Source organism: Ictidomys tridecemlineatus, chromosome 4, assembly GCF_052094955.1.
Source record: "Ictidomys tridecemlineatus isolate mIctTri1 chromosome 4, mIctTri1.hap1, whole genome shotgun sequence".
In the NCBI taxonomy this organism is placed as follows: Eukaryota; Metazoa; Chordata; class Mammalia; order Rodentia; family Sciuridae; genus Ictidomys; species Ictidomys tridecemlineatus.
In genome coordinates this window covers 36,535,433-36,679,611 of record NC_135480.1, presented here as the reverse complement: position 1 = coordinate 36,679,611, position 144,179 = coordinate 36,535,433, and the positions used below count along the sequence as shown (strand labels likewise).

Sequence of the window (144,179 nt, the reverse complement as noted above, 5' to 3'; positions counted from 1 at the left end):
TACTCCAACACCTGGAGACTAAATAATATACTATTTAATGATGAAGAGATGGCAGAAGAAATTAGGTAAGGAAAAAAACAAAAAAATAGAGATAAATGAGAACACCAATACCACATATCAAAATCTCTGGGACACTATGAAGGCAGTGCTAAGAGGAAAGTTTGCTGTATTGAACTCATTTGTTAAAAGAATGAAAAGTCAACAAATAAATAACCTAATATTACATCTCAAATCCCTATAAATAGAAGATCAAATCAACACCAAAAGCAGAAGATAGGAAATCATTAAATTCAGAGCTGAAATCAATGAAATCAAAACAAAAGAAACAATTCAAAAAAATTGACAAAACAAAAAGTTGGTTCTTTGAAAAAATAAATAAAATTGATAAACCCTTAGCTACAATAACAAAGAGAAAGATACAGAAAACCTAAATTATTAAAATTTGTGATGAAAAGGGAAATATCATGATGTACACTACTGAAATACAGAAGATAATTAGAAACTATTTTGAAAATTTAAGCTCCAATAAAACAGAAAATCTCAAAGACATCAACAAATTTCTAGAGATATATGAACTACCCAAACTGAATTGAGAGTACATACACAATTTAAACAGATCAGTTTTAAGCAAGGAAATAGGAAATGCCATCAAAAGCATACCAATCAAGAAAAGCCCAGGGCCAGACAGATTTACAGCTGAGTTCTACAAGACTTTCAAAGAAGAATTAACACCAATACTCCTCAAATTATTCCATGAAATAGAAAAGGAAGGAACTCTTCCAAACTCATTCTATAAAGCTAGTTTTACCCTGATACTAAAACCAAACAAAGAAAACTTTTGATCAATATCCCTGATGAACCTAGAAATAAAATTTCTCAATAAAATTTTGGCAAATCACATACAAAACATATTAAAAAGATAGTGCACCACAAATAAGTAGGTTTCATTGCAGGGATACAATGTTGGTTCAACATATGAAAATCAATAAATGTAATTCACATCAATTTTTTTTTAAAAAAAGAATCATATGATCATCTCAATAGATGCAGAAAAAGCATTTGGCAAAATTCTGCACCTCTTCATGTTCAAAACACTAGAAAATCTAGGGATAGTAGGAACATTATAAAATCTATCTATGCTAAGCCCCAGGCCAACATCATTCTAAATGGAGAAAAATTGAAATAATTCCCTTTAAAAACTGGAACAAGACAGGGATGCCCTCTTTCACCACTTCTATTCAATACATCCCTTGAAACTCTAGCCAGAACAATCAGATGGGTGAAAGAAGGGTAAGTCATGTGAATAAGAAAAGAAAAACTCAAAACTATTACTATTTGCCAATGACATGGTTCTATACTTAGAGGATCCAAAAAAATTCCACCAAAGAACTTTTAGAATTAATAAATGAATTCATCAAAGTAGCAGGGTATAAAATCAATACCCATAAATCAAATGCAGTTTCTGCACATCAGTGATGAATCCTCTGAAAGAGAAATTAGGAAAACTACCCCATTCATAATAGCCAAAAAAAAAATGGGAATCATCCTAATGAAGGAGGTAAAATGCTTCTACAATAAAAACTACAGATCATAAAACAAAGAAATTGAAGAATATCTTATAAGATGGAAAGGTTTCTCATGCTCTTATCAAAATGGCCATACTACCAAAACTGTTATACAATTTAAATCCAAATCCTATTAAAATTCCAATGATATTCTTCAAAGAACTAGAAAAAGCAATCATGAAATTCATTTAGAAAAATAAGAGACCCAGAATAGCCAAATCAATTCTTAGCAAGAAGAGTGAAGCAGGGGGCATCACAATACCAGACCTTAAACTCTACTACAGAGCAACAGTAACAAAAATGGCATGGTATTCATACCAAAATAGATAAGAAGACAAATGGTACAGAATAGAAGACACAGAGACAAACCCATATAAATATGGTTATCTTAATTAGAGAAAGGTGCCAAAAACAAACATTGCAGAAAAAAATAGCCTAATCAACAAATGGTACTTGGAAAATGGAAATCCATATTTAGCAAAATAAATTTAAGCCTCTCTCTCACCCTGCAAGAAAATAAACTCAAAGTGGATCAAATACTTATGCACTAAAACAGAGACCCTGCACCTAACAGAAGAAAAAGTAGGAAAAAATCTCTACCATATTGGCTTAGGAACTTACTTTTTTAACCAGACTCTTAAAGTGCAAGAAGTAAAATCAACAGTCAATAAATAATCCGGGTGTGATGGTGCATGCCTGTAATCCCAGCAGTTTGGGAGGCTAAGACAGGGGATTGCAAGTTCAACGCCAGTCTCAGCAAAAGCGAAGTGCTAAGCAACTCAGTGAGACACTGTCTCTAAACAAAATACAAAATAGGGCTGGGGATGTGGCTCAGTGGTTGAGTACTCCTGAGTTCAATCCCCAGTAACCCCAACCCCCACCCCTCCCAAAAAATCAATAAATGGGATGGACTCAAATTAAAAAGCTTCTTCTCAGCAAAGGAAACAATCAAGAACATAAAGAGGAGCCTACAGAATGAGAGAAAAATCTTTACCACACACACTTTAGAGCACTAATCTTCAGGATAAATAAAGAACTCAAAAAACTTAACAAACAAACAAACAAAAATAAAACAAATAACCCAATCAATAAATGGGCAAAGGAACTGAACAGGCACTTCACAGAAGAGGAAATATGAATGGTCAACAAATATATAAAGAAATGTTCAACATTTCTAGCAGTTAGAGAAATGCAAATCAAAACTACATCGAGATTTCATCTCATTCCAGTCAGAATGACAGTTATCAAGAATACAAGAAACGAAATTTAGGGGGGGGAAGATGGCTGCTGCGTACAGGGGTTGCTGAAGTGCTGAGCGTGGGGCTCTGAGCAGCGGCTTTAATCGAGATTTTAAGCAGCATGTTAGAGCTCCTTTCACCATTAATCTGTAGTGGACCACCTTGCCAAGCAGCAGAAAAAACAAAGAGATTGAAAGAGAGACGCTTTTCTGCTCAGAGCCTCGGGTGCTCTGCGCCCATCTGCTGCCTCTTTCACTTCGCTACTGGCAGAGAAGCTGAATACGTAATCATCAGCGGATTCATCCAATAAATTTATAAGAATAAACAGTAACTCAGCAGTCAAACAGAACAAGAAGTAACATGAGCATAAAAAAGCAAGGAAGAAAAGGAGTACAAACAATGAAGGACAGCCTAAATATTCAGGAGGACTTAGAGTCATCAGAAAAATGGCCATATAAAGAACTCAAGGAACACCTTAGACAGATAGAAAAGAATCTTAAAGGTCACATTGAAAGTGAATTACAGAAACAGATAAAAGAAGAAGTTAAGCATCTTTATCAGGAAATAGAGATTATTAAAAAAAATCAAAATATAATTCTGGAAATGAAGGAAACGGTAAACCAAATTAAAAACTCAATCGAGAGTATCACCAACAGAGTGGAACAAGTAGAAGCCAGAACATCAGATAATGAAGACAAAATATATCATCTTGAAAGGAGTCTAGCCAACTCAGATAGGCTGGTAAAAAATCACGAGAAAAACATCCAAGAGATTTGGGATAATATAAAAAAACCAAATTTACGAGTCATCGGGATAGAAGAAGGCACAGAGATTAATACCAAGGGAATGAGTAACCTGCTGAATGAAATAATTACAGAAAACTTTCCAGAAATAAAAAAGGAAACAGATATACAAATTGTAGATGCATACAGGACACCGAGCACACAAAATCACAGTAGACCAACGCCAAGACACATTGTTATGAAGATATCCAACATACAGAACAAAGAGAAAATATTAAAAGCTACAAGAGAAAAGAGGCAGATTACATTTAGGGGTAAACCAATAAGGTTAACAACGGATTTTTCATCACAGACGCTAAAAGCGAGAAGATCCTGGAACAACGTATTTCAAACACTGAAAGACAATGGTTGCCAACCAAGAATTTTGTATCCAGCAAAATTAAGCTTCAGGTACGACAACGAAATAAAAATCTTTCAGGATAAACAAAAACTAAAAGAATTCGTAGCCAGAAAACCAGCATTGCAAAGCGTCTTGAGCAAAACATTACATGAGGAAGAAATGAAAAACAATAACCAAAACCATCAGTGGGAAGTGCCTCTATAAAGCCAGAGGGCGGGGGGAAAGCTAAGCTAGGAGAAACAAACTAAAAGAAGATAAATAATCAAACATGGCTGGAAGTACAAACCATACATCAATAGTAACTCTAAACGTTAATGGCTTAAACTCTCCAATAAAGCGACATAGGCTGGTAACATGGATTAAAAAAACAAACCCAACAATATGCTGCCTCCAGGAGACACATCTGATTGGAAAAGACATACACAGGCTGAAGGTGAAAGGTTGGGAAAAAATATACCACGCACACGGACCTCGCAAGCAGGCAGGTGTGGCCATCCTCATATCGAATAAAATCGACTTCAAGACTAAATTAATCAAAAGGGATAAGGAAGGTCATTATATACTGTTAAAAGGAACCATTCACCAACAAGACATAACAATCATCAATATTTATGCACCAAATAATGGGGCTGTGACGTTCATGAAAGAAATTCTCATCAAGTTCAAGAATCAAATAGACCACAATACAATAATTATGGGTGATTTCAACACACCTCTCTCACCATTGGACAGATCTTCCAAACAAAAGTTGAATAAAGAAACTATAGAACTCAATATCACAATCAACAACCTAGACTTAACTGACATATATAGAATATATCATCCAACATCAAGTGGCTATACTTTTTTTTCAACAGCACATGGATCCTTCTCAAAAATAGACCATATATTATGTCATAGGGCATCCCTCAGTAAATATACAGGGGTGGAGATAATACCATGCATTTTATCTGATCATAATGCAATGAAAATGGAAATCAATGATAAAAGAAGGAAGGAAAAATCCTACATCACATGGAAAATGAACAATATGTTACTGAATGATCAATGGGTTACAGAAGACATAAAGAAGGAAATCAAAAAATTCTTAAAGATAAATGAAAACACAGACACAACATATCGGAATCTATGGGACACAATGAAAGCAGTTTTAAGAGGGAAATTCATCGCCTGGAGGTCATACCTCAAAAAAAGGAAAAACCAACAAATAAATGAGCTCACACTCCATCTCAAAGCCCTAGAAAAGGAAGAGCAAAACAACAGCAAATGTAGCAGAAGGCAAGAAATAATTAAAATCAGAGCAGAAATCAACGAAATTGAAACAAAAGAAACTATTGAAAAAATTAACAAAACTAAAAGTTGGTTCTTTGAAAAAATAAATAAGATTGACAGACCCCTAGCCATGCTAACGAAGAGAAGAAGAGAGAGAACTCAAATTACTAACATACGGGATGAAAAAGGCAATATTACAACAGACACAACAGAAATACAGAAAACAATTAGAAATTATTTTGAAAACCTATATTCCAATAAAATAGAGGATAGTGAAGACATCGATAAATTCCTTAAGTCATATGATTTGCCCAGACTGAGTCAGGAGGATACCCACAACTTAAACAGACCAATATCAATAGATGAAATAGAAGAAGCAATCAAAAGACTTCCAACCAAGAAAAGCCCAGGACCGGATGGGTATACAGCGGAGTTTTACAAAACCTTTAAAGAAGAATTAATACCAATACTTTTCAAGTTATTTCAGGAAATAGAAAAAGAGGGAGCTCTGCCAAATTCATTCTATGAGGGCAACATCACCCTGATTCCGAAACCAGACAAAGACACCTCAAAGAAAGAAAACTACAGACCAATATCTCTGATGAACCTAGATGCAAAAATCCTCAATAAAATTCTGGCGAATCGGATACAAAGGCACATCAAAAAAATTGTACACCATGATCAAGTAGGATTCATCCCTGGGATGCAAGAATGTTTCAATATACGGAAATCAATAAATGTTATTCACCACATCAATCGACTTAAAGATAAGAACCATATGATCATCTCAATAGACGCATAAAAAGCTTTCGACAAAGTACAGCATCCCTTTATGTTCAAAACACTAGAAAAACTAGGGATAACAGGATCTTACCTCGACATTGTAAAAGCTATTTATGCCAAGCCTCAGGCTAGCATCATTCTCAATGGAGAAAAATTAGAGGCATTCCCCCTAAAATCTGGAACAAGACAGGGATGCCCTCTATCACCACTTCTATTCAATATAGTTCTCGAAACACTGGCCAGAGCTATTAGACAGACGAAAGAAATTAAAGGCATAAAAATAGGAAAAGAAGAACTTAAATTATCACTTTTTGCGGACGACATGATTCTATACCTAGAAGAACCAAAAGGGTCCACAAAAAAACTACTAGAACTAATAAATGAATTCAGCAAAGTAGCAGGATATAAAATTAACACGCATAAATCAAAGGCATTTCTGTATATCAGCGACAAAACTTCTGAAATGGAAATGAGGAAAAACACTCCATTCACAATATCCTCAAAGAAAATAAAATACTTGGGAATCAACCTAACAAAAGAGGTGAAAGATCTATACAATGAAAACTACAAAACCCTAAAGAGAGAAGTAGAAGAAGATCTTAGAAGATGGAAAAACATACCCTGTTCATGGATAGGCAGAACTAACATCATCAAAATGGCGATATTACCAAAAGTTCTCTATAGGTTTAATGCAATCCCAATCAAAATCCCAACGGCATTTCTTGTAGAAATAGATAAAGCAACCATGAAATTCATATGGAAAAATAAAAGGCCCAGAATAGCAAAAGCAATTCTAAGCAGGAAGCGTGAATCAGGCGGTATAGCGATACCAGATTTCAAACTATATTACAGAGCAATAGTAACAAAGACAGCATGGTACTGGTACCAAAACAGACGGGTGGACCAATGGTACAGAATAGAGGACACAGAGACTAATCCACAAAGCTACAACTATCTTATATTTGATAAAGGAGCTAAAAGCATGCAATGGAGGAAGGATAGCATCTTCAACAAATGGTGCTGGGAAAACTGGAAATCCATTTGCAACAAAATGAATCTGAATCCCCTCCTCTCGCCATGCACAAAAGTTAACTCAAAGTGGATCAAGGAGCTAGATATCAAAACAGAGACTCTGCACCTGATAGAGGAAAAAGTTGGCTCCGATCTACATATTGTGGGGTCGGGTTCCAAATTCCTTAACAGGACACCTATAGCACAAGAGTTAATAACAAGAATCAATAAATGGGACTTACTTAAACTGAAAAGTTTTTTCTCAGCAAGAGAAACAATAAGAGAGGTAAATAGGGAGCCTACATCATGGGAACAAATTTTTACTCCTCACACTTCAGATAGAGCCCTAATATCCAGAGTATACAAAGAACTCAAAAAATTAAACAATAAGAAAACAAATAACCCAATCAACAAATGGGCCAAAGACCTAAACAGACACTTCTCAGAGGAGGACATACAATCAATCAACAAATATATGAAAAAAATGCTCACCTTCTCTAGCAGTCAGAGAAATGCAAATCAAAACCACCCTAAGATACCATCTCACTCCAGTAAGATTGGCAGCCATTATGAACTCAAACAACAACAAGTGCTGGCCAGGATGTGGGGAAAAGGGTACTCTTGTACATTGCTGGTGGGACTGCAAACTAGTGCAGCCAATTTGGAAAGCAGTATGGAGATTTCTGGGAAAGCTGGGAATGGAACCACCATTTGACCCAGCTATTGCCCTTCTCGGACTATTCCCTGAAGACTTTAAAAGAGCTTATTACAGGGATACTGCCACATCGATGTTCATAGCGGCACAATTCACAATTGCTAGACTGTGGAACCAACCCAGATGCCCTTCAATAGATGAATAGATTAAAAAAATGTGGCATTTATACACCATGGAATATTACGCAGCACTAAAAAATGACAAAATCATGGATTTTGCAGGGAAATGGATGGCACTAGAGCAGATTATGCTTAGTGAAGCTAGCCAATCCCTAAAAAACAAATACCAAATGTCTTCTTTGATATAATGAGAATAACCAGGATCAGAGCAGGGAGGAAGAGCAGGAAGGAAAGATCAACATTAAACAGTTACAATAGGTGGGAGGGAAAGGGAGAGAAAAGAGAAATTGCATGGTAATGGAGGGAGACGCTCATTGTTATACTAAAGCACTCATAAGAGGTTGTGAGGGGAATGGGTAAATAAACAAGGAGAGAAGTGAAATACAGTAGACAGGGTAGAGAGACAAGATGGGAGGGGAGGGGAGGGGGGATAGTAGAGGATAGGAAAGGGAGCAGAATACAATAGATACTAATAGGGCATTATGTAAAAATGTGGATATGTAACAGATGTGATTCTGCAATCTGTATTTGGGGTAAAAATGGGAGTTCATAACCAACTTGAATCTAATGTATGAAACATGATATGTCAACAGCTTTGTAATGTTTTGAACAACCAATAAAAAAAAAAAGAATACAAGAAACAACAGCGAAATAGCCAATCCCCCCAAAAAAACTAAGGCCAAATGTTTTCTCAGACATGTGGATGCTAATCCAGAATGGGTCAGGGGGCAAGAGAAGAATGGGGAAATTCTGGATTAGGCAGAGGGGTGTGAGGGGAGAGGAGAGGGTATGGGGGTGGGAAAAGATGGTGTAATGAGATGGACATATTATCTTATGTACATGTATGCTTGCACAAATGGTGTGACTCAGCATCATATATAACCAGAGAAATGAAAAGTTGTACTCATTTGTGTACAATGAGCCAAAATGCATTCTGCTGTCATGTATAACTAATTGGATAAAAAAAGAATACAAGCAACAATAAGTGTTGGCAAGGATGTGGGGGAAAAGGTACACTCATAGATTGCTAGTGGGATTGCAAATTGATGTAACCACCATGGAAGGCAGTATGGAGATCGCTCAAAAACTTGGAATGGAACCACCATTTGACCCAGTTATCCTACTCCTTAGTCTACACCCAAATGACTTAAAACCAGCATACTACAGCAACACAGACACATCAATGTTTATAGTAGCTCAGTTCACAATAGCTAAACTATGGAACCAACCTAGATGCCCTCCAACAGATGAATGGATAAAGAAAATGTGGTACATATACACAATAGAATATTACTCAACCTTAAAGAAGAATGAAATTATGGCATTTGCAGGTAATTGGATGGATATCATGCTAAGTGAATAAGCCAAACCCAAAAAACCAAGGCCAAATGTTTTCTCTGATAAATGGCTGCTGATCCATAAGGAAGGGGTGAGTGGAGAAACTCTGGGTTGTTCAGAGGAGAGAGAGGGGAGGGCAATGGGTGTGGGGATGGGAAGGACAGTGGAATGAAATTACGTTATTACCCTGTATAGATGTATGATTACACTACCAGTGTGACTCTGCACTATGTTCAGCCAGAGGAAGGAGAAATCGTGTTCCATTTGTGCACAATGTGTCAAAATGCATTCGAACATGTCCTCAAAAACTTATGTGCCACACTATGCTACTAGATATTCTGGCAAGGATCTACAAGTGAAATGCACAAAAGCAACTGCCGATGTATGTCACCATGAAGTAGCTATAGTGGTCTGCACTGTTTGTTTAGGCTTCTAATTTAACCACAGACTCTAAATCAACAACATGGATTTGCAGAATCAGATGGAAAAACATGTACTAAAGAGTAATTGAAGAAAATACTGTGGATTGGTTTTTTTCCTTCTCAAACTCAGAAAAAAAATTGTTTGTTTTCTATGTTACTGGGTTTCTATAGCATCTTCCTTATCCAAAGTTTGATCAATTCTATTTGGAACTTATGAAAGTCTGTTAAACAAAAATGAAAGCTTGCCGTTCTGTTTCTGGAAAACTCTCTCAAAAAACCTATTGAATAAGATGATTTTTTTTTAAATAGGTAGGAGTGGACCTGGATTTTAATAAATGACTGGTATTTATAAAGTATAAATGTTTAATAAAACAGGACTATATGCTAACTTTATCAAGTAGTATTTCTATTTATTTTTGAGAATGAACCTATTCCTGGGGAGAAACCTTGAATTACTGCTAACCACAGCAGAGCTGGATTTCATCAATGAAACCACAGAATTTGCTGAGGACTGCCCCTCACTTTTACGCTGGGATAAGTATAACATACAGACAAAAACATCTCAGCAGCTTTTTTGGTCTTGAGCAAATTTGCCATTCACCAATTTTGCAGAGCACTCAAACCCACACAACCATTCATTACTTAATGACAGGAATAGTATTTTGAGAAATTCACTGTGAGGCAATTTCACCAATATGCAAACATAATAGAGTGTACTTACCCAAACTTATATAGCTATCATGTCATCCAGCAATATAATGATACATCAGGCCACCATCATATTTGTGATCCATCAATAGGGTGACTGATTACATTGTTTAAAGAGATAACCTTGAGATGGTTATCCTTGATGAAAAACAAGCTTAATTTGCAGTCACAGATTGTAATCACAAAGGGGGAACTTTGGGGACAAAGAGTAAGTGTCTCAATGAAGGGTAATCTCCCCAAATTTCTTTAAGAGAGATGACTTAAAGAAAATTGAAATAGTTTCAATACTAAGAAAAATGTAAGAATGAAAGTATAATAATCCTTCCTGATCTTCAGACACATAAAAAAATAAATAAATAAGAAAGCAAGCTTTGGCAAGGAGTGACCCCTCTTACCTCAGACTAATTGTCTTAATTTCTTTGGGCAAAGTATAACAGAATACCATGGACTATATAGCATATAAACAACAGAAATTTATTTCTCCCCAGTGTTAGAAGCTGGGAAGCCCAAGATTAAAATACCAGTAGGTCTGGTATCTGATGAGGACCCATTTCCTGACCACAGATTACTTTCTCACCATCTTCTCACATGGTAAAAGGTAGAAGGCAGCCCCTTGGAGCTTCTGTTATGATGACACTAATCACCTCCAAGAGGCCCAAGATCTAAAACCATCACATTGGTGATTAAGTTTCTCCACGAACTTTGAGGAACCCAAATGTCAGACCACAGGAGTAATGATGGAGAGTTTATCCAAGGGAAAGAGTGATGTGGTCCATGTTGAGAGTGGATTGTCATCTAGGTAGAGGACTCGACTTTAATCCTAGAGATTAGAGATGATGAAGTAGAAATTACACCATAAATTAGTTGTCTATATAGGAAAAAAAATATAATTGGATTTCTGCCTCACCCACAGTAATCAACTCCAAACAAATAAAGAACTGATGTCAAAAGCCAAGACTTTACTGAAAGATAAAGGTGAATTTGTTCCTCATCTTAAGATAGAGAAGGATTTCTTAAAATCCAAAATGTGTCAATATGAGTGGAAAAACATCATTGAGTTTATCTATATTAAAATTAAGACCACTTGCTAATCATGAGAAGATTTGTTAAAGGAAGTGAAAAATACATGTTATAAACTGAAAAAAGGTATTTTTAACATGTGTACCTAATAAAAGACCAATAACAAGAATACATAAAGCACTCTTTAAAACCATAAAGAAAAGATAAAAACACAATTAAAAATGGTTTAAAGATACAAACAAGCACTTCAAGGTAAAGTAAACACATTTGACCAATACACATACAAAGAAATATTCTGTGGCTTGGCATGGTGGTGCACCCCTATAATTTCAGCTACTTGGGAGGCTGAGGCAAGAAGATCACCAGTTCAAGGCCAGTCTGGGCAACTTGGTAAGACCCTGTCTCAAAATTTAAATATACCTCAGTGTAGTTTAATTTGTATATATATTCCATCTCACTCCAGTCAGAATGACAATTCTCAAGAATACAAGTAACAATAAATGTTGAGAGAGAGATATACAGACAGGTAGGATTGGAGATATAACTCAGAAGTAAAGTGCCCTGGGTTCAATCCCTAGTAATAACAACAACAACAACAACCAAAAAGAAGGAGGAGGAGGAGGAGGAGGAGGGAGAGGAGGAGGAGGAGGGAGAGAAGGAGGAGGAGGGAGAGGAGGAGGAGGAGGGAGAGGAGGAGGAGAAAAGAAAAAAGAAAGAAAGAAAGAAAGAAATGTATTTTGTGGAAAATACAAATTATAACATATTATTTTAGATTAATTTCATTGACAAAAGAATAAAAATTATATTAATGTTTGACAACACCAAGTGTTGGAGACCATGTAGACTAGCAAGACTGAGAGGTAAAGAAATTTACCAAGACCAATCTATTGTGGGTTGATCTTCTATAAAAGGAGATAGTGCCTCTAAGTCTCCATGGAAACCAACTTTGTTCAAATGCCTAAGGTCCAAACCTAATTAATCACAAGGCTTAGACCACAGCTCCCTGATTTTGCCAAAGATGAACTGGTGCTTCCAGAAACATGAATATTTGTGTCAAATGACAAGCCCTGTCATTCAGTCACCATCATATAGCTGCAGCTGCTAGATTTGGAACCTGAGCTGCAGATTACCTCAAAGGAGAGGCCATCCTACTCTCTATCAAGAAGAATCAGCCAGCAGTATACAGATGGACTGAAGGTTCTACTGTGTTATTTTGCTAGTTTTTGGACACAAAATGCATCAAGAGAAGAGCTACAGCAACCTAAATCATGTAGATAAAAGCCTCACAACACATCAATCTAAAAAGCTTCTTCATAGCAAAGGAAACAAACAAGAACATGAAGAAAGAGCTTACAGATTCAGAGAAAATCTTTACCACATGAACCTCAAATAGTGCACTAATCTCTAGGATATATAAAGAATTGAAAAAACTTAACAAAAAATTAAATAACCTAATCAGTTAAGGATCTGAACATACAGTTCATAGAAGAAAAAATACGAATGGTCAACAATATATATAAAGAAATGTTCAACATCTCTAGCAATTAGAGAAAATGCAAATCAAAACTACACTGAGATTTCATCATACTCCAGTACAAATAGCAATTATCAAGAATACAAGTAACAATAAATGTTAGTGAGGATGAGGGGAAATAGATTCACTTATACATTACTGGTGGGACTGCAAATTGGTGCAACCACTATGGAAAGCAGTATAGACATTTCTTAGAAAACTTGAAATGGAACTATCATTTGACCCAGCTATCTCACTCCTTGGTATAGAAGAAAGGATTTAAAATCAGCATACTATAGTGATGTGGCCACATCAATGTTCATAGCAGCTCAATCCACAATAGCTAAACTATTGAACCAATCTAGATGCCCTTCAACATATGAATGGACAAAGAAAATTTGGTTCATATACACAATGGAATATTACTCAACCTTAAAGAAGAATTAAATTATGGCATTTGCCAGTAAATGGGTGGAACTGGAGACTATCATGGTGAGTGAAATAAGCCAGTTCCAAACAGACCAAAGGCGGAATGTTCTCTCTGATATTTGAATGCTGACTCACAACAGGCAGGTAGGGATGGGGAAGTGGAGTTTCACTGATTGGACACAAGGGAAGGGGGATGGGAATGGGAAAGACAGTAAAACAAATTGAATATAACTTCCCTATGTTCCTATGTTTCCTATGTTCCCATGAATATAACTTTCCTATGTTTCTATGAACATAACTTTCCTGTGTTTCCTATGTTCCTATGAATACATTACCAGTGTAACTCCACATCATGTACAACTACAAGAATGGGATTCTAATTAGAATACGTTACAGTCCATGTAAGTATAATATGTCAAAATACATTCTACATCATGTATATCTTAAAAGAACAAATAAAATAATGAAAAAAATTAAAAAATAAAAGCCTCACAACCCAAAGGGCAGAGTCTTCCCCTTATCATCTAAGATCTGGCTGTGCTAGGTAACTATGTTCTACCCTATTACTGAGTAGGCAAACAGGAGCCCAAACAATAGTATACTTCTTATATTGAGTGTTGAGTCCTCAAGTGTTTATTAAATTGTAGAAAATAAGTAAATAATTATGAACAAATAGACAAAAATTATAAGGGAAATCATTTGTGAGCTAGTTATGGGAGTGGCTTATGAAAACACTATTAATTAATCAATTAATCCAACCCTGCATTCTTGAGTCCAAACTAAAAAGGAAAAAAATTTATTTTATAACTTTATTATAGGTGGTTCATATGCCTTACCTAAAATTCTAGTGATAATTTGTGATGTGGTATGTCATTTAAATTCATTTTTTATATTTTTGTGTATTATGATGTTTTAACATATTAAAATGTTTTTTTGTTGTTTTTTTTTTTTTCTGGCTGGATAGAGGCTGCCCTTCTATCACTTGACAGTTCTTAGAGATATCAAAGTGCTCATCTGGGAGCATGCCTTTACTATGCAAACTAATCCAGAGCCATACACCTCCATCAAGCCCCACACACCCCAGTAGAAGATAATATTCCTTTCCCAAGTTCTTTTTAGAAATTGTACTATTCTCTTCTCACTGTAAAAATTGTGTAGTAAGTAAAGAGATTTCCTCTCTATGCCAACAGTGCAGTCAGAGCTTTTGGTACTAATTGAGAAAATGATCATGAGCAAAAAAATGGAGAATGTTGTAAAAGCATTGAAAGCTAAGAACAAATTTAAAATATTGTAAGCTAGGCACAGTGGTGCACACCAGTAATCCCTGCTACTCAAGAGGCTGATACAGGAGGATTGCAAATTTAAGGCCAACATGGACAATTTAGGGAGACCATGTCTCAAAATAAAAGGACCTAAGGAGATAGCTCAATGGTAGAGAGCCACTGAGTTCAATTCCAGAACTTGGGGAGGGGGGAGTCTTATAAATGCATCTGGATAAGAAAACTATGTGAAATTTAAGATCTAGTTAAATTTTCTCAAGTGAGTAAATGACATAAATATACTCCCTCTAGCTAAATTTGCTCAAGTGAGTAAATAACTTAAATATACTCTCTCCAAATGATAAAATTCCCCACAGAATTGCATGTGTTGGGCCATGTTCTTGAGGAGATCTCAATATAGAATATATATTTTCTTCCAGTTATATTCTAAATTTGTCTACTACAACATATTATTCAATCCTAAACCCGTTTTCCCAGGCATATTTTTAAGTCACTTGTTCTAGTAGTCAAAAAATACCTCACAAATACAAAACAGCCTGCAGAGTACTTCATTTGCTGAACAGCAAAGCAGCAAACCAAATTATCTGTTTCTCTTTTGAAGTCACCTGACTGCTGTCTTGAAGAAAAGCTTCATACAGCAGATACAAGAAAACTGCCTGCAAAGTTCCCTAGAGTCCCACTGGATCTCCTAGAATTTTCCCAGAGATTAATAAGAAGCAATCAGTTAATTTTGTGCAGGATCCTTAGACCAATGTTACAATGTTGACTTGGAAACCACTGGATAATTGTAAGGAAGCATCAGATTATACCCTCAAATTCACAGATGATATTTGTTCTGCTCCATTTCCAGCATTTGAGTTAAACTCAGCCACCAACAGTTCATTACACATCTTTCTAGCTGTAGAAATTCTAAACACTCCCTCTGGAGATGGTGGAGATGGTGGAGATGGCTGAGGTCCAGCTGTGGTTGATAATGCACGATTGACATAACGGCAGTCAACACTATAGAAAATTCCTACCTTGTGTTCAACAAGTACTTAACAGAACTCAGTGGTTCACATATCTACAATCAGATCTGTATTTCACTGGATCTTTTTCTTTTCTTTTTATTGATTTTTAAAAAATACATGTTATACATGACAGAACAATCCATTTTGATATAATTATTCAAATTAGGACCCCATTCTTGTGGATATACAGGATGGTGAGATTCACTGTGGTGTGTTAATGTATGTACATGGGAACCGAATGTCAGAATAATTCCTTTGCCTTTCCTTTTCCTATCCCCCCACTCTTCCCTTCATTGCTCTTTGTCTAATCTACTGAACTTCTATTCTCCCCATACCCTTATTGTGGGTTAGCTTCCACATATCAGCAAAACTCTTCAACCTTTGTTTTTTGGGGACTGGTTTATTTCATTTATCATAATAGTCTCCAGGTCCCTTTACTTGCTGGAAAATGTCACAAAGTCATTCTTATTAATGGCTGAGTAATACTCTATTGCATCACTGGGTCTTGAGGAAAGTAAAAGTTAAAAATGACTAGAGCACAGGTAGCTCTTGGAAAGAAGTATGAAGAAAAAAGCTTCTATCCGCTGAGATTCCTCAATTTTCTCCTCTTACACTTTATACTCAAATCCACAAAGAGATGTTGGCCCCCTCTTTTCCTGTTCTACTGGCCCTTAGATGATCTGATTCCTGCAGTCTAACCTCATCTGCTCCCATTTTTCCCTTTATCTCTGTGTGCATTCACAGTGGCCTGCCTGCTTCTCAAATGCACTAAGTTGACCCCTTTTTCCAAACAATTTTGTGTTGCTCTTCCTCTGCCTAAAAATGTTCTTATCCCCTTCCTAATCCTGCTGTCCTCTCTGCCTGAATGTTTTTCCCTTTCTCCCAAAGATGGACTCCTCTTCCTTCAAGTCTATGCATGAGTGTTTTCTTCATTAAAAAAAAAAATCCCTAATTAACTAATATCCTTTCATTAAATTTCTATCTATCCCATTACCCTGCTTTGTATTTCTTATAGCATTCCACTAAATGAAATTATCTTATCAATTTATTAATGTGTGTGTGTGTGTGTGTGTGTGTGTGTGTGTTGCTGGGAATCAAACCAGGGTCTTGTGCAAGGTAGGCAAGTGGTCTACAATTGAGCTACAGGCCTAGCCCCTATCAATTTGTTTACTTATTTTGGTGTTCCTAGATGGCATAGCAGCTCCTTGAGGAGCATCTTGAGCAGTGCATAGTGGACTCTTGAAAATGCTTGTTGAATGAATAATCAGATGAATATTGTAGTCACTTCATTGTTGCACGATGATAAACAACTCAGGTTTTAAAGTCAGTACTGTGTTTGAATTCCAGCTTCTAAATAAAATGTTCTTTGTGTATTACCTAACATCTCTAAGCTTCATTCTCCTCATCTGTAAAGTAGGAATAAACATATGTACCTTACTGGGTTTTGTGAAGATTAGACAAAATAAAGCACAAGATACTAACTTGGAAGTATCTGCCCTATAATAAATGCTCAAGAAACCTCAGTGACATAAGTAACGCCTATCCCCAAAAAATGTTTGCATCTGAAAAGATCTCAAGGACAATCTGAATCTCAACTGTGTCTTGCTAGCCATGGGACTAGGTATCATGGGTGTGTTTTCTCTGGACAGAGAAGAGATCTCATTAAGAAGATAACCAGCACTCTTCACATTATGCTTGGAGATAAGGTTATCAACAGAAAAGCACACGCAAGAACTGTCTTTTGCAGGGTGATAGAAGTCAGATTGTGCCAGAAGTTACACGGCTGATAAAGAGAAGGCCTTAGGCAATAGCACCTTCTGTGTATTTACCACGTTCAAGTACAGTCCATGCAGACACATAAAATGTGTCTCCTAGACTTGACAACATTTACTGAGACTCCCTCACATCATCTTAATTAAAGCATACAATCTAGAGATCAATTTATTAAATTATGAGAACTCTAAATTACAAATGTAAAATATTCATATTGACTTGATCCATTTTTTCTCTCCATCTAGGAAAAAAAATTATGGAAATCAAATTGTGATTCAAAAACAGTTTGATCAAGGAAAAGTATTTGTAGTTCTCAAATATTATTGGACCCATGCTGTAGAAATTAATTCTTTGTCAGGTGTATTGCAATAATCCTTGGGCTGGTACAAGAGGGATGCTGTTTTCTTCCTCTAAACCCTGTTAGTCAATGTTTTCTCACATTCCAACCAGTCCTTTCTTTAGACATCTTAATATCATTTATCCCACAAGAGCTTGGGTCTCACTAATCCAGCCAGCTCATAGCCTGGTCTCCAGGGTGCAAGAAATTTTTTAGCCACTGAGTCGCATGGTAATTTTCCGAATGTATTTTCTATAATTGCATCCTTAAAGCATCTTACTTTTAAAGGTCTTTGTGCGTATTCCATGTTTACTCTTAGAGTCTATGAGTGGACACGTTTAAAAATCGTCAATGATTGTATGACTAATAAGGATCCGTACATAGAGACTGTTCAAAATATTCCAGTTTTCCTCCTTCAAAGAACACAATAGGATTGCAGTCCTACCCCTTGAAGGGATACATGACCACTGACTAACAAAAAGAGTGGAAATATTATTATGAGACACTTGCAGTAGAAGACTTTAAATTCCAAGCATCATGAGTCATGCTTATTTTCTCTCTGACACATTATCTGATGATGTTCCAGGGAGTAGAGGCTTCATCAATCTTGATACCGAGGTTCAAAGATCTTTCATGATGGGCGTGTGGTATATGTGAAAAAATACTCACTGCTGTCTTTAGGCACTGAGATTTGCAGTTATTTACTAATGTACCATTTCCTAATCCATTCTGACTAATATCAAAGATAAAAATACCTAGACTGACCCCTGGTAATATCTAGTTTTACTTTCATTTAGAAGTATTTCATGCTCACCATCTAGAAAAATTAGATCATTAAATCAGAAAATGTTCACAGCTCTTTCAACTCACAAATTATACTTCTATCATTTATACTTGTACTTCTAATTTACTGAAGATTTTCCTAGGCTTGGTCTTTAAGTTGATGTCCATAGTGACAAATCTGTGTTTTTACTCAGCAGCCCATCCAGATGAATTTCCAATATTTTTATCATCTGATCGCAGGACTTTCCTTTTTGCAAATCTTTTGGAGAAAGGACTGCATTTTTGATAGTATAAAGGAAGACTCACAGACAAGGTCTTTGCTATGTTTAAAAGAAGTTTTTTTTTTTTCTTAGACATTTGAGTTTTTAAAAACAGTGTTCAGTTAAAGTAACTTTACTTGGGAAATGGTAGGTAAAACAAAAGCTACTTGTGGCACTAAAAAGTAAAAAAAAAGAGAGAGAGAGAGAAAGAAAACAAAAAAATCTAACTGCTGAGAATATATTGAGGAGGGGGAGAAGGCTCATTTTAGGCATGGTAGCAACATTAAAATACATATTTGGAGAGAGAAGAAAAAACCCCATGAGAGGTAAAACATCTGCTATCATAAATTACTAAGAAAAAAATAGTGCTTATACTAAATGTGTAAACTACCAACCAATGAAACAGTTCCTGAGTTACAAAAATTTTGAATAGAAATTACCACTCCTCATTAAGCTTTGTTCCGTTAGCACAGCTAATGAAAGAGAGAAGCCCACAGATGAATTTTTTGTGCTTCCTTATTTTTTACACGTTCATCTTGAAAACTCAAAACATTCCTCGCTGAGGACAACATATGGAATGACTAAATCTCAAGTATTAATTCAAAGCCATTTTTCTCTCCACTATCCCAAGATGCAAAATACAGCTGAGAATAAAGTCAGAGCATAAAACACAGACTTCCCTCTCCTAGGCTCAGATAACAGACGTGCAGCCAAAATGGAATTTTACCAAACTTTCTAAAATGAGTAACATAGTGTGAGCATTGTTCCTTTGGGAACATTATGAAAATGAGATGTCGATCACAAGGGTCCTCCAAGAAAAACCCTGAGAAAAATGGGCATTTGACTTTGCCTCAAGACAACAGCAGAAAATTACAAACATCTAAGAATAGCCCAAAGTAAAAATCCTCAGATTTGGATAATAAAAAGAACTAAAAACTAAATATGGATAATAAAAAGAAATTAAAATTTATTGAATGTCTATTATTCATTCTTTCAGCAACATTTATTGGTTATATACAAAGTTCCAAGAACCGAGTAATATGCTTTCATATGAACTGCCTCATTTAGTCAAGAACCATATAAAGTACAGATTAATTTGTAGAAAAAATGGCTTGCCTGAAGTCACACAACTAATAAGACCTTTTATGCAAGAAATATTTACTAAGGGTCTGTTAAATTCAGACATTTCGTTATGCACTAGACCCCATCATAAATATTTGAGGGACTCAAGATGAGAGTATAAAGGAAGACTCACAGTCAAGCTGAGTTAATTGAGTTTAATTGAGATTCCTACACCACCCACATGTATGAATACTTAAAATTGTAAATAGTGATGGGCTAGAGCCAGGTCTTCTAAGCTGAAGAGCGATATTTATATGCATCATTTTCCAAATTCACATTCAGTAATGTTGCAATGGTAGAGAGAAATAAATCTTAGTAGAAGCATTTTGGTCACGATAAATGGCAAACACTAGAACTCCATAGGTCTTTGCCTGAATATTTGTTTATTTTCCAAGAGCCTCTTTTTAAGTATTTACTAGCGTAGCACCATTTATAAAGTATAACTAGGAAGTAAAAATAAATTCTATCCTCCACACTTGAAAAATATATCTTCATAATAACCTGGAAGGTCATGTTTGAATTAAATCACAGATTCCTTATTATTCCACATCAGTATTTGGCAGGGAAGAGAGTCGTTCTCTAGATTCCAGCTCCCAGACTGCAGTGTGAAGCCTTAGCTTCCTCCTTTTCTCATTCCATCCCAGTGTTCATCTTGCCCTAGGAGGGAGTTCATGTGAACGCCAGAGCCGTTCCAATGCACACAACTAATAGGACCTTTTACACAAGCAATATTTATTAAGGATCTGTAAAATGAGAACATTTCTTTATGTACAAGACCTCATCATAAATATCTGAGGGACTCGAGATGAGAATTAAAAGAAGACTCCCAGACAAGGTGAGTTAATTGAGGTTAATTGAGATTCAGGTGTGTATACCCCATACATGCATACAAAGCTGCCTGTAGACCACCCCCTTAGGCTTAGGAGCATATATACCTGTATGGTAAGATAACATCAGTGGGCAGAAAGAAGGGAAGGGAGAATTCACATACCCTAGAAGCAGACACAAGTCTGGAGGGGTCCGAAAAGTCAAGGTATGGGATCCCAGACCATTACTTAAAATAGTGGAATGGTGTGAGCTCTAACTGGTCCCTTAATCCCAAAGATAAATCATCCTTTGGTGAGTGGTACAACTGGAAGTGGACAAGAATAGAGCCCACTAAAACACAGAGCTCAGAATAGGGGTCCTTACTGCCTATTCAAAAAATGGTACCAAATACAGAACTTCCAAAGCCCTGTGAGTTTCCATTCCACTGATGTGATATAAAATAAACGAATAATTTTGAAGATGGAATTATCTATATTTCCATCCCTCTTTATAATCCAAGTAAACTAATAATATTAACCACCATTTATTAGCAAATAACAAGCTTCCTATTTCCTCAGAGCTTACTAATTTCTTGAAGACTGAATGGCTCAAAATTCAGAATTTGGTTGTTACTTTTAGTTAGCAATAATTTATATTATTTACAATAATATAATAGAGTTATGTTATATGCTAATATTTACATATCATAAAATACTTCTTATTGGATGGCCTCAGGGCAGCTTACCACTCATTGAAAGTGCTCCTTCCATCTATCCAGATGAATCTTTTGAAAATTCTGGCCTGATCGTGTTCCTTGATCAGGGTCCTGTCACCATGCATGACAGAAGCACTTTCATTATTTTTCATTATTTATCTGAGAATTAGAAACACGAGGGCAGAGCATAAGCATATTGGCTCCAAAACCAATGCTACCCTGTATATGCATTGGTATCTCCTAAACCTCTTGAGGCACTATGGGGTCATTTCCTCCACCTGCAATCCACAATATTAGCACTAACTGCTACTCAGGATGGTGCCCTGAAAACCATGTGTGAAAGAAAGCAGAAGACCACGAACAGGGGAGAGCCCTCAGGAAATGCCTCATGTTATGTTCTTCAGTCTTAAGGAGGTTTATTTCAGGGCTGGGGTTGTGGCTCAGCGGTAGAGTGCTCACTTAGCATGTGCGAGGTGCTGGATTTGAGCCTCAGAACCACATAAAAATAAATAAAATAGAAGTTTTTTTTTAAGGAGTCTTATTTATTTTAAGGTATATTTTTAAAATAATTATTGCATATATTTACAGTATACAATGTATTGTTTTGCTATATGAATACATTACGAAATGGTTAAATCAAACTAATTAATGTACACATTACCTCACATAGTTACCAATTTTTTGTTGTGACAACATTTAAGATCTATTCTCTTACAAATTTTCCATTACACATTATTATTAGTTTATAGTCATCTCTACAACAGGTCTCCTGAACTTATTTATCCTATGTAAATGAAGCATTGTACCTTTGATCAACATCTCCCTAGCTCCTCACCCCAATCTCCAGCCTCTGGCATCCACCCTTCTACCATCTGCTTCTATGAGTTCGATGTTTTTAGATCCCACATAAGCAAGATCATGCAGTACTTGTCTTTGTCTGGCTTATTTAATTTATCACAGTGTTCTCCAGGTTTATCCATGTTGTTGCAAATGATAGAATTTCCTTCATTTTTAAGGCTGAATGGTACTTCAGTGTGTGTGTGTGTGTGTGTGTGTGTGTGTGTGTGAGAGAGAGAGAGAGAGAGAGAGAGAGAGAGAGAGAGAGAGAGAGAGATTTCATTTATCAATTCATCTGTTAATGAAACTTAGGTTGACTTCCTAGCTTCGACATTGTGGCCAACACTGAAATGACAATGTTCTGGGCAATGTTCTGTTGTGGTTATTGTTGTTTTGTTTTGTTTTAATATTACCTAAAAACACAAGCAAGAAGAGCAAGAATAGACAAATGGGATTAAATCAATTAAAAAGTTCTACACCGCCCGAAACAATAGAGAGAAGAGACAAGCTGTGGAATGGGATAAAATATTCTCAAACCACACATCTCATAAGGAGTTAACATTCAAAGTACACAAGGAACCAAAACAACCCCAAAGCAAGAAAACAAATAGCCTGATTTAAAAAATGGAAAAAGAACCTGAACTGAAATTTCTCAAAACTAGACACACAAATGTGCAATAAGTATAAGAAAAAAAATGCCCCCCAAATCACAAATGATCAGGGAAATGAAAATTAAAGCCACAGGGAGATATCACTTGACACTGTTAGAATGGCTTCTCAGAAAGATGAACGAAGTGCTGTCAAGCATGTGGAGACAAGGCAGCTCTTGCCCACAGGTGATGGTAAGGTAAAGTAGTACATAATGGTTGAAATCAGGGTGGCGGCTTGGCAACATGACTGAAAATCAAATTACTGCCAAGCGCAGTGGTGCACACCTGTAATCCCAGCAGCTCAGGAGGCTGAGACAGGAGGATCCAAAGTTCAGAGACAACCTCAGCAATTTAGCGAGGTCCTAAGAAACTCAGCAAGATCCTTTCTAAAAATAAAAGAGGTTGTTCAGTGGTTAGGTACTCCTGGGTTCAATCCCTGGTACCACAACAAATAAATACATAAAAACATAAGTAAACAATCCCACTACCACATGAGCCAGCAATCCCACTACTGGGTACATATGCAAAGAACAGGGAATCCATATGGTAAAAAGACATCTGCATTCTCATGTTCGTTTACAAAACTCCTTCCAGTGAAGAACAGGGTTTTATTTGCCATCTTGCCTGTTTATTTGCCTATTTGTTGGTATAAATTGACTCTTTATTTGCAAATTTTTAAACCTTATTGACAGATTTATTTGTGGTTTGTTTCATTTGGTTTACTCATTCCATTAGAAACCATGTACATGCAACATATTTTTTTAACAACTTCCTTAAAGCTGAAACAGAGTTTCCTTAATTGATTCAAGCATTTTTTTTCTAAAGCTCAAGATGTCAAGTAAAACCAGCAGTATTTTTGTTATGTCATGAGTTATTCAAATATAATCAACTAATGACTTCTAGCTCATCGATACCTTCGATCGCTGTGGGTTTAAATGCCGTCAGTACTTAATAATGCACCCCACATACACACCTCCTCCCATACAAGGGAAACAACCTGCTGTTACCTTCACTGGACACTGGGTGTCAGTAATTTGACTTGAGGAAGGAAGGGAAGTGGAAGCAGTAACCACAGATGAAGGGACAGTAAATGTTACTGTGAAAGGAATTGACAGAGCATCATTGAGGGAGGGGATGCTGCTGTTCTGGAAAGGGGTGGTTGTTCTGTGCAACAAACCGTAGAGAAAAATCACGGAGGAGTTAGGTTGCATTTTTCTCTCCCTTTGGTTCACTCACTCTTGTTTCTTTTCTGTCTGAGCCTCACAGCCATGTGACTCCTTTGGGCAAGAAACAACAAGTTGCAGGCTGAGGCTACCTCTGTGTAGTCTTGGGAAGAGCAGAGGTGGTGAGAGGAGGACAGAAGTCTTGTACGTCTCTTTCCTGGACTTCACCTGCTAGCTGATGACTCTCTCTTAATATAACAAGGACCGTGTTAGAAACTGGGACTTGGGACTTGTCCAACAAGCTCTCCCCTAGTCCTGGGAACTCCCCAAGTAAATGCCTGGCAGCCAAGCTCTGGATCCCTGGCACAGTGCCCACGCTGGCCCTTCTCTTTTGTTGCCACAAAGGCTGTGTGTTGTGAGTAAAATCACTGAGCAACCAAGTGCCTTCAGAAGAACTCCGGGTTCTCTGGCAACTACTGCATATTTCAGCCAAAACTGTAGAGAAAGGGTATCAGACTAAGTGGGGGTGGCATGCAGTCCCAGCCTTCTCCTAGCCCCTTATAACTAGCACATTAGTCTTCAAAGACTCTCATGTTGGAATAGTCCATGAGCAAGTAGATGCCACCTCATTCTACTCAGGTAAGAGTTGGTAGCTCCTGCCTGTCAGATGCACATTGTCATGCAGAAGTGAATTTTTAAAGAGCTATCACTGTGAACAGGCAGATGAGAACAGAAAGAACATTTTCACTTGTTCCTGTTACTGCTGCTTCAGGCCTAGGGACAAGACACAGACAAATAGGAAATGTGTTTCCTTCTATCAGGAAAGATTCTAAACTGAGGCCATGCTTTGCATTGTAGTCCTGCAGTCTTGTGGTTTGTGAACTTTTGGAACTCATGGTAGTTAAAAGTACTTTCCCTTGTTAACTGCTTCCCCTCCAGGCCATAAAAGCTCTTTATGTTTCACTTTTAAACTTCCAGGTTCCCTTCAGGAGTTGCTACACCTTCAGATTGAGACATCCTTCCTCATTTGCAAATCTCAGCTGTGTCTGGGGGCAGGGCTGCTGAAGAGCTAGCTGCCAAGAGCAGAAAGGCTTCCAAGGACAAGTCCCACATCAGACTGGAAACTGGGGGTAGTCCGTCCTGGTGTGAAGGGCACTGGAAGGCTCCCTCTCCAAAGGACACCTAGGAGCAAAGCTGACATTTTCTTTACTTGGTGAGTTTTGTGTGGTTTAGTGCCTTAAAGCCTATCTGAAATGGGTATGATTGAGTTCAAGTTTCTTTTATGTGAAGGGTTTATAGATTCATGTCCCTGGATTGTGGGTAGGGGGAAGTATTCAGTTGGAATTCCAGTCACATGTAGCTCATAGCCATGGGGCTGCGATGGGGATGGTCCATCCGGCATTTGGAAGAGGCTTGATTTTGGAATGTAGTGGATCTGATTGCTTCTTGGCAGTTTCTCTTTCCCAATTATGTTTGGCTTAGTCTGGTCTCCAAATTACTTTGCAATCCCTAAACTGATCCAGAAAGTATACAGAGTGGACAGGCAGAATACTGTCTAAAAAGCAGACTGGGAATGGAGGAAGAAGGGCTTTGCAATGCTCCCTACATAATTTATAACATAGCCCAAAGAAAAGGGATGGCATGTTATTCCTTGCCCATTTCTTAAGTCCAAAAAGCTGAGCGTGTAATGCAGTTCTTTAAAATCCTGGTCAATTAAGGCCATGATACACACTTTCCATCATTTGTTTCTCTAATGAAGCTCAAGAAGAAATAGTATAGGTATTTGGACTTGATTTGATTAAAAACATCAGATTTATCAAGATTAATATATATGTGGTCTGGTTCAAAGAATTGAAAAATCTTCCACTACTCTTTATTACATCAATGAACAAATGCCTTGATAATTAAAATTCCAGTCTAAACACGGTAATTCCACTGGAGTGAAACTAGTGTTTCCCATTTGTAATTTATGGAGAAAGTTTTTGCATAAAATTTGTTGCTTAAAATGAGACAATAGGCAAAATGGTGAAGCTTCTCAAGAGAATGCTAATAGCTCTCCAGAATTCATTATTTGCGTGAGAATGTATTCACATAGTATTATGTATCTCAGCCACTTATCATATCTAGTTAAAAATAAATTGTAAAAAAAAAAATTAAATCTCTAAACTAAATGGTCTTGGGTAGCATTTGTCATTAGTTAGCTTTCCCCTCCAAAGATTATGTTTCAAATTAGTTAAAGTTAACATTTGCAAAACTTCTGCACTCTCTTTTATTAATACTAGAAAATGTTGACTTTATGTGTGAATAGGGAGCTGGTAAAACTAGATTTGGAACAACCTCTCCCACTAACCAGAAGGTAGGCTTAGACTAATCACATCCAACATCTCTGAGCTTCTGTTTTCCCTGCGTATCTGATGAGGGCACTGACCCTAGTAATATTACAGATTGTTTCTTTCTGGCTGTAAGAGTTCTAGTTCCAAGTTACTTTTCTTTCTAAGATCAATGCATAAAGCAATTTCCAGAGCTACTTTTTTTAAGTTTTCGAACAATGCTGGAGAGATGGGGTGACAAATTTAAGTTTATAAAATTTTAAAAAGGAAAACAACAACAAAACCCAGACAAAATCACACCCATCACTGAAGTAGAATAATCTCAAAAACAATTTAGTTGTGCCAAACAGAAGTTCGAGATAAAGTCTATGATTCTGAAGAGTAAAAATATGGTGGTTGATAAGGAAGGAAAAAAACACACACTCATACCCTAAGTGATGCTATGAAATAAAAAAAGCAATTATCCCATCAGATAGGACACTGCCCAAATCCCAGAGCTTTATAAAGGACAGACAAAACTACTCTTTTCCACCAAAACCAAACTGATATTTTATGAACGAAATTACTGAAAGAAGCAGCAAAATAATAAAGTGTAAACCCTTGTCATGATGCTTCAACTGGACCAATTCAGGTAGGTTCAGTTTAAAAATAGACATCAACTCATTCTCACGTATGAATTTTCAGAAAGAATTTTCTTTTAAATACTGATGATACTTGATTTTTTTCCTTTTGAATTTTCATTGTTTTCTCCAGTAAAACTGTAAATAAACTAAGAAAGTTAAAATGGGAAATTATTTGTAATCAAACAAATACATTTTACCATGTTTTTGTTTAATTACTATTCACATTTGTCATAAAGCTAAGAAAGAGATCGTGAAGAATAGAAATGACCTGCCAAGTCCCTGCATAGATACCTAAATAATTCAGCTTCATCAGCACCCTAGTTTTTCTAGTTCTTCCACATACTCCGTGTGCCTCAGGCAGTCTCCCATTCTGAAGGTCCTGATGTCTCCACCTCTTTTTGATCAGATGGTTTGGAGCAAGAGTCTCAGGTTCCCCCAGTGACTGAAATGAGCTTTTCCCTCTCCACTTCAAATGGCCTAGATAAAAAAAGAAAAAGAAAGACATATAAAAGTCATTACAACTGGGAATGTGATTAGTGTTTGTTGTTGCAAATTTCTACAGCTGTGATCACTTCAACAGTAGACGTGACATGGGCACAGTGCCATCTTTAATACAGGAATGTTGTTCATGGTGGTGGAAAATACATCCTTTAAACAGTGCACCCATTAAGTATCAGTGTTTCATATTTCAAGTTGCATAAAAATTCTTTCAAGCAAGAAAACTTTCAAATCTATTAATAAGCATGTTATTGAAGCAAATAGAGTTTAGAATACATACACTTGGAACATGAATGATAAAAATAAATGAGATTTTTAAATTGTCTTAATGTTAAGATAACTCAAGATGGATTTTACTATCATCTGTATGTTATTTCCTAGCCTATTTCTACTTCTGCTTTCTTGGGTAATTGCAGTCAATTTTTTGGGGGGTTGATGTGAAGAGTCAGTGAATTTCTATATAAAGCACTTAGACCACTGAGTGGCATAAAGAAAGCATTTGGTAAATGCAAACTATTAATTCTACTACTACAACCACTGCTGCTTTTAATTCAATTACTACTATTGTAACCCTAGTGTCTAGATAATTAAAACTCATATGCTGAGGGCCATTGCCAAGTAGGAATGACGCATGGAAATCCTTGCCAGCATACCCCATGTTAAATGGACTTGCCTTGGAAATTTGCTGTGACCTTGCATGTGTGTTTGAGAAAGGTGACCCTGCTCAATGACCAGGGTGGATCCAGGATTAGGGTGTATCCTGCAGGTTTGAGGAAGTATCCCGGTCCTTGGGTTTAGGGTGTGACCGGTTTAAGACAATAGGAGTTTTAGGGAAGTTGGAGGTTGAAGATTATTGCTGCTGGGAGAAGGGCGTGCCTGCTGCCTGAGTTCCCACTGAGTTCTCTTGGAGAGAAAGTATTTAGGACGTGAATTGTGCGGGAGATTGGCAAATTCCCCTGAGCGTGTGTGGAGGCTGGTGTGAGATCGGGAATAAAGAATTGCTGTTTGAACCTACAAAGCTGTGTGGTGGCTCGTGATCTTGTGCCAAGCCGAGACATTGGCATTTGGCACTCATATTATTTTTTTTCTAAGTTTTGTTGAGTTATAATCTACAAATATTTATACATTTATTGTACCCAATGTGATATTTTGATTATGTATACATTGTGAAATAATTACCATAATCAAAATAATTAATGTCTATCACCTCACATAATGTGCCCATGCATGCTTGTGTATCTAGTGAGAACACTTGGGATCTACTCTCTTATTAAATTTCCAGCATCTAATATAGTATTAACTATATTAACTATACTATATTAGAGCTCCAAAATTTATTCATCTTGCATAACTGAAACTCTTTGCCCTTTGACCAACATCTTCTCCTTTCCCCAACACCCAGGACCTGCCAACCACCATTCTACCCTCTGTTTCTAGGAGTTGAAAATTTTAGATTCCACATATAAGTTAGATCATACAGTACTTGTCTCTCTGTGCCTAGTTTAGCTCACTTAGCATAATGTCCTTCATCCATGTTGTTACAAATGACAAAAGTTCCTTCTTTTATGTGACTAGATAAAAGTCCATTACATATATACATATCCACATGTGGATCCTGTGGTTGATTCCATACCTTGACTACTGTGAATGATACTACAGTTAACATGATACTTCAGCTATCTTTTCAACACACTGGTTTCATCTCTTTTGGATAGGTACCCAGTAGTGAGATTGATTGATCATATGGTAATTCTATTTGTAATTTTTTGAGGAATCCCATTCCTGTTTTCCATAATAACTGTACCACTTTGCATTCTCCCTAACAGTGTGCAACACTTCCCCATTCTCTATAGCCTCAACAACACTTATTTTTTGTCTTTGTATCACAGCCATTCTAATAGTTGTGAGATTGTATCTTATGGTGATTTGGGTTTATATTTCTATAATATATATGTACATACATACATATCATAGAAATATATACATATATGTCATAGAAATACAAACACAAACCATCATAAGATACACACACACACACACACACACACACACACACACACACACACATATACTGGGGATTGAACACATGAGTGCTTTGTCATGTTGCTACATCCCCAGTCCTTTTTATTTTTTACTTTTTTATTATTTTTTGAGGCGACATCTTGCTAAGTTGCTGAGGGTCTCACTAAGTTGCTGAGGATGGCCTCAAACGTACAATCCTCCTGTCTCAGCCTCCTGAGTCACTTGGGACTATGGGTGAGAACTATTGTGCCCAATCTCTGATGAAACTTGATTAAGCATTTTTCACAGACCTCCTGGGCCATTCTGGGCCATTGATAAGTCCCCTTTGGAGAAATGTCTATTCACGTCCCTTTTCCAGTTTTTAATAGGGTAATTTATATTCTTCCTAGTAAATCATTTGGGTTCCTAATGTATTTTGGTTATAAACTTATTATTAGATATATTGCTTGCAAATATTTTCTCCCATTCTGTTGATCATCTGTTTTCTCTGTTGATTGTTTCCTCAGCTGTACAGAAGATTTTTAGCTTGAGGTAATCCCATTTGTCTATTCTTGCTTTTTATTTACTGTGCTTTTCTGTCCATATCAAAATATCCATATCATGCAGCTTTCTCCTTATATTTTATTCTATTAGTTTTAATTTGGGTGTATTATTTTAAATCATTATTCCATTTTGAGATGATTTTTATTTAAGGTGTGAGAGAAGGGTCCAAATTCATTCTCTGAACAGAGATATACAGTATGGCATCACCATTTGTTGAAGACACTGTCTTCATTGAGTGTTATTGGAAACTTTGTCAAAGACCAATTAACCTTAAATACATGGATTTATTTCTGATCTTAACTGTTTCATTCCATTGGTTTATGTGTTTTCTTAATATACTAGTGCTATGTTATTTTGATTGCCACAGTACTGTAGTGTACTTTGAGTTACTTGGTGCCTCCAACTTAATTTTTCTTTGTTATGATTACTTTGGCTATTTGAGATTTTTATGGTTTTATACAAATTTGGGTTCTTTTTTCTGTTTCATTGAAAAAATGTATTTGGCATTTTGATAGAAATTGCACTGAAGGCACAAACCCCTTTTAGTAATATTCATTCTTCAAATTCATGAATCTAAGGTATTTCAATTAGTTATGAATCTAAGGTATTTTCAATTTTCAGTTACTTCTTCAATTTATTGAATCATTGTCTTAGAGTTTTCAGTGTGTAGATCTGTCATTTCCTTAGTTATACTGAATTCTATGTGTTTTCATGGATGATATGGTAAATTATATATGCTCTTATTACTTTTTTAGAACATTCATTATTATTGTACAGAAATAATGTGGTATTTGAATGTTGATAGTATCCTGAAACCTTGCTACATTTGCTTGTTACTTCTAAAAGTTTTTCTGTAGTCTTTAGGGTGTCCTGTTATAATATCATGTCATCAATGAACAGAGACAATTTTATTCCTTCCTTTTAGATTTTATGATTTTTTTTCCTTCTTATTGCCTAATTTCTCTGCCTAGAATTCCAATATCATGTTGAATAGAAATGGTCAAAGTGGGCACTCTTGTCTTGTTCCTGTTATCAGAGAATTTTTTTTTTTTTTTTACTTTTTATCATTTAGTGTGATGCTAGTTGTGGGCATATTATACATAGCCTTCATTATGTTAAGGGACAGAAGTGTTCCATCTTCTTTTTTCTTGAGAGGGTTGTTATGAAAGTATGTTGAGTTTTGTCAAAGACTTTTTTCTGCATCTATTGTGATGGTTATGATTTTTATCCTTCATTCAATCAATGCAGTTTATCACATTTATTGATTTGCTTATATTGAATAATCCTTATATACCAGGAAAAATCACACTTAATCTTGGTATTTGATCTTTTTTAAGCACTAAATTAATTTTTCTAGCATTTTATTGAGGATTTTTACATCTATGTTCATCTACATTGGCCTATAATTTTCTAATCTTTTAAAGTCCTTGCCTAGTTTTGGTTTAAGGGTAATACTGGCTACATAAAATGAGTTCAGAAGTGTTCCATCTTCTTTTATTTTTTATGGAAGAGTTTGAGAAGAATTGTGTCAATTATTCTTTAAATATTTTTTAAAAATTACCAATGAAGCCATTAGATACTGGGTTTCTCAATGGTTGAAGGGTTTTGATTATTGATTCAATTTCACACTCATTAGTAATCTGTTCAGATTTTTTATTCTTTAATATTCAACCTTCCATATGTCTCATACATAACACACACACACACACACACACACATACACACACACACACACATATATATATATATATATAAAACTGTTAACCTTCTTGATAAATTGATTTATCTTTATTGCCTGTTACAGTTTTTTACTTCAAGTCTATTTTATCTGGTGCAAGTAACCACTATTATTTTCTTTTGGTTGTTCTTTTCACATTCCTTTATTTCCAGCCAATATATGCTCTTAAAGCTACTGTAACTACAAAATGTTTTATATAAGCATCATGATAACCACCGTACACCCACAAAAAAGCCTGTACTGATTTAATAATGATAAATGGAAATTAAAGCATATCACTACAAAAACAAATATCAAATAGGAAAAGATGTCAGCAAGACAAGAAGAATCAAACAAGGAACCCTACAATAGAAAAAAATTAATAAAATGATAATAGTAAATTTTTGACCTATCAATAATTATTTTAAATGAAAATCAGTTAAATTATCCAATGAAAACACATAAATTAACCAAATGGGAAAAAAAGACCAGACCCAAAGGTATTTTGCCTACAAGTAACTCACTATAGCTTTAAAATCATACCCCCAGCCCTGAATATTTTTTGGGGGTATACACTGTGAATTGAACCCAAGAGCTACATCCCCAGTCCTTTGTGTTTATTTATTTATTTTAATTTTGAGACAGAGTCTTACTAAGTTGCTGAGAGTCTTGCCAAATTGTTGAAGCTGGCCTCAAACTTACTATCCTCCTGCCTCAGCCTCCCAAATCACTGGGATTTCTAGCTCTAACTCTGCATATTTTATGTTTTTGATATCACAAATTATACTTTTATATTGTGTGTTCATTAAAAACTACTAAAACTATACTAATTTTAATACCTTTATCTTTCATATTATAGTTAAAAGTGATTCATGCACAATCATAACTGTTTTAGAGTATTCTGAATTAGACTATATCTTAATTTTATTTCTTATGAATTTTCATGTTGTTAGTATCCTTTTGCTTGAATTTTAAGAACTTCCTTTAGCATTTCTTTTAAAGAATTTTTAGTGCTAATAAACCCCTACAGCTTTTGCTTGTTTGGGAAAGCGCTTTTTTTTTTTTTTATCTCTCTTTCATTTCTGAAAGACAACTATTCAGATAAAATAATCTTGTTTGGCAGTTTCCATCAATACTTTGAGTATATCATCCCAATCTGCAAGGATTCTACTGAAAAATCTGATGTCTATATAGAAGTTCCCTTGTATGTAAGTAAGTTGTTTTTCCCTTGCTCCTTTCAAAATTCTTTTTGACTTTGATTTTGTGATAATTTTATTATAATGTATATTGGTGCAGATTTCTTCAATGCTTTATCCAGTTAAGATTCTTTGGGCTATATATATCCAGATATTTATTTTCCTCTCCATTATTTTCTGTCATAATTTCTTTAAGTGAGCTTTCTATCTTATTCTTTCTGTCTGCTCCTTTTGAATTCTCTTAATGTTTGTGTTGTTTCACTTGATGGTATTACATCATCCACGTGAGGTTTTTTCATCCCTTTTCATTTTTTTTTTAAATTTTTTCCCCTTTTTCTGATTTCAAATGACCTGAAACTCTTTGTGGAGTTTTTGATTCAGTGATTGCTCTTTACCTTCAGAATTCATTTGCTTCTTTTTTATGTTTTCTATGCCTTCATCAAACATCTAATTTTGTGCACGTTTTCCTGATACAAATTAGTTATCTCTGTGTATTCTCTCGAAGCTGCTTAATTTGAACTAACTGGATTAATTTGAATTATTTTTCAGGAAGTTCATAGATCTCAATTTCTTTAAAGTCAATATCTGGTGCTTTATCTTGTTCTTCTGTGTCATATTGTCTTTATTATTCAGAATCCTTGTGCCCTTGTTTTTGTGTCCATGTATTTGAAAAAGTCAGTACCTCTTCCAGTTTTTGAAGACTGGATTTAGCAAGAGAAGTCCTTTGCTAACAGCTCCATTCAGAGAGTCTAGGTGGGACAACTACGCCAGTGGACAGGACGCCTTGCTGCTGAAGTCTTCTGGCTGGCTGTCCTTGGGTCACTAGGCAGGTGGGACTAGAAAATGGTTTCACAAGAGTGGGATAAGTTTGAGCGTATGATTGCTGATTTAGTACCTGGACATATCCATGAGGGCCAGCCTGGTGCTGGGTTTCACTGGGCTATCCCTGACAACTAGTTCCATGTGGGTAAGTTTTTAAACAAATATTTTTGTTTGACAACCAAATCAATTTCTCTTTCATATGATGCCATAAGCAGTTTCCACTATTCTCCCTAAACATCAAGTTGAGAAAAAAAATAAAAATAAAAACTTATTTTGTTTTGTTTACTTTTTCTTCAAACAGAGTACTATTTTTTTTTTTTTTGGTTTTCATAATGAAGATATCACATTCTTGGTATCCTTTAAAGTTTGGATCCTCATATTTTGAAAGAAATTTGTTAACTGGAAGGTAACTATGAGAGAGCATTCTGGAAAGTGTAGAATATAAAGGTCACATCTCGTGAAAAGTAGTCAGAAAAACTTGACTTATTTATCTTAGATAAGAGAGAAGATGAAGAGGGCACATTAAAACAGTTTTAATAACAGAAGTGCTATTATTATGGAATGAATGCATCCTATGTTTTTTACAAACATTGCATTAGAACCAATAAGTGAGATTTTTTTGAAGTATTTTCTTACAAAGAAGATCATCATAAAGAAAATGAACTTCCAAGCTGTATGTGTTTGTTTTATGTGCATTGTTATTTTGAGGTATCTTTAGCATCTGGTTTTTATCAACTAATTTTAGTAAATGAATAATCCAACAACTTAAAATAGATTAGGTTAAAGACCACAAGGATATGAGATACACAAACTAGGATACATGCATATAACTTTTTTAGTTCTTTCTATCTTGTCTGTGGGCTTGCCATCATCTATGTTAATAATTATTTGCTGTGAAACCTGAATTTTCCCTGTCTGCTTGCCACTCACTGGAAAACCTTGAAATAAAAAAGAAAAGTTGGTATACATGCAGGTGTAGCAAAGATATTCACTGTTGGGTGTCCATATGAACAATTGCCTTCTGTGTTGTATTTCTTGTTATCTCTAATAGTTTGCAGTTATTTCTCTTTTGATACAGAGCTGGAAAAATTAGATTTAAATGAGTAAGGAATTGTTTTTCTCATGTTAAAAGAGGTCTAGATGTGACCATCTATTCCTAGTAATGTGATTTCACAGAAACATGAGGAACCCTGACTTCTTTGTAGATTTGTATATTTCTTGATGCCTCTTGGTTGCAAAATAACAGCCCCACTCCCAATACCACCTCCACATTCATATCCATAAAGAAAGGAATGGAAGTAAGTAGGGGAAAAGAGCATGTGAAAACCAAGTCTACCTTCTTTTAAAATGTTTTCCTGCTCAGAAACTTCCAAACATATTTCATCAGTTTGGCCAAAATCACATCATACATACACATCTTAGCTGTAGAAAAAAATGGAAATATAGCTATTTACCCTCTTATGCTTCTATGAAGAAATGAAAGTTGATCATAGATCCTTTAAGAATTATTCAAGTAGTCATCTTATATACTAGGGTGTTCTGGAGCTTCTCAGACAACTATCAACACCATTTTTATTGGTCTTATTTTTTGTTTACTTTCATAACCATCTCAACTTCCCTTATCATTAGAACTTCATGGTCAACTTTGTACCCTCTAGTGCAGTGTCACAAAGGAGATATTTATTGTGCATTTTAATGGTAAGTTTAATTTTACATACGAGGAGGAAAAAGAGAAACCATGCATCCAGGCATGGTTATATCCCACTGTGGTGAAAACATGAATTGAATAACTTCATCAAGGACAGGCAAACTACAATATATGGACCAGATGTGGTCTACAGGCTGCTTTTGTGCACTCCGTGAGCTCACGATATTTATTACATTCTTACAGGGTTAAAAAAAAAATAAGAACATGCAACAGAATCTGTATGTACCCTGCAAATTTTTTTTTTAAAAAAAGGTCCTATCTGTCCTTTTACAGATAGTATTTAGCAACTCCCTACATAGATTTAAAAAAATAGAAATCTTTGTATTTCTATTTTTTTCCTTAGCTATGACATGTTATTTAAGGATTTGATTATATTATCCCAGAATTTCTATTGAAATCATTACTGTTCTTTGAAACTGTATATGTGAGAAAATATTCCAAACTGCCCCTCCTCCTATCAGAAAAAACAAATTGCCTACCCATTTCACAGAGAAATTGATGTTAGGACTTGCCTAAAACCCCTTACTCAAACTCATGAACTAAATTTTCAGATTTTAACTAAATTATAATTTTAATGATTTTTAAGTAGTAGTTCTGTCATGTCATTATACAAATTAAAAAAAAAAAACAGGAGTTCCCAAGTAGAAATATACCCAAGACCCAGTGAATTGTATTTTCCTATTAGATAGCTGTAGTGAGTTAAATAAAGAAAACAATCTTCCTTGTCTTGATGCTTTTCTATTACCTGACTAAAACATTAAAGCTAATGATTTGGAAGGAACATGTGTAACAGTCAACTAAAGTTGCTTTATTTTAATATTGTGTATTTTTAAAGTTATTTTTAATGTTATATAAAATCTTTCTAGAAGTTCAAGAAAAACAAGGATTAATTTTGTCTTATTGGCATTGAAGCACCTAATTACTGTAAATGGAAGGAATTTTACAAACATTCATTGTGTGTGTGTATGTGTGTGTGAGAGAGAGAAAAAAACACATATATCAAGGCAATGGAGTTTCATTTCTATTGTTCACATCACCTTCTATTAATGATTAACTGATAATTACCTGGAAGATTGAGATGTTTTACTTTCATGTAAATTATATTTTTCTATATAAGCTCTAATCCTTATTTATGAGTTCTGGAAAATAAAAATAAAGAAAGTGAAATTTAGGGCACTGTCATGTTTTTTGATATTAAGTATAAAGTCATTAATGGAATCAGGATCAACACTGAGGTGCTAAGTCTATAACACTACAGTGGCTCACTTGCACTAGATTTTCTTTCCCATAGATATGCATATCTAAAAATTTGGTGGATGTCTTAAATTTTTAAAAAGTCATGTATTCTCAATTAAAATGAAGATACATAAAAATAATCCATAAATGTTCAGAATAAATTAACCAAAATATCAAAGCACACTATTGATTTATACCAAAGCAAATTCCTTGCATAACTTAAAGTTGTTGAAAATATTTCATTGAGACAATGTACTACATCAGAAAAAGAGTAAATAATAACCAGGTGGGGTGGACATGCATGTAACGCCAGTAGCTCAGGAGACCAAGGCAAGAGAATCACAAATTCAAAGCCAGCCTCAGCAATTTAGCAAATATTGTCTCTCAGAATAAAAAATAAAATGGGCAGGGTATGTGGCTCAGTGGTTGAGTGCTTCTGGGTTCAATTCCTGGTAGCAAATTTATATATATATATATATATATATATATATATATATATATATATATATATATATATTAGACCAGAGATAACGTTATGTTCTAACTTATAGTATGCCTTAAAATAAATTGCATTAATATTCCCTTGATTAGAATAAGTTTCCTAGTTAAGTATTATGAAAATATCTGTTTTCAAAGACTTTACACAATTGGGCATCAGTTAAAACAACAAAGGCACAATTGTTATATTATCAAATTGTGGGGCATTTTTTCTCTTAAAAAAATTTCAGAGCCTTTATCAAACATAAAAGTATGTATGTCTGAATTTATTATCTAAAATTTCTGTGAGAAAAACAAGGAATTCTTCTTATCTGAATCCTGGCCAGGATTGGTTCTGAATTTATTATCTAAAATTTCTGTAAGAAAAACAAGGAATTCTTTTTATCTTATTTACTTTTAGCCACTGTGTTTCTGTTTATAGCATCTGAAATGCTCTCATCAGAACAAGGTCCTCAGAATTGATAAGTCAAATCCACAGGCTCAGGCAGCTAGGTGACTAGCAGAGGCCAGAGTCCACTTGAAGTGTGCACACTCACAGAGGTCAAGTTTAGATCCACTCCATCTGACTATTTCTTTTAACACTGATTTAACAGCAGCTCTCTAACAGGATTTACCCTCAAACACCAGAAACATGCATTGTGCCATCCAAAAGGCAGAAGCACTGGATGGGAATCACTTGATGCAAATCCTCTGGAATGATGGGACAGAGTCTCTCTACCCAGCTGTATGGCTGCGAGACAACTGCCAGTGCTCCGATTGCTACCTGGATTCTGCAAAAGCACGGAAACTTCTCCTGGAAACCCTTGATGTGAACATTGGTATTAAAGACCTGGAGTTTGACAAAAAGAAGGTAATAGCTCTAAACAAATAAAGGGGCTAGTCTAAAATAAGTCAAATAACTTGTTTTTAATGTGATTATGTATATTCCAACTATAGGATCATGTTCATGTAGTGCTCAATGCAAATTAAGCATACTCAGTAAATGAAAGTATAAGCTATTATTATTACTTGTACCATTTTTAATACAATCTGCATTATTGCTCTTTATTCTTTCCATGAATGGCATTGAAGACACAACTATGTCAGTGGTTTTGAGCCTCAGTTTATTCATTTGTAAACTAGGGGTTCTAATAAAATTTGTTCATAGTAACGCTGTCAGGACTCAATGAGATAAAATGGCTAAAAAAGAATAGTTTAACATACTGCTCAATATACAGTGGACACTCAAAAAATAGTACTGATGACTTTTTTTAAATTTATCAATGTATTTTTTATTAGCTGGTAGTTGTGTAAAGTTTTGCCCTGAAAGAATAGTTTTAAAAACCAAATGATAAATGACCAAATTTACCAGAATTCTTATCAGAAGGGAAGATTTTAGCAGAAAGGGCATATTTTTCCCATTCTTTTATCTTTGTCTCAACCTGAGGACCAGGTGTTCTCACTTTTATTAGTAATATTATTTCTGTCTCATTACCATTACTCTTTCTAATACCCTTGCCAGGAATCGTAATTACTATCTAACTCCAGTCATCACAGGATATTTGGGGATCACAAGTTTAGAGAATGTAGAAAAAAGACTTTGGGTCAAGCCAAATTCTACTTTTTGCATAACTATTTTGGTGGACTCATCCTCAGATGACTTGACTTGCAAGGGATAACTAGATTCCCTGAACACCTTAAATAGCATTGAGAAATGGTGCAACCAGAGAGGACACAATTATTTGGAAGTATAATGTACACTTAGGTGATATTTTCTTTCTATTACAAGGTGAATATCACATGGCCGAATGAGCATTGCAGTGAATTTGAAGCTGATTGGCTGAAGAAAAGATGTTTTTCCCGGAAGGCCAGAGCAAAACTTCAGGAAGAATTGTTTTTGCCAGGTAATCCTGCTACAGTCTTCAAAGCCACTTAAAACCCTTACTATCAGTAAGGGTCTTTCTAAAAGAATTATTTTAATTGTACATAATGGGGGGGTACTCTGATAATTTGATGCATGTATAAATTTCAAATCAGAGTAGTTAGTAATTTTATGGCACATACTTATGAAGTGCACTATGATATTTTAATACATAAATATCCAGATATGATCTGTATTTCTACCTCTTGATCATGACTTTGTAAGGATTTCATGGTAAGGAATTTGCTCAGCAACAAATTCAAACCCTATGATTTTTAAAAAATAATATTGCCACTTATATAAAATGTTTAAAATGTTACCACTAAAGAACATTTGGGGCAAAATGAAAAGAAGTACAGAGGAGTTCTAAGACATTGAAAATAGGTGGGACAAAAGAATTGCAGCAGACTGTGTCCTTATTGTCTAAAGTTAAATCTGGCATCTCACTGGCACTTTGTAAGTGTTCCCTGAAAAGGAGCGGGATGAACCAGAGGCAGACTTCTCCTTAACAATTTTGTCTTAGTGCCAGAACAACACAAATCAGCCAAGCAAGAATTCCTAACCTGGTGTCCACAGATGGAAGTATGTCATCAATGCACCCATAGAATGGTGAGCACCGCATTAAATATGAGTGTGAGTTGAGTGTGACTGAAAGTATATGTGTTCATTTGCACTTCAGCACATTTGTCTGGAGAGAGTGTATATGTGTCTCAAGGAGAATCTGTTGCCAGAAAAAGTATTCAGAAAAGCTGCAGAGGATGGATTCTGTAGAAAAAAAAAGAGGACTTATTTTTGAGCTAATGGACAAAATAAAATGAAATAACCTAAAACAAAGAGAAAGATAATTTTAAAGTATAACTTGTAGGAGATACAGAATAATAGAGCTAATGCAGAGGCACTCCTGAGGGTGGGAGGAATGCATGACTTACTCTGCATCTTGAGATTTGCTACACATGGGTTAAAGGCTAACTTTCGCCAACAGGATGATTTTTGGGTATTTGCTAGAACCTTGACTAATACGAACATACTAATGTGACACGTTCCCTTAAACTTTTTCTGCTACTATTAACTAGAAATATTGAAAGTCTACCCCTTTCAGCAACCTTGTACGATTCTTTCAAAATTCTCAAAAACGTGGTAATTATCCATGGTTTTGAATGCTACACTTAGAATAGGTTACTGTGCATGTCACTAATTAATCACTACACCAGATAGCTTTACCTTTTCCTGTGGTTGTCAGTACCAGGGTATGATAGAGTCCCCTTTGTCTTTAAGCATAGACCAATTTTGTCAAGAACTAATTTTCTTGCTTTGCTTAGTCTGACCATTCTGCAGCTGACAAGGTTTTGTTCTAGTGCTTTGTGTCTAAACCACCGGGAATCCATTTTTCCCTCTCTACAATCCTGCTAGCTGGTTGAATACACATGAGTATCCAGGGAAAAATGTTTTTTCTGCTTTCTTCCAATGAGCACATTACTAGATTCTTCAAGGAGTCTCCAGTTACACAACTTTATAGCAATTGTCTGGGTCAAATTGTAGTATCTCAAATGTATTATCTTTTATTTATTTTAGATTTCTTCTGGTACTCAAAGCATTTTTTTTTCTTAACTCTGCCTTAATTTTGTAATCCAGTTGGATTTTACTTTCATTTCCTTCAAGTTCTTCTTCAGACTATTTCAGGAAATAAAAGCCAATATTTTATTATTACAGCTTAAGCTTTTAGGCACTGTAAAAGGATATGGTCACCCCCTATTAACATTTCTTGATTGCAGTTTTACAGCTTACATTTCTCAGTACTATCAGTCAGTAGCAAAGTAGAAATGATACTACACTCAGTTGAGTAGTGGAAAAAACTGATCACAATGACAGGCTGCAATCACAAATAATATAAGGAGAACTGGCTGTAATGTAGACACTGGAAAATACTTTTAACGATTTAAAACAAGATCAGATTTTTAAAATATGTCCCCAAGATGTGCAGTTGGTGAGTAAAAGAAGACACTATGGTTCATTTTGGGGATATGAGTTCTATGGCTTTTTGCCTACAGAATTTGATACTCTATTTCATTGCCATTGCATATTTTCAAACATCAGTACTCCAGGGCACCTAAACAAATTGAGTTACATTCGTAGAAGGATTTTATTTTGAATCCCAATAGCAATGTGTCCTCTTCTGCTTTTCCTAAGAGTGAGGGCCACAGGATTTTTAAAATCTGGAGTCAAGATGCAGAGCACTGGCCTTGATCTTCTCCTGGAACGAGCTGTTGAACACAAAATTGAAAAGGCAAATGATAATCAGCTGTGGGATGGATTGTGGGACAGTCATGGGACAGACTAACATGGAACAGTCACAGCTAAAAGGAAGATGTGGATAATAATCATTTTTCCTGAATTTCTATTTAGCGGTGTGCCAATTTTGTGCTGGGGAATCTGCAAGAAAATACCAAAATAGAAAAAGCATTTGTGTCCATCCTTTAGGACTTACCAAGTCTAGTACAGAACAAAGTCATGAAAACAAGTAAGCAGAGTACCTTAAGTATATTGAAGCATGAATTGAAGGTAAACGGTGACCCAGAAGAAGGAATTTGAGGAGATGAGGTAATGATGCTTGAGCCAGCTTCTGAAGAATTCATCAATTTTTTTAGGCAAAGACAGAAAGTAAGGAAATTCTCTACAGAGGGAAAAAAGAAAACATGTAGAAGATCTTTGAAGTGTTAAATAGAAGGATGGTTTTGGGAAACTGTTATAAACTATTAACATTGGTGAAGTTAAAGCTGCTAGGCGACCGAGGAGAGGGAAGGGTCCAAACTAGGACGGGGCTCAAGTGCCCTGCGTGGTCCTCCACCCACAGAAAAGGAATATTCTTCCTAACATAGAGTCCAGATATCCCATTACATGAGCACCCCACAGATTCTCATCCTATGAGGTCAAAGAAATGAGCTGAAGATGTTTACAGGTTTAAGATCACCTTAATTTTTTTTGGCTGAATTTTACATTTTTGGAGTTGTGTCAGTTGATTTTAATTAAATGACTCTTATTTCTCAAATGCCTACAAATCTGTGAGCGTCTAAAATGCTTTGCTTTGCTTTTGTTGCAGTCTCCCCTCCTGCAGTGTGTGTCTTTGGCCCTGGGTTTGCATTTTTCTTATGAAAAGAGTGAAAGGATCCGATTTGTATTGTAGGAAAACAGTCCCAGCTGTGTGTTGCATGAACTATATGTGGAGAGATAGGGAACAGGAATCCATAGCATGGCCTAGGAATGGTACCATCAGAGACAATGATGACTTAAAGGGAAGAAAGGTTGGGGAAGAATTTGTATTCAAAGAAACATATATTAACATATAGGGTGGGAAGTTGGTGGCCCCATTCTCTCATCTCTATCAAGTAAAAACTTGACCGATAAAGTCTAGCCTATGAATAATTCCAAATACATGGATGAAAATTGAGGACTTTAATAGAATACTAAAAACAAAATTGTATTATGCAATTGTTTTAACTTCTTTGCAAAATTTCAATGTAATTATACACTCGTTTTTGTGACTGGTAAGCAAGATTGACAAAACTAAAATGAAAAAAAAATTACTAAATGAGGTAGATAAAATGACTGATCTGCAAATATTATTCTTTTATTAATACTCAGTGTCAAAATAAATGAATGTGTGCTTTTCTCTTTGATTTTAATCGTCTCTTTGAATTGGTACTAAAATATATCAGTCTCTGATTTTAATATTTGTTATGGAAAATTGAATTTTAAAAGTTATAATTTTGAGAAAAAAAAATTTTTTTTTTCAATTTGAGATTGTAAGCTCAGATTTCTCAGGACTCCAGGACTAAGCCCTTTATACAGTCAAAAGAGAACATTTTCTCTCAATTCTGTATGCCTCTCTTATAGCAGAGCCAGCCTTGGCCATCCACTTAATCCAATGACAACCCTCAGTCTATAGCTATAATCCCCTCCTTTGTTTCAAAAGAACAAGCCACGGAAGTGAAAACTCTCAAGTAACTGTCAGGGCCCTCTAAAATCTATTTGCCTTGCCCAGAGCAAGAAAAAAACACAGAGCTTTCCTTTCTCAAAGAGAACTGTGTGTTTACTTGAAGATGAAGATTGTTATTATAGTGTAAAGAACGGGGCTGGTTTGGTTCAGAGGCCATTTTTACAGAACCTTGTCAAAAAGCAAAAAGCATGTGTATATGTATTTAGTTGGAAACTAACACGTACAATAAAAACGTCTAAGCCCATGTGTTATTTTATCCCATCTCTGAGCCTTCACCCATCCATTCTTGGGAGTCCATGGAGCGAGGGGAGTGAGGGTTTTTATTTCACCTATTACTGTCCTTGGGGATTATAAACAGAGATGGAAGGTTTTGTTTTTCATTTCTCGGGCAGCTTTAACATGTTCCAGGGTCTCTGAGTTGCCAGGTCACAATGGCTTCGAAACAACCTTGTCAAACAGCTGCAATTGAACCTCAAGGCCATCTCCCAAATATGCTTACCTCCCAAAAAAATAGACCTAATAAAAGAACCTTTTCTGAGGTCTCCTTGGCTCATGAGCTGAGTCTCCATTCTGTTGAGCCTGTTATATGTACAAAGGGCCTCTTGACTTTTAGATCTTTGGGGTTTTGATAGAATACACCTACCTCAATTATCTGTGAGATTACTCTGTTCCTTGTTGATGTCTTTTAATGCGTCCTTTTTTTTTTCTAAATAAAATATTATTTAGTATTCCTACTTCATTTCCTCAGTGTACTTGGTAAACTCAGATAAAATATCTAAAGGATCCAATGTCCTTCTAAGAGACTGGATTGCCCTTGTTCTGTCTGTCAGACCAGCAGGGAAGACAGAGCCTGGAGTGATCTATATTATTATAATAATAATCTAGAGGTTGTGCCCACAATTTTTACATTAGTGGTATCTTTCTTACAAGCTTAGCTTACTTTTTTCTATACCCCTGGAATGAGTTTTATAACATTGGTATTTGGACTGAAAATTTAGAATTACGAATTTAGGAATTTATTCCTAAGGGTGACAATTTCAAAAAGTAAAGTTGTATGTTAACTTCACATTTCCCAAACCTACAGATAAGGGATGAATTTAGCCTGACATTTTTGCTAGAGCCTACATATCAGGAAATTCACTAACCAAATAAATAAATAACAACTAATTAAAAATTATTTCTTCTTACTTCTGGTTTTACTTTGCTTCTTCAAGATGACAGACTATGAACTATACAACCTTAGTATTGAAGTAGTAGGTATCTTTATCAGATTTAAATTTCTTCTTTTAAATTTCAAGCCCAGACTTTCAAATATGTCCATGGAATAGCTATGGGCTATCTTTTTTGGAAAAAAGAGACAGATTTTTTTTTTTAATTTTCCCATTTCATTCTGTGGATTTGCCTAATTTTTAGTTGACCAAATTAGAAAAAATTCTACTCCAATCAGTGAGTTCTATAACTTTACTAATTTTTTTTTATCTTGAAATCCTATGTTTGTATCAATGCATAACTTTGCTCTTAATCAAAAGGGCACTAGAGCACCGAGGTTAAAGTATTGTGAGTCCTAGGCCTTGATGGATCTGTGACTTTAAGCAACTCATTCAACCTTTGTAAGCTCCAAAATCTTTATCTGCCTGATAGTATGCAGCCACCTTCTTGAGTAATGCAATGCTAAGTGAAGGGCAATGCTGCAGGGTATGTAGTTACTTAGTTTTCACAGGACTCCTCTGACATGGATATAAATGACCACAGAGAGTACCCTGAGAGGTTTCTTGATGCTCTAGACAGTATATCATTATTTTTTGAATGCAGAGTCCTATCCATTAAAATTCTTTTCTCCAGGTGGCTTTCAAGTTTCCATGAACACTGTTGGCACTGAGAAGAATGATATTTAACAGGTTATAGAGGCAAATATTGCACAAGCTGTATCTTATGACAACTTAGTTGGAACCTTTATCATCTCATGCCTAGATTCCTGAGTTAACTAGGCTGTCCACACTAGGCTTGTAAAACTCTGCAGAGTAATGTCCCTGATGCACAAGATCATCTCCCCTCCCCCTCTTTACTCTGGTGTCTCATTGCTTGAAGAATAAAATCCAGCTGTCATTTAAGTAATTCTACAATCTGGCACCCCCTCTACAAGTGTGTGGACTTTAATTCCAGTTCTACCTGCTCCCTGGATTACTTGTTCTACTTTTTCTCTCTGGGCAAACTTTACCTATCTATCTTACAAGATCTACTCGCATCCCAATGAAGCCTTTTACCAATTACTTCTGGTAGCACTGAAATACAAAGTCATAATATGACAGTGGAAACCTAGGGTGTTTTTTTTTTTAATTTTGTTAGAAATTAAAAAGAAAGTGAAAAAATATAGTGTGTAAAGAAAAAGCTCTTCACCTGTAAACAATCATATTATGAAAGGAGCACAGACATTAGAGTTAGCAAAGTTGGTCTTTCGCTTGACAATCTTGCTATGTTGCCCAGGCTGGTCTCCAACTCCAGGACTCAAGTGATTCTCCTGCCTCAGCTCCTGGGGTAGCTAGAACTACAGGCATATGACACCGTGCCCAGCTTAGCAGTGACTTTGACTCTGCTCTGTGAACTTAGTTTCATAAATTATCTAACCTCACTTTTTTCACATATAAATGAGGCAACACTTCTCAGCTTTGGGGAGAAACTTTTCCTCTTAGAGAGCAAAGACATAAGAGCAGAGGTACAGTCAGGAACATTTAGTAAAGTGAGAAGGAGAAAGATACAGTATCTGATGATTGAGTTTCTCTCACGGGAAGAATAATCATGTTATATTCCTGATTAAAAGCACCAGAGTTTAGAGTTGAACTGTGGCTATGAAAGGACTTTGATCATTCAAACAGTGGTTTGACCCCAGCCAAAAGTTACCTACCTACGTGGCAAAGTTTCATTTATATTGAATTTTAAAAGGCAGTGATAAATGGGTCAATTGTAAGCCTAATTCCAGTCAAGAATAGGCTAATCTTTCATGAAGCTGGAATGGCCAGCAGAGTTGGGAGAAATTAACCATCATTTTAGTTAGTTAAGGATGATTTCAGAGGAAGACACCAGCAATCCTCAGGTATGTCACACATGTGCTAGGGAGTTGGAAGAGAAAAATTCTAGACTCAAACTAGGTCCAATCCTATGCCCATATAGAAGCTATAATCTTAATAAGGAAGATAAACAACAAATATCTAAGAAAACAAGATTCCCATACAATGAAGAAGTAGCCTATAAGCTTTACATCAATAGGGCATAATGAAAGTTTCTATCCCATAATAAATTGTCTAGTTAAAATATGATGGACAACCAAAATTGGATTTAATAAAGTGATTTGAGAAGTATGTGGGAAAAAAAGAGGAAAATCAGAGAAGAAATGTATCCTTTGATGGCAGCGGATGGTCTAAGGTGATTTTACTCCCTGAACAGTCTTTTCCATCTCAGTAGATGGCAACTCCATCTCCCCAGTAGCAGACTCATCCTTGACTTCTCTTGTCTTTCATTCTACCCATTCAACTCATCAAAAAATTCCATTAGCTCTATCATCAAAATAATCCACCATCCAACCATTTCTCACTATCTCCACCATTACCCCTCTGTCTAAACTACCAACATCATATGTTCTTCTCTGTCCTAAACTTCTTCTCCTACTCTCACACCACTCTTCTTTTTTCGCATGCCTAAGCATTGATATATGCCAGCTGCTGAGGTCAGTGTTTAATGCATATTGCCCTGTTTAGTCCTAGAAATTACTACACAAAGGCAACATTGTCATTATAATCATTTTACATGTAGGAAAATGAGACTGATAGAAATCATCCAAAGAGAAAGGGGTAGTAGTCTTCTGATGAGCCAAGGTGCAACTGAAGAACACTTTGCATAATCAAATAGTTCCCCTCCTCCTCTGCTATGTGCTCACATCAATACGTGTGGGTTCCTCTGTCTGCTACTACCATTATTGCATTGAATGATCATGGTCTGTGTGTGCAACTGTCTTCCCCTATTAAACTGTTGAAATCCAGGGAAATAATTACTGTTAGTAACAGATATTTATTCATCATCTACCATGTGCTGTGCATTTACTCATTCATCACATTCCACAGTGTCTATTATGTATCAAATACTGCACCCTGGGGCTGGGAATTTAGTGTGGGCAAAACATAAAAAGACCCTGACCCTTTGGAGCCAAGTATACGTAGGAATTAAGAGAAACTTGAGGACAGAGAATGTGAAAAAAAAATCAGCTAGGGGAGCTTAAGATACAGTTAACTAGAGATGAATGATCATGTGGTAAGTTCACCCATCCTAGTGTGTTTTCTTCTGGCCATGTTCAGTTGCTCTGGCTCAAGTGAAAACTGAACCAGGTAGCAGACCACTGTGTTGTGTTCTTTATAGATATCATCTCATTTAAATTTCACAACAACCCTGTAGGCTACTTTCATCCTGCATTTTCCAGACAAAGAAGATGAACTTTAAGAGTTTCTCAGTTTCTGAAGATCATGCAGATGGTAAATATTGGAATTCACATTTGAATCCAGATCTCTCACATTCAAATCGTGAGTCAGTAACTTTGAAGCAAGGTCTCTAGCAAATGGAAATTGCACTCTATCTCTATTTGAGCTTAGAAAGCTTTCAATGAATGAATGTCAGAAATAAAGTAGATGAGTATGGGGGAAGAACTCTTGGCTAACAATCAGTTCATACCATTCTCATTGACCAAAATGTTAATAGAAGTTAACAGAGCTGAGGCTGACATAAAAGACTAATTAGACATGGGCTACATTATTTAAATTATAGTAGTGAACTAGCCCACCACGAAAGAAGGGACCAAATCACATTTATAATATTATGTCCAATTCAGGATACTCACACTGTCATGGGGCATCAGCACACTTGAACACATGATCCAAAGACGAACAGAGAGGGTGGTCAGGGGTCTGGTACTCATAAAACCTGGCATAGGATGGAAGAAGAAAGAGGATACTCGGCCTCAAAAAAGCTTAGCACAATTGCTGTCTTCATGGACATTCCCAAAATTTCTGTATTGTGTAACATAGAATTGGGGGTTTAAAAAAAAAAGGTGACATGGGAAAATTGTGCTTTAGCATTAATAAAAGGTTTGGAGTAGTAAGAAACTATCTGCTCCATAGAGGTGTGTGCTGGGTAATTGAAAGGGATAAAGAGGGTGTTTTATAAATTTTTTGTGGATGTTACAATGGGTAACCAGAGCAAGGACAGAAGGTGAGGCTGACTCATTTTCCCTGCCTACCCGAAGGAAGTCTAGGATGATAATCTTTTTTTTTCCTGAGCTGCATTAGTGCTCACTTTCTTTCACTGAACAATTCCTTTCCTCAATGTCTGGAGTCAAATTGTGTGGGTGATCCAGTTCTGACAGATATTAGCTATGTGATATTGGGCCATTTATCTCAGGTCTTGTGCCTCCTCTTCATCTCTAAAATGAAAATAATAGAACATATTCTGCAAAGTTGTTGTAAGGGTTACATGAAGTCATCCATATACAGTGCTTAGAAGAATGCCTGAAATTGTAAGTGCTCCATAAACATTAGCTCCCGTTATTTAAAAAATTATTCATTGTGTACTGAGTCACCTCACCGTTTTACGTGTTCCTCTTGTTTACTCCAGTTATCTGGTCATTCTTGTCATGAGGATGAGCATATAGACTATCCTAGGTACTTAACAGTCCAAAAGCAAAATTGGTTGCTTTCCTTTCAAGCAGGATAAATTTGTTTAGATGTCTCATTTATACTTTCTGAGGGATATTTTTAGAGTCTGATGGGATTATTACCTAGAGAAAGGGTTTGATAGATTTCTCCATCTTCCAAAATACTAAGATGTGCTCAGACACAATACCATTTTTAAAGGTGACTTCTAGTCTCTAGTCATCATTAGGAAGTAAGTAAAGACTTATTAAGGATTTAGAAAGTATAGGTTTTCTAAAAACCCACTAGGTACCATCCTTGGACTATATACCTGGGGATGAGTGGGGGAGAAAGAAGCAATATTGGTGAGGAAATAAAGATAAATGGCTTGACCCCCATGGTTCATGAAGGACTTATGATCTAGAGAAAGGTGGAGATGAAGTCCAACCTGACCCAGCCCTACTCCACTTCACCTTATCTGACACACTCCCTCTGGCTGCCTCTGCCCTAGTTTCAGTGACTGAGTTTCTCCAGAAAGCTAGGAGATGCTCCGTCTCTCCCTGTCTCTCCTGCTTTCACATTCTTCTCCCTTTTTCCTTTGTATGAAGGTTTTCTCTTACTCCTTGGCATTTGGTTTAAATAATTGCTCTTCAACTTGGCTTTTCTTGACTGACACATGTAAATAAGTTTCCCACTTCAACCTCAACCATTGTTTTTTATTGTTATTGACCCTACTGGTTACACTTATAGCACTTGCCAAAAAATTTATTTTTATTCTTTATGTTTTTCCATCTGCTTCTTTGTTTATACGACCTTTTCCCCTCAGAAAGGCAGCTATCACATCTACTTTGTGTGTGTTTTTGTGCCCGTGCGTGCGTGTGTGTGTATATGTGTATGTGCATTTGATCTCTTGCCCCAACACAGCATTTGATAAATATGTATTCAGTATAATTTCAACATCATGAGGTAATCACTGGGACTGAGGTATGTACCAGTGCTGGGAGGCCAGAGGATACAGGCATCTAACCCACCTTTAGCAGATTCCAGAGATTTCCAGAAGCAGGGCATTGCAGAGGTTGTTGGTGCCCCTCAGCACTCATCCTACACAAGCCAGCACCTTCCAACTGCGAAACTGCCACTTGCCTTCCCTGTATGGGGGAGCATTCTTGGCTTGCACATAGGGAAGACAAGAAAGACCCAGGAGTGAAGAGTGGGTGTTTGGGTCTCTGCATCTCCTTGCACCATAGCTGGGACACCCCTAGAGTATAATTCTGCAGTCACTCTATAAGTCTCACAGTGCTGAACTCATTGCCAAAAGCCATAACCCACTCACTGAAACTCTTTCCTCAGGCTTTCTACTCTCTTGCATCCCCATCTCTTATTAGTGCTTCCAGGGCTAACTCTTTTTCATCTTTGAATCCTCCTCTCAGGAATACCTCAACCTAAGAGACGACAAGTAGCCAGAATCTTGAAAGACACATAGAGTTCCCTGAACACAAGGTGAAAGAATACCCCAAAGAAAGCAATCTTTCAAATAGTGCTGGAAAAGAGAATTGAAGCCTTATTTCCTTCCTTTCAGGTGCCTTTTCTCTAATAGCAGTCAGACTTTGGTTTTGGTAGGGCCCTTCCAAAGTATTCCTAGAAAAGACAGTACAAGATTGGCTAATGCTCTTGATGCCATTTCAGAGCCAGGAGCTGAATTCAGTGCAGGTAGACAGAAGGTCCTAAACTCCTGAAATAACACATTGCAAACCAACATGCTGTGCTCATAAATTTTTAGCTAAATAACTTCTTTGTGTCTTTTCCTTTTTGAAACATAACTCAGGCCCCTGGAATGTGGTGCTTAACCCTCACAAGGAAACCTGTACAAATAGTTCCTTGAAAGCCAGTATGTAGCCTGTTCATAAATTTTATGATGTGTGAAGCACATGTTCAAGGAAGTATTTATTAGTAAGACCATAAGTTAAATTAGGAAGGGTGGTTCATACCTTAAATATGCCGTCATTTTCCATTCAGTTCATGTATTCAGACCCAAGCGTAAAACTTAAATTTGTTTTTAATGTATTCTCTTGACAAATGATTTACTCTAGTCAGATGTATTTTCTTTTGGCTCCCCTGATAGTTAGGTTTTGCAGTTGGTAGGAAATAGGAAAATGTTCTTAAATTACTCTTTCAAGGTTAAAGTTTTAATATTGTGTGCAGATATCACAGAATAATTTTCCCGCTAGAGTTAATGAAATAGAGTACTACTACTTCTCTCTGAAAATTGGCGTTTTATATTCAAGAGAGCATGATGATTTTGGAAACTGGCTAGTCACAGGACTATCTCTGAATGTTTGAGTGGTTCATATTCAGTAATAGATTCTGTGATAAGCTTTGTCCCTTGGTTTTGGATTTCTGCCAAGCTCCTGCAAGGGGATTCCAAAATGAGAGCTATGGTTAAAAAAAAATTAGAAGTTCTACAGAACTTAAAAACTATTGCAATTGTATTCTTGACATTAACATTCTGAAAACTGTAGGTTATTTATAATGTGGACTGTGCTATATATTTTATTGACAGGCTTGTTTCTTTACCAGACTCTCTGATATGTGAATATGCTTAATTTTACATATCTAAAGAGTAACATTTATTACAAGAATCTAAATCTTTCCATATTGCTAAAATTAAAAGTAGTGGAGTTTTGTGTGTATGCATTATTTTATAATGGAAAAAAATAACTCATATATAAATAAAAATTCTTGCAAAGGTGTTATAAAAAGTATACTCTCAAGAAAAGAAAAAAACATGCCATAAATATATATAGTATGTTCCTTAAACAGAACTTTCTAAAATATACAAATAAGTCATAACACAAACCCAAAAGTTTTAAAAACAATTAGATCTTGTGAAAAAACTTTTAAATCTCTGTTTATTATATCTTACTATCACACAGTCACTGAAACTCTCTGAAAGGTGATACTGGCCTTAAATAAAACCAAAAAGGAATGGATCAGTGAAATACATTGGCATGAATTAAAGAAGCTAAAGTTAGCTGATTTTTAAATGTGCAGAGCTTTGGCTCATTTCACAAAAAGTAAATAGTGATGTTGTTGCAGGGTTATGCAATGAGCCCTATTCCTAATGTTTTCTCTGCATTTAAAATTCTGACAGGGAGCCAAGGTTTATCGTTAAATGCCCATGCTCAAACAAGTTCAGACAAAGTGTTCCTCATTTAACTTGCCCTACTTTCTGTATTACCTAGTAGACTTCCTTTATAAAGGTAGGACAAGCTATGGACATTTAGACATAGGATTTAAAAATGCCTATGATGACAGCACTTCAATGTATCAAGTGTTTATGTACAATTTTTGAAATTACAGACCTGGGGACCTGTCACCTGGATTTGACCAGCTCTGCAAATCATTAGCTATGTGCCTTGGACATCTAGTTCCTTTGTTATAGCATGGAAATTCTGAAAGCATCCACCCCATGTATTTGTTGTGGAGCTAAAAACAAAGTTTGTAAAACTTGTAGCAGTGGGATTGCTCTTAGAAAATATTCAGCAAATATTAATATTTTTATTGTTATTATGGGTCTACTCTGTGCCAGGCATTATGTTAGACACCTTGCATAATCTCATTGCATCGTCACAAAAGACCTACAAGATAAATATAATTGTCCCTGATTTACAAATTAAAAAACTGAAACTCAGAGAAGAGCCCAAAAAACTTGCTAGTAAGAAGAAGAACAATGAATAAAACCCATATTAGGACATCCAAGTTCTGCCCATGTCACCAGTCATATGTGTCAATTTAAATTTAAATTAATTAAAATTTAATAAGGTAAAAAATTAGTTTTTCAATTCCATTAGCTGGATATCAAATCCCAACAGCCATTGTTTGCTAATAGCTATGGCACTGGATGGTGCAGATAATAGAATTCCATGAATTCAGAAAGTTCTAATGAACATCACTGTAATCTATACCAGTCTGTCTAGACTGACTTACAATAGCAAAAAAATGTGTTTTCTAAAAATTATAGTAAATTTTTGTTAATAAGTTACAAAACCTTGGTGATAAAGAGATGCATTTGTTATAGATACACATACAGACAGTAGCTAATTACATCCAACAGGCTTCATAAGAATGGAAAACATGTATTTGCACAGATTAGCACCATGCCAGAATACTTTAGAAAAATTCTCAGTGGTAGTTTAGGCAAATTTTTACCCAATGATAAAAACTAATGGTGATGGAAAATCTAAAGCCAGTATGAAAATGCCAAATGATTCTCTAACATTCATCCAGCTCTAGTACTATGTGGATCCCTAATTTTCTTCTGAGATTCACTAAGATAAAAATGTTCTCACATTTTCTTTTACATTTCTGAATATAGTCTGTATAGAAATTAACTTTAGAAGGAAGATGGTGACTGGTTATCTACTTCCATAACACTGATATTTTCCCCAGGAAATTTTTCTCCTAGCTGGAAACCAAATGACCTTCCTAGACAGGCAGTCAATATGTAATACACATGACATTTGTCATCTTCTTTTTGCAGATCTTTTTGATTGACATCAGGTATTACAATATAGGACTTAAAATGCAATGAGTAAATGGGAGTGGTAAAGCAAACAGCCACATAATTTAATATTAAAAACAAAGCCAAGTAGATTCCTCCTTTGAACAGAGTCTCTTTCATATAAAGCCAACTCTGTTTGACTTTAGAAGAAGAAATACTTGAGACATGAAGGAACAGACCTGAGTAACGTCATGCATGTAAAAGAATAGATGGCATTATAGAGAGAGTTTTAGATAAAGATCAGAAGACCTGATACCTCTTAAACCTTCATCAACTATGGTATATATCCTATTGTGTTTTTTATTTATATATATTTTTTTGGTACATTATAATGGTGGTATCTGTTCTTACATTCTCATATATACACACAGCATAACAATATAATCTGGTCAATTTAAATCCTCAGTGGCTCTCTTCTTTTCCTCATCCTTTCCCCTGAACTCCTTTCCTCTACCTCTACTGGTCATACTGTGTTTTAATTGTTAGCTTTCATGTCTGATTCTCCCATAGACTGTGAGCTCCTTAAAACCTACTGCCTATCCATAGTTGATTGTGACATGGTAAAATGTTGGATTTATTGAAAAGATAAGTGAACAAATAATTATTGGGTAGCTAATATGCTCAAGAAATGCCATCCTACTCTCAAAAAAAAAAAAAACAATTAAGATAATTATCCTGAAACCTCCATACCTCATGGTTTCTATTGCCTCATCCAACCTTCTCTGGTCTAATGCATCATGCCCCATGCTTTCCTTTGCCAAGGTGACTTGGTTACTATTTTGGTTAGTCCCACAGAGAGTAAAGAGTTAAAGTGAAAAATTAGGAAACAGTAACTAGACATCTCTTTGACTTGCTAAGGTAATATAGTAAGTCACTTGAGCCTTTAGAATCTCTTCAATACTAAAGAGAATTAATGCATCTGCCAGGTAAGCTTAGTTTGGAATTTAGATCTTGAAAATTCTAGTTCATTATGCAAGCTTTCATGATTAACAACCTAGAAACATTGGCAATATATGCATTAATCACTTAATTTGGACTTCCTGAATAAACTTACCTACTTATTCCTGCAAATGTTCTCATGCAGCTAACTGGTAGAAGAACAAGAAGAAGTGGCTCAATAGCTGCTCATATCTTTGCACTACTGAAGCTACTGATTTCTAAAAGAACTCCTACTTCTGAAGAGCCAGCCATGATGACACCAAAGAGAAAATGATTCATAATTCACAAGCACAAGTGGCACTGACCCATTTTTCATTCTTAAACCGAGGGCTCTAGGGTTGGTCTCCATAATGTAGTATATTCCTTAGTTAGAAAAGGGAGTGCTGCCCAGGATAATATTGATATCATATGTTCTCATTCTATCACTTGTTAGGAAGGTTTGCCTTTCTAAGGCAATTTCCTTCCCAAGAAAGGAAGAAATTAAATGGATTAACTAGCATTTGGTCCTTCCTGAATCAGTTGTTAGTATCTGAGTTGTTTCCCTTGGAAAAATTATATTTCCTCAGTGCTCCATTTCCTTTGGCAAAGCCTAGTTTGCAAATCAAATACTGTTTACATTTGTTTTTCATTATGTTTTCTCAGATCAACATTTTGATAAGTATTTAATCATCAGGAAGGAGAGGGTTAAGGAAAGGCATTTGACTTTTATATCCTGCATATCACCTCCAAAGCCATCTATGCCTCCCAGGAACACACCTTCATCTTTCCTTCACTATGACCAACTCTCACTGACTCCAAAGAACAACATGATCCCAGAGACAGTCTTATAGCTTTTAATCAGGTGAAATAAGAGAAAGAAAGGACTGTACCTACCCTCCTAACAGAATAAGCATACGCTGTTCTAGTCCACCATTCTGATTTTATCATCCATTTGGAGTTAAGAAGTAGAATTTAGCTGTTAACACTCACGGTGTCTCAGGGTCACTTCTAAGCAGTATCCTGGAAGGGAATTTCTAAGAACATAGTTAAACAACATTCCCTTAATAAATGGATTATGCTGAATACTGATTATGTGCCAGACACAGTTGTAGAAGAGGCATATCATAGAATGGCATGGCTCCCAGGAAGCAAGGCCTGGTGACAGGCATTTCTGGTATAACTAGCATTTAGTAATCTCCATGATCAATTGAAGATCAACTCTAGTGACCTAGTCCCTTCTCTAAGGTTCCTGTCTTATACGAAACCAATGTAATCCCATACGATTTTGTTTTCTTAATTCACAGAACGTCAATACTGGGGTTCAGAGCTCCAGCTACCTACTCTAAGTTTTGAAGATGTTTTAAAAAATGATGAACATGCATACAAGTGGCTCTCCAGCCTCAAGAAAGTAGGCATTGTGCGACTCACCGGAGCATCTAACAAGCGAGGAGAAGTAACAAAACTTGGGAAAAGGATTGGTTTCCTCTATCTCACATTTTATGGGTGAGTTACCAAATGTTTTGTATTCTGCCATCACAAAGACAGTTTGATATATTTTCCAAAGTGGGTACTCGTTTGGTTGAAAATACAGTAATGTCCATGATGTCTTAGGAAGTCACATGGAAAGAAGAGTCTAAAAGAAGGATTTCTCTGAGAATGACTAGAATTTTTAAAGAGCCCCAAAGCTCAAAGACCTCAGGTAACAAAGACATCAGGCTAGTTACAGGTCGTGTATTACTCAAGCTGCCGTAACAAAATACCACAGACTGGGTGATGTAAACAACAGGAATTAATTTTTCTCACAGCAACTGGAAGTCCAAGATCAAGGTAGTAACTGACTAGCTTAGTTTATGGTAGGGCTTCTTTTACTGGTTTTCAGCTGATTCTCTTGTTTATCTCCATGCAGTCTTTCCTCTGTGCATAGCACACTCCTACTGTTCCTTCCTCTTCTTATGTAGACAACAAGTCTTATTGGATTAGATACTACCCATAAAATCTTAATTTAACCTTAATTACCTTGTTCAAGGCCCTATCTCCAAATACATTGGATGTTTGGGTTCCACAGATGAATCTGGAGGACACAATTCAATTCAAAACAGGTAGGATGAAAGATTATGTTTCTCTAAGACTTTTAAAAAGCACTCAACTTCATAAATGTTAAAGTTGATTAAAGTTCTACCTCTCAAGAGTTGGCACAAAATAACGTTGGATCCTAGGGAATTGAAACCAGCCACCAGATGCTGTAAAAAGATAAAATTAACATCCAGAAAATTGAGCCTATGTGCTTTAGTATAACAGGAAATATAATTAATTTTAACCTTGGAATAGGAAGCTATTTTCATAAGAATTTCCTACAAAGTAACATTAATTATGACATATCTGAAAAGTGGGGGAGTGGGTATAACCGAATTTCTAATAGTTAGGGTGAGCACCTCATGCAAGATGGATACCATTGTTTTTGGACTCAGAGCATTGGAAGTAGGAGAGACCTTCAAAATCCAAAGGTCGCAAACTGGTAGCACACAAGCTGTACTCAGATATATTTGGTTTGGCACACATGATGTTAAAAGAAAATGGAATTAGTTGTCAACACTTAAAAACTGGAAGTCTTTAAATTTATATGGATCTTCCTTTTTCTTGAAAAATCAAATCTAGCAACAACTGAGCCCACCAGCCAGCATACAGTCTGCCAGACACAAGTAGAGGCTGTGTCTGGAAGAGTTTGCCAAACACCACCCCATCCCAGGACTTAAGAGCCTTGCTAGCATTTGAATTTGCTACCCACACCTAGAGTAAGACATTATTTTAGATTAAAAAAAGGCATCAGAAAAATTTAGTCAACTTCCTTTAATAAATAATGCAAGTTTATTAAAGGCAGAACACTCTATCTACCATGTTGAGACTTGAACAACCTTGTCTCCATCTCCTTCCTAAGAATTTGTTTATGCCATTAGTATATTTACATCATATAAAATTTTTTTGCATCCCCTCCATCTGCAAGAATTTGGGCTGCCATAAAAATTATATCACTAACAACAAAGGAAATAGGAGAAATATACTTGAAATCATTAAGAACTTCAAGTGTATTATTTCTCAAATTCTTACAAGATCTCTGAAATAGATATTACCCACCAATTCACTGATAAGGAATCTGGAACCCAAAGAATTCATTTGTAACCCAAGTAATAATAAAGGAATGAAGAAGTGTGAATTTGGGCTTTCCTCTTCATGTTTCCAATGTTAATATATAAAGAATGTACATGAGAAAGGTGTATTTGGTCACTATGATTAAACAAAACACTTCAAAATAAATTTATTTCATTTAGTTTTTATTTGCTAATTACACTTTTGGATATATTCCAACACATTGCACAATTTCATAACCATGAGCAAATTCAGGGGCTCTTTTCTGAAGTTCCCTAACTCCACCCGTCCATCCGCCCATCTCACTAGAGCTCAGAATCTTAGTCCTGATTTATGATTTGTCTTTTGTTTTGTTTTGTTTCTACAGGTCCTATAAAAGGACTGAATAACTTGGCCACTATCTAATATTGTGAAATTTATTGGAATAAATACTAAAGGTCTGTTGTCAAAACAAATCAGACCTCCTACTATTATTCCATTCCCTATACCCAGGGCTTTCCCATCTAACCAACAATGTTGATCTGCCCCATCTCACCTTCCACAGATGATCAGATTTCTTCCCAGAATCTCTCAAACAATACACAAGCAAAGAAATGCCTTTCTTGCCATATGACCCCTAATTCCACCAAGGATTACCAAAATGTCTTTTCTCCTCTTTTTCTCTTTTGCAATTTTTAATTCTCTACCTCAAGAACTTGGAAAGAGTTTTGTTGTTACTGCTGTTGTTTTGTTTGCTTTTTTTTTTTTTTTTGCTGCTGTTGTTAAGAGAATGAAGTATGTGAATATTTTCTCCAAAGTCATCCCTTTTTTCTTGTCCTCTTCACAGTAATGTGGCAAAGTGATACTGAGATTTGGGTAATATGAGATTTAAAAGAATATCAAGGAATATCCCTTAGCATGCTAATGTCCCTTAATATTCTGAATTAGCTAAAAGAGGGGGTCTCAACCAGAACTGAATATTGGAATAACCAGTTTTTAAAATTCACACATCTGGGTCCTATCTCCAAAGATTTTTTTAAAAACAGGGCTGATATTTGATCTAAGTAAATCTGATTTGATTTAAAAACCCAGCAGATGAGCCACGAGCAATGGCATGTGCCTTTAATCTCAGATACTCAGGAGGCTGAGGCACAAGGATCACAAGTTCAAGACCAGCCTGAGCAACTTAGTGAGACCCTGTCTCAAAACAAAAAGTAAAAAAGGGGTCTAGGAATGTAACTCAGAGGTATAGTGCCCTGGATTCAATATCCGGTGATGAAAACAAAAACAAAAACAAAAACAACTCATCAAGTGGTTCTGCAAAGTTGAAAACCTCCAATTGAAAGGAAGGGTTACTTCAAGACAGTCAGGTCTCAATTGCAATAGAAGTTGGGTGTTTTACATTCCCTGAACTCTCAACTCCGTGCACTAAATAGCATGGATCAAGTTCTTCTTTCTATGTTGGTTGGTTATGTCTGGGCATGGCTTATCTTTATAACAGAACTGACACCTGCTTTAAACAAGGTCACTATCTTTCAGATATTGTTTCCCTATTGTAAATTGTCATACTCTTGTTTGAAAAGCAACTGGCTGATGAGTGAGTGAATGAAATAAATAAATGAAGACAATAAATAATGCAGAAGAGGGACTATCAAATATAGAAGAGGATAAGAGAAAGGAAAGTAAGAGCAATTTCAATGTAAACTTTGCTTTTCATGGAAATTTGTCAAGGAACTTTGTGAGGGTTCTTGCTTAGATGCCAAAAACAATAGTAGCTTGTTGTAGGTGTCAATTTCACATGCCTCCCTAGGGAAATGAATACCCATCTTGCACTTTTCCACTCAAATGGCTACTAGTTGGGGTTGGGGTTGTGACTCAGTGGTAGAGTGCTCCCCTAGCACATGTGAGTGAGGCCCGAGGTTCTACCCTCAGCATCACATAAAAATAAATAAATAAAATAAAGATATTGTGTCCAACTAAAAAATAAATATTTTTAAAAAATCAGCTACTAGTTTGGAGAATTTTAAAATGATGGGTCCAAAATGAGAAATGAGAATAGCTATTTTTAGTTCTTGGCTGTCATCTCAATTGTTAAATGTTTGATTGGAAGAAAAAACAAATGTGATTCCTGAATTTCACGTAGTCTTCACGTAAAGGAGGCAAGAAATAAGTGTTTCATGAATAAATGCATTTCTAGATATTTTTAAAGAACTATAAAAAAGCAGATGAATACAATAATTATTAGAGCATATCATAATCATAAACTTATGTTCAACTCGATCAAAATGGTAATAGATTAAGGAAAAAAAGCACACGTCATTTTCCACATCTGCGTTTTCTCAGATGCTTGTCATTATTTTGTCATCACATCATCTAGGCAATATTTTTTTCTTCATGCAACCATGTGAAAGCCTTGATGATGAAAGCTTTCCCAGAATAGAAGTAAAGAGCTAGTAAAGAAAATTCCACTCTCAAATTTGTTAAATATTGATCAGGAGAGTAGTATGTAAAAAAAAAAAAAAAAAGTCTACCTTTTTAGAAGAATTTAAACCTTTGGTTTGCAGTAATGTAGTTTTTACAAAGTGGAGTAAAAATTCTCATCCCATTTCTTCCTCTTCCCACTTAAAAAAATGATAACAGTAACTTTCGGAAGCCCTTTTGGGAAAGGTGATATTGGTGAAAAAAAAAATCTGAATTTTGTAACATGATTTAACCCAATAAGTAGTCACCATAAACTATCTTCTATCTGTATACTGATATCTTCAATAACTACATCAAGAATATTTTCAAGTATGCATCCTACAAATTAAACGTTCCCCCCACACTAAAAAAAAAAAAAAAAACTACAATTGCTCTCATAAAGAATTTTTTAAAAATACTTGTGTTTGGGATTTTGTTCTAAAATAGGCCTGAGTCTGGAAATAGTGGTCTAATCCAGATCATGTCTTTAGTATTAACTCAATGCAAGGGGAGTTATCTGTCATGAAATTTTAGTAAAAAGGGAATGCATGTATGCTGAGATACTGAAGATTTCCACTGGGGCAAAACAATAAAAATTCTTTTCTTAACATTGTTGACCTAAGTCCTCAGTTCAAAAATCAACCTTACCAGCAATTCAAAATGACTCTTCTTCATCAAAAAGTCAAGTGGAAGAAAATCACCTTTCAACCTTAGCTAGAAAAACTGTTTTCTTCCTAGAATTGGACTCAGAAGTTCAGATTTGCTTTTTTTTTTTTCAAAGAATGTATGATTGGCTGGTGCAAGCAATTTGCATTGTTAATACATGGTTAAGCACAGAGCTTGAGTGCTGAGAATAATGGAGTAAAAAATGAAAATGTTCCTTCTGAAATGTTAACTTTAAGAATCATATGAAGAGGGCAAGAGACAGTAACAAAAGGGGGTAAAAGAAAGTAAACATACAGATCTTGGTAATTGTCAAAATTTTATCGTGTGGAGCATTACACAGAAACTGGACAATGGCTGAATAACATTACTTATAAGGCCACAAGCTGTCGTAGAAAAATATAAATAAATACTTTAGAACACTTCTTTACAAAAGTTTGGGAAAGAATTGAGGACTGAACAGCCCACAGCATCTGCATTGCATTACTACCCAGAGAGCTGTCCGCAGAACCAACAGGGAAACAAGTTTAATCATGGCTTTACTGAAAGCTATTTGTAGGTGAGAAGTGGACTTAAGCTCTTCATGTAATTTCCCAGATCTCTCTGATCCTCTTCCACTGAGGACTCTCCTCTTTCTAAGGGAGTGTTTTAGTACCTGTCTTGCCCTTTGAGGCCCTCGGAGGAAAGTTTGCTGGGAAATGTGACCATGGCTGCCCAGTTTTGCATCTGTGTGAGTGCCTTGAGCATCCTTCATCAGATGAATTTTTAAAAAGTCAACAAAAATGTTTCTAGTGGGCTGTTTGTCAACTAGCACAGCCAGACCAGTTACAAATTAACAATATTGAAATTGTCCCTGGGGAGGACAAGGATATAGGCTTTCCAGCATCTACTGGATTTTTGCTAGCATTTCTGAAAGATGTTTGAAAGCCAGCCCAGCAGCATTTTACACATTAAGCTGTATTAGAGATCAAGGATGTCTAAGTGAAAAAGATTCTTAGTCCTTGGCCCATGGCCCTTAGAAATTGCTCCCACCATTAGCACTGCCTCCAAATCAACTGAAATAGCTTCTTGCTTGTTATACATGTTACCAGAAAACATTTGTGAAGCGTGGGGATAGAACGGGAAAAGAAAACCCAAGTTTACCCATTTTGTTGAATTTTCTAGCCAAGAAATTGCTTGAGAAAACCACGCAGCCCTCTTGAATAAAAATGGCCTGAGGGTTATGGAAAAAAAAACAAAAAACTTAGAAGCAGTTCAGACTTGGGAAGAAAACAAAGGAGACTTGTCTGAGTTCTGAATTTGGTTGCAGTCCTACCCAGCTTTGTGAAAAGTTTATACTGGGACATCTGAATGACTTGGTTTAAATATAGTACTGGAATATACTGTGTGAGTAGTGTTTATTGTACCATAGTGTTTGAGTAGAGGGGAAATCTTTAAAATGCGTGTTCTAGTAAGTATTAGGGTTTCTTAAGCAGAGTAACAAGCCATGTTCTTATAGCCATCATGAACCCCAGTTTACGTTATCAGCCAAGAGCCAGTCTCTGGGGGTTCCCTTCATGGGGTTAAGTTTCACAGTAATTAATGCAGCTGCCAACAAAACCACTTAAGTATGAAGTCATCTCATGAATGGGAGGAAAAATAATTTCTGTCTCATACTACTCTGGAAATCACTTATGGAGGTTTTTGAGACAATTGTTATGGTATAGATGTGAAGTATCCGCCAGAAGCTCATGTGTGAGACAAGGCAAGAGATTTAGAGGTGAAATTTAGGGTTATGAGAGCCTAATTAATGCATAAATCCAATGATAGGAATTAACAGAGTGCTAACTGTAGGCAGGTAGGAAGTGGCTGGAGGAGATGGGTCATTGAGGGATTGCCTTTAGGGTATGTATTTTGTCCATGGTGAGGGGAGTCTCTCTGCCTCCTGGTGCGATGTCCCGAGATGCTTTCCTGTGCCACACACTTCCACATGATGCTCCATCTCAGACCCCAAGCAATGGAATTGGCCATCTAAGGACTGAGGCCTCTGAAACTGTGAACCACAAAATAAACTTTTCCTCCTGTAATTGTTGTTGGCAGGTCTTTTGGTCGTAGCAGTGGAAAAAGCTGACTAATACAGTAACCTATTGAGGCAGTTCTTCTCCAGAAGTCCGCTCTGGCTCCCATTATCTCCTTGATTTATATTCTGTGCAGCCAGGACAGGCCACTGTCTTTGGAATGGGAGAAATAATTTTCCATTAAGCACCTTTTCTCTACTAAGTATCAAGCTCAGCTCTTTCTTTATAGTCATTATCTTGAATCTTCAATTCTTTTAAGAATCATTATCCCCTTGCTGAGATGCAGATTTTTCATTTGAATCCATCCCATTTATTGATTCTTGATTTTACTTCTTGCGCTTTAGGAGTCTGGTTAAGGAAGTCAGATCCTAGGCTGACGTGGTAAAGATTTGGGCCTACACTAAGAATAGAACAGGAAAGAAGAGCATGAGGAAAAGACTAACAGTAAACTAAGATGAATGGGGGGAGAGAAAGGGAGAGAGAAAGGAAAGCATATGGAAATGGTAGGAGACCTTCAGTGATACACAAAATTATAAGAGGTTATGAGGGGCAAGGGGGAGGGGGAAAAAGGAGAGAGAATTGAACAACAGCAGAGGAGGTAGAGAGGGAAGATGGGAGGGGAGGGGAGGGGAGGGGGGATAGTAGGGGATAGGAAAGGTAGCAGAATACAACAGTCACTAATATGCCATTATGTAAAAATGTGAGTATGTAACAGAAGTGAGTCTGCATTATGTATTTGGGGAGTTCAAAACCCAATTGAGTCAAATGTATGAAAGATGATATATCATGAGCTCTGTAATGTTTTGAACAATCAATAAAAAAAATGGAAAAAATAAATAAAAAAAAAATTTGGGCCTAATTTTTTTCTTCTATTAGGCGCCTAAGTCTTTGATCCACTTTGAGTTGATTTTTGTGCAGGGTGAGAGATAGAGGTTTAATTTCACTTTGCTATGGATTTCTAGTTTTACTAGCACCATTTGTTGAATAGGGTCTTTTCTCCAGTGAATGTTTTTGACACCCTTGTCTAGTATGAGATAACCGTATTTCTGTGGATTTGTCTCTTTGTCCTCTTTGCCCTCTATTTGTACCTCTATTGGTCTACAAGTCAATTTTGGTGCCAATACCATGCTATTTTTGTTACTATAGCTCTGTAGTATAGTTTAAAGTCTGGTATTGTGATGCCTCCTGCTTCACTTCTTTTGCTAAGAATTGCTTTAACTATCCTGGGTCTCTTTTTTTCCAAGTAAATTACATGAATATTTTTTCTATTTCTATGAAGAATGTCATTGAGATTTTAATAGGAATTGCATTAAATCTGTATAATGCTTTTGGTAGTATGGCCATTTTGAAAAATATTAATTCTACCTATCCAGGAGCATGGGAGATCTTTCCATCTTCTGAGGTTTTCTTCAATTTCTTTCTTTAGTTTTCACTGCAGAGGTCTTTCACCTCTTTTGTTAGATTGATTCCCGCGGTGTTTTGTTTTGCTTTATGAGGCTACTGTGAATGAAGTAGTTTTCCTAATTTCTCTTTCAGTGGTTTCGTGGCTGATGTATAGGAATGAATTTGATTTATGGGTGTTGATTTTATATCCTGCTACTTTGTGAGAAGAGAGCCTACAGTTTGGGAAAAAATATTTACCACATTCACCTCCAATAAAGCATTAATATCTAGGATATATAAAGAACTCAAAAAACTTAACACCAAAAAAAACCCAAATGACTCAATCAAAAAATAGGCTAAGGAAATGAACAAGCACTCCACAGAAGAAGAAATACAATTGCTCAACAAATATATGAAAACGTGTTCAACATCTCTAGCAATTAGAGAAAAGCAAACCATCTCACTCCTGTCAGAATGGCAATCATCAAAAATACAGGCAATAATAAATGTTGTCAAGGATGTGGTGAAAATGGTACACTCATACATTGCTAGTAGAACTGCAAATTGGTTCAACCATTATGGAAAACAGTATGGAAGAGATTCCTCAGAAAACTGGGAATGGAATCACCATATAATCCACCTATCCCACTCCTTGGTTTATACCCAAAGGACTTAAAATCAGCATACTATAGTAATGTAGCCACATCAATCTTTATAGCAGCTCAATGCACAATAGCTAGACTATGGAACCAACCTAGGTGTCCCTCAATAGATGAATGGATAAAGAAAATGTGGTATATATACTCAATGGAATATTACTCAGCTTTAAAGAAGAGTGAATTATGGCATTTGCCAGTAAATGGTTGGAGTTGGAGAATATCATGCTAAGCGAAATAAGCCAATCCCACAAAACCAAAGGCCAAATGTTTTCTCTAATATACAGATGCTAATTCACAATAGGACAGGGGAAACTAGGGAAGAATAGAGTCACCTTAGAGGGAAGTGATGGGAGGGAAAGAGAGGGGATGTGGGGATAGAAAAGATAGTAGAATGAAACAGACATTATTATTGTATGTATATATGTGACTGCAATGACCAATATGATTCTGCAACATGTACACTCAGAAAAATGGGAAATTATATCCCATTTTATGTATGATATATCAAAGTGCATAAATGAATTCTACTGTCATATATCACTAATTAAAACAAATTTAAAAACTTAAATCAAAAAAAAGAAAGAATCATTATTTCCTTTTTATCATGAGGCAGAAGAATCAGGAAAACCTGATTATATCCTAGGGTTACATGACTCAACAGGCTGAAGTCTTTCTCTTATGTGTGTGTCTACATTACTCTCTTAGCAAATTTCAAGTATACACTATTATTAACTATATTTTAAGAATATTAACTATAGTCACCATGTTTTACATAAGGTCTTTAATATTCATAAGAGAAGGTTTGTGCTTTTAAACTAGTATTTCTCCTTTTCTTCCACCTCTAATTCAAGGTAAACACCATTCTATTCTCTATTACCATGACTTCTATTGGCAAAATGTAATATAGTACAGGGAAAATCACACAACACAAATGCATAGCTTAACTATTATAAGGCAGACACTCTTTTTTTATTTACTCATATATGCCAGTGGAATGCATTACAATTCTTATTACACATAGAGAGCACAGTTTTTCATATCTCTGGTTGTATACATAGTATATTCACACCAATTTGTGTCTACATACCTGTACTTTGGATAATAATGATCATCACATTCCACCATCATTAATTACCCCATGCCCCCTCTTCCCGTCTAACCCCTCTGCCTTATCTAGAGTTCGTCTGTTCCTCCCATGTTCCCCCTCCTTACCCCACTATGAATCAGCCTCCTTATATCAGAGAAAATATTCGGCATTTGGTTTTTTTGGGAATGGCTAACCTCAATTAGCATTATCTTCTCTAACTCCATCCATCTACCTACAAAGGGCAAACACCACCCAGATCAAGAAATGCAACATTGCCAGCCATCCCCAAACCCATCCATCTGTCCCTACCAAAACCAAACTTTATTTCCCTTCAAATGTAATGACTTTCCTGAATTTTGTGGTATTTCACACCTTCCTAATTTAGAGTATTATCACCCACATGTGCATCTCTCAGCACTACAGTTTAGTTTCCCTACTTTGTAATTTTTGTATCTTTTTGAACCCTTATAACTAGTTTAAGTAAATATGTTTACTGCTCAGCAGAAATCCTGTGTCAATTAATCTGTATTTATTTTGATTGTCTAAAGCCCATTCTCTTGCAAATTTCTCAGGAAGTTCTCATGGGAACAGCATTCCCTGACTCCTTACATGTTGACAGCAGATTAAGGTCTGTCTTTATACTTGAAATTGGACTTGGCTAAATATAGAACTCTTGACTCACAGGGTCTTATGTCGGTATGGTTTATTGGTAATCTAATTTTCCTTTCCTTTTGAGTAATTTGACATTTTTACCTGGATGATGAATAGATTTTTTTCTTTAAAGTGTATTTATCTTACAGACTATGTCTTTTTGATTGCTCTTAGGCAATTTATTTGTGCAGTTTCAATTTTTTTTTTAAATTTCAAGAAACTTTTCTTGAATTGTAGTTTTCAGCATTTGTCCTCTTTTTAGTGATTGTTCTGTTCTTTTCGAGAACCCTTACTATGAATATATTAAGTCATCTCCTTTGCCTGTCTTCTTGTTACTTTTTCTCAGATCCATTTTATCTCTCTCTTTTTTTTTTATTTAAAATTTTCTCTTTTTTATCTCCTGGTTAAAAAAGGACATTTGTACTAAAAAAATCCTAGGCTGGAGACCTGACTTTGGAGGTCCCAGTAGCCCAGATTTTGCCATCTACCACCTTGAAAGACCAATCAGACAGACAAAAGTGGTGGTGAAGAAAGAAAGGAATTTATTTAGTGTGGCCACAATGGGAAGAAACAGGAGAACCAGCATTCTAAGCCCTGTCTTTTGGGTCCTGACAAAAGCTTCAGGATTGCATAGGGGAAGGACAAAAGCAGGGGTCAAGAAATATGCATAGTCCAGGAGTCGTGGTCACACTGTCGTCTGGTTGATCATTATCTGAGGTCTGATTCTATGAGAGCCTGTTGGCACCCGGGAAATTATTATTGCTTGAGGATGTTTCCTGTAATGAAATGAGTGCTCCCACTCTGTGTTCGTCAGCTTTTCATCCCTGTGACCAAAACACCCCATCAAAATAACTTAGAGGAAAAACAATTCATTTTAGCTCACAGTGTTAGAGGTTCAATTCATGGTGGACCAACTCCTTAGCTCTGGGCCCAAGATGAGCCAGAACATCATGAAGGAAGGGTGGGATGGAAGAAAGCTGTTCCACTGGCCAGGAAGTAGAGCCAGGCTGCTGAGAAGGGGCTGCTGGGAAAAACAACCCTACCAGGGCACATCTGCAGGGACCCACCTCCTCCAGCCATGCCCTACTTGTCTACAGTTACCACACAGTCAATCCTTTTATCCTAGGACAGACTGATTAGGTTACAGCTCTCACAACCCAATCATTTTTACCTCCAAACATTCTTGCATTAACCCAGGAATGTTTATGGGACATCTCACATCCAAACTAAAACAAGTTTAGGAGGGGGAGAGAGCAGCCTTGTTTCCATCATAAGGTGTAAGACCAAAGGGCTTGATATTCCCAACATTTGAGATAAACTGGGAAGTATCTAGAAGAAGAACAAGTTAGAAAGGCAAAAAATGGAGTTAGTTAGGACAACATCTAGATCCTCTTTCAGCCTTACCTGAAAGGTAAGGTATGCTTATTTGATCATACATTCCTTCTTGTTCAGTCTTTGTTTGTTTAATGTTTAATGATTCTTTTCTTTCCTGACTTATCACCCTAAATTTAAGTCTTTAATTCTGATGTATGTTATTCTTTATATACTGTAATATTTCATTAAGGACTTTTGAATTCATTAGAAGTAGTGATAAGTAGAAAATAGAAATTGGAAAACTAAAATATTTATCATCTTCTGAGGTGTATGGCCTTGTGACAGATACTGTCAGTAAATATGCTATTTTTTTACTTATTTGTTTTATTCTTAAAATTTTTTTTAATTTTAAGGTTTAATTACATTTGATTGTTAATTTTACATGAAATTAGTTTTCTTTTTTTTTTACTATTAAAGGCAGATATGATTCAGAAACTTTTTTAAACCTATGATTTTAAGCTCTTTTTCAAAACTATAACTTTCTGAGACCTGATTTCCTCTCCTTCATGTTTATCTGGCCCTTCTTTTTGTTTCATATTTATTGACAATGCATTTATCAGTATGGAGGGTTTTTGGTTTTTTTCCCTCAGAAAAAAAGACTTGCTATGAAAAAAAAGATTTGTTTGGTTAGTTTCTAGAATTCATAAGGCCCAGATCTCTAACCCTGGACCTCCCGTACTCAGCTATACTGGAATGTAGAAATCCTCCCCACCCCACCCCAATGCATTTACTTACCATCCTCAAATTGCTCTACTGAACTTACTAGTGAACATCTGTGAGTGATTTGAGAATGTTTTAGATATGTCTTGTACCCCAGTGCTTCCTTCTGTTTCTTTTTGTATCGTTGCTGATCTCACTTAGGTCTTGTGACTTTGGAAGGTTTATCTCTATCCACTTTAATTTTGGGGTGATGGGAGTATCTTGTCACCAAATTTTGGTTTAGATATTGTTCATGAGTTTTTAATTTTTCATTCTAAATATTCTGCAGGAGGAATTCAGAGAGATGTAAAAAAGTATATCACTCCCATAATCCCAGAATCCCCCTTCTTTACATCAAACCTTTGTTTCATGAAGATTTCAACATTCATTTAATGGGTTGATTAAGAGCAACACTAAATATCAGAAAGGTTATTTTTGTGTTTGTACCTTTTATTTGAGGATACTAACTCTCAGCCTAAAATTGTATAAAGTCTTTATTTTTCAGATATGAATCAATGTAAAATATTATCTCTAATTTAAGGAGAACTGGAACCTTTTAAAACAGGACTCTAGAAATTTTGCCATGTACTGATATAAAAACAACAACAACAAAAATCTAAAATACTTCCTTAGAATGAACACGATAACAATTATTGATAGAAAAAATTATGTTTGACTTCCATATACTCAAAATATAACATTGACTAAGCTTATAGTTTTAAAATAATGTAAAAAAATGCAATTTACAATTATAGCATGCATGTCTTCAATCAACACATTTTGGCAGTGGGTTAAATACTACCAGATAAAGAAAATGTTTGAACCCAATTCCCTAAAGTAATGAGATGTTTTGTAAGATTTTATAACACAACAAGAAACCAGAAATTTGAACAGAAGCCAAGAATAGTCATAGAGCAAACCCTGACCACACACTATTGGACTTCTCTCATTTGCTCTCAGAGGTAGTGGGCCTTCCTACTTTTTATTTCTCCTATCAAGGTAAAGCTACTCCATCTTCAGAACTCCATTTATTCTTTATTTCTTCATTCGTAGGACACTTGGTTCTTTTGCTTGGGAAGATAAATCACATCAATTTGTCTTCCAAGTAGATTTCCAAGTAATTTTTGGATAGTGCAATCACTGCGTCTTCTATTTATTTCTGGATCCCCAGTTTCTAGCTCATTGTAGGTATATAATACATGATAATGGAAAAATAGATACCTGGAGCTCTGATGAGTGATTGACTATATCTAGTAGTTCAGATGTGAATGTTACAACTATAGTCTGCAATATAATATTTCTTTCCACATGTAGCTTTAAAATTCTTTTTAAAACTTTAGCTAGAGAACCATCCATTTTGAACTTTAAAAATAGCATATGGACATTTTGTTTTGGATCCAATGGAATAACAATCTTCAAAATAAGGAATCTTGCATAATCTGATAAGAGTTTGCAGTAGGTTCATTGGAGGTTGTGTTTGCTGGTAATAATAAATCCAGGTTTGAACACATAGAGTATCTTGTCACATAAAATTTATTACAAAAAAAGTTTACAAATTAATTCGACATCATTTTCCAAGTGCAAATCATAACCATAAGACTGTAAACTCTATCACCAAAGACATAAAGAAAAAAATCCAGTAAAAACAATATTAAAATATTCCATAAGCACTGAAGAATTCAAATTTGTCCCAAAACATTATTGATATTATGAATATCTATGACCAGACATCTGTGTTTGGGTAAATCTAGTAGATTAGCATTCAAGACAACCCAACAACATATTCTCTAAAAATCAATAAAGTACAAGAGGTTTTAATAGAATTCTTGAAGAAAGAAATGTCACTATTCAAAAACAAAAGCAAATGTTCTAATAAAATGTTGTGAATGACAAGAACCACTCAGGCATCTTTAGTTAAAGCAGGAATACTTGCAAATAAAACATGCAATTACCACATTAACACAATAGCAACCAAGTCTATACCACTGGATTTTGATGTCATAATTGAGTTGTCTCTTCAGTTTTAAAACTGCTCTAACAATGGCAATTCTAGGTCATCTTCTTGGGTTCTTGCTTTACCTAGAACAACATTAGAAAGTGCTGGGGAGTGATATTGGCCAAAGTATATTTTTACATTGTATGCATGTACAAATACATAACAACAAATTTCATCATTATGTACAACTCTAATGTACCAATTAAAGAGTGGGGGGAAAAGGGCTAGGGATGTAGCTCAGTTGGTAGAGTGCTTGCCTTATATGTACAAGGCCTTGGGTTCAATCCTCAGCACCATAAAAAAGTGGGGAAAAAAATTAGAATCTGTCTCTAATGAGACAGATGTATATGTGCATCATCTTATTAAGACCCCACAAGAAGGCTTTAAAAATAATTTCTACACAGGTCAATGCATCATGTGTGTTTACTTTGTATTTTTCCTGAATTTTCTTGGAGATTTAGATTTGGGAAGCATAAGTGAAAACTTTTAAGAGTCACAGACAATCGACATCATACTGTTTGCCATGATTAATTCCTATAAGGATAAAGAAAGGAAGACTGGATGATGCTATAACCATTAGAATGTTTTATGGTTGGAATTGGTGAGCTCCCCTCCTAGGATGTATCAGATTGTGTGAGCACAGACTTTTGGGCTACACATCTCCTACTATGCCTAAGACACTCTAGGACTGGAAAATACTTATCATCTCCTAACTATTATCTAAGGAGGCCAGGGGAGTTCTGATGAAGCCAAGTCCCAAGCCTCATCCCTGCAGAAGCCAATTAAAGTCAAACAAAGAAAATATCTGTTCTCTGCCTGAAGTCTGAGCCCTGAATCTCAGCCAGCTCTTAGCTATAGCAAAACTCCATCCTTAACCATAGGGAAAATCATGAAAAAGAAAGTAGGTGGACTGATGCAAAACCATTGTCACTTTTGTAAAGAAAGTCTGAATAGTCATTCTCTGCTGATATTGTCAACAGCATTGGCGACTTAGTCAAAAGGTATTATACATTTTATAATTTGATGAAGTTATGTTTTTGATCTCCTTAAATCCTTTGCTACATGTTGGTAATTCTAAAAATGCCAATGTTGACAACAGTCTAGAGCTGTATTTTATATGGGCTATAAAATTGCATGAACCTCATAGAGAACATGTATTTCTTGGCTACAGTCACTGCAATATAATGGATTCCCTGAATCCTACTTAAAATGGGTTGCAACTGGCTATATATACTCCTCTTTCCCTCCACTCAGTCTCATTATAGTTTATGGCCACATATGGATGGCCATTTGACCTTCGGTGAAACATATACTGAGTTTTCCTTTCTAATTTTAAATAAGTAAAGCAGAACAAAATAGCCAGTTTCATTCTCAGTCCTGGAGAACAGGGAAGAAGCCCTACTTTTGCTCATTAAGAAAAACAGTTCCATATGTGGGAGGACATTTTAGGTTGTGTCCTTGGAGGAAGAAGGAGGAAGGTGTCAACTTGATTGTTTTATCTCTTCCCACCCTCCTGTGGTCATCCTTAACCTACACTTACCCTTTACCCTAGGAGAATGAAGGCTCAGAAAAGTCACCCTGTGCTCCTTCTTATGCTCATTCTGTCACTATTTATTGGTTCCCTGTCTTAGCATAAGGACTGGATTAGGTAACAGGAGAAGAGCAAAACTTGGTTTTGCACTTAGTGAATTTAAAACTCAGAAGACAAAGCAGAATTATGTTATAATACATCAAAATGGAATCAGAGTGATAACTCTTTTAAAATTGAAACTATTGTCACAAAACACCAAACAACTTCAGTTCCAATAAATGAGTCAAATAAACATACATGGAGAGCCCCAAGGAGTGAGAGGTAAATGTTAAGTAAACAGGAAACGAAAAAAGGTCAGAAAGTCCTAAAGAGCATCTCATGTGTCAAACATAGACCTTGCCTATTTGCTATAGCAGCTCTTTGAAGTTTATAACTATTTCACTATACAAATATATAAATTGAAGTTCAGAAATTATAAATTGTCCAAGACAATTTGAAGCTAGTCCAGGTTAAATTTAAAAACTGAATTTCTAGAATCTAGACTATGAAGGAGTTGGCACTTAAGCTGGGCTTTGACTAGTGGGTCTAGGTAGATAGGAAATTAAGAAGAGAAAAGGCAGAAAAGCTTAAGGCAAGCAGTGAAATGAGATCAACAGGATCAGAACAGAAAACTCAAGTATGGCAATAGTTGGCAAGCCTAGAACTTGCATTGGATGTTTGAATTATGGAGAATCAATATGAACTCTGACAGGGAAAGGCAGAGTGAACATGCAGGGTTAAGGAGGTTTGCCAGGTTGTAGGATATAGGTGGAATACTAGGCAAGGGGACCTGCCCCTGGGTGACATGCATGGGACAGCTAAAGCACCAAAATCAAGGGGGATCATGTGTCCATCTGCGAATGAAGTTTTGTTTTTTTTTTGTTTTTTGTTTTTTTTTAGTTCTGGGAATCGAACTCAAGGGTTCTCAACCACTGAGCCACATCCCCAGCTCTATTTTGTATTTATTTAGAGATGAGGTCTCACTGAGTTGTTTAGCACCTTGCTTTTTACTGAGGCTGGCTTAGAACTCGAGATCCTCCTATCTCAGCTTCCGGAGCTGCTGGGATTACAGGCATGCACCACTGCACCTGGCCTGAATAAAGAATTTTTTTTCAATAACATACATGGACCTATGAATTCTTTTTTTCATAGAAGAGTCTTAGAGAAAATTCTCCATGACATCAAATAGGCAATGTCATATATAGATGACAGCAGAATGTATTACAATTCTTATTATACATATAAAACACAAATTTTCATATCTCTGGTGAATAAAGAATTTTTTAAAGCACCAAAATAAAGTCATTTAAATTACGTGAATCAAACTGCCTATGATAGGATGTTCTTGATTTCTGTCTCCTGTAACTCTGCAAAAAGAATAAGAATAGAAATGGATTCCTCCAACCTGATGGTGTGTTTTTGCAGAGTGAATCTCAGTAAATGGGACCACTCTCTATCTGGTTCCTCAAGCTGAAAACCTGGGCATCATTCTGGACTCCATTTCCCTCTCATCCTACATCCAATTCGTAAAAGAACCTTATTAATTCTAACTTCAAAATTCAAACCTGGCCATTCTTTCCTATGATGGCTTCTGCTCTAGTCTTGGTCACCATCATCTCTCTTTTTTGGCATCTTTTTCCCAGTATCATCTACTCCCCTCCCCGCTCAACAACAAAGCAATTCTGTAAAACAACTACTCAGTATAATTTTCACAGTGGAGAAACTCGGAGTCTTCCATCACAAATCCTTAGCTTAGTCCACCAGCCCTTCAGGATCTGACATCCCCGGTGCATCTGATGAATTTCCCCCTCCGGATTCCCTGGCAGCTCTGCTGCAGCCACACTCTCCCTGCTTTCCCACAGACATGCCAGGCACATTCCAAACTCAGCTCCTTTTCACTTAGGGTTCCTCTGCCTAACATACAGCTCCCAGGATTTCACATTTCTCCTTCTCTTAATATATTTGGGTTTCCGCATTTTTAAAAAATGTCAACTATTTACCATGTAGTTACCAAAGCATCATCTCTGCACCCCCCCATACCCACATCTTCTCTTTACCTTGGCTTACTTTCATTATAGTGCTTATCTCTAAAATTTTGTAATTATATATTTGTCTTTTTTCTTCCTTAAGTTGTCTCTCTCTCTCTTTTTTTTTTCTTTTGTAGTACTGGGGATTAAACCCAGGAGTGTTCTCATACTGGGTTACATCCCCATCCTTCTTTATATTTTATTCTGAGATAGGGTCTTTCCAAGTTACCCAGGCTGACCTTGAACTTGTGATCCTCTTGCCTCAATTCCCAAATCACTGGGATTACACCCAGCTGCCTTGTGCTATCGCTAATGCAGAATCCACGTCAGGAATAGCATATCTGTTAAATATATTTATTCAAAAATGATTTGATAACTACAAACATAAGTTAATAAGTAGACATTATACAGAAATAAAATGGCATATCTATGTAGCAACTCTTTTAAAGCTATATTTTGAAACATAGCTTCTTCCCAAGTACCCATTGTTTCAATCTTCAAAGAGAAACACCTTGCAAAGTCTGAATAATGATTTACTTTTCTTGCCACGGAATTGCAAGTAACCCTTGGTTATTTTTATAATTACCTAGTTTTTATACTTTTTTTTTTTAAAGAGAGAGTGAGAGAGGAGAGAGAGAGAGAGAGAGAGAGAATTTTTAACGTTTTTTTATTGTTTAGTTCTCGGTGGACACAACATCTTTGTTGGTATGTGGTGCTGAGGATCGAACCCGGGCCGCACACATGTCAGGCGAGCGCGCTACCGCTTGAGCCACATCCCCAGCCCCTAGTTTTTATACTTTTAAGACTAGGGATTTTTTTCTTAATTCGTGACTGTTCTGTGTCATTTAGTACATTCACAATTTTATGAAACATTACTCAATTTAGTTTTAATACATGTTTATCAATAATGTTATCTTTTAAAGAACTTATTGTTAAATTTGGCATGGTAGGAAGCAAATTGATTATATTACAAATGGTAAATAAAGAGATGGCATCGAGTTTTTATCTAATCATCTTTATATAAGACATTATATAGTGTCACCAAATAGCAGGTTAGAGAAAAGCAGGTTATTTTTAAAAGTAATCCACCTGATAAATAAAAATAAATTATCAGTTTGTACTTCAAAATTTGAGCATGAACGTGTACAAACATCACAAAAAGGAATGCAGACATTACAACTTTTAGAAAACACACACACACACACACACACACACACACACACACACACACACACAAGCACCACCTACAGTTTTACCAAAGAGAGAGAATAGAGTCTGTCAAAGCCTCTGCTTCCAACTGCCAATTCTTCAGGAACACAGAAGACAGGAGAAACTGTCAAATATCACTGTGGGTGTGCAGCCAGCAAAGTCCAGACAGGGGCACTCGATAGGTCAAATTCCCTTTGATCTTCAAACAATAACTTGGAAGAACAGCTTGGAAGGAAAAGTTGTAGATTAAGAGATTTAAAATGTATAACAGTTGTTTTCTGAGCAAGCTTAAGCTGTGTTGAGAGATGCACATTCGGGTGATAAAACTCTAAGAAAGTGCAAAGAAATTGCAACAATAGAAGTCACAGCTGTGGCTACCTTGAAGAAGAGAGAAGGGATTGTAACTGGGACAGGGCATCTATAGGAGCTTGGTGCTGGGACAGCTGAATATCCACATGCAAGAGAACAAAGCTGGACTGTGCTTCACATCATATACAAAAATTAACTCAAAATGAATCCATAACAGAAATATAAGATTTAAAATCATAAAAATCTTAGAGGAAAATCTCCATGACATCAAATAGGCAATGAATTCAAAGATACAACATCAAAAACATAAGCAACAACAAAAATAGAAAAATTGGATTTCATCACATTTTAAAGCTTTGGGGCATCAAAGGACATTAGTTAAAAAAAATTAAAACTCACCCACAGAAGAGGTGAAAATAATCCCAAATCCCATGTCTGATAGGGTTCAATATCTAGGCTACATAAAGAACTCTTACTACTAAATAAAAAGTTCAATTTAAAAATGAGCAAAGGGCTAGGCATGTTTGCACATACCTGTAATCTCAGATGTTCAGGAAGCTGAGACAGGAGGATCACAAGTTTGAGGCCAGCCTGGGCAACTTGGTGACACCTTGTTTTAAAATAGGAAATGAAAAGGCCTGGGGATGTAGCTCAGTGTCAAAGTGCCCCAAGACTCAATCCCCAGTACCAAAATAAATGCAAAGACTTGAATAAACAGCTCTACAAAAGGCCAAGAAGTACATGAAAAATACTCAACATGTTTACTCATCAGGAAAAAGCAAATGAAAACCACAATGAGATGCAATTTCATACCCATTAGAAAGATTATAATAAGTTTTTATCCCCTGATACTGAGGATTGAAACTAGGAGTGCTTTACTACTGAGCTACATCCCAGTCCTATTTGTTTATTCATTCATTCATTCATTCATTTTTAATTTTGAGATGGTGTTTCACTAAGTGACTAAGGATCTCACTAAGTGGCTGAGGCTGACGTCAAACTCACCATCCTCCTGCCTCAGCCTCTCAAGTTACTGGGATTTCAGGTGGGTGCCACCATGCCTGGCAACAATTTTTTTTTAATAAAGAAAATTAAAAGTATAGGTGAAGATATAGATAAAATGAGACTCTCACACATTGCTAGTTGTAATATAAAAATGATATGGATGCTATGAAGAACAACTTGGCAGTTCCTCAAACTGTTAAGCACTGAATTATGGTATGATCCCAGAATTCTATTCTTATGTACATATCCAAAAAACTGAAAACTCAAATAAGTATTTGCATATACATGTTCTGTGCTCCATTAGCACTATTTACAACAACTAGAAAGTAGAAGCAGCCCAAATATCCATCAGTAAACAAATTGTGGTTATCTGTACAATAAAGTATTAAGTCATGAACAGAAATTATATACTAGTACATGCTACAATTTGAGAAATCTGGAAAATATGCTAAGTGAAAGAAGTCAAACATATCACATACTGTATAATTCCATATATATTAAATATTAAAAATAAGTATAAAGAGAAAAAGCAGATGAATAGCTGCCAAGGACCTCGGGAAGAACAAGAAACTTCTTACTGAAAAAGTGGTTTTATTTAAGAACGATTGAAATGCTTTAAAACTTAAGATATAGGGACTGTGGATGCAGCTCAGTGATATAGCACTCATGTAGCATGCATGAGGCCCTGGGTTCAATCCCAAGCACGCTCCCACCAAAAGCCAAACAAAACAACCAGATATATAGTAATTATAGTAGTGATGATTCCCACTTGTGAATGTACTAAATTCAACTGAATTGCTCACTTTAAAAAGTTTAATTTTATACTGGGTGCAGTGGCACATGCCTGTAATCCCAGCAGTTTGAGAAATTGATACAGGAGGATCTTGAGTTCAAAGCCAGCCTCAGCAACGGTGAGGTGGTAAGCAATTCAGTGATACCCTGTCTCTAAATAAAATAAAAAATAGGGCTAGGGATGTGGCTTAGTGGGCAAGTGCCCCTGAGTTCAATCCTCAGTAACCCCCCACCAAAAAAGCTTCATTTTGTTATATGCATCAAGCTATTAAAAAAAAAAGATGACCTACAATCCCACATTTACTTCTTTATGAATTCTGTAGGATAAACTAGTGTGAGGATGTGGTTTTGTTGAGAGGAAAAATGAGGAGATGCTAATTATATTACTTCAACCATAGGAATGTTACACTACCTTTTTGGTTCATAGTCATTACGTTAATTATTTCATAAAATGAAAAGTTATCATCCCCCTCCATATCTAATTCATTCTAACACATTTGCTCTGGCTTCTGGCTTCATGACAATCTGCTTAAACATGTGTTTCTTGTATTTTACAGACATACTTGGCAAGTGCAAGACAAAATTGATGCAAACAATGTGGCTTACACAACTGGGAAGCTAAGCTTTCACACGGATTATCCAGCCCTCCACCATCCACCTGGGGTAAGGTGAGCTTCAACATATTTTCCACAAAGCAGGCCAAGGACCAAATCCTTCTATATTTTGAGTGTATAAGATTACATATTTCACCAGCTAATGTGTCATATGTAATTTTTTTCTTCAAACACAATCCAAACACAACATTTATGTGCCTGAATTCTGAATATCAGAATTGCTGAGGGATAGGACATTTTCATGTATCTTTTTAAAAAAATATTTATTTGTTCTTCCTGGAAATAATTATTGGTACTTTTTGCTTTGCCATGACAGACAGCAGTATAACCTGATATCTTTTTGTATATATATCCCCGGTAAGAGAGTTAAAAAAAGAAAAAGAAATCAGGGAACACAAGATGGTGTTCTCCCACAGTGTGACATGGCTGTCATTTTTATCAGTTATTGCTACATGAAAACCCACTCCCTAACTTAATGGCTAAAAAGAGCACCCACGTACCTAGCCCATTCTTGCTATTCAAGCTGTGTTCTGCTGGAAAGTTCTTATTTGCAGATTAACTCAGCTGATGAGTTGGCTAAGGGCTGGTGACTTCATTTAGGATGGCTTGTCTGCTCCACAAGCTAGCCCAGGCTTCTGCCCATGGCAACTTGCCGCAGTCCGGCTGCAGCAAAATAACCGGGGGTGAGGAACAACTTGTGTAGATTGATACAGCAGGAGTGGGAGCCGTTTATTGTAGGACAGGAGGGGTATATATACATTCCACGCAGCTTATCTTAATTAACATAAACTAGATACAGCAGTCAACCAATCAGAAATCTCCACACTTAATGGCTCGATGGTGTTACTTCACAAACCACTCCCTCTGGCAAAATGCCAGAAGCCATCCTGACTCGTTTATAGACTCTAACAGCAATTGACACAAAGTTCAGAGAAAGAGCCAATGTATACAAGGCTTCCTGGGGCTTGGGCTAGTATTTGTGCAGTGTTTCTTCTACTGTGTGTTATTGGGTCTAAGCAAACCACAAGTCTTGCCCAGATTCAAGAAATGAGGAAGTAGTCAACTCAAGGAAGGAGTTGTGAACATGCATAATAACGGGATTCAAAGTAAGGAACAGAGTACTCATGCTATTTTTGGAAACCATCTCCTATCTCGCTAATAAAATTCTCTCTCAAAGAAGGAGGTGCTCCATGTAGAGCCACAAAGGCCCCAAAGGAATTTCCGAGTAGATACTCTTCCTCTACATCTTCACAAAATTATCATTTTAGTAAACCAAATACATTTTTACAAAATCACCATTTACTAAATTAAAACACAAATAGTCAGGACAATATGATTTTTTGAAAAAAAAAATGTTCTTTGCCTATTTTTAGAGCTGAACTGGACTAAATGAAATAACCACCCAGAAATCTGTATCTTCAAAGATAAATGAAAATCTGGACAATTCTCAAGTTAATAAAGGAGAAATGGGCCAAAACCAAAATTAATCCCTTTTTTTCATCATCTTGACTGAACATATTTGCTCTGTGCCCTGGTTGCTACCCATTGTTCTTGCCAGTATTAGCTAAGCCTGTATAGAATTTGACCACATGTTTTAAATTATTTTGTTGATTGGAAAAAAGAAATCCACATGATTTCATTGAACTAAATGATGACAGAAAAATGACTCCTATAGTCACCTTTTTGAGTGGGAGTTGAGGGAGGAGACACAACAATGTGATTTATTCAATGTGGTTCTGAGATATTTTTCTGAAACCCTATTATTAAAAGCCAAACTAATCAGCTCAACTCACCTTTCAGAGATAAGTTAGAGAGGTTGGATAGAATAAAACTTGAAGAGTGAGAAGAGAAAACTAAAGATTCTATTTCAAATTTTTAAATTATCTTCTGTATTTTATGACTTCACGATTTGTTTCTGGGTTAAAATTGAAAGCCTAAGAAAAAGTGATTAAATGATGTCATAAATTTTCCTGAAGTACAATGGAATTTTTGACATTTTCATAGAAAGTTATGCTTTTCAAAGCATTTTGACTTGTCTTTCTTTATATGATCACTCTTAACATTTCTTTAAGGTTAACATGATTGTGACTTTTATGTAAAATGGGGAAATGAAGTACAAGGGTAAAAACTTTTATAGGGTGATTCATGGGGAATTTGAACTTGAACCTGGATTTCCATCTAGTTTATCATCACCTCATAAAGCTCCTGAGTTGGAATTTCTAATTATCATAATTGTATAATGTCATATAATGTAATGTGATAGATTATTTGTATATATTGTCACACTTTACAAACTCTTCAAAGACAAGGACTGAATCATACCTTTCTCTATCTCAAAACTTCATACATCATCTTGCATATAATTTAGACATAACAGATACTCTATAAATAAGCAAAGTGCAATAAAGGTCTAAAATTACATAAATGACTTGATAGATTTTTACTATAATTTCTTTCAATACTGGGAATTAAACCCAAGGATGCTCTATCACAGTGCTGTTTTCCCAATTTTTATTTTATTTTTTAAATAGAGCCTAAGTTGCCCAGGGTCTGCTCAAACTTGTGATTCTGATTTAAGAAAAAATATATAGATACCTGCTTATACTATTGTTCAAACTTCCATTTTGAATGGTTATTTTTTTCTTTTGTATTTGAGCTTTTCCATAACAATTAGAAAAGAAATTAGAAAAGATAATTAAATGATTTATAGTAAAATGTTTATCAAGTAAAAGTTTATTAAAATGTCATTTTAATTACAGATGAAATGACTTGGATAATTAGTTTCCTCTTGAGCATGCAGTTTGATGGATTTTGATCCAATGGGGTCAAGATAAGATGACACATCTTTAATGAAACACAGATATTACTTTGCTCACTATTTTTCTCTGGGCCAAAAGTCACATGCTGCCATAAAGAAACACTTTAAAAGAAAATATTTTTTTAATTCTGAATGACTCACATGAAATAAAATTTGGTTTACTACAAATTTGAATTAGTGGTGAGGGTATCAGGCTCCATCATCATTTTCCTGTCATAAGATTGTATTAAAAATTTAACTACATGAAAGAAAATGTTAGTTGGCCTTGCCTTGTGCAAAAACATCAGCTAACCTTTTATAAAACTGATATTTGAAATATTCTGGGAGTTCATTTATGATGAAATTGAAAAGAATCTCAAGAACCCTCCAATTCTCTCCAAAATAAAATTATGCTATCATTTTGCCATTGAGAGTTTGATGGACTTTTCCATTTCCTTTTCTTTTTCATCATACTGCATTGTCCCTCATGGCCCTTGTGAGATGATTTTCTTAAGCAACTTGATCAGCTTATGCATGTATTTTTCAAGCATAAAAAAATGGCATAAAGTTGGCTGTGTTGGCACACTCCTATAATCCCAGTGGCTCAGGAGGCTGAGGCAGGAGGATCACTACTTCAAAGCCAGCCTCAGAAACTTAGCAAGGCCCTAAGTAACTCAGCAAGACCTAGTCTCTAAATAAGATATATTTTAAAAAATAAAAGGGCTGAGGATGTGGCTCAGTAGTATAGTTCCCTGGGGTTCAGCCCCCAAGTACCAAAAAAGAAAAAAAATGCCATCAATTTAAAGATTGAACCATTATTAATTTAGACCAGTTATCTTCCAACATCAATACATAAGAATGGATATTTTAAATTAGCAAAGCACAGATATATCTACACACCACACAATACTGAATAACTAAGAGTATTATAAAGGGATTTTTCTCTTTGTAAACAAAAGACTTGCTATATACAGGTTTTTAGGCAAATAGGCCAAAGTTTGAATACCAGCTTTTCCACACTTTAGCCAAATTCTTATTAGCTAGCCAGTTTTGACACCTCTATATCTCAGTCTCTCCATCTGCAAAATGAAGATAAAACTATCAAATTCTAAGGATTCTTATGTGTAGTAATATACATGATACAATTTCAATTTTAGAATAAATTATATATAAAATTATAAAAACTGGGGAAACTTGTACATTAGGTTTGGAAGAGAAGCAGTATTTATGTTCTAGACCAGCATTATCCAATAGTAGTCACTAGTCACAAGTGACTATTCACACTTTAATTAAAATTAAGACTAAATAAAATTCAAAATTCAACTCCTCAGTCACACTACAATTCAAGCACACAATAGCCAGGTGAAGCTAGAGATTGCTGTATTAGACAGCAAATAATAATATTCCATTGTTGCAAAAGTTCTGATGGACATCATTATTTCAGGCCAGCTGTGGAACAAACCAAACTAAATTATTATTATTTTTTTAACTAATACTGGTATCCCTCCAAGGCTGGGTATTTGATCATATTTGTCTCTTCCATTCTATAAGCACTCTATCAGACAATGTTTTTAATTTATTTCACTCAGTGAGAATGAAGATTTGCAATTCGATGCTATTAGTTTCTTCCAACAGAAAACCAGGGTCTAAATTTAAATACTCAAAATCACCCATCTATGCTGACTTACCAAAAGGAGTCACAAAACCAATGAAAAGCTCCACTCAAAAGTATCTTTAAATTTTTACTATGATTTACTTTTCAAAATGAAATAATATTAAACATTTTCCCAAAAATCTTAATAAAATTTATTAGTACTTTCTCATTCTCAGTGTGTACTTTCTCATTCTCAGTGTGTCAGAGCTTATCCATCCCTCATACTCCCACCCCACTTCCTTCCTTTTTTATCCTTACATCTGAATTATGGCCTTAGACTCTCAAGTAGCTACTATCTGGCCTGTTTCCTCCTCAAAAATAATTCATTTACTGTAACACCACTGGGCAAATTTTTTCAGGTCAGTTCTATATTGCTTCCATATTCAATAATTCCCAACAGAAAGAATAGAAATTTTTTATCTAACATTTAAGACTCTCCATGAAACCCCAAATCATGTTTTAACCTGATCTTCTCTTTCCATTTATACCTTGTGCCACTGCAAAACTGTCTGTTACTGAGTGAACTGTGCACTTTTGCATGCACATCCTCTCTGTTCTATTTGCACTCTCAGTCTAGTTTGCACATACCAAATCTTATCCATTGCCCTTTGCCCAGCTTAAATACCACCTCTTCTGCTGGCCTTTCCTGCCTGCTCCAACATCCAGAGTTCACTCTCTACAGCTCTTATGACCTGTGCCTTTTGCTACTAGTGAACATTATCATGCCTATGTCCATGTCTTCAATTATAACAGATTTTAACTATACAATATTGATCATAACCATCTTTTTTGTCCCCAGCCCCTTTCTCTGCTGATGTAAGAGAACAGATATAAAAACAAATTTCATTGATTTTGATTTGTGCATATTTTTTGAATATTTAAATCAAAAATAGTAAAATGCTATTATTTTAAACTGTTTTTCTCCATTTCTTCTTTCAGGTTCAGCTTCTGCACTGCATAAAACAAACAGTCACAGGGGGTGATTCAGAAATTGTAGATGGGTTTAATGTGTGCCAAAAGCTGAAGGAAAAAAATCCTCGAGCATTCCAGATTTTGTCTTCCACCTTTGTGGACTTTACAGACATTGGAGTGGATTACTGTGATTTCTCTGTACAATCTAAACACAAAATTATAGAGTGAGTACTTTTATGAATTTCTCATTGCAATAAAACAATTGACAGCAAACTCTCCATTAATCTAATGCTTAAACAGTAGAATGCTTTACTGCAAAGCTATTTTTTTTGTTTAATCTTTTAAGCCAAAAAGGAAAAAAGAATCTTTCCACAGTTGAATGAATTTTTTAATCAAATTACCTTAAATAATCTACTAATATTAGAGGAAAAATAAGATTTAATGTGCACTTCATTTTAAAAGTGTTAGTTCTACATAGTCTTAGTCAATGTGATTGTACTAGCAAAAGTGAAAGGACATAACTCAAAATAGGTAGATCCAGGAGTTACACATTGTCATCTGGAATTTTTCTACACCCTCCCCCACCCCATATTGACTCCTTTTTAAAGATGATCCTCAGAAGCTCCAAGTGTTTATTACCCCTGGAGCTGACAATCACAGCACAAGAAGTGTACTTTTTTCTGTACAACTGTGACAAAGGTAGATGACTCCTTGTCCAACTTATGTCTATGTCTGTCCTTGAAGCAAATGCCGTGGCCAAAGTTGGAGAATTCCTGGTGGCCGAGCCAGGACCACATGCTCATCTATAGAGAGGGTCAGCCTTGTTTGAACTGCATGGACTGAGAATGAAATAGAATCTCCCTCAAAAGATGCTAAGTCAACAAAGATCATATATTCCTTACAGAGAATATTTATGTCTTTGTTCTCTTAAAATTATTTTATCATGATTTCTCCAAGTACCCACTAAGGCTGTAATTTATCATTTTATTCGAGAATCATCTTAGATTTGTCTCTAGGACATTATGTATTCAAAGAGACTTCAGTTAATTGGGGGGTATTTCTGATTTTAGAATTAAATTTGTATTGTTTTTAAAGTAATAGCCACATAGGGAAATAAATTCATTTAGTAGATAATCAAATCTGTAGCACACAGTTTCATTATCATATTTTTATGTACAGCCTTCATTTATTCATCAACAAATAGTTACTGAGGCCAGACATTTTTCTTAGTACTTGGGATATGTCAGTGGACAAAATAAAGATGCTTGCTCTCACACAGCTTGAGTTCTAGTGGGGAAGGGGAGAATTTGAAATTTTGAAATAAATAAGCAAATCATAATGAATATTAAAAACTATTATAGGCTTAAGAGGGGGAAAAAAAGGAAAAGTAGATCAAGATTAAGGGAATCTGTAGGACCAAAGACTTACCACCGATAAAATTTTCATCATTCAATAATGTAGTAACGGAAAAATTTGAACAAAGACTTAAAGAAGTGAAGAAGTTTTCTAGAAAGTGCTAGAGCAAGAGTCCTAAGAAATCTTCAAGAACATATCTAGAGAGTTCAAGAAACAAGCCAGAGCTGAGAGAAGGGAAGTGTGTTAGAAGAAAAGGTCAGATGGGGTCAGCTCATCCGTAGTGTTGTTAATAACTATAAACACCTAGGTTCTCATTCTGAGTGAAGTAGGGAACTGTCATAAGGTTTTGACCAAAGAAGAGACATTTGTATTTAGTTATGTGTTATATAGATCCTCTGGCTACTGTGTTGAACATAGTATAAAATAGAGCAAGAACAGGAGAAGGAAGACCAGGCAGGAAACTACTGCTAGGACTCCCTGTCGAGATGACGGCACCCTGAACATGAGTGGTCCAAGTGACAGTAATGGCCATGTTGAAAAGGATATATTTTTTGATATATTTTTCAGGGAAAAAGATTATTTTCCTGATAGTTTGGATAAGAGGTATGAAGGAAAGACAATCCTCAGGAATATATTCTAGATCAAAATGAAGCTGAGGTGTTCTCTGAGAACTCAGCCATTGAGGGGAGAAAGAGAAGTAATAATTCAAGCTTCTTAGTTATATTATGACAGTTTTAATTATCTAAACGGCTCCTTTAAAATGAGAGCTTTTATCATTTTATCATCAGGAGATTAATAAATTTAATCTGATGTACACATTACACATGTATATAAATGTATCAAAATATTATGTTACCCTATTAATGTGTAATTTTTAATTTTTATGTTTTATGCATGAGTTGAAATAAATTTAAATTTTAAAAATCCATGACAAATAAAAATTTTTCTTAAGACCTAAAATAATTGCAGATTCTGTAAGAGAAGTGAAGCAAGAAACTTAGTTATTGAATGAGATTAACTGAATGTCCATCACCCAAATCATGACTTGGCTTTGATATATTTTGTAATACAATCCAAAATTTGGCCATTTGCAAGGTCTCAGGGATATCCATGGAGATAATAAAGTGTTAAACATTAATCCATTTAAAAATACATTTTTAACAACAAGAGAGAAAACAAGGGTTTCAGTTAATGAGGGCTTCCGTCTCCTGAGTGTTTGGGTTAATTTATTTTTCTTGTAGTTAAACTTTTAAATTCTTTTGAAATTTTCATATCCTTCCTAGTACAAAAGAGTCTCTAAGGCTGCTAAAAGAATCAGTAACAATCCAATACAGTGAAAAATAAATTAATGAAGAAACTGGTGCAAAAAATAATAGTGGAATTAATCAATCCTATTGATTGCAAGTTTACTCATGTGAATACAAGTCTTTTATTTGCCATCTATGCAACCACTTATTCAATGACTTCCCCTTGCTGATTCAGTTTCTTTTCTAAAACAAAAAAAGAAAGAATACCTGCCACTTATCAATAATTTATGATGAAGTAGGAAGTCTAGAGTTAATAAATGGAAGCACTTACCAAAGTGCCTATCAGTGAAAATGCAAAGTATATTTGAGCTTGCTATAATTTTCATTTTATAAATGCCAACAATTTACTGATAATAGTTTTCTATTTCTTATCCAACCTAGAAACCAAAGCAAAGAAAGAATATAATCAGTTATAAGAGTCAAATTGCTTCTAAAGTCTAAAATAATTTTTTCCTGCAGATTCTCTCATAAAATGTGATGCAATAGATAATACCATAGAGACACTCCCCCAGTAAAAGCAAGAAGTTCCATAAAACATCCCATCTCCCTGCAAGACTAATAGGAAATATTCATAGCAGCAACTGGGACTGTGGGAGATATCTATGGTCCTTTCTTTGGGTTCTTGTTGGCATCACTGATGATGATTTGCCTAGATTGGTTCACTGTCATCTTGTTGCTGGTTTATTTTTAAATATTTGTCCTTTGTTCACAGATAAATATATAGCTAGTTATTCTCATCTTTTATGACATTTTACCCTTCCTCTGCATGAAAGTTTGCATTAGATGCTTCCATGCTTCCTTTTATTCTGTTGTTCTATAAAGGAATTTCCTGCTTACTAAGATCCAATTTTGCATCTTTAAGGTTTCAGGCCCCCCCCAACTTCTTCTAACTCTTCAATCCTGAGACTAATGTCTTCTTTAGCAGTCAATTGCATCCTTCCTTCTGTATCCTGACATTAATCATGGTTCACTCTCTGTGTGACCAGTCAGTTAAGTGCAGCCCAGACCCAAACACAAGTTCTCTATGTATGTCCAAGCACATTGAACAATTTGTTTGGTCTGATCCATCAGGTGTGGACTCCACTTAGCTGTTGGCAACCATTACTACCCCCTGGGTTTGTCCCCTGGGGACACTTCTTTAGGAAGTAATACTAAGCAATATGTCACCATCCTGGACCACTTTCTCTCCTATTTTCATTCATACCTACTGTTTCTACCTAAAGGAAAAATAAAAGTTGAGAGTTGCTTGGTACTGAAGGTCTGGCTGAAAGTCCACCTTCCCAAAAAGCTAAAAACAAAAACTACACACTCACACATACACACACACACACACACACACACACACACACACACACAAACACACAGAGAAAAAAAAATCTCCTCTTTTTGCCTCTGTATGTAAGTGATGTCCATGTCTTGCTTATTTTAACCAGCATAGTCCAAACTCCAGAAAGTTTGTTACCTTTTCTTACATTGAAAGTTGTATTATCTTGCATTGTCATGATCACAGTCCATATTATAAGAAAGGGTAGAGAAATCACAACATTAGGATCTTCCAAGGTACTAAAGAGACTTCAGTACTCCCCTAAAGCATGAAAAATATACAGACACAACAAATGTTTATTTACCAACTCTTATGTCCAGGCTTTATGTTGAGAGCTGGGAATACAACACTGAGTGAGATACAGTACCAATCTTCTAAAGGTCTTCAGACTAAGACATGTGGTATAGAGAGGTAGATAGGAAGAATGTTCTCAGGCTAGTCTCTTCTTTTCTCTATTCTCCACTTTCCCTCATCTCCAAACTAGGCATTAAATAAGAACCATATATGTCAAGCTTTTAAAGAATAAAATTTTCTTCCAATTAGATAAAATACAAAAGGTAACTGACCTATAAACTCGTTGCATGAGATTTTAATATGTAAAGCCTATTTCAAAGAACAACAAATAAATTTCACTAAGCATAACAAAATGTTGACTTGAATATATCAGTAACATTTTAATTTTAGTATAATCCCTCCTAGCACTTTTGCAGTGAGATTTCTAAAAACACTTATTCATAATGAATGAATGAAAAAGATGAAGGAATACATTGTACCACAGGTAAATTGAATATCTTGACCCTTACAAATGTAAATAGATATTTCACGAATTATATGTTAATTTTTTCTCTTCAACAGGTTAGATGACAAAGGCCAAGTGGTTCGCATCAACTTCAACAATGCAACTAGAGACACGATATTTGATGTACCTGTTGAGAGAGTTCAACCTTTTTATGCTGCTCTAAAAGAGTTTGTTGATCTCATGAACAGCAAAGAAAACAAGTTCATCTTCAAGATGAATCCAGGTCAGTGGGGACATTTTTTCAAAAAAGTAAAAAATTTGGATTTTCTCCAACTTTACCCATGTAGAATGATATCCAGAACAGTTTTACAGTAGAATCTTGGTGAACAGCTGACTTGGCTTAAAACAGCAGCTTCCTGGCTCCCACCTCTGCTACTTTAAAGAAACTCTGGGCCAAATGAAACCTTCTGTCTGATATTGAGTCTGGTGTTTTCTATTTTCTATCCTAATAGCCTATCAATACAAGCTGAGCCTTCTACTTTATTTTCCTATCCTGGTAGACAAATATGTCCTCATGATGCTGATCATAAAGCACTTAAGTTTATTTCTAAAACTTATAGGCAGAGATAGTATTGAATGAAATAAAATAGTACTTGGAGTACTCTAGCTACTTGAAATAAAGGCACAAAAAACACTGATTTTTTTTTTTTTCTGGACCATACCTGCCAAGTGAAGTGCCTCCACAATTTAGCCTTTTTTTATTTATTTGTTTTTAATTGACAAACAAAATTGTATATACTTGTCATATACATGTTGCTTTGAAGCATGTATATATTATGGAATGGCTAAATCATTCTAATGAATATATGCATTATCTCACATAGGTATTTTTTTTTTACAGTAGAAACACAAAGTCTACTTTCTTGGCAAGTTTCAACAATATAGTACATTGTTATGAACATATTGTGCAATGACTCTCTTGAACTTAAGGCTTTTGTTATCTATAATGACAGGCATAATTTCTCTCTGCTCTTGATTTGGCCAAATGGAAAATTCATTTTACTGTAATTGTTTTTATTTCTTTTCTTTTTTCTTTATCTGTCTTTCTTATTTTTTCTCATGACAGTATCTTGCTATATTTCCCAATATGGGTCTGAAACTCACAAACTCAAGTGAACCTCTCATCTCAGCCCTCCAAGTAGCTGAGACTACCTTAGTGCACCACCATGCATGGTGGAAATTATTTTTAGAATTCAACTTCGGCATAATAAAAAGACTAGAAATTACCATAAACCCATTGCCACGCAGTCACAGCAGGTTGATTTTAAGAGTGGCAACGTGTAAACTGAAACACCATGGGGGGAAATAGTTGGAATCCAGGTTTACCATGTGAAGGCAATGAAGCTTTGGGCAAATCCCTCAACTTGTTGAAGTTTTGATGTTCTCATGTATGAAAGGGCAATTCTTTTTTTAGAGTTCTTATGAATCTTAAAAATAATGTCCATAAAAGACTGGGAATATAAAAGACCAAATAATAATATCACTGAATGATTTGAAACTGTTAAACCAGGTGAATAATTTCCTAATTAAGAGATAAGTGACAAGCAGTAAAAACATTAAAAAGCTTTACACAGAGAAAATCTTCCAAGTAAGAATTATTAAGATGTCCACAGGAGCCTACCAGGCTGTGTGATTTAAGTGTCAAGGCCTAAAACAGTTTGCATCTAGAGGTTGATTAGTGTGACAGCAAATGTGCAGTCTTGGGTAAAGAAATAAATGGACTGTTTATTGCTATGAACTGAGCAGCATTGGGGTTTTGCCTGTTATATTTGCCTGCTTTGTAAATCATTTAAACACAAATTATTAATAATGGGAAAAAAATTCTTTCGTTTAGGTGATGTGATTACTTTTGATAATTGGCGCTTACTTCACGGCCGACGAGGCTATGAAGCAGGAACTGAGATAACCCGCCATCTGGAGGGAGCCTATGCTGATTGGGATGTGGTGATGTCAAGGCTTCGCATCTTAAGGCAGGGCGTTGCTAATGGGAACTGAATCTTGTGTCTCTAATTTTAATAAGATTTCAGTGACTGCATTTATAAGATATGTCACGGTTATTCAAAAGATCACAATCTGTATGGTTCACATATCAATTTAGCACTGAACATGTAACTCCCTCACAACAATACACTGTTGCTTGTAATTCTACTCAATGTCAGCCTTTTCAATGGTGTAGCAATATAACCTCTTCTCCAAATAAATCATTCTTCTGTCTTATTGAATGTTTAGACCCTAATTTCTTTTGCCCACATAAGAGTGCTTCCAGAATGCCTATAAATAGTTTTTAAAGCAAATGAAATATTTCTTCTACAGTTTTTTTTTTTAACAGAGTTTTTGCTTCAAATAAAACTTGGGCTTCAGATAAAATTTCTTAAAACATGCTTCTGCTCTGTTGCCTATGGAGTCTCATTTTTCATGACTTCATATGACTGTCTTGGGAAAAAGATATTTTCAAAGAACGTTTTTATTCACTTTTGTTATAGAATTCCATTAGCCAAATCTCCAACGTGGTGACCTCAACATTGTTTTGTAATACCTAAATTATGACAGCAAAGCCAAGTATACCAAATTAAGAAAAAAAAAATCTTATCTCCCTAAATTTCTCTTACCCTAAATAAAACTCCCCATGGACCACCAGCATTGCTTGCTCCTGTGCATGGATCCATGCTTATTCCTTGCCTCCTACTAACAACTGGGAAGAGAAAAACCAAGACTCAGGCAGTACTCGTGAATGGGCTTCATGTCTGCCACCCTCTGCTCTCTTCAGGGCCAACGCCTTGCCCTAGTGGTGGAATATAGCAATGGAAGTCTCAGTCCTGCTGAGCCCAGTTCCTCACCCCTGACACAAGGGGAGCCTTATCATTAGCATTTGCTGAAATCCCAGTAATACAGACATCTTATAGTCCATAGTATTTGGACCCAACCAAGCCTCCTGTTCTAAAAGTCTTAATCACGGCCATCCTGGCAGGGCACTCCCTGTTGCCTCAAGACCACAGGTAAACATTGCTTCCATTCATATTTTAATTTTGCTTCACACTCACTTCAGTTTCCATGACACTCAGAGTCTGGATCAAGAGTACCTTTATCTCATGTCAGAACACCCCTCTGAGGCTCTGAACTCTGGTATTGAGTCTATATCACCATCCCAGACTCCTCCTTATCATCATATTGTTCATTGCTGGGACTTCCATGTCCTTTCCTATTATCTGGTCTTGCCTAGGGCCACTGCAGTGTGTAACTTATGCTTCATTTCTTTGAACTTGAAAAGGAATGGGCTGGATTCCCAATCTCTCCTCAAATACTCCTAAAATGAAAAATAGGTGAGTTCAATAGGGGAATGACCTAGTTCGAAAGCGCAGCATTCAATACCTCAAAACAAATAATTTACTGGAGTGAGCCCAGACTTCATCTATTCAAAGCATCTAAATTCCAGGCACTTTCCAAATGACACTACATTTTTTATTCATTTAGCGGATATTTATCCCACACTGTGGTATAAGCCACTCTGCTAGAATAAGGATGCAGAAGGTCCTGAAATAAACCTCTTTATAGCCTATTAGGGAATCAGATAAGGATGTAGACAATAATGTGTCACATTAACAGGATGGTTCATAGGAAGGCAACCAAGCCAGAACAAGAAGGCTCCAGGAAAGTTGCAGTCTGAGTTGAATTATGAGAACTAATGGTAATTTTCCAAGTAAAACTATTATCTGTGTCTCTTATGCTGCCATTAAAACAAAAGAGGCACAGATAGTTGAAGAGTAAACACAGAACACGTGTTGACTCTTAAATGAGAAAAGCAGAAAGCAGACCATAGCGGCAGTGCAAATGCTGGGATTGAATGTCTAGGTTCAAATCATAATGATGGCAATCATTTAACCATGTCTCTTTCCCCTAAGCCTCATTTCTTTCTACCTATAAATGAGACTAATAACAGTTATTATTTCATTATATTTTTAAATAAAAGTTTACATGAAGTTGTGTTTTCCCAAGTTTCTGAGATGATGAGTCACACCCACAGGGCCTTTTCTTTTTAAGAAAAAAAGACAGCATCCCAGATCATTCCCTGAAGATTATGATTCAATAAGTCTGGGACAAAGACCAGCAACTATATTTTTAGCAAGGATCCCAGGTGATATGCATCACTAGTAAAGTTTGGAAAATACTGACATATATATATATATTAGTATAGTTCCAGCTCAGGGTAAGTTTTCAAATGATGTTAACTGTTATTACTTATAATAACAGAGGTTGTAGAGGGAGAGAGTAGGTTAGGGTGAGAAGAGATATATAAGACTGAAGACAGAGACAAGGCCAAATCATGAAATGTTAAATGCATGCTGCATTACAGAATTGCTATTTATCTTGAAAGAGCAAGGAAAAGTCATTTAAAGGAATCAAGCAGTGAAATGACTTGATCAGATATTCATTTTTTAAAGATCCATCTGGCTTCATTGTAGAGGAAATTGTTTGTGAGCAAAACTAAAACCCAAAAATTTACTTAGGAGATTACTGCAGGGAGCCATATGAAAAATGAAGAAGGATTGCACTAGAACACTGGGAAGCGGGGATACAGGGATACTTAGAAGTCCAGATCTAAAAGGCCTGACCCACAAAATATAAAGAGGGAGGGAGATAGCTAGGGTCTCTCTCGGGTTTCTCATTAGGAAAATGCTTTACACACAGAGAAATAAGTGACATCTGTCCACTTGGCAGTTGGATATATATGCACATACATCTCTGGACAGAGATCTGGATTAGAAATCTACATTTGGAAAGTATAAAGATTGTAGTTGAAATCGTCACTTGCTTCCTTGGAGACATAGTGACTAAAGTCACAGCCATAATGGGTTGATGATAAACTAATGATATTGGCTTAGCTTATATAATCAGTTTTATGAAAAACATAGGCTTATATTCAAAATCATATAAACTTCTCACATATTTTATTTTTGTCTCCAGAAGACAATGTCCCAAGCCACCACTCCACAGCCTTCCTGTTTCTTTCTCTGCAGCAAATATTATTTCTGTCCTGGAAAGGAGATACAGAGAATTGGATGCAATTGCAACAATTTCTAAAGTGTTATATATGACATGACATATAATGGGCTACAGCAGCTGGTGCTAAATAAAGATGATTGGGTTTCCTGGATATAATTGTCTGAAGAATTGACTTACCCCCAAATTCATAACAGACCTGATGTAACTTGGATTAGAAAATGGCCTTGTTGGCGGAATAGATGCTACTGCCTTCCATTTCTCTGATTTGTCTTGGAGCATGTTAGCTGCTTGCTAGTTAATTGGAATAACTCCACAGTTCACCAGAATGACATGTCACTGATGGATCTGATCCTGATGGATCTCTATCTCTTCTTTTAGCCAACCATTAAAAGGCGAACAAATGAATACTGGTAGAAGGAATTTATGCAAGAAAAGAAATTCTATAGAAAATCTAAGTAACACTGAGGATAATTTCTCTTCAGAAGTTTAGACTATGAAATGGAAGATGTCTTTTAGACAAAAGTATTTCTGTGTGTTAAACATCACCAGGGATACATTTGAAGCAAAAGTTCTTGCAATGAATATGTGATAGAGTTGGACGTGACAGCTTAGTGTATATCTGAATCTGTGCACACTTTTTCCCAGTTATCTAGAATACCCTTCTCCATTTATTGCCTTTTAGCTCAAAAACTCCTCTTTCTTCTTCAAAATTCAATTCGATTGGCCAACAGTATGGTAGAATAGGAGGTTCTACACTCATATCCCCCCAAAGCAACAATAATTTTGACAGCCACCAACAGAAAATGTGTTTTTAGAAGGAATTTTGAGAATCAGGCAGGAAGTGACAAAATCCCAGTGAAGCACAAGACTAAAAAGGCCTGTTTTGAGAAGGCAGATTTATACTCTGGTAGCAGACCCAGAATTAGAGCTACCTCCTGTGGTCTTAGATATAGCTCTGTTTGGCCTTCATCTTGCCACCAGCATCACCTGCTGTGGGACCAAGGGTGAATCATTCCCCTTCTTCCCATGCCCTAGGTAACAGGCCTGTCAAATTTGGCTCCAGCTGAGGACCCTAAAATGACTTGTGACATAGCTCTCTCTGCTCCCAGCCATATGGAAACATTCCTGCCTGCATAGTGACCCACTAGGAGACACATTTGTCCATATCCATGGAGGCCAATTTGCCTAGATCCTGAAAGAGCCCTGCAACTAAGCTCCAGCCCCTCTCAGCTGCAGGCTAAAGATCCACCATGAGATATGCCCATTTCATGCCCCTGGATTCTGCTTGCTGTCTCAGTCAGATCGCAGATCCTAAAGCAACTCTAGAAAACAGATCCCAGGATCCCAACAAGAAGCACCATGTACCATGTACCTGGAGGTAGACTTATAGACTACAGTTTCAACTATAAGCACAGAAGTATCCCTCTGACTCTCTTCTGGTCTTGCCTCCCCAAAACCCACCTAATAACGTGATGAGAGCCTTCCCAGGTACCTGATAGGTGACATAACTTTCTGTGAACCCAGCAGCAAATTTGCTGTCTATGGACATAACTATAGACCCCTGAAGTAGACCCCGTCCCAGCTCCAACACTACTAACCCAGGTCCTGGAGGCAGTCTAGTATACCCAGGGGCCAGAAAAGATTCACACTGGCTGAGCCTCAAATAACAGGCCTGCCAACCACAAGCTCCATCAGAGGTCATGTAACCTGCTATAGATTCAGTCAATTGTGATCCCAGAAGCAATTACATCAAGGCAGAGACCCAACTGAAAAAAGTGTTCACTTGCTAAAACTAGTCTATAAAGACCTGAAGAAGTGCTTACTTCTTTAAATGCATAGATACTAATTCAAGGTTACACATATCAAAGAAGGAGGCAAACACACCATCTCCAAAGGAAATTAATGGATCTCCTATAACTAACCCCAAAGAACTAGAGATCCCTGGGTTACTTGACAAATAATTCAAACTAATCAGTGTAAAGAAATTCAGTGAGATACAAGACAGCAAAAGAGATTAGATAACTAAACAAAACAGAAAAGCAGCAGATTCCGACATGCAGAATTAGTAATTGCACACTTGAAAACAAGTCCTTGACAAGGAGCCAATGAGCAAAATGAAAAGAAAAAGTAAGGGAAAAAAAAAGACAAGAAAGCATTCCTGACCTATCAGACATCATCAATCAAATGAACAAAGGAGGACAAGCAAGATCAATTCAAAGACTATATTTTTTTGAGACACATTATAACCAATTTGACAAAAGGCAAAGATAAAGAAAATGTTGAATGCAGCAAGAAAAGAATGACTTATAGCATACAAAGGAGCCTCCATGAGGCTGGATTTCTAACAGAAACCTTACTGGCCAAGAGAGAGTAAGAGGACCTATTCAAAGTGTAGGACAAAAAATGGCAACCAAGAATACTGTATTTGTCAAAACTGTCCTTTAGAAAGCAAGAAAGGATTTCCAGATAAGCAAGAGCCAAGGACGTTTATCACCACTAGACCTAGAACAAATCCCTAAGAGATTTCTTCAAATAGAAGTGAAAGGACATAAAGGAACAACATAAAACATTAGAAAATATAAAACTCATTGGTAATGGCAAATATATAGTCAAATTCAGAATTCTCTAATTCTGTCTGTAATTGCAGTGTACCCATTGTGTGGTGGGGGGAAGCAAAAGTTCAGAATTTTTATATGTAATAGAAGTTATCAATTTAAAATAGACTGCTACACCTGTAAGATATTTCAGACAAGTCTGATGGTAACCACAAAGAGAAAACCTCTAGAATCAAACATACCCCTACAAATAATCATCAAATCACAAAGGAAGACAACAAGAGAGAAATAAAGGAACTAAGAAGGACAGTCAGAAAACGATTTAACAATATGGTAATAGTGGTTGAATAGATTAATAAAAGCAGGATCCAACTGTATATGTTACCTATAAGAGACCCACTTCAGCTTTAAAAGCACAGAAGTGAAGTGAAGAAAGAGAAAGATATTCTGTGCAAGTGATAACCAAACTAGAGCATGGTTGACTCTACTTCGACTAAAGGAAGACATTAAACTGTCTCTGTTAGCAGATGACATGATCTTTTACACAGAAAACCCTAAATGCTCCACTTAAAATTGGGTAAATCGATTCAACAACTTCAGTAAAGTTACAAGATACCAAGGTAACATAGGAGATAAAATAGCCTCTTCAGTGAATCAGATATGACAAGATTATGAAATAATTTGAATAGAAATTTTTTAAACTATGATTAATATGCTCTCATAGGTAGACAATATGCAAGTGGATATTGCAGATGGATAAAACAAGCATAAAAAAGTAAAGTCATAGAAAAATAAAAAGAATGCTAGGGATTGAAACTACTATAAGAGAAATTATGTATAAGATAATAACTATATATATATAACTATGTATAACTATAAGAGAAATTATGAGCCTTTGACAGGCTCATTAGTAGACCAGACATGATTGAAGAAAGAATTTCTGAGAGGACATGAAAATAGAAATTCCCAAAATGAAAATCAAAGGAAAAAAAAAAAGAATACAAGAGAAAACAACAGGATATACAAGAACTGTGGGACAACTATAAAAGGTGTAATATAGACATTATAGAAACACCAGAAGGAGAAGAAAAGCAAACACAGGTAATATTTGAAGTGATAATGACTAATTTACCTAAAACTAAAGTTAGACACCAAACCACAGATCCAAAAAAGTCAGGGAACACAAAGCAGGCTAATGCCAAAATAAAGAACAAACATTTTTTTAAAAAAACACTAGGCATACCTATGTTCAAATTTCAGACAATTAAAGATGTTTTTTTAGAAACCAGAGGAAAAATAGCTTATCTACAGAGAAGCAATGAAAAGAATTATATTATACCTATCTTCAAACACCATACAGGAAATCAAAAAGATAGTGAAGTAAAATAATTAAAGTATTGTGAAAAGAAACATCTGCCACCCTAAAATTCTAGACCCTGACAAAGGAATTTTCAAAATTGAAAAAGAAGCAGAAATTTTCTCAAACAAAAACTGAATCTGTTTCCATTATATCTGCTTTGCATGAAATATTAAAAGAAGCTCAGAGAGAAACAAGTTGATATGTGTCAGAAACTCAGACCGACATAAAGAAAAGAAGAGCACAGAGAATGAATAAGTAAAGATAAAAGAAAATGCCACATTACTTATAACTAAGTGGTTGCCTTCTCAAGTATTTGATTACATTAACTTATCAGTGTCTCTGATGAGAATCATCTTTCTATTTGTTTCTTTTAGTTGAAACATAAAATAATTCGATCAAATCATGAGACTCTTTGCTTTCACTTAATCTTAGTAGTAGCATACTGAGTGTTTTAACTCTTGAGTATTTTCTACATTAATAATGTTGATACAAGGGTACAGTATAGCATGTTAACATATGACTCCAGTTATTATTAAACCCCCAAAGGATTTTGCTCTCTCTTTGATGGAATTTAAAGCTCAGGGGTTTGACATAAGGAGATTCAAAAATACAAAATTATTATGTATTTGTGCATGTGTATCATGCATACTTTTCTAAATCAAAATCATAAGTTAATCATATATTCAAAGTAACTGACATCACCTAAAAGAAAATTAAGAAATCATTCTTGCAAATTTACTATTAAGTACTGGAAGGAGGAAATACACACACACACACACACACACACACACACACACACACACTTTAATTCCATTATCTTGGTCATCTTCATAAAAAGATTGATTTACCATTGTCCCAGTAGAGGGGACAATTTTCCTTCTTGTTGACTAGAACACCATGTCTAAATGGGATGAGCTTGTGCCCATCTTTACTTCAGTACTGTCAGAGAACAAGGAGATACATCAGTCTCACAATATTTTAGTCAGCTTTTTCTCTGTTGCAACCAAAAGACCTGACAAGAACAATTAGAAGAGGAAACAATTAGAGGAGGAAAAGTTGGGGCTCATGGTTTCAGAGGTCTTAGTCCATAGATGGCCAACTTCATTTTCTGGGGCTTGAGGTGAGGCAGAACATCATAGTAGAAAAGTGTGGTGAAGGGAAACAACTCAAGACATGGCCCCAGGAAGCAGAGAGAGAGAGAGAGAGAGAGAACTCTGCACAACAAGGATAAAATGTATACCACAGAGACCATAACACAGAGACAATGGTTATTCTTTGTACTAGTTTTTATTATCCTTTTTTCCCCTACTGAATGAACCAACTATGTTGATGTTGCGTGCACAGAACCACAACAGATTCCTTTGATAATAATCACTGTGACAAATCTTAAGGGCAACTGTGACCACTTACTTCAAAGATAAGCAATATGAATGAGACCCTCGGGTACAGCTTGAACATATTAGACAGTGTCTTTTTAGAAGGTCCCACCCTCAATTCATCACCACAAACACCTATCTCCCAACTTTTTCCCCACCACCACTACACAGTAACCTAAAGAAAGCACAATATGTTAACATTGTGAACTCACAATGGAATTTCATGTCTGCTAAAACTGTATTTTTTTTCTAATTCCAATTTAGTTTTAAAAGTTTGAAAAGGCAGATAAGGTTAGCAGAAGCTATAAAGGAAAACATTTCTTGCTTCAAACTGTATACTTGATATAGGAATTTAATTAAATATTTAAGTAGCATCAAAGGCCATTTCTTTTGGAGGGAGAGCCATTACTTTTTCATATTTTTATTATAGAATTTTTGCTTGATAATCACACAAAGTTGATATTTCAGAAATTGGACTCTGTTCTCCTTTCCAGAAATAAAGAAGACCTCCAACATAACTCCAATAAATACATAGATCTATAGAATGAAAAATTACTTTAACTATCATTTAATTTACTATTTCCCAAAGTATAATACAATATCATTAATTATAGATGAGATTATTTTAGAACATCAATAATATACTCTAAGTTTTTTTAATTGTTACATATTTTATAGTTGTAACTTCTAATTATGATGAATGGTGCTAGTTTACCCATGATGGAAATGACATAAGGTTGCTTTTCAAATTGAACTAAGTAACTATGAAAATAGTCTTAATATTACAGGTGGTACTAATTTGAAAAGTAGTATCCTATTGTCTGAAATTTGGAAGATGCTGATTATTTTATAAACAAGCAAACAAAATCACCATAAAAGAAATTAATTTTCATGGCCATATGTAGCGAATCGTATAGCTAGAATTCAAACACAAATTTTGGCTTCCTATTCATTTCACTGTTCCTCTCTGCAAGGATTTCAGTCTCTTGTGGAATTAGATTGGCTCCTTACTTCTTCCAAGTGTTTGACCGATGGCATTAAATTGGCTGTGAAACAATCCCAGAATTGATTCAGCAAAAAAATGTGAAAGGGCATAGAGATCATTTGGAAGGTCTAACAATCACAAGAATCTAAATCAATGCAAATGTTCTCAAATTACAGAGTGCATTGGAATCACCTTGGAAATTTGTTTAAAATGCTGACCATGCCCCCAATCTGCCATCACTCATATTCCGTTGGTCTAGGTCTACAAATATGGATATTTAAATAGCATCCCAGGATTTGGGCTGTAAATAACCTGAACTTTAAGAAATTGCTCTGATCACTTGGTCTAAAGGAAGTGCCTCCTTTAAGCTAAAATGGCCTAATGAATATTTAATATATATGGTTTACCTGAACTTCTCTCACTTTCTTCAAACTAAGACTTCCTTATTTTCCTTTGGTTCACCAAAGAAGCCAAGAGAACCATCACAGAAAGGGTATCTTTATTCTATACACTTAGGGTTCAGTAACTAGATCCCTCTCTCAGTCCAAATAAGTCTATTTCTTCCTCAGCTTCTGGGCCTACCACATGCTCTCCTTAAAACTAAATTCTTCCTGGAAGCATTGACCACAACTATAATCAAAGGACTTTCTTTGTAAACCATTACCTGGACTTTTCTTTTTTCTTCTTGGGTGAACATATTGGTATTGGCATTGCTATAGTCATAATACACAGCACACGTGGGACCCAGAATACAATTAATGAACTGTTGCTAAATAAACAAGCATGACAGCATTTTGGTGAACAGATCTTTCTTTTTAGAAATGGTCTAAAATTTATATTTGGTAGGTAGAAAAAAGTGAATAAAATATACCTTTCCTTCTATCCTTGGAGAAAGTAGCATTTCCAATGGTCATCCTATAACATGGCCAGGATGATAATGGTTATAAATGCTTATTATTGAAATTGTATGAGAAAACACAATGAATGCAAAAAAAAGTGTTTTGGCTTATGATATAAGCAAAGTCTATGATATAAGCAAAGATCCTGAGCTAAGTTTTACATTGTCTGGAAGTCATATGGAAAATGTCACCTGTCACTGATGTTCAGTAGACCCAAATATTGGCATTCACCAAAGACATCAGCAGGCCTCACTGCCTCTTCAGACATCCCTAGCCTTGGCTGTTGAGGACTACCAAGCTTTCAGCAAGACAAATCTCCGCTAACAGAACTGCAGACAGATTACCCACTTGGACCTTCCCTGAAGGTGACCTGCCATACTCTACCCAGCCAGCATCCTCATACCCATCCACAAATGAAAAGTCTGTCCTCTTTAAAACCAGAGTGAAATGCCCATTCAATCTCTTTTTTGTTTGTCATAGAATCTATTTTTATTGGTTGTTCAAAACATTACATAGCTCTTGACATATCATATTTCATACTTTAGATTCAAGTGGGTTATGAACTCCCATTTTTACCCCGTATACAGATTGCAGAATCACATCAGTTACACTTCCACATTTTTACATAATGCCATATTAGTAACTGTTGTACTCTGCTACCTTTCCTATCCTCTACTATCCCCTCCCTCCCCTCCCATCTTCTCTCTCTATCCCATCTGCTATAATTTAATTCTCTCCCTTGTTTTTTTTTCCTTTCCCCTCACAACCTCTTATATGTAATTTTGTATAACAATGAGGGTCTCCTTCCATTTCCATGCAATTTCCCTTTTTTCTCCTTTTCCCTCCCACCTCATGTCTCTGTTTAATGTTAATCTTTTCCTCTTGCTCTTCCTCCCTACTCTGTTCTTAGTTGTTCTCATTATATCAAAAAAGACATTTGACATTTGTTTTTTAGGGATTAGCTAGCTTCACTTAGCATAATCTGCTCTAATGCCATCCATTTTCCTGCAAATTCCATGATTTTGTCATTTTTTAGTGCTGAGTAATAGTCCATTGTGTATAAATGCCATTTTTTTTATCCAGTCATCTATTGAAGGGCATCTGGGTTGGTTCCACAGTCTTGCTATTGTGAATTGTGCTGCTATGAACATCGATGTGGCAGTATCCCTGTAGTACGCTCTTTTAAGGTCTTCAGGGAATAGTCGGAGAAGGGCAATAGCTGGGTCAAATGGTGGTTCCATTCCCAGCTTTCCCGGGAATCTCCATACTGCTTTCCAAATTGGCTGCACCAATTTGCAGTCCCACCAATTCCAATGCCACATTTCACAGAAATAGAAAAGACAATCTTAAAACATGTGCTGCAAAAGTGCAATCAATGAGAGCAAAAATAAACAAGGGGACTAAGTCAAACTAAAATATTCTGAATATCAAAGAAAACAACTCAGAAAAATGGAAGGCAAGCTACCTAATGGGAGAAAATGTCTGCAATCCAAATGTGTGATAAAGTTTATCTCTGAAATAATTGAGGAACTCAGTCAACTCAAGAAAAAAAAATAAAATAAAATAATTTTAAAATGTGCAAAAGAATTTGAACACATATTTTTTCAAAGAAGATAATTATGAGTAGTCAATATCACTAATTATCAGGAAAATGCAAATCAAAACCACAATGAGATATCACCTCACACTTGTTAACAAGCTGTTCTCAAAAAGACAAGAGATAACAAGTATTGGCAAAAGTGTAGAGAAAAGAGAATTCTTACATACTGCTGGTGGGACTGTAAACTGGCACAGCCATTATGAAAAACATGGAGGTGCTTGCCTTGCATACACAAGGCCCTGGGTACAATCCCCAGCACCACAAAAACAAACAAACAAACAAACAAAAACATGGAGAGCCACCAAAAGGGGATGGTTTCAGATCCAGGGGGAAAGCGTAGGGAGAACTTGTACTAAAAAGAAAGAAGTGCCTTGAGAATAAGGGGGATACCAAATGTGCGATCGTTTGAGCATGACTATGGCAACAGATTGACTATGGTTAGCAGTTCCTGAATTCATACTAAAATTAATAAAGAGAGGTGAATGGAAAGTGCCACCTTTCAGTTAGAATGCTAGCTAATAAGATGGGAAGAATAATGGAATTAGAAAACTACCTTGACCATAAGAAGTGATTCAAATAAAGATTATCAGCATATACTGAAACTATTTTACTATGGGTAAAAGTTTAAGAAACAGAATTTTTACATAGTTTCAAAGTAACTCTTCATACACTATTTGTTACCTACTTGATAACTAATAAGTACAGAAATGCTTGAAAAATGGAGAACTTTTGCAGATACCATGTTAGTCAAGTAATAAAATTCAACACCTAAAACAGTGGCTTGAATACACCCCTTATGCTTCCTTATATGAAGAACTAATAATAGCACAGCATAAGTCTGCCTTTCTGGCCTATGGCAGAAAATATTGGATCTAAATATGAGAAAATATCAGATAAATCTAAATATGAGAAAATATCAGATAACTCTGAGGAACACTCTACATAGTAACTTTCCTGTACTTGTCCAAAAGGTCAGAGTCATGAATAGCAAGGGAAAAAAAAAATAAAATCTTTCAAGTTCAAGAGGACCAAAGACACTTGACAACTAAATGCAACCGTGATCCTAGGTTAACTCTTAAGGAGAAGGAAAAGATGCCACTTACAAACAGCATTTTCTAATAATGGTAAAATTTAAATATAGTCCAGTTTTGAATAGTAATATTTTATTAATGTTACTTGGTTCTGAGAGTTGTCTCATGGTTTTGGAACACAGGGTTCCTAAAGAATTTAGTTGTGAAAAGGCATTGTATCTTCAACTTATTTTCTAATGTTTCCAAAATAATAATATAATAATAAAAATGTAAATTAAATATACCCATAATATATACACACATATACAGAGAAAGAAATTTAAAAGGTAAATATAGTAAAATGTTTACTTTTGGAGAATCTGAGTTAAGTTTGCGCAGAAGTTTAACCTATTCATGCAACTTTTTAGTAAATTTGAAAGATTAAATGAAGAAGAAAAGACTCTTAAAATGGAGGTAACAAGAGCTATACTATAGATTTAATATGTGTGAAGTGCTTGGTGCTAGAGTCTAGAAGATGCTTAGCAAATCATTGCAACTATACATTCTAAAGCTCTCATTACACATCCATGCACTGGTGCTAATGGGATTTTGAGGAAGTTTTCTGATGAGTTTTGCCTTTTCTTTAACTTATAGAGCTATTGTAACAGGTAAAAAAAAAAATAATTTCTTTATTGGAATGTTCCAAATTTTCCTAAATCAATACAAATGTTTGCCCATTCAACTTTTCCCAAGTATTTTAGTAAAAAGCAAAAATTCTGCTGATAGCCCCTTATGTTCATATAGTGAATATTTGCAAATTTTGTCTCACTGGATACTCACAATGACCCTGTGGGTAGTTAAAATCATTACTTGTGTTTCACAGATAAGAAACTGAGAGTGGAAAAGAATGTTAAATAATTTATAGCTAATAATTGGAGGGGCACAGTCCCATATTTTGTGATTTTTAAATCTAGTACTTCTTTTCTACTAAGAATTAATTTACCATATTATGCAGTGTTTAAAGAAACTTACATGATTTGTACAAATTGGGATGGCCATAAAATCTTGCTATAACATGACTGCATATATGGTTAGGGAGGGCAATTAAAACAAAACATGGGGGACTGGGGTTGTAGCTCAGTGGTAGAACACTTGCCTAGCACATGTAAGGCACTGTGTTCAATCCTCAGCACCACATAAAAATAAATAAGATAAAGGCATTGTGCCTATCTAAAACTAAAAGTATTTTTTTAAAAACATGGAATATATAGAATTCAGACTAGCTACAAATGTAAAAGATTCAGTCTTTTGTAACAAGCTAACTTTACAAAGCACTTTAAAGACCTAAATAAAGACAGAGATATACCATGATGCTGGATGGAAAGTTTAATGTTATAAAAATGTCCATTCTCTTCCAATTCATTCATAATAAAATAAAATTAGAACCATAATTCCAATTGGATCATTTGTGAACTATGACAAGCTGGTTCTAAAACTCATATAAAAGAGAAAAGGCACAGGAATAGCCAAGAACATTAAAACAAAGAAAAGGAAAAACAAGGGGTGTCTACACTACCAGATGTCAAAGCAAACCATGTCATAGTAGTGAGAACTACAGTGTTGGCATAGGAATAGAAAACTCTTCCATGATATAGAACACAGTACAAAACCTATCTGTAATTTTATTTATGATAAAAGTGAAATTTCATATCAATGGGGAAAAGATGTTCTTTCCAATAAATAGCATTGAATAACTGCCATCTATTTTCAAAGCTATAAATTTAGATCCCGTCCTAGTGTTATAAACAAAAGTAAATTCCAGATGGATTATGAACTTAGCTAAACACACAAAATGTGAACATATACTAAGAACTACATGAGAATATTTTACAGTAACGGAATAGGAAAGACCTCCCTAGACTAAACACAAATCTAAAAGACAAAAGGTTGAACTTCATAAAAATGTAAAACTTACTGGGCGCACATGCCTGTAATCCCAGCATCTCCGGAGGCTGAGACAGGAGGATTGTGAGTTCAAAGCCAGCCTCAGCAAAAAGTGAGGTACTAAACAACTCAGTGAGACCCTGTCTCTAAATAAAATACAAAAAATAGAACTGGGGATGTGGCTCAGTGGTCGTAGTATCTCTGAATTCAATCCCCAGAATACCCACCAATAAAAAACAAATGTAAAATTTCTTCTCAACAAAAGTCAAAATAAAGACAAAAGATAGATGAAAAAATTAACAAGTAAATTATTATTTTAAAAAAATATATAAAGAACTACAACTTTTTAATTAAAACCAAGAAAGAAATGGTTAAAATACATGAATAGGCAACTACAGAGGAAGAAATGTGATCAGCCAAAAAATATCTGAGAAGATGCTCAATCTCACTGGCAATCAGGAAATTATAAATTAAAATAACAGTGAGATGTGTTTTTCCATCAGACTGGAAGAAACAAAAAAGACTGATACCCAATAATGAGATAGAGGTGGGGGAAAGACTACTGAAACCCAGAAGAGTCAGAAAGACATGGCTGATGAGCTGAGTGGAAACAACTAGAAGTTCTAGGTAAGGAAAGTGAGAAAACCAACTCCTTCTGCTTTCCTAACACAAAGCCAATATTTATATCCAATCCAGATGTTGTTGCTATTATTGAGTCTGAACATAGTAATTAGTGGGCTGAGACATTATTTTCTTAACTTGTGTGACTGGAGAAGGCATACAACCTAAATGTATTTTCATCTAGGTCAGGATAAGAACTAGTGCCCAGAGAAGATTTAGAGACACAGTGAAAAAAAATATAAAATATCTTTACTATTACATCCATGAGTTGAGCTTAATAAACATCACATATGTTATGATGTATGCGTATGTGCATACATGCATACACATAGACATACACACTCATACTTATGCACACTCAGTGTTGGTCCCCATACTGATGAGCTGCACAACTACATATTCAACAGATTAAACTTGAGGAAAAAAATGTCTGTACTAAACTTGCTCAGACTTTTTTTCTTTTTATTATTTTCTAAACAATTATTACCCACTATTTACACAGCATTTACATTGTGTTAGGTATTATAAGTGTATGCATTTGTGTATGTTCTATACAAATACTACACCATTACATGTAGAGGATTTAAAGGTCCTGAACCCAAATCACCAGCAGATACCAAGGAACAACTGTATATATATACAAAGTACTGGAAAGATACAATTATATTGTTGCCACAAATTTCCTCCAGAAAATAATTACATTTTTATGTATGCACAAAATGCCACAATGAAACCCTCAATTCTGTAAAAATAATATGCAACGATAAAAAGTACATATCAAGAATTTTTATAAAAAGTAGGCATGTGGGAATTATTATGTGGTACATCTCTTTCAATAATAGATCTTATGCATTATTCCTAAATAGCATCAACTTAATTCTATAGCATCCAAAAAAGATGTGCATAGGCATTGATGTATACCTGAAAAGAAGAATAATTCCGAGTCTACCAAAAACAAATCTTAGGCAGAAAAAAAAAATTCTATCCTAATTTATGCCTTCATCTTGTCTCTGCTGAACCACTAGAGTCCATACAACTGATAGTACTCTATCAAGTTCTATACTCTTTCTTGCTGGCTATGTAGTCTTGGGCAAGTTACTTAGCTTTTCCAAGCCTAAACTCTATTTATAAGATAGGGTTAAAGTACTTCTATTTATCTCTAAGAATTGTTGTGAAGATTAAATATCATGTAAGAATCAGTATTGCTGGGTGTGGTGGCACATGCCTATATTCCCAGTGGCTCCGGAGGCTGAGGCAGGAGGACCATGAGTTCAAAGTCAGCCTCAGCAAAATGTTAGGCACTAAGTAACTCAGTGAGACCCTGTCTCTAAATAAAATACAAATATGGCTGGGGATGTGGCTCAATAGGGGAGTGCAGCTGAGTTCAATCCCAGGTACCCCCCTGCAAAAAAAAAAAAAAGAAAGAAAAAATATTATTTGAAAAATTAATGCAATGTTAATATGATTAATATAAACATCTAATATAAATATATAATGCTAAATATTTAATGGATTAGTACAAATACTTAATATTTACAATCAATACATTACAATTAATGATTGATATATGGTACCTATGCTATTGTAAGAAATTCCTAATTTACCTCCTTACCACTAATCTAACCACTTGCTAGTCTCACTGTGACAAAGTTATTTTTTCCAAAATAAGAGTTTAGTCTTTCCTCTGGTCCTCTAAGGCTCAGCTTGTGTGTCATCTCTCCCACAAAGTCATCCTACTTCTTTTCATAACGTGACAGATAATCTTTTTCTGTATGTAAAATCCTCTGTTGCCCTTTGTATAATATTTATCTGTTATAGGTAATCTCCCTTACTTGATGGTGGTATATAAAATGAGAGACGCTAGCACATACAAAGTGCTTCCAATATGAAAGGTAGTGTTCAGCATTTCTAATTACTTTTTCCAGTTACTCCTTAACAGGTTAAGAAATAGATGCTAAATGTCTTGATCAAGAACATTGGGTGAGTAAGGTAGGAAGTCACTACATAAACCCAATCTTCATATTCCAAAGACCATATTTCAATTGCTATGTCTTGTACTTCTTGATATTCCCAGAACCTGCTATAGGATTTAGTAAATATTTGAGGAAAAAAATTAAAATATGATGTAGTCAAGTGTGTGTATCATTACATCAAAATAGACGTCACTATTATATATAACTATAATGCACTAGAAACAACTTTAAAACAGAAATTACTGCCAACAAAATTGGGAAGAGGAAAAATACAGCTCCCCTCTTTTTCAGAGAAAAGAATGATCCGCTAATAAACAATGACAAATACCACAGAAAATACAGAAAGGAAAAAAAAATCTACCTGTACTCTCTGGAGACTAAACAAAAATTTACTAAAGTAAATTTTGAAAGGTTATCAAAACTTGGGTGAAGAAACTAAAAGGAGTTTTCAATGTCTACTCCCATAGCTTAAGGACAAACTGCAGTCATGACGTGATAAAATGTATTAGGGTGGCTAATTCTCTGAGAGAAAGCCTTCCATCTTGGTCACCTAAGGAGCAGAACAATGGAGTCTGGGAAATCCAGTCACCAGAAAGTAAGGGGCTAACCTCAGATGGTAGAAATCTAAAGAAGAAGGGTTCCAGATGATGGGTAAGAATTCTAAAATACATGTGCTGGTTCCACTCAAAGATTCACATAAAACTAAAAGAACTCGTCTGAGATCTAAATTTTCACGACAGTTGAGACAGGCTTTCTAGTCTGAGCGTAGCCAAGTGAAGTGCCTGCTAATGAATACTCTTTAGAGAATTAAAACAGTATACAAATTCCCAACATATAAACAAAACAATGTGCAGGACATAATCCAAAATTACTCAAAGAATGAGGAACCAAGAACATGTGAACCATTCTCATAGGAAAAGACAAACATCACAAGTCAATCACCAAATGACCCCAATCTGGGGTTTATCAGACAATGACTTTAAAGAAGCCGTTATAATGCTCTATAAGATGAGAGAAAAAAATGCTTTAATGCATCAGAAGAAAGGGTAGACTTCTCAGCAAAGAAACAAAATAAAGAATGAACCTAAACACCTTAAATGAAATTCATGGAAAAAGCTTAAAACCATAAATGGAAATATCAAAGGCAGTATTCAGTCAACTTAAAAATTAATCAATACATAAATTTCTTCCAATCTAAAGAAGAGTGAAAAATAATGCAGAAAGCCTCCAGTACTGGGAAAAATCTTGAAATCTCTAGAATATGCATTCTTTTAGTCCAAAAAAAAAAAAAAGAAAAGAGAGACTTGAGAAGGAAAAACTATTTAAAGAAAGAATAGCTGAAAACATCCAAATATGGTAAAGGAAATACACAGTGATTTCCACATTAAGAACCTCAGGAAACACTAAGCAGTGAAAGTATGAAGAAAACCACATCTAGCATGTCATAGTCAAACTGATGAAACCAAACAAGAAGAGAAAAAAACTAAAGTCAACCAGAAAATAAGCATATAGTGGAAAAAAAGAACAAGGAACACAGCATAATTTGTTTGGTTAAAAGAAAGCTGTCATCCTGGAATTCTATGTCCTTTAAGAATGAAGATGAAAAAGCTACTTTAGTATAAAATAAACTAAGGGAATTCACAACCAGATCGACACTAAAAGATAAGCTTGCTAAAAGGGCATTTCTTTTTTCAGACTGAATGAATTTAATTGCAGAGATAAACACAGACCTTTAAGAAAGAATGAAAAGTGCCCCCAAAGAATCAAGATTTGGTAAATTTTTAAAATGAATCTTAATGTTTTTTAAAATACACAAAAATACTTCATGCAAATATAGTAGTATATTCTTGCAATATATTTGCCATGTGATCCAGCCCCCCATCTCCTAGATGTTTACCCAAGAAATGTAAAAACATGTCTAATCAAAGACCTGCCCCAAAATGTTCTTTGCCCACAATATTAACAATAATAAAAACTGTTATTCCCTTTATTAACAATAATAAAAACTGGATGCATGTGAGGTCCCAGTCAACAGATGGCTGGACAAAGGGTAGTATATTCTTACAATGAACTACTATTCCAAAATGAAAGAGAACAAATATCTGATACATGCAACTACATGGAGGAATATAAAAACACTTTACTGAGCAAAAAAAGCTACACATGAAGGGTACATATGGTGATTCTATTTATATAGAACCCTAGAAAAGGCAAACTGATCTACAATGTCAAAAGGGGTACCTAGAGCAGAGGCACAGGGAAGACTGGACTGTGAAAAGTCCTGAGGAAACATTTCAGGGTGGTGGGAATGTTCTATAACTTGACAATGGGACCCCTGGTGTCAAAATTTATCTGGGTCTGAAGTGCTTTAAATTACTGTAGGTATTGCATATAAAATATACTTCAATGAAGTTAATAAAAATTTTTCAACTAAACTAAAAGTAGGAAGAAATGAGTTGAGTCTAGGAGAGTATATATGAGAGAGGTGGTAAAAATGAAAATTACTGGGATAAATACAATGCTGTGGCTTACATGGGGCCTTAAGACCAAATAAAGTGTATTTGCGGAAGGCAAACTCTTACATTCCTCAAAAGATAATCTCACATTTGACTGCTACATACTTTTAGGTCAATGCTTTTCTTGCACTTCTAACCCATATTTGTCTACGAATAACTGCTGACTCAGGATAAAATTCCTTGTACAAAAATATCTGGAAGTCAAAAAACTCTCGGAGATTTAATCACAAATTGCATCATAATTGTAGTTAATGTCACCTCAATAAAATTATGTTGGATGAGTTAATTTGCCTAGCTGACAAAATGACTTGACTGAAAAGCACAGAGTACTGAGATTTTAAAAAATTAGCTATACCATCTCCTCTAGCAATTGTACTTCCTGTTTATTAATTAAAAAATAATGAAACCATCTCTGGAAGCACATTTACATGTTCAGCACATCTGTCCACCATTAGCTTTGAATCTAATGGAAAGATGAAAACAGCAAGCTGCTAACTTAGCAGGAAGATTTTGCTCTTTAATATTAATATTCTTTTACTCTCTGAAGTGCTCCAAGGTTTGATCCAACTACATAAATGAAAAAGAATTTGGACTGAATCTGAATTAAATTTTTATTAGAAAATTTTTGAACCATTTCTATCATTCAGTTTTATTAAAAATCCTCCCCTATTTCCTATGTTAGGAACACTAGAAGAGAAGGGTGTTTGGACTACTGTAGGGTAAACTGTGCTTTCTAAAATAGAAGGAAGAAAATGAAAAAGAGAACAGGCTAGGGAAGGAGGCAGAGGAGGAGAAGGAAAGAGAAGAAAGAGTGAGTTTTAAATATTTCCTTCTTATAATTGTGTCTTCAGTAGTCCCTCACTATAGAGTCAGAGTAAATGTAACTAGTGTGTGTCTTATGGGATTTATAAACTTATTTTGAAAGAAAACATTAATAATAGGTTCAAAATGGGGAGGTATTGTTGTGATTTATGTGATTTTTCAAGGCTATATAGAACTATCTGAACCTAAAATATAGAAAAGATACATTTAACTAGAGACTCCAAATTTAATAAAATAAAATAAGCATACAGAAACCCTGGTAAACAAGAAGTGACTTAGTAAATAGTTACATCCCCATCACAATATGCATCCTTCTAAGACCTTTTGGATGGTCTTGCACAAAGTTAGAGCTTCCCTTAATGAAGGAATGGTGAACACCCCTTCAATTAAAGGAAGTCAAGGAAGGACTCTAGAGGAAAAGAAAAAGGTTCCAGCCTCCAGAGTTAATTCTCCTACCTGTTTCTCAATATCACCTCCTAACTCAGTGAAGAGTTCCAACATTCATTCCATTGCCCAAACCCACAACCTGTGAGCAGCAATCTATCAATAAATGGGATGCCATCGAGTTGAAACGCTTCTGTACAAAAAAAGGAAATGATTGAGAATGAAGGGAGAGCCTACAGGATGGAGAAAAATGTTGCCAGCTACTCCGCTGACAGGGAATTAATATCCAGAATATATTAAAAACTTGATGCCAAAAAAACAAATTACCTACTTAATATATGAGCGAAAGAATTAAACAGAAACTTAAAAAAAAGAAGAACTTCTCTCTCACTCTTGACAACAAAGCATTCACAGATCTCTTTGATCCTTTATATAAAATAGTGCTTGATCTGAATGCCCCACTGTCACTTTCCAAGTACTGGTTCCCATTATGGCTCCCTAGACCAATGTAATGCCCTTCTTCCAATCTTATGTGGATGCCTCTGATCCACTCTTGCCTTGACAGCCAGAACAACTTCTAAAACGAAATTCTAGCTGATCCTCGGCCAGTAATACCCATGCTGCCTACCATTGTTTTAAGTCTTAATGCTTAATACTGTGCTACCTGCTCAATATCAAGCATCATCCTGACAGCTGAGCCTTTCACTCCTTAAAATCATTCTCTTACTCAAAATTTATTACTTCTAGGATATAGTCCAAACTGCTTGGCAATGTAAAGAAGTAATCCTAAAATATTATTATTTTTTTATTATTTTAACTCCATTTCCTCTTAATGCTGGTTTTTAACTATGGCCAAGTTTTGCATTCACTTACTTTGCATTAGGGATTTTGCTTAGAAACTGAAATGTTTTGTAAATGTCTAAATCTTTTGGAGAAATTTAATTATATCAGACCACCTGGAAGATGAGGAGGATAGAGAAAATGATGGTGTTAAGAGAAATAATTAAGGACATTGGGATAAAATAGAGATGTTCATGAACAACAGACTCCCATACCCCACAACTCAACCATGAGCAGAAAGATGGAGAGACCTTAGAGAGCAAGGCAAAAGGACTACCCAAGGAATCTAATTCCTGCACACTCGCCTTCCCACCTTAGCAATGATTCCCATAGGTGACTACAAAAACAGATTGGCAAGAACAACAACAAAAACAAAAGTCTAGAATAATGTGTTTCCGTGATAATCACTGTGAGCAGATACCTCATCCCTACAGGGCCTTGAGAACACAGAAATCTCCAAGAATAACAAGAATGATGCCTTTCTCATAAGCTACTAAAGTGTTCAGTCATGGCAATAGTTACTATTTATCAGTCCAGGAGCTGACAAACTTTTTTTATAAAGGGCCAGACAGTAAATATTTAGCCCTAAATTGTCACCAGTACAGTCTATCAGTGCCATTCAACTCTGCTGACATAGCATAAAATAATCAAAGATAATGTATAAATGAATGGATACCTCAGTGTTCCAATACAACTTTATTTATAAGAACAGCAGTGGGCCAGTTTGATCCAAAAGCCATAATTTGTCACCCCTAGCCTAACACATTTAACAAAAGCTTACTGAGGTCAAAGATTATGTTTCCTAAACTAGCAAAAATTTATGGGAATGTACCAACTCTGAAAGGCTAAGCATTAGGTTTATAATAAACCTAAACATGAGAAAATCGGTGCTTTAATATAGCTTGGATTCTAGTAAGTGTGAGACACAGTAAATAAAATCAATATCTGAGAAGAATCATTATTATCCACCAATGAGCAATGTTCTACTGCCCAGCACTGTATTTAGTACCCAGGAAGTACTGAATATATATTTGCTGAAAGAACCTGCCTGATACTTTAAAGTCTTTGTCTAACCCTTGGCTTTCTTCTAAGTAGCCAGAGGACTAAGGTGCTGAGGTTTTCAAAAGGAAGCAGAGGCAAGCCCTAGAGTGGTTCCCTCCAACACTCATCATTTAGTGGAGCCACAAGTAGCTCCTGCATCCAGCTCCCACCAGAGGATTGGGAAGGACCAGAGACTGAAATACATCTTTAGTGTAAGTGATTCTGCCAGGACACTGTGCCCTCTGCTAAAATGACAGGGAATGAAATGATCTTGTGGTAGGCTGAATGATGGCTCCACAAAACGTCCACCTCTTACCTCAGAAAATGGAAAGATCTACCATGTTCTTGGATAGGCATAATTAACATAATCAAAATGGCTATACTATCAAAAGCAATATATGCATTCAATGAAATCCCCATCAAAATACCAATGATGTTCTTCACAGAACTACAAAAAGGAAGTCCTAAAATTCATGTGGAAGAATAAAAATAAGAAGAAACCCAGAATAGCCAAAGCAATTCTGAACAAGAAAAGTGATGCAGGAGGCATCACAACTTTTAATCTCAAATTACCCTACACAGATATAGCATCAAAAACAGTATGGTATTGGCATCAAAATAGACGTAAAGACCAATAGAATAGAAGACACAAGAACAAATCCAAATTTTTATATCTATCTGATACTTCACATAGGTGCCAAAAATATATGTGGAGAAAAGACAGCCTTTCTAATAAATGGTGCTGGGAAAACTGGATGTTCATATGTGGAGGAATGAATTTATATCCCTATCTTTCACCATGCACAATAACCAAATCAAAATGGATCAAAGACTTAGAAACCTTGCAACTGCTAAAGAAAACATAGGGTCACTCTATCATATAGGTAAAGGCACTGACTTCTGCAATAAAACCTCTAATGCCCAAAAACATAAAACCAAGGATCTATAAGTTGGATGCCATCAAATTAAAAAGCTTCTGCACAAAAAAAAAAAAGGAAATGATTGAGAGTGAAGAGAGAGCTTTCAGAATGGGAGAGAAATGGTGTCAGCTACTCGTCTGATAGGGGATTAACAGCCAGAATATATTAAAAATTTGATTCCCAAAAAACAAATTGCCTACTTAATATATGAGCAAAAGAATTAAACAGAAACTTTTAAAAAGAAGAAACACTAATGACCAAGAAATATATTTTTAAAAAATATGAAGATATGTTCAACATCTCTAGCAATTAGGGAAATGTAAATCAATACTACACTAAAATTTTATTTCACAATTGTCAGAATGGCCCTTATCAAGAACACAAATAGTAATAAATCTGGCAAGGATGTGGGGAAGAAGGTACACTCTTACATTGTTGGTGGGATTGCAAAGGAGTACAACCACTCTGGAGAACAGTTTGGAAATTCTTCAGAAAACTAGGAATGGAAACACCCCATGACCCAGCTATCCATTTATCTATTGTATATACAGTGAAGTTTTACTCACCCATAATGAAGAATAAAATAATGGCATTTGCAAGTTAATGTACAGAAATGGAGAAAATCTCACTAAATGAAATAAGCCAGACCCAGAAAATGAAGAGTCAAATGTTTCCTCTCATATATGGATGCTAAGGCAAAACCAAGAAGTGGTTAGGGAGGGTATGGGAAAATATAAAGAAACAGGGAAGACCAGTGGAGCAGAAGAAGGAGGACAAGAGTGAGGGGGGGGGAGAAAAAGGGGGAGATAAATGTAATTAATTTAACAAAATTATGTTATATTCATATATAAAGGTACCAAAGAGAATTTCACCTTTTTGTATATGTAGAAGAAAAGAAGTTTAGTAGAGGAGGGAGAATGGAGGGGAGGAAAAGTTTCGGGGGGGGGGATAGGACTTGGTATCAAATTCGTTGCATGTATCATTTTTCCAGAATGAACCCAATTACTATGTATAATTATGATGACTTAATTTTTTTAAAAGGGGGAAAAAGGTGTTTACCTCTTAATCCCCTGAATCTGTGAATATGTTATTCTACATAGCAAAAAGGACTCTGCTTGGGGCTGGGATTGTGGCTCAGCGGTAGAGTGCTTGCCTCGCATGGGCGGGACTGGGGTTCAATCCTCAGCACCACATAAAAATAAAGGCATTGTGTTGTGTCCATCTACACCTAAAAAAAATAAACATTAAAAAAAAGACTCTGCAGTTGTGGTTAAATATTTTGAGACTGGGAGACTGTACTAGATTATCCAAGTAGGTCCAACATAACCACAAAGGTCTTTATAATATAGGGTAGCAGGAGGGTAAGAGTAGGAAACAGAGGGAGAAGAAGAGGGAGAAGAAGTTAAAGGGATGATTTGAAGATACTAAAAGCAGCCAGAAGTCAAGAGTTGTAAATGGTCTCTATAAACTAGAAAAGGTAAGGCATTTATTCTCCACTAGAACCTAAGGAAGGAACTGATACCCTGCTGACATCTTGGTTTTTGCCTCATAAGACTCATTTCAGACTTATGACCTCAAAATCTGTGAGATGATAAATTTGTGTAGCTTTAAGATATGAAACTTCATTACACTGGCAGTAGGAAATTAATATATTCCCTCACTCCTGATCTGGCACAGCTGAAGAGGCCTTCAGGGCCTTTAAATCTTGCTGTAAATGCCTTAGAAACCTTGCAACTGCTAGAAGAAAACATAGGGTCACTATCATATAGGTACAGGCACTGACTTCTACAATAAAACCAGATTTGATACTGCAGCCCCCTCCAAGAGACAGCCAGGCAGAGAGGTTACTGAAGATGGCCCAGGATTGTCCTCCAATCTGCTCTTTTCTTCTCTCTTAATGAACTTTCTCCAGCTGCTCTACCAAACCCAGCCAGGGTTCTGCAGGAATCTTCTACTCACTATCTCTGTATCCAGACTTGACTATCTCCTGGCCAGCAGGTCTTCCTGTGTTCTTGATGGGAAGGTGTTCCAAGGAGTTCTCTCTCTGCTTTCTTGTCCCCATGTCCTAAATTGCTTCCCTCCATGCCCTTTCACCATGATGTTCAGCCTCATCTTGGACCCAGAGCTATGGAGTTGGCCAACCGTGGACTTAACTTCCGGAGCTGTAATCCAATATAGATTTTTTTTTCTCCTCTACATTGTTCTTATCTGGTCTTTTGATCACAGTAACACAAAAGCTAACTAAAACGTTATTTATCCTTATACCCATAGGAAAGTAGATTCTAATCAGGCTTAAGTATGTGGGAAGGAGCACTGAGATCCCTTGATTAACTTTTCTCAGCTTCTATACCACACCCAGCCAGGGTTCTGCAGGACTATCTCCCCTTTCACTCCCCACTTCTGCATCCACCTTGAATTGCCCCAGGCCAGCTGGACTTCCTGTGTCCTTGATAAGAAACCTTCTTGGATACCCTTCCCCTCTGCAGCTCAATACTCCCAAAAAACCCAGAGAATGGGTCCAGGGGATATAACTGACCACCCAGAGCAGATCAAACACACTGGGAGCATCTAGACAGCATAGACAAGTTCAAAAACCAGACTGTTTTAGCTGAAGAAAATTTGGGGCAGGGCACAAAAAGTTTAAAATAGATTAGTTGGCAGCATGTAAGAGTAATCTCTCAATCCTCTCCTCACAACAACTCTGAATATTGTCCCCACACAACAGATGAAGAATAGCATTTTGAGATGATAAAAATTCTTGCGTAGGACTGAGTGTCTAGCTTAGTGGCAGAGCTTTTGCCTAGCATGCACAAGGCCTTGGGTTCATACCTATCACTACAAAAACAAACATGGCTAATTATCAGTAGCGCTAAAATTAAAACTTGGACCACCGGACTCCAAATGGGTTTTCATTACCCCATAGTCACCTACATTGATGAAGACAACATGACTTTCAGGCACTAAAAAAACAGATGATTCTACTGTCCTCTCTATTGGACAAGCATTACCCAACATCTACCCTGAGTCAGTGGATGGTAAAGAGAAAAAGAAGGTGACCTAGGACAGAACTCAAGGGAACACCAACATTTAGGGGCATGCAAGAAGCTAGGTGAGCATTAGAAGAATACAATGTCCTCAGCTGGATGAGCTTTGGAGGTGAAGTCAGTGGCCAGATGCAGAAGCCAGTGAATGAACCCTATCACTACTACCAGATCCTCCAGGATCTTGGACATATGTGGTATAGCAGGCACATATTTCCTTCTCACGCAGTGACTCAGTTTTTTTCTGCAGGAAATAATCTAAAGAGACAAACAAATTACCCTCATGAGCTTAAAGCAGGAGTCTGTAAACACAGTCACATTCATTCTCTTATAATGACAGAGATTAGTAGTTACAACGGAGATAGGTTTAAGCTAGGCCCACAAAGCCCAAAACATGTATTACTATCAGATCTGTATAGGAAGAGTTTGCCAACCCCACCCAGACAAAAACACTGTAGGAGGAAATACATATTCCTTGGATGATACAATCTAACTAATCCACATGACTACTCCTAGCACTCTTTAGGACACAAATAAATGAGATTTTATATAAGTAAATAGGAGAAGGAAAAAATGGAAAGGATATATGGGCAAGTTCTGACGGATAGATTCAAGGAAGAAGCTACAAGCAGCTGAGGATAAAGAATGGAGGGGGAGATATAGCTTAAGGTTCAGAAAGTTCCAAGTAACAAAATTCTATTCTATTCAACTCCAGAAGAATCCACACGTACCTCACAGATGCTAAGGGAAGGAAGTCACACCTTTCTCTAGAAGGGAGGAATCCTGACTTAGACCTTTAGAAACCGGAGTTGTACTACTGCTCCTTCCAGGATGGCAGTCTTTTATTTAATCTTCTCCTTCTGTGTCTATTTCCCTCTTCTGTCTCCTCTGTTCTCCTTCTCCTCCTTCTAAATATACGTCTCCTCCATATTCGTCTTCTTTATTCATCTCACCCTCTCCTTCTCTCCTTACTGCTGGTCTCCTGTTTAACGAAAACATAACAAGAAACCACAGTTCTGGCGCTATCTAACTTTCCAACTCTCCACAACAACTGATACTTGTTTCTGTAACAAATCCCAATTCCTGGAAGAAAAAAAAAAATTGCTTCAGTTTGGTGCAGGTGTTCCCTCATCATGCTTATCCTGGCTCTCCTGCCCTTTCTCTGCTTTGTTCTGTACCCCAGAGCCAGGCCCCACACGAAGTGTTTCCCAAGCTCTCCTGACAGCTGCCTCTGGTGAGTCCAGCTAATGGAGATGGGGAAGCCAAGGAAACAGAAAGCTAGGTAATTTTCCCTTCCTGCTCTGTCTTGAGTGGCATCTCAAGTAGGGGATATATCTTCCCATGGTCCCATTTAGTGCTGTCAGGCCTTCTGTGTCTGGTAACCCCTGTTTCTGGCCTCAGGTAATTCTATCTACTCCCTTGGTCCCTTTTCAGCCTGGGGGGTATAGTAATGACTTCTTGCTATTGTGAATCTCTGGGTTGCCTGACTGCCCTCTTAGGCTTCACAGCCTAATCTATCCTGGTCAATCTCAACAGAGTCCCCAATCAGCTGGGATGGTAGGAAAACATTGTCCTCTTGACAGTCTTTAGTGGGGTATGGAAGAGGAGACAAACTGACAAATGTTCTCTACTCCTGATGCAAGAGATGCAGAGATAAGGAAAGTCACACACTGGCAGGGATCCTAACCCAGCATTGAGGACACTGGAGGAAAAAAAGTCTTTGTTCCCCATTTTCTTTCAGCCACCTTGACCTTGGTCAGTCTAGCAAGGCAAATTTAAGGCTACTCAGTGTCAAAGTTTCCCCAAGGCTAACATAAATGTAGACCAATTATTCATCTGGTTGAACTAGAAAACAAATCATTCTTTGTCAAATGCAAAGTTGTTATTTTCTTAAGCACAGAAGAGAAACAGGCAAAGCCTGTGAATGGTGAGTGGACCTATATATCTCAAGTGTGAAACTTCATTTGGTGGCAATGTCAAATACTTGTGAGTTTATAGCTCATTAAGTCCATCTGTACCATGCTTCAATGAATAGAGTTTTATTTGCAGGGTAAATGCACACTTGTTTCTAATGATCCTCACAACACAAAATAAGGCCTGACTCAAGTACCACAACCATGGAATAATCAATATGAGTCAGAAAAACTCACCTCCACCTCCAGTTTTTGCAAGTTATTTTACTGTCCACTTAAGCTCTAAATCCCATATTGGGAAGATTACTTATATTTACAGTTCCCTTTCAAGGAACAAAGAACTCTTTTCAGGACAGGTAGCACTTAAGGCTCATGAAATGGAGGATAAGGACAAAGCTGGCCATTCTGACATTCAGAGGAAAAAATGTGTTGAAAAAATTAAAAACATTCCCATAGTTATCTAAGTAATGAGCCATACTGGACTGAGTGACCTATTTTTCGTGGCAATCTCTGAGTAAAAAAGTGGAGAATTGATGAAATACTTTAAAAGGGACTGTGCTCCACAACAACAACAACAACAACAACAACAACAACAAAAGATTACAGAGCTTTTTAGTAGATTGTAGCTTCACCTGGTGCCCCCAATTCACGTTTTCAGCTGGGTACAGATTTGAGTGACTGAGCCTCTAAGCACGTTCTTTAGGCAGGGCCTCCATCTAGTGGTTCACCCTAGAAATTAAACTGCAGCCTTTACTAAACACTTTTTCCTTTCATAAACTGTATAAAAATATAAAAATAAAGCTTCCTGGGATAGCCTGACAGAGGGAAATCTCTCTCCCAAACCCCCAAATCCTGATTCTCCATTGCCAAGAGAAGCAAAATTCTTAACCACTAGATTTTGCCATACACTCTCCATTTATGGGAACCTAATATCCACTGTGTTTCTTTGCACATAAAAGAAAAATGTGATTTCTAATCATCAAAAGGAACAAAGCTGTGTATGTAGTATGTGTTGGGTTGGGTTATGCTTTGGAAAAGCTTAGTTGTGGAATTAGAGAGGACAATGGCAATTGCTAACGTTGAAGGCATAAGATCCATATCAGGAAGAACCAATGAAGGTTTGTTGGACAATGAGATAAAAGCAGATGCACAATCTTACAAGGGAGGAACAGTGTGGTACCCCCAAAGGACCAGGAATAACAATGTGGTCAAAATGAGACAAATATCAGATGGGATATATATCATTTATGGTCCTGAATAAATGATCTCAGGAGAGTTTGGCTCCTGCCAGCATGCAGCCTTGAGCAAGTTCTTCTCCATTTGAACAGTCTTTATCACTGTATCTTAAAGCCCCTTTGGACAAAGATCCCTCCAGGGACATTCTTCTTCTATTTACATGAAATTTCATACACAATCTTGATGGTTTAAGGACATCCCCAAAGCCCATTCCTGATCTCTAGATTCATTATTACATAGAAAATAGGCCTGTGACCATTCTTAGATTGGTGAAGCTTCCTCCATTCTTTAAGTTTCCCTTGCTTCTACTTTAAATGTCTTGCAGTGTCTTCTCTGTGCTCTCACACACTATTGGAAGGTGTTGATTCTGTTTTCTCTGTCATTGTTCATTTTCCCTTGTGTTTTCCATAACTTATCTGCATCCTTTTCTCTCCATCTACAATTTTTCATTTGACATGTTCCTTTTCAACCACACTAAGGACAAACAAATTATTTGCTCTTAGCAAACAAAATAAGGAAAATATTTATGCCCATAAAGAGAGACTCAAAAACTATGATACAGGACAGCAGATGAGTGATAGTGTATAGGAAGGGAATTATTAAAAAAAAAATGTGATGATGTGAAAATAGAACAGAGGTGCAAAGAGACACCAGATCAAGAAAGACAGTTTGATTTTAAAGACAGCAGCTTTCAGCTTTGGGGAGGTTACCGCACATGTTCAAGTATTAGAAATCTTGTTAGCATAGGTGAATTTGTGGCAGCATATTTTTTCCTCAAAGATGAACAAAACAAACTCATGTTAAAATGGGACTTGGCTTTCCACCCATTGAAGGTGTGTCCCCTCCCCTTGAGTTTGAGTGGTCTGTGACTCATTCATGACCAATACATTGCAATAGAAATAAATTCCAAAACTAGGTGAGAAAGTTAGGGGACCTTCTGTCTTGCCCAAGTGAAGGCTTGCACTGGGAGCATTATTTACCTTGTAAGCCCTGCTGTGAGGAAGCTGGCTAGTTCACACAAACAGGCCACACACAGAAGCCCTGCCTCTGCCTCCTGAGCTACAGGGATCACAGTCTTGTGTCACCCCCACTGATTCAGCTGCTAATAACTGATACAGCATAAAAGACCCAAGAACCTGTCCAGGCATGGTGGCACATGCCTATGATCCCTGTAGCTCAGGAGGCAGAGGCAGGAGAATTGCACGTTCAAAGCCAGCCTCAGCAACTTAGTGAGATCCTGTGTCAAAATAAATAAAATAAAGGCTGGGCATGAGGCTCAACGGTTGAGAGAACTTGTGTTCAATCTCTGGTATTTAAAAAAAAAAGAGAGAGAGAGAGAGAGAACCATCCAATTGAGCCTTATTCCATATCACTAACCCAGAAAACCCAGAGAAACGATGAAACAATCATTGCCATTATAAACCACTTAGCTTGGAGATAATTTGTTATGCAGCAATAGGTAATTGAAACATAATAAAAATTTTAAAACTAGTCTGAAATCTTTAAAATGTAATCATCACTACAGATTCATTGTGTCTTGCATGGTCTATAAAAATATTCTCAGTTTCTTCCTCGGATTCCCTATAGCAAGGCTCCCTTTCAAAGAAGCTCAAACTCCACGAAACACTCTTTCTTTGGTCCTGGTTGATGTCATTTTCCCGTACACTGTCAGCAGTGTCCCTGACCAACTCAGCGCAGTGCTTCATTTAGCAAACACTAACTCAATAGCGGAACTATTTGGAATCCAAATCCAGTGGCTCACCCAGCACCCAGATATTGGTTTCCAATACAATTCTCCAATGAAAGGAACCAGGGCCCCTTGGAAAAATGGCTGCATCAGGGTGGGGAATGATGAACACAGGGGCATCATTCAATGCCAGAAAGCAAGAAAGTGCTCAAAGAGCAAAAAATGGTCAAAGATACTCAGGAGTCAACCTGAAAGAACTCCCATGGGTCAAAGCAGAGAAAATTTGAACAGCAAAATAATATTGTACCTGAGTATTATCCAAAGTACAAAAAGTTCATGATTCCCCCTTTTATAGACAAGTTAAATAATAACACAATGAATAACAATAATTGTGTTAATATATTATTGTGTTCTAAAGTGTTCGAAACACTTTGTCTATGTTATTTTAATTCTTATAGCACCCTATGAGGTATATACTATTTTTATCATCACTTTACAGCTGAGGAATACAAGGCTTGACATGTCAAAGCACAAATTTAAAAAAAAAAAAAGATACCATTTGTACAGCATGTTGAAGGAACTGGCAGGCGTAAGAAACCATCTGGGGGTCAGAGTGAGTGGGCACTGGCCACTTGGGGCCCTATTCAGTCACTCAAGAGTTGAAGGAGCTGGGTGTAGTGGGACACACCTGTAATCTCAACAGCTTGGGAGGCTGAGGCAGGAGGATCACAAGTTCCTTTTGCCAGTCTCAGCAAAAGCAAGGCGCTAAGTAACTCAGTGAGACCCTGTGTCTAAATAAAATACAAAACAGGGCTGGGGATGTGGCTCAGTGGACAAATACTCCTGAGTTCAATCCCCAGTACCCCCCCCAAAAAAAAGAGAGTTGAAGGTAAAGGTATTAGTGAACTGTTTTAAGACACATTAAGAAGCTCTGATACCATTCCCTAAATGTTCCACAGCCGAGGCGAAATCTAGATTGATCTGGCACCAAAATTTGGCCTCTCAAGTTCTCTACTCTAAAATCAAAATAGTACATGCCAGAACTATGATAATATTAAGATTATACAATCATATGAAGATTCAATGTAGAGTATCAGAAATTGTAGAGTCTGTCAGTGTCCCGAAGAATATCGAGTTGGTAACTTATTAAGAGTAAAGTATCTGCCCAAGCAAGAGACCCAGGACCAACTTGCTCAATGGAGAGATACAAAGCCTCTCAAGCAGAACCCAGCCAATCCAAACTCTCTGTTCCAAGAATTTTAGCTGAGTTCCACTTCTATGAAAAGAAACACACGAGGGAACAAGGTGAATTCATTTTCCTTGAACTAAAACAACATCCAGAAGGTTTCTGGGGTCAGAACAAACTCAAAGTCCAGCATCTACCCCGCTCCCTCCTCACATGTTGTTACAATAAAGAATAATAACACTGAGAAAGAGCGGAAAACAGTACAGAGAGGAAGTCAGGGGGTGGAATATTCACTACATAACACCTGCTATGTGCTAAGAACTGTGCAGGACACCATCCAGCACCATTTTATTGCTTTTCCTACATTTTCAGAAAAGTATCAGTAACCTCATTTTATGCATGAACCCAAGGTTCAGAGAGGCACAATAATTTACCTAGGGTCACCCAGTTAATAAATGATGAGAGAGTACTGGAGTCCAGTCATGACTGGCTCAAAAACCCAAGTGTGTCCTTGTAAAACCACTAACAAGGAAAGACACTTAAGGATGCAGGCAGATCCTGGAGCTCCAGGGAGTCCTATACCTACCCTAAAGAGAGTGATCTAGAAAGCACCTCGTGGTTCAATGATGGAATGCAGGTCCCAAACTCCATGCTTATAAGAAGGGATCAATCCACAAAGAGAAACAGATGGCATATCCTTCCAAGTACAGTGTGTAAAACAGCAGAAAATAGCTCAGGAAGGATAATCAGAAATCAGTCATGAAGGCTGGGTTACAGAGGCAGACTTCCTGTCTTGGGGAGCAGAAAATGAGTTTCATCAATTTCTTATTCCTTGTGATTCCGTGGATCAGGAATTCAGGTATGGCTTAGATGAGAGGTCCTTCTGCTTCACATGGCATAGCTGGAGTTACCCACGTGACGACACCCACTGGTAGCTAGGTCTGGCTGAATGAGTCAAAAATGTTCTGCTCACCTTTGGAACTGGAGGCTCCTCTCTTTGGCTCCCTTTCTCTAGGGGCTCTTTCTTTAAGTCTAATTTAGGTGTCATCTCAGAACAGCAACCTCAGGATGGTGAGAACCTTTTTTGTTTCTTTATTTGTTTGGGGGGTTTTGTTTTTTCTTTAAACTAATTTTAGACTTAGGGGAGAATTACAAAAAATAGTACAGAGAGTTCCTGTATGCTCATTACCCAGAATTCCCTAACGTTAACATGTTAGACACCTTACTTCATCATCAATCCAAGAAATTAGCACAGTACAATACCATTAGGTAACTTAGATTCCCTACCAAATTTTAACTACGAATGATCTATTTCTCTCTCAAGGTCCTCTCCATGATCACACATTGTATTTAGTGGTTATTTCTCCTTAGTCTCCTCCAGTCAACAGCAGTCCAAGAACTTCCATTGTTTTCCATGGTCTTGACATTTTGACGGGTATTTATCTGTCATTTTTGTAGAACTTCTCTCAATTTGGTTCTGACATTTTGTCTTAACCAGAATGAGGCTAGGGTCTGACTGTTCACATGATGCGTGCCCTCTGAGAGAGGTGAGGGAGTTTCCTCTCCTCCTGCAGCTTGAAGGAAGACACTTCAGTTGCATTCTCTTGGTCAAAGCAAGGAATCCAGACAGCCCAAAGTCAAGACTCTCTCTCTCTCTCTCTCTCTCTCTCTCTCTCTCTCTCTCTCTCTCTCTCTCTGAATGTGAGAATGAGATCAACCTCCAGAAATAGGAGCAATCAATGGTGTCCATCTTGGAAGATTTTCTATCACCACTGGGTTTTCAAACTACTTTAAAACCCACTTAACAAGATAACTAAGAAATCTGGAAACCTGCCACTACCACACATATTATTTTTAATTATATGAAGCTTGAAATAGCCCTTAAGGGCCAATAGTTCCTGCTCTGCCTACTTCAGGGAGTGTGACAGGCACCGAGTGTGACAGACAGCAATCCACTGAAGAAGAAGAAAACTGCCAGAAGTATGGTTACCCAATAGCTTCCAGCTGCCACGTTTTAATGATCTGCTATTAACATTCATGCCAGGGCCATACCCCCTCCTCCCACCAGCACCACAGGTTGTTTCTTCCCAGCAGCTGAGCGTGGAACTAGAACCAAACCATTTGTGCATGTCACAGGATTCCTCTAATGAGCAGGCCTTCCTCGGGAGCTCCCTAATAGCCAAGCAGTTCCTACCCAATTCTCCTTTCTCCTCTTGTCTTTTCCTGAGTGTCAGACCTGCACTGGACTTGAAGGCTTTCCCTGCCTATTTCTGCTCTCTCTCCCCTTCATTTTTATGCATTTTGTTTTCTAAAGTTTCATTTTATTTTTACTATTTTTTTTTCATTTGATGATTTTTTTTATTAGAGCTTTATAGTTATCATAGTACTTTACGTTCATCCTGACAAACTCATATATGCATGGAATTCAATTTAACTGGGCACATTTACAGAGTACAAAATGTTAACTTGATACATAGATACATTGAGAAATGATCAAATTAGACTAATTAGCATATCTATAACCCTAAGTATTTATCATATTTTAGTGAGAAATTTTTTTAAATCCTCCCTATTAGCAATTTTAAAATGTATAATGCATTATTATTGACGATAGTCATCATGCTATTCTACATCAAAATTATGACTCCTAACTTTAGTTTAGTACCCAATGACCAACCTCTTTTCATCTCTCCCTTCCGTCTGCTTTTTCCAGCCTCTTAACTTTTTCGGCTTTCACATGTAAGTAGATCATATGGTATTTATCTTCTGTGCTTGGCTTATTTCACCTAACATAATGACCTCTAGGTTCATCCATGTTGTCAAAAATGACAGAGTTTCCCATTTTTTAAATCAGAGTCATCTTCCATTCTGTAGATATAATACATTTTTTAATTCTTTCATCTGTTGCTAGACACTTGGGTTGTTTCTAAATCTGTATACTCATCATCTTGGCTATCATGAACAATCCTGCAATGAACACAGGAGGGCTGATACCCCTTCCGTTTACTGATTTCAATTCCCTTGGGGATATAGCCAGAAGTGAAGTTGGCGGATCATATGATAATTAGTTTTTTGAAGAAGCTTCATACTATTTCCAAAATGACTGCACCAATTTACAATTCTACAAGGATTCCCTTTCCTCCATCTCCTCAGCAACACTTGCTATCTTACATCTTTTTGATAATAGTCAACCTAACAGGTGTGGGGTGAAATATCATTGTGGTTTTCATTTGCAATTCTCTGATGAATAGAGATGTTGGGCATATTTTTTTTCATATATCTTCCTCTTTATCTTTCATAGGCATTTCCCTCAATAAATCTCACACTTTTAATTTCATCTTAGCATTTGCAGCCAGGAGGACCTCACGTGGTACAGAAGGATACCTTGAGGATCAAATAAAATTATGGATATAAACATCTTTTGAAAACCATGGGGTGAGAAGTATTAGTATTTAAAGAATGCAATCACAAATTGTTTTGAGTAAGTAGCCTACTAAAACTCATCACGTTGCCACCCTGTTCATTAATTAATACAAATATCCTCAACTATACCCTGAAGTTTTTCTAAGTGTTGTATCAAATAGTCTCCAACGTAACGTAAATTTGTATTGAATTGAAAGAGATTTCCATTAGAAAGAGACTTTAGTTCTTCAAGGGATAATGTTTAGTTACCTTGGATATCTAGAAGTCTTTTGTGTTTAATTCTCCCCATGGAATACCACATTTTCTAGGAATTTGTCGAAAGCTGGCTATTTAGATTAGAAATCTTGACCATGAAGTCCCCCCAAGAGCTCCTGAGATGATAAATTTCCTTCCGCCCCTTTTGATTGTAATAATCCACAAAGCAGGAATCCCCTACCTGTTGCCTCTTCTGTGTATCCACTAAATTTCTTCTAGCTGCCATCCAATCTATTCTACACTCAGCATCAAGGACCACCCTTCCTCTGTCAATTAGCTTAATTAGCACATTGAGGTAAAGTCAAAATGTTTTAAGATACTTGATCTGATGATAGGCTACCACTTGCCACCTCACCCTGACCCCTGCAATACACACACACACACACACACCCTGTCTGTTTCAGCTATCTTTCACAATCTTTGAGAGGCATATTTTTCTAGTATCACACCTTTGAGTAAAGACTCATCTGAAAATCAACGTAGAATAGATCATAGTTGCACCTAATTGTTTTGGCTTTACATGAACAAACATGAAAAACGCCAGCTTCAAAACTGCCAGAATGGGTGTTAGCTGGAAAGAAAATACTGGAAACAACTTTGGACCACCTTTTAACCCCTGGAATCGAATAGTTGTGGGGAGGTCGTGGGGGGACCTTAAGCAACATTACCCAAATGGGGATCAAGAGTAAGCTACTTCCACATGCTCACACAATGAGTTTAAGATCTCAGCCCCAGTGGTTTTTCGTTCTTCCACTAATTATTTTAAGAAAAGCTGAGTCTCTGATGCTCTCAACCATGTTGCGTGGAAATGCATGATGTCATTATCTCTGAATCAAAAAGCCCTTCAGAAGAATTTGACTCTAAAAGAGAAGTTTCAGTATACTGAAAGCAAATTACATATATGTTTATCTTGCTATGTTTATTTTGCTACATTTGATAGTGTGTTATATGATTTTTAAAAAGTATGTCCAATTCAGAATAAAATGCTCTTTCAGAAAGAATTAAACTCTAAATGATGAAAAAAAAAAACAATTGTGCTATAGTTTGACTGGCAGTAGCTTTTTTCTTCTTAGGTGTGTATGATATAAGGCAAATCTTAAAATCAATGGGGTCTCAAAGTAGAATAAACAAAGCAGAACCATGTCATTCTTTTGCTCTCTCTGAAGTCTGAACTTGCATGTGTTCTGCTCTCCTTCCATAGAACACATTTGTCTCTCCTCTTTGCCTGATTAACTCCCACCCAGCCGATGGGTTTGGCTTAATTATCGCTTCTAAGCGGTATTCCCTATCCCCTCACCCCCACCTTCAAACCATATGAGTGACTCCTGCTTTGTACTCCACAGCGCCCCATACTTCAGCTATCACAACAATTATCCTTTACTGTAACTGCCTGTTTAATTTTCTGTCTCCCCCACAGGCTGTAAACTCCTTAGAAACCAGGAACTTGTCTGTCTTGTTCACATCGTGCCTGGCAAAGTTGGCAATCAGGAAATATTCACTTGTCAATGAATACATTAAATGAATATGGGTCTCTATTGCACAGCATATGGAAAAACTTGTGTGATTTTTGAATGGCAACCCAATAAGAACTTTTTTCTCATGGATGAGTAAACTGAGACCTAGACAGTAACAGATTAATTAGTGACAGAGTCCAAACTAAAATTTCTCAAGGTTTTAGGTAAAAATGTTATGCCTGACATTTATTTAGCAATTACTAGGTAACTGCCACTGTTCTGACCTGGGTATGTAGACCATCTCAATTATCACAACTTTTTTAGGTGAATATTGTGAGTATCCCCATTTTATCAAAAGGAAAATTGAGGTACAAAAAGATATTAGAATTTCCTAAAGTAATAGATGTAATAAATTGTGCAACTGGGATGTAAACCCAGGGAAACTCCAGAATTTTCACCCTTAACCACATTGTGACAGATGCTGGTAAGTTAAGCCCAAATATTTAGCAATAGTAAATACTAGTAGTCACTAGCAAATCACTTCTTAAGAATGTGTTTTCAAGCTGATCCAAGACAAATAGCTTTATTTGTTGGATATTGATGCTAACAGAACCAGAAGTAAGACCAATACAATTGAAACAATACCATAAGATTAAGAGACCTGGGTTCTATACAGTCCAGTCTTTGAGTAGGTACATAATCCTAGGTGAATCATTATACTTTCCTAGCCCTTCATTTCTTTACTAGTTAAAAAAAAAAAGAGGTCAGGTAATGCAAATGAACTCTTACAATCCTTTGATAGTGTCTGTCACTTTATCTCAAAGCAATTAACAGGTACACCAAGTGGGGAGAAATCATCTACGCCAAATATTGAATTTGAGGATGTAACTTAAACTCCAGTGTTTGTTCTACAAAATTCAAATAATGTTTGGCAAGGTGAAGGGCTCTTGATCCTCCACCTGAAAGCTAGCCTTTCAAATCCCAGCCATCAACTTTTTTTCCTTTCCTTCTATTGACACTATTTGCCTTGGTGGGGAGAGGGAAGCCCAGACTTGTGTTGACAGAGTCTGACTGTTGGGGAAAAGTACATACCTGGAGGGTGAATGGTGTTTAACAAGAAATAAGGCATCAGTCTGCGCCTGACTCATTCCAAGCTTGGCCTCCCTCTGCCATTGCTTTGTTCCAACACTAGATCAGAGGCTCATGTGGAAACTTGCTGAAGTCAAATATCACAAAACTCCAGCCCAGCTATGCTGGGGAGAAAAACAAGACTCTCGCCAGATGAGTGTTGGAGCCAAAGCTACTGAGAAGAGCTGGAGAATCAGACCAGGCCTCTTGGTAGTTATCAGCCCTAGCACTGAACCCTAACCATTCCTCATTCTTCAGGGCTGCTGAGATTATTCTTATTTATGCAAACCTTTTAGAGAGTGCTTTTCTAATAGGCAGTGGTACACATTCTCTTTTCTGCACCTGGTAGGAGGTGAAAGGTTATAAGTTATTCCCAAGCTGTGCCTGAAAAGCTATATTCCTGTTCCAAAGTCATTAAATATTTTCAGGCTTCATGATTGTAGTCAAAGCTACACAAAGCCATTCACTCAAATTAAACTCTTAAAGATTAAGTTCCCTTGCCTATAGAACAAAAAAAGTCCACACTTAAGGATTCAATAAGCTAGCAAGTACATGTGGCACAGTATGCTTAATAAGAGGCCACTCTTTCATGATTCCTTTCAAGAAGGTCACCTAAGGTCAGCCATTTTTACACCTTCTACAACCAACCAAATTTGGGGAGGAAGTTCTCATACGAAAATATTTTCTGAAGATTGTCTTTCTAAGGCTTACAACAATTCTTCACATAATTTGAATGTTAAAAGTATTAATAGATAAATGGATATGAGAGAAACAGATAAATTATATTGCCTATGAAGTATACATTCATTCAACAAACATTTAAGAACACCAGACTTTGAAAAAGGTAATAATTGCTTCTTTGGGGGGATATATGACCACTGAGCCACATCCCTAGCTGTATTTTGTGTTTTATTTAGAGACAGGGCCTCACTGAGTTGCTTGGCACCGCACTTTTGCTGAGGCTGGCTTTGAACTTGAAATCCTCTTGCCTCAACCTCCCCGAGCTGCTGGAATTAGAGGCATATGCCACCGCTCCCAGTTTAATTGCTTCTTTCTAAAAGCACTTTTGGCTTGCTTCATTTTACTCAGTAAAGAGTCAAGAATTTGTATTTTCCTCTTATAGGTGGTAGTGACAATCACAAAGAGAAACATGGTGGGTGTTATAAAACCACAGTCCTCAATATCAAATAAGCCTGGGTTTGAGCCCTAGGTCTAATAACAGTAGCATCTCCTTGAGAAAATGAAATTTTTGTATTTCATTCACCTTATCTGTAACATGGGAATAACATGCCAATCTAAGTATACCACACTAAGTAGTACCTAATAAGGTACTCATTATATATGCTGTCTCACATTCAGTGTAACTTTCTCAGTGAGTGATTATCAGGATCATTAGAGTTTTTAATTATTTTTCAAGGTCATATAGCTGAAGTAACACAATGGGGATTAACTTTTTGCTTGCTGACTTCCAATATTTTCTGCAAACAGTTTTCAAACATTTCAAAGCAACAAAATCTCTCCTTAAAGAAGCAATCACATAATATGGCACATCAGCATGTAACAAAGGAGAACTGCCCTTATTAGAATTGGGAGAGGGGGGACCTAAAAAACTTTCTGTCCACTCTTCTTGGCTACAGATCAATGTGGCTCACACACCCTACTCCACTTACTACCAAGTCAGATGCATGCAATTATCATTGCCTGCAATTCCCCAGGGACTAGAGCTCACCAAGTTAAGAGGACAGCTGGGCAACAGTGCTTCCATGTGCCCTGTTGTTGGTGCCATATGTTCCCTCCCCTGTTTGTCTTCTCTTGTTCCTTATTTCCCAGCAACCTATTGGGGCATTGACCAGCCACCTTTTCCTGATTCACCAACCCATTGACTTTATCAGTTCCAGACTCTTTTCTAGGACCTGGTTCACAGAGGGTCACCTGACTTCTCATCCACTGCTGCCCATAGACAATTAAGTCTACCACTGCTTGCCCATGCCATGCAAAACACTCCAGCCCCTTCTTTGTTCCCTCTTATCTTTCAAGAGAGAAAATTATGAACACCATTGAAAAAAATTCTAGATCATTTCTCATGTCACATTTTTTTCAGGGCTAGATCACTGTGGTTCAAAGGTCCAAACCCATCTGTGCCTTTATCTCCACCATATGGTTGGGAGTATTACATCAGCCAACCATATCATATTTACACATATGTGCCTCTGTACAGAACTGAGCTGGTCAGAGGCTCAAGTTCAAGGTTTTAAATTTTAAAACCCAACTGAATCTTTATTCTTGTCAGCACTTTTCTCAGAACTTTGTATTGAAGCTTATTGAGTGCTCACAGGTCTAATTAGATTCCCATTTAGCTTCCATTTCCTAACTATTTCCATCCAAAGATCAATAAGAAAGAGAATTTACTGATGAAGTAGACGTCTGTGGTCATTCCCTGGAGAACTAGGACCTGGAAGATAGGCCTATGCTCCTCCAGGTCCTGTGCTCAGAATTCTTTCCCTGCCTTTTCTCTATGAGATCCTACTGGCCCTCAAGGCTTGCCACAAATCCCTTCTCTACCTGAAGGTTTCCGTGGTCCCTGTTGGCATGAGTTGTCACCTCTGGAACACATAGCATTTACTTTTTCATTCATTTGTGTCACTTATTTCATTCTGCCTCATGTTCCAAGAAGTTGTTTATAACAGATCAGTCTTTCCCATGAGACTAGGAAAAACTCCAAAGCTAGGAGCCTAGTTTATTCGTTTCTGACTCCCCACTACCCCCTTCACTCAGCCAGCCTCTATCATCATGCTTTGGAAATCATGGTGCATAATGTATGTATATGTATTGGTCAGCTTGAAGTGTTCAAAGGCATTAGAAATTCCAGGAACACTGGACATTGTCTGGGCCTTCTAAAGAATGACTGGAAAACACTTTGCCAAGAGCAGGAAGAAACTCATCAAAGCAGCATCATCTTTGGCCTGCCTGGGGCTGCACTTGTTTTCCTGTTTTTCTCTCATTTTTAATTACGATCAAGCTGCCCCATGAGTTTCCTTTTTCTCCTACCGGAACACACTGTTAGTGAGTTTGGGTGTTGGTCCAAATATTGATTCAGGAAGTGCTGCTCAGCAATTCTGAGCTTTGGTTCCAGGCATGCTGAGGGATTCCAACACCCTAAGCCAATATTGAGATTTCATTAAAAGTTCTTGCTTCTCCCAGAAGGCCTGGTGAGGCATAGGGGAGAAAGCACAAGGTGCAGAGACTAAAGATGCCACTCAAATTTTAGACTTGCCACTTGCTTCTTATTTGGATTTATGCAAGTTGCTTAACCTCTTTGAACCTCAGCTTATTCATCTCTAAACTAGCATCAGTAAGGTTTGAGTTCATGTGAAAAAGTAAGCCTGAAAATATTTTTTGAGTCTGAATTTTTGGAAAGTGAAGGTGCTATCTCATCAGGCAATTCTGTCTGCTAGAGAAACAAATGTGTTTCTTCCAGGACGAGGAACTGCCAAAGCCCGGTTCGGGGTGAAGGATAAGTAAATACTACTAAAGGACATCTGGAAAGAAAAGGTCAGTTATTGTGTCCTCTAGGAACTCACCACAAACAAGTGATCAGAGACTGGGAAGTGTGTCGTTTTGTAAATAGGTTGCTGCTCTCTTCCCACTCTTCTCCAAGATTCATTGTCAGGTTCGCTTTAAGAATAGAAACTCCAAGCAAAAAGGAGTCCTGCCTCTGGGCACCTCTGCAGAGACTGCCATGTTGCTTTTGGCTCCCCTGCCAAGGATATTCTGTCAAGTTCAATTATGGGAGCCCCAAACAATGAGCCTGTGTTACCATCCAGCATTTCTTCACTTGCCACATGCAAGCAGGCCAGGAGAGCCAGCAGCCAGCAGCTGTGTTTACAACTTCCCAGCATCCTTATTAATTAACGAATTCGTTCTGGGCGCATTGCTCACTCTGAGTAAGCTTTTGAGGGCATGGGATGACTACAGGTTATGCCGACAGGACAGCCAGGCAGCATCTGAGCGCTGTTCTTGATTGGGGGGAGTCCAGGGCATGTCCTGGGAATGGGAGAAAGGGTGGCTGAGAGAATATAAAGCCAGCGTTAGGCACAAGGGAAAACTATTGCCTTCTCCCACTCTGTAAGCCCTAATCAAGTTTAAAGAGACTCTCAGTGTTAGTGTTCATGACTTTGAAGACATTGGCTCCCAAATTACGAATGTGCAACACATTTCAGATCAAATGCCAAAGGGGCCCTGAAGATATGATTTAAAATTATAACTACTTCCTCTGAAATGTCACTTATTCCATGAATTGTAAAATGACCCAATAAGCCTGATCAGAATGATGTAAAGAAGTAGCTACCAGATCCCATGGCGATTCCATTGGAGAAAAGAATGCTCTCTTATTTTCTAATAAGTCCTACTTCATAATAACCTCCATTCTCGGAAAGCCCTAAAATGGGACACAGGGGAATTGAACTAGAAAACAATCTCAGTATTTACGGTCTTATTCTCTGGAAACAAAACTGTCTGTTTGTGTAATGACAAATGGATTATATCCTCAAACCAGGCTGTTCTGTGTGACTGGAGTCCAACAAAAATAATGTAAGGGAAGAGAAGCATCATCAATATATTCATGAAGTCTTTTAAAGTTGCCATTATTTTAAAAGTCTTTGGGGTTTTTTTGTTTTGTGTGTGTGTGTGTGTGTTTTAATAAGACTATTCCTGTCTTCTGAGCATAATTGTTCTATCAAGAGAAATAACCTTCTGCAATATGGAATGTTTACTAAGCACAATAGAACCCAAAGTTTTGCTTTCTACTTTGATTCTATCACCAACCAGCTGTGTAACCTTGACTAATCCTTTTCTCCTCTAGTCCTCACTTTTCTCATCTGCAAAAGGGTAATAAGGATAACTGGCCTGGATTTGGGGATATTGATTTCACAGGGATGATGGATGGGAATTTTTTACTTAAAATATAAAAGATGAAGATTATAATGAAAATTATATTCTAGGGCAGAGTTTTACAGCTTCTGTTACTGCTTTCTTTCTTATAAGACTCCTTCTTGATAATACTCCTGTGGAACTCTTTGTTTCAAAACATATTTTTTAAAAGAACGTTTAATTTTGTCCCACTCTGTTTGGTAGATGGCAGCCAGTGTTTGAGAGTTTCATGGAAGTCTGATTTACAAAAGACAGAAAAGGAATACCAACCTTTAAAAAATGTTATTTAAAATAAGAAAAAGTAAAGAAAATGTTAGCCTAATAAAGGAATATGAATGAGCATTTTATGAAGTAGAGCAAATACCAAATAATAATAATTCAACGTGACACCAGATTGAGTGTCTGGAAAGAAAACTCGGGATCCAGTTCACACCTAAAGAGCACAGACACCCCTGAAGGATTATGTTGACAGATTCCTAGCATAACTTAAACTTGACATTTAAGTGAGTGAAATCACCGTCTTCTTATGGAGCCACAGAATTTTACTAAATGGCATTTTCTTTATATCTGACAAAGAACAAAATACACAATTAAAAACCATTTATGAAAGGCATTTTGTCAAGTTAAAGAAGCCAGTCTCAAAAGACTACCCACTGTGTGCTTCTATTTATACGACATTATAAAAAACCTCAGCGATTGAGAATACATGGGAGTCAACAGGGGTAAGGACGGAGGAAGATGTGTCTATAGAGGGAGAGCAGGAGAGAGGAGTTTTGTTTTGCTTTGCTTTGTTTGTTTGTTTACTTGTTTGAGTTATTGAGCTGTTCTGCATCTTGATTGTAATGTGGCTCCCCACATCTATACACATGTTAAAAATTATGGAATGGTACACACAGAACTGTATTAATGTCTCAGGTTTGGGTTATTATAAAAATGGTCATTCAGTAGGTCTGAGATGGGGCCTGAATGTCTGCATTTCTGTAAACTTGTCCTTGCTTCTGTAGCTACAGAGAACACGGAAGAATCTGTAAGCTTTGCAGAATTTCATTCATTTAGAGCAATTATGGTAAATATGTGGCATCATGCCAACTGCGTCTCTCCTGCATCCATAGCAGAGATCACTGATTGTTCAAACATGAGTTCCTTCCTGAGCCCCAAAACGGAATGCTTCAGAGGGCCACTGCTGCTTGGCAGAGATGGTTATGCTGTTAGGCTCTTCATCAGCATTACAAAGAAATGCACTTAGAAAAAAACACAGGCCTTGGAGTCCTGTCTCAGAAAACTCTGTGTGTCCTAGAAAAATGGAACATATATCTTACCTTCCAAAGATAAATAAACTCGTCTTTCTGATTAGGCTGAAAATGACTTGAAGGCAGGGACATACGTCTACTTCCATTAGTAACTCTCTTCTTGCCACTTTGAGCCTCAGTTTCTTCATCTATAGATAAACATAATTTTACTCTCTCATGAGGTTGTTTTGTGAATTTATAAGATAATAAATATGGCGCACTTAGAATAGTGTCCTGTCTTGTAGAGTAAGACTTAGTATTTGGTTACTGTAATCATTATTTCCCCAATAATGACCAACATGGTCCCACCCGTAGTGGATGTTCAAAGCATACTGTTATAGGAAGCCAAGACACAGAGTGGAACAAGCACTGAATTGGGAACCAGAAAATGTATGTCACAGGGTCATTCCAGTCCCTGTACCTCTGAGTACTTTCATTTCTTCTTAGGTATAAGAAAAAACTAAATAATTTTTGTGGTTAATTTCAGCTGAGACATTCTTAGATACACACAATAACATAAAACTACTGTGAAGCATCCCAAAATTTTAAAAAATCTGCATAGAATCCTGAATTGAGGATAGAAATCTATAAAGAATCTAGTTGAGAGCAAAAGAAAAAGGACATTTCCGACATCCAGTGTAAGTGAGAATTGAGTTCTCAACCACCATTTGAGTTACTGGTTTTCTGCCACTGGAGGGCGAACTGTGCTTGGTTGTAAAATCTAGGTTTTAACTCTTGCTCAATTTGAGTCAGTTGCTTTGGAATCAGAGAATCAGAGAAACCATCTTCTTCATTTGTCAGGGTTGATAGCTAAAGAGGCAGAGTCCAGAAAGAGAAAAGTTTACTTAATCTGCCTGACGATATTTCTGTTCCTCCCTAGTATTAGACCCTGTCAGAAGCTCATGCCACATTCTCTCTTCACTCATTTCGAGTCCATCTCTTCTCCTCACTCCTGGTTTCTTCAAGTTCCCTTGTCATTTTCACAAACCTCCAGCAGAAAGTAAAGACTGGTTCTTTTGAATGTGACCCTAGCATGCTAAATGGGCTTATGGGCAGCCAATACCCATTTAGGGGGCTCAGGTAGATCTGTTGAATTCTTGGTCTGGGATGTGGATGGTGCAAAAGATATAAGAAATGGTGTTTTCCAGTCAGACAATTTTCAGCAAAACCCTAGTTGTCCTTAACTTGGAGAAAAGGGGGTGATCAATGGAAATGAACCATACTCTCTTCCTTTAAAAGGCTCCCAAACTAATTAGTATAACAAATATAGAATGAATGGGAGGGGATTCAGAGAATGAAACACTTTGAAGAAAAATATAGACTTATTCTCTCTTGCTACATGTAATCAATTGCCTGAAGTTCTATTGTTTAATTAGCAAGGTTTTTCCCAACATAGAAAGAATGATTTTTGTAATCAATTATTCATATCTGCTATGAGCACACAATGGAGTAGGATATGTGTATCTTTACCAACCCCGATTTCCACTCCACACCTACATGTTTTGTTGTTGTTGTTGTTGTTTTTCCATTTGGGAAAGCCAAGGCACATATAAGGAAAGGAACCTAGTCAAGATCACCCACCTGAGAGATAAGAGGTGAGTTTTTTTGCATTTGTTTTACTTGTTTTTAGATGTTATAAAAATGGGATCATGCTGTTTGCACTCTTCTGAGATTTTCACTAAAGTTTTATTTCAAAACTTTTCAAAGTTTATTCGCTTTATACTATGCAGTAATCTATTGTGTGAATATGCCACAATTTACATATCCATTCTAGTGTTGGTAAATATATTTTAATCATTTCCCACTTTTAATTAAGAATAATTTTGCAACGAATTTTAATGTTTCGGTAAACACTAGAGCAGTGGTTCTCAACCCAGGGCAATTTTCCCACTTGGGAAACTTTTGACAATATCCAGACATGATTTGGGTCATCATCCTTAGGGCGCCACTGGAGAAGGGGAGCAAAGGGCTATTATTGGCAAGGGGCTAGCAGGCAGTGTGCTGCCAGTCTTCAATACACAGGAAGACCCTACATAGGCCAGAATTATCCCAGCCAAACTGTCAAGAGTGCTGAGTTTATGAAACCATGCTCAAGAGCATAATTATGTGAAAATGCTGAGTTATAAGCACGTCCAGTTTCAAATTTATAAGATGGTGTCAAATTGCCAAGTTGATTGTACCAGTTTTTGCACCGTTCAGCACTTTGTCTCATTTTTCCATATTTTATCCTCTTTTTTAAATATCTTACTGGCTAAACCAACTGGAACAAAATGGGTAGACTATACTGTTGACTACCAATGATACTGAACTACTGTCATATGTATGTTGGCCATCTGTGTTTCCTCTTTTGTGAATTGCCTTTTCATGTCATCCCCTTAATTTTTTTAACTCTTTACATCTGTAATTCTGTTAGTTTGTTGATGTAGTTCATATAAATTTTAGGGGTTACTTTTCTATTTTATATATTAATCACAATTACTTATGTCATACATATATTACTGATATTACTCTTATCTTTTTAAGGGTACCTTTTGAAGAAGAGATTGTTAATTTTAATAGTAATGTGATTCAATTTATCTCTTCATTTTAAGTACTTTGTGACTCTTGTTTAATAAACCCCTTCAGACCTTGAAATCACATGGATCTTCTTCCATATTTCATTCTTAAAGTTTTAAGGTTTCTGCCTTTCATGTTTAATGCTACTGGGAATTGATATAAACTAATGCTACCTGGAATTGATATAAACTATGGTCCGAGGTAAAATGGAATCTTTCAAAGCTGTCCTGAAACAACTTCTCAAGGCCAATTGAAAGCTCTTTCCCTAGGACAGATAAGCCGTGGGCTTTACTCAAGGACATCAGGGTAAAGAGAATCTGTGATCTCCTCTCCCAGCTCTGTCAGAGGGCTCACTAAATTGCAGGTTTTAAGAAATGAAAACACGGACCCCAGATCATCTCTCCAACCTTCTATAACCACTTAGTGCCTTGGCCGCTCTCTAGACCCTGCCAACTCAGGACCCCTCTCTCCAGTCTAGAAAATGAGCCCACGGGAAAGTACTAGAAACTTACCACTCCCAACCCAACAACTCCCACTTTCTTAAAGAACTACAGACAGAGAAGAAAGAATGTTAGTGGTAAAACTCCAGGCATGGATAAGGGGGAGTTGAGAAGGACTGCCCAGACCTACTTAGAAAGAACAGGAAGCAGCTTGCTGTGTGTAAGAGGGGAGGCCCAGTTCACTATAGGTCTTGTGGCTGTAAAGGAGAATGTGACAGATCAGCCTGGTTCCATTCCACTGTCCTCTGTGGCTCCCGCAGCCCAGTTTCCAATAGCTGGTATGGTAGCCAGAACCAGTGGTGAATATAAGATCAATGGTGTGATTTGCTGGTAGCACAGCTTGAAATCTGCCATCACTCTACCATTCGCAGCACAGAATGGACAAACATCACAAATGCAGCCTTATCCCTCCTCCTGCTCTGGCCTGCTGTTAAACATTTACCAGCGCACCACTGAAAACCCTCTAATCCTACCTATCCAGCGCCTCCAGTTGCCATGTTTGCTCAGATAATCTCTGTTCATGGGACTACCTCAAGTCCAAATGTGGTTTGTGTCTCCTTATTTAGCCTTAGATCCTTCAAGGCACAAACTGAAGTCATTTTTCCCCCTCGAATAGGTAGAATATAGCTCCCAAGCCTTATGTTTTCTTCTACTTACATAGAAGGAGTGGCCTTTCCATTCAATTCTGCCCTGGACCTTGCCTCCTTTATCTCTGGGACACTGTGACTAGCATACCTAGGAGCTTGGAATAATTAACTCTGAAGAGGAAGTGATTATCTGAGGGGTGCTTATCCTCCTCCCAGAATAATTCTGAACTGTATTATAATAGGTGATATAGGATCTATTTTTTCTTTTTCTTTTTCTTTTCTTTTTTTTTTTTTTTTGGTTGGTTGTTTTGTTCATGCTATGTTTTATGGTTGTTTGCTTATTTTTAAGGTAATTTATTCAAACATCTGTATTTTGGTGAAAAGAACATCTGAGACAGATGTGATTCTCATCCTTAACCACTAACTCATTCTGCAGTCTTGAAACCCCTTTCTGTCTGTGTCTCAATTTCCTTAATTATCAAGTGAGAAGTTAGTTTAAATCAATGGTTTTGCCCTGATTTGGGACAGTAAAAAAAAAAAACCCTTTTATAGAATGCCAACTTGTGCCCAATTCCAACAATTGAAAGAGAAAAATGGATAATGCTAGGGCTAAAGGAAAAGCTGAGTTAAGGGTTTGAAAAGGAAATCAAAAAAGTTTACTGAAAACACTGGGAATGTAACAAGATGTTTTAAAAAAAAAATGTATTTTCCAGAATTCTTTCTAGCAATACAGCACATTATTGAAAGGAACAGTATTTATAATTATAAGCGAAGGAGGTGAGCTCTGGATTTCTCCAGTACACATTAACAGCCAACATTGCTAAACTACTTTCTAAGTTGCATGAGGCCTATGACATAGAGTTTTCTTTGACTACACCAGTTTGCAAGTTTGAGGCCAGAGCAGAATCACTCATGAAAACAGAGGAGAGGCTAAACATTATATCTAGGGCTTTCTTCCCCAAAGACATGGCCCTCTCTCATCTCTGAACGATGAATGAAAATGTAAAAATATTTTATTTTTCAAGAGATGTAACATTATGAGCCTATCTAAGATGCTCCAGACCTTGATCCAGCTCTGGTTGATTGGAGGCCATAAAGGTAGGTACTTTACCTCTTCAGTTCTCTGCTTCCCTGACCACCCTTGATGTACTTCTTCTGATCCTTACGGCTTCACACTACCCAGGTTGAAAAATACCAAGTTTCCCTAGATTCTCTATTGCAACTTCTTCTTAGCCTAAACCACCATAGTTTCTTTCTTGCCTGAACCACTATTGTAATGGCTTTGTAACGCATCTACCTGTTCAATCTTTGTGCCTTTCAGTCTACTCTCCACATTTTCCTCAGTCTGTCTCTTTGAATCTTGATCACAATATTTTTTTCTTTTATTTAAACCCTCGAAGGGCTTCCTACTGCACTTGAAACAAAATCCAAGGCCCTTATTTATCAGTTCCCAAACCTCTAATTGATCTACCCTTTCCTATTTCTTCTAACAAATTATCTACCATTCTCTTCCCCTCTGTAAGTTCAACCACAAGGACTTTCTTTCCCTTTCTTAAACTTTCTGTGGTCTTTGGGTTGCAGTTTCCTGAGCCAGGTACATTACCCCAGATCTGTATGTGGCTGACTCCCTCGTATCTCAGTATAAAGGTCATCTTCTCATACAGGTCCTCCTTGATTAACAGTAAAATTCCACCAATCCCCACTCCCACAAGGCATTCTCTATCAAGCACTCTGTTTTATTTTCTCCCCATTCCTTATCACTAACTGAAGTTATATTATTAATTGCCGTTCACTTGTTTCTTGTCTGCATTTTCCTCTAAGAATTAAGTGTTGTAAGGTCAGAGACCCTGTCTGTTTTGTTCTAATCTATGTCTCCAACATCTAGTACAATGCTTGGCACATGATAGATGCTCAATAAATATTTGTTGAGCAAATGAATGAAATTAATGTTGTTGATATAGTATCTTGCTGTGAATGGAGGCACCAGGGCTCAATCATGATTATTGGGGATTTTCATATTTCTTATTGCTGTTATCCTCCCACTGAGAGGGTTCTTCTTGGTATTTATATTTCTATCCCCTGAAAGAAATGTTAATGGCACCCTGGACTGACTTTAAAAATTCAGAGAAACTCAATTTACCTTACACTGCAAATAAAACTCATTTGCCTTTTTTTTCCCCCTTCCTTTGTAGAACACCAAAAGGATCTGAGATTTAATCAAAGACAATGATTTATTCTCCATAAATTAAGCTCCTCTGCTCAGAGAGCTCCAGCATGTATTCTTTTCTCCACAACATATTCTCCCACTTCAGGGCTGCAAGCTTCTCTCTGTGTGACCTGTGCTGTGTTCTCCTTCTACTTCTCAAACTATGCATGTGTGTCCCTAGCATTCTGCAGCAATTGCCAGAAATCTTTTAATCTTCTTTGGATATCAACTCCTGTTCTATTTTAGTCCTCAGCTTCCCCCTCCCCCAATTTCAGAAGAAGCCTAAATTGAGCAAAGCAGGTTTGGTTTGTATATTTTCAAGTTCACCTAAAAGGAAATCTTGGTGCAAATCAGATTAGAAGATGATAATCTTCTTTCCTCACTCTAAAAGAAAACCCCAGTGCCTGGTTGTGACTCCAAGAGCAAGATCTGGCTTTTAAGCCTAATACAACCTTTAGTCTCCTGAAGATCTCTTTGTTGATCAGCTTTTAAAACACATTGTTAAAATGGAATGAATCTAACCTAACATTCCGATTTACATATACGAATATGCCACAGTGAATTTCACCATCATGTGTATCCACAGATGCTAATTTAAAAAAAAAATTTAAAAACTAGAAGTAAATAGCAGAAAGATCAGTAGATGGAAGGGAACAGTGGATGGGAGGAAAGGAGGAGAAGAGGAAGTACTGGGAATTGTATTAGAACAAATTATATTCCATACTTTTGTAATTATGTCAAAATGAATTCTATTGTCATGTATAACTAAAAAGAAACCAAAAAAAATATTTAAAAACACAAATAAATAACAAAGAAAGTGCCATAAAACTTTACTGTGACTATAAGGACAATATACTCTGCCCGATGCACATTGTTCTTGATTATGCAAAAAAAAAAAAATTTCCTGAATTTTTTCTCTTCCTCAATTATGAAGCACTTTGATAAGAACATTGTGTTCTGTGTAAAAGGTCCATTAGGGCATCTTGGCAGTCCCAACATTGCCCCAAGTCTCTCCCCACTACACTAATAACCTCGATAGGTTGGAAAGTGCTTTGAAACAGCCCTTAACCTGGGTGTGGTGGCTCATACCTATAATCCCAGCAGCTCTGGAGGCTGAAGCAAGAGGATCATGAGTTCAAAGCTAGCCTCAGCAACTTAACAAGGCCCTAAGCAACTTGGCAAGAGATCCATCTTAAAATAAAATACAAAGTGGGCTGGAGATGTGGCACAGTGGTTAAGTGTCCCTGGATTTGATCCCTGGTACCAAAACAAAAGCAAAACAAAAAACAAAGAATAAAACCCAGCCTCCTACACTAAAAACCTACATTAGACCCTTAATAGTTGCCTAAATATGCCCTAAAACGTTTGTAATTCCTTAACTTTGAGACTATCCATGGCAGATAAATGTATATTTAACCTTGCAATGATTTCCTTGTCTTACTTCATCCCCAAAGTTGTAATGGACCACTCCTTTCTCTTTGAAATATTTTCCCTGTGGTTTCCATGTTGGTGGCTTTCACTTAGTTTGTTTTAATCAGCTCCACCTCATCCCCCATACTGATAAATATTGGAATCTTCAAAGCATGACCCTGAGCACTTTTTCTTCTCACTGGACATTTTCGACCTGCAAAACCCAAAGGTACTTCAAAGATCATCCATTTGCCAATGACTCTAATAATTATATCTCTATTCCAGATAGTTCATTTGATCTTTTTTTAAATTTTTATTTATTTATTTATTTTAAGTTATACAAGACAGTAGAATGTATTTTGACATATCATACATACAATGAAGTATAACTTCCCATTTTGGCGGTTGTATATGATGCTGAGCTACACGGATCATGTATTCATATAAGAACGTAAGAAAGTTATGGTTGATTCATCCTATTCTTTCCTATTCCTATCTCTCCTCCCTTCCCTTCACTCCCTTTGTCTAATCCAGTGAACTTCTCTTCTTTCCTTCCCCCACCCCCACTTATTGTGAGTTAACATTCACATATCAGAGAGAACAGTCAGCCTTTGATTTTGGGGGATTACCTTATTTCACTTAGCATGATAGTTTCCAGTTCCAGCCATTTGCTAGCAAATACCATAATTTCATTCTTCTGAATAAATAATGACTTGAGTAATATTCCATTGTGTATATGTACCACATTTTCTTTATCCATTCATCTGTTGAAGAGCACCTAGGTTGGTTCCATAGTTTAGCTATTGTGAATTAAGCTGCTATAAAAGTTGATATGGCCATGTCACTATAGTATGCTGATTTTAAGTCCTTTGAGTATATGCTAAGAAGTAGGGATAACTGGGTGAAATGGTGCTCATTCCAAGTTTTCTGAGGAATCTCCATACTGCTTTCTAGAGTGGTTGCACCATTTTGCAGTCTCCCCAGCAACGTATGAGTGTATCTTTTCCCCCACATCCTTGCCAACATTTATTGCTATTTATATTCTTCACAATTGCCATTCTGACTGGAGTGAGATGAAATCTCAGTGTAGTTTTAATTGTCATTTCTCTAATTGCTAGAGATGTTGAACATTTTTTCATATATTTGTTGATCAATTGTATTTCCTCTGTAAAATTCAGCTCCTTAGCACATTATTGATGGGGTTATTTGTTTTGTTGTTGTTATTGTTGTTTTTTGTTTGTTTGTTTGTTTTTTATGTTTTTTTGAGTTCTTTATATATCCTGAGATTAATGTTCTATCTGACATGCAGGTGGCAAACATTTTCTCCAATTCTGTGGGCTACCTCTTCATGTTTTTGATTACTTCCTTTTCTGTGAAGAAGCTTTTTGGTTTGATACCATCCCATTTATTGATTATTGATTTTACTTCTTGTTCTTAATTTTAGAAATCCTCAT

The 144,179-nt window shown here is 36.4% G+C and overlaps 1 protein-coding gene and 1 long non-coding RNA gene across 5 annotated transcripts; one reads left to right on the top strand and one right to left on the bottom strand.

The window, feature by feature from the left end:
- Window positions 1–24,532: 24,532 nt before the first annotated feature.
- Bbox1 (gamma-butyrobetaine hydroxylase 1) lies at window positions 24,533–90,295 on the top strand. 3 transcript variants are annotated; one of them, XM_013359860.4, is made up of 9 exons: window positions 24,533–24,652; window positions 24,992–25,226; window positions 37,834–38,056; window positions 38,975–39,089; window positions 55,556–55,754; window positions 77,873–77,978; window positions 83,320–83,516; window positions 88,135–88,301; window positions 89,913–90,295. In XM_013359860.4, exons 3-9 carry the CDS (start codon window positions 37,838–37,840, stop codon window positions 90,071–90,073), a joined length of 1,164 nt encoding a protein of 387 aa, XP_013215314.1. In that variant the 5' UTR covers window positions 24,533–24,652; window positions 24,992–25,226; window positions 37,834–37,837; the 3' UTR covers window positions 90,074–90,295. The 3 variants fall into 3 exon arrangements, with proteins under 3 accessions (XP_013215314.1, XP_013215313.1, XP_040140520.1); XM_013359859.4 differs by having other exon boundaries at window positions 37,814–38,056; XM_040284586.2 differs by having other exon boundaries at window positions 37,800–38,056.
- Window positions 47,986–139,245, bottom strand: LOC144377069 (uncharacterized). 2 transcript variants are annotated; one of them, XR_013437679.1, is made up of 3 exons: window positions 139,180–139,245; window positions 135,497–135,615; window positions 47,986–48,065 (listed from the first exon to the last, which is right to left on the bottom strand). It is a non-coding gene; the product is annotated as an uncharacterized LOC144377069 (long non-coding RNA). The 2 variants fall into 2 exon arrangements; XR_013437678.1 differs by lacking the exon at window positions 47,986–48,065 and adding an exon at window positions 70,398–70,486.
- Between the last annotated feature and the right edge of the window lie 4,934 nt (window positions 139,246–144,179).

What these genes read in the sequence shown, in the direction of transcription:
- Bbox1 (XM_013359860.4), top strand. Translation starts at nt 37,838, where the DNA reads ATGCATTGTGCCATCCAAAAGGCAGAAGCACTGGATGGGAATCACTTG. An exon ending in TGGAGTTTGACAAAAAGAAG is followed by an intron (nt 38,057 to 38,974) that starts GTAATAGCTCTA and finishes TTCTATTACAAG; the next exon opens with GTGAATATCACATGGCCGAA. An exon ending in CCCTCCACCATCCACCTGGG is followed by an intron (nt 77,979 to 83,319) that starts GTAAGGTGAGCT and finishes TTCTTCTTTCAG; the next exon opens with GTTCAGCTTCTGCACTGCAT.